Source organism: Bufo bufo, chromosome 10, assembly GCF_905171765.1.
Source record: "Bufo bufo chromosome 10, aBufBuf1.1, whole genome shotgun sequence".
Lineage (NCBI taxonomy): Eukaryota > Metazoa > Chordata > Amphibia > Anura > Bufonidae > Bufo > Bufo bufo.
In genome coordinates, this window is record NC_053398.1 from 22,720,558 (window position 1) to 22,864,736 (window position 144,179).

At 46.9% G+C, this 144,179-nt stretch overlaps 3 protein-coding genes across 7 annotated transcripts in view; all 3 read left to right on the forward strand.

Moving 5' to 3' along the window:
- Positions 1 to 3,309: 3,309 nt before the first annotated feature.
- FAR1 (fatty acyl-CoA reductase 1) lies at positions 3,310 to 67,582 on the forward strand. Of its 5 annotated transcripts, none has more exons than XM_040409252.1 (12): positions 3,310 to 3,413; positions 30,407 to 30,610; positions 38,289 to 38,464; positions 43,030 to 43,209; positions 47,088 to 47,265; positions 48,558 to 48,602; positions 49,948 to 50,066; positions 50,156 to 50,223; positions 55,908 to 56,079; positions 61,890 to 62,019; positions 63,365 to 63,492; positions 65,170 to 67,582. In XM_040409252.1, the coding sequence occupies exons 2-12, from the start codon at positions 30,422 to 30,424 to the stop codon at positions 65,330 to 65,332; spliced, it is 1,548 nt and encodes a 515-aa protein (XP_040265186.1). In that variant the 5' UTR covers positions 3,310 to 3,413; positions 30,407 to 30,421; the 3' UTR covers positions 65,333 to 67,582. The 5 variants fall into 5 exon arrangements, with proteins under 5 accessions (XP_040265186.1, XP_040265182.1, XP_040265183.1 ...); XM_040409248.1 differs by lacking the exon at positions 55,908 to 56,079 and adding an exon at positions 53,936 to 54,107 and having other exon boundaries at positions 49,948 to 50,075; positions 65,170 to 65,332; XM_040409249.1 differs by lacking the exons at positions 3,310 to 3,413; positions 55,908 to 56,079 and adding an exon at positions 53,936 to 54,107 and having other exon boundaries at positions 30,422 to 30,610; positions 49,948 to 50,075.
- A 28,699-nt stretch (positions 67,583 to 96,281) lies between these two features.
- LOC120980257 (ovochymase-2) lies at positions 96,282 to 134,603 on the forward strand. The gene is made up of 24 exons (XM_040409253.1): positions 96,282 to 96,406; positions 97,896 to 98,002; positions 99,520 to 99,611; positions 102,338 to 102,510; positions 104,183 to 104,278; positions 104,847 to 104,998; positions 106,653 to 106,848; positions 108,594 to 108,620; positions 108,705 to 108,795; positions 110,966 to 111,099; positions 113,902 to 114,042; positions 116,037 to 116,167; positions 117,588 to 117,681; positions 118,651 to 118,782; positions 119,206 to 119,271; positions 121,120 to 121,306; positions 121,493 to 121,562; positions 122,691 to 122,880; positions 124,170 to 124,306; positions 125,299 to 125,458; positions 126,515 to 126,601; positions 127,825 to 127,954; positions 131,585 to 131,706; positions 134,290 to 134,603. The coding sequence occupies exons 1-24, from the start codon at positions 96,322 to 96,324 to the stop codon at positions 134,421 to 134,423; spliced, it is 2,934 nt and encodes a 977-aa protein (XP_040265187.1). The 5' UTR covers positions 96,282 to 96,321; the 3' UTR covers positions 134,424 to 134,603.
- Positions 134,604 to 140,348: 5,745 nt separating this feature from the next.
- The window catches only part of LOC120980260 (NADH-cytochrome b5 reductase 2), a 17,328-nt gene continuing 13,497 nt past the window's right edge, over positions 140,349 to 144,179 (forward strand). Inside the window, exon 1 of the mRNA XM_040409262.1 lies at positions 140,349 to 140,419. Within this exon, the coding sequence (XP_040265196.1) occupies positions 140,417 to 140,419 (3 nt within the window). The 5' untranslated portion in view covers positions 140,349 to 140,416. The remainder of the gene's footprint in view (positions 140,420 to 144,179) is intronic.

Genomic DNA, 144,179 nt, shown 5'->3' on the forward strand with positions numbered 1-144,179 from the left:
GTGGTTTATGTGCCAGGGTCTGCGACTCCAAAATCTGGCTTATGCCCATGTCAGGGTCAGTGGTATCGCTGCAACACCAGAACCTGCTCAGTAGTACTGAACCAAACCGAGACCATCATAGAGATCCGACAGAACCGCGGGGGGTCCTGGACTGTAAAAACGGGCGCCCTAAGGCTGGTGCAATGTGTGGAAGCCCCCAGGGAGCTACTACAGGGGTGCCAGCAGCTGCGGGTGTAACTTGCGATTCACCTCTTACAGTGGGCACTTTCATCCTGACTCGTCCAGGCGCAGACGGCGATTACCGATAAACTGCAAGTGCTACCCACGGCGGGTGAGATGCACCTGTAATAGGTTTACTAATCAATTGACCTTCGTGGGTCATACCCAAGAGACCCTTAAAGGGGTTGTCCCTTAATAACAACTTATTACCTTCCCACTAATGGGTGAGGAGTCGGCCTCTGGGAAAACCACTGCACTCAGGAGTCCTGTGTCCCCCATGGGCACCACTGCTCCGAGTACTGCGCCCACCAACCTCCTGCAGTTCTGTACAGAATGGATGGAAGAGCAGGGCAGATGGGGGACACGGGACTAATGCCCCGGAGGACTTCATGGGATAACCTCTCTACGTTCCTGAGCCCCAACGCAAAATCTGTAACAGGCCCCGTCTACCATGTGCCATTTATAACACTGGTGTCTTTTCAGCGGGCAGAGGAGTCATTGTGCCCATCTGCATCCTTTATATCTAAGCCACTGATTGGTAGAGAACCGTGCGGCTGTTATTGTGGGGGCACTGTGGCGGTCATTATAAGGCCTCTTTCACACGGCCGTTTTTTTTTTCCGTTTTGCGGGCCGTTTTTTGCGGTCCGTATACGGAACCATTGATTTCAATGGTTCCGCAAAAAAAACGGAATGTACTCCGTATGCATTCCGTTTCCGTATTTCCGTTCCGTTTTAACATAGAACATGTCCTATATTTGGCCGCAAATCACGTTCCGTGGCTCCATTAAAGTCTATGGGTCCGCAAAAAAACGGAATGCATACGGAAGTGCATCCGTATGTCTTCCGTATCCGTTCCGTTTTTTGCGGATCCATCTATTGAAAATGTTATGCCCAGCCCAATTTTTTCTATGAAATTACTGTATACTGTATTTGCCATACGGAAAAACGGAACGGAAAAACGGAACGGAAACAAAAAACGGAACAACGGATCCGTTTAAAACGGACCGCAAAACACTGAAAAAGACATACTGTCGTGTGAAAGAGGCCTAAGGGTGATGTTCTCTCTGTCATGGGCACGCTGTATATTGTTATGGTGTCAATGTTGCCATCATTACAGGGGCACTGTGGCTGTTTATGGGGTCAGTGCAGTTCATTGTGGGGGTGCCCCTTCTGATGGAGGTGCAGTGACTGTTTATGGGGTCAGTACATTATGGGGGTGCCCCTCTGGTGAAGGTGCAGTGACTGTGTATGAGGTCAGTACATTATGGGGGTGCCCCCTCTGCTATGAGGTGCAGTGACTGTTTATGGGGTCAGTTCATTATGGGGGTGCCCCCTCTGGTATGAGGCACAGTGACTGTGTATGAGGACAGTACATTAGGGGGGTGTCCTCTCTGCTATGAGGTGTAGTGACTGTGTATGGGGTCAGTTCATTATGGGGGTGCCCCCTCTGGTATGAGGCACAGTGACTGTGTATGAGGACAGTACATTAGGGGGGTGTCCTCTCTGCTATGAGGTGCAGTACTGTATGGGGTCAGTACATTATGGGGGTGCCCCCTCTGGTATGAGGCACAGTGACTGTGTATAAGTTCAGTACATTATGGGGGTGCCCCCTCTGGTATGAGGCACAGTGACTGTGTATGAGGTCAGTACATTATGGGGGTGCCCCCTCTGGTATGAGGCACAGTGACTGTGTATAAGTTCAGTACATTATGGGGGTGCCCCCTCTGGTATGAGGCACAGTGACTGTGTATGAGGACAGTACATTAGGGGGGTGTCCTCTCTGCTATGAGGTGCAGTGACTGTGTATGGGGTCAGTTCATTATGGGGGTGCCCCCTCTGGTATGACGCACAGTGACTGTGTATGAGGACAGTACATTAGGGGGGTGCCCCCTCTGCTATGAGGTGCAGTGACTGTTTATGGGGTCAGTTCATTATGGGGGTGCCCCCTCTGGTATGAGGCACAGTGACTGTGTATGAGGTCAGTTCATTATGGGGGTGCCCCCTCTGGTATGAGGCACAGTGACTGTGTATGAGGACAGTACATTAGGGGGGTGTCCTCTCTGCTATGAGGTGCAGTGACTGTGTATGGGGTCAGTACATTATGGGGGTGCCCCCTCTGGTATGAGGCACAGTGACTGTGTATAAGTTCAGTACATTATGGGGGTGCCCCCTCTGGTATGAGGCACAGTGACTGTGTATGAGGTCAGTACATTATGGGGGTGCCCCCTCTGGTATGAGGCACAGTGACTGTGTATAAGTTCAGTACATTATGGGGGTGCCCCCTCTGGTATGAGGCACAGTGACTGTGTATGAGGACAGTACATTAGGGGGGTGTCCTCTCTGCTATGAGGTGCAGTGACTGTGTATGGGGTCAGTTCATTATGGGGGTGCCCCCTCTGGTATGAGGCACAGTGACTGTGTATGAGGACAGTACATTAGGGGGGTGCCCCCTCTGCTATGAGGTGCAGTACTGTATGGGGTCAGTTCATTATGGGGGTGCCCCCTCTGGTATGAGGCGCAGTGACTGTGTATGGGGTCAGTACATTATGGGGGTGCCCCCTCTGGTATGAGGCACAGTGACTGTGTATAAGTTCAGTACATTAGGGGGGTGTCCTCTCTGCTATGAGGCGCAGTGACGGTTTATGGGGTCAGTATGTCACGGGGATGACATATCTGCTTTCTATGCCCACCGGGTACCGCTCATTTCCCAGAATCCTCCGCGCTGCTGAGTGACATCAGCGCCTCCCCGCATCCTCCGGGCCTGACGTCACACTCCGCTGATGATGCCGCACGGATCCCGCTCTTCCCGTTGCTAAGACAACCCTCCCATAATGCTTCAGGCCCTATAGGCTCGCACTTCCTTCGTATTGAGCCCCCCATATCCGTGACGTCCGTCCCCCTCCTCAGCTCATCCTGGCTCTCCATCATCATCACCCACCCTTTACCCAGCATCCTCCGCTGAGCCCCCCCGGCGACGGATGGGTGGGGTCCCCCCTCTTCCATTTACCAGAAAAATCATCCAATCACAGGGCGGGGTCTTCTTGCCTGTTCCATGACGTATGGTGCATTCGTCCAATCAGCGTCGAGCTAGGCGTGTCTGCCGGCTGAGGGAGGGGGCGGGCAGCGCGGCCTGAAAGCTGGTGTGTCAGTTGAGGAAAGGCGAGAAGAGGGAGCGTTGCTGCAGCCGGGCTGAGGTAATTGCGGTTGTCAGGGTGTCGGGCGGGGTGCCCTCGAGTCACCGTGTTCTGTCGTCCCCTCATGTATTGTGTAAATGTCCCCCCATCCCCCGTGTCGTGCCCCCTCTCATCTTGCCATTCGCCTTCACAACCCGCCTCACCTATGTGCCTTTACTCTCTGTTGTCACCCACTTAAAGGGCAGGTCCATTCTCAATGAAATCTGAAAATCTCCATGTAATATCAGCCTCTGACTCGACCCCTGGGAAAGCTGGGTGACCCCTCTTAGGGCTGCTATGACAGACAGTCTATGAATGGTTGGCTCTGAAAAACTTTATTCAGTGCTGTAAATACCCCCCCCCCCCCCCCCCATTATAAATGGGGAGGGGGGGGGGGGGATTTACAGCCGTCATCATTTCCACCCACTGGAGCTGATGGGCTGAATGTCAATGGAGAACAGAGGAGTGTGGCCAGGAGGAGCTAGAGGGGAACGGTGATTTGTACTAGTGCTTATACATCGGCCATTAAACTGCACCAAAACCGCAAAGGACGCCCCCTACGGGCAGGGCTGTGCACACGATGTGGGGCGGTTTCATGTCCAATGTTGCCCGGTACATGTGGTGCCACTTATCTCGGGTGAAACCCAGAATCTGACCAATCCGATTCATGATTACCCTGGATGGAGGGCGGTTGAGTTGTCCCCCGCCTATGGGCTGAATGATGCCCATTGGGGAGGGTAGAGTGTGGCCAAGAGGCGCTACAGAGGAGCGGCGCTTTGTATTAGTGCTTATATATCACCCATAAAACTGCACCAAAACCCTAAAGGGCTCCACCTACGGACAGGACCGCGCTCCCCATGAGGAGCGTTTTCCTGTCAAGTGTTGCTAGGCACATGTGGCGCCGCTTATCCTGAGAGAAACCTGGCATCTGCCCGGTCTGATTACCCGGGATGGAGGGCGATGAAATTGTCCCCCTATGGGCTGAGTGATGTCCATGGAGAACTGCAGAGTGTGGCCAACAGGAGCTACAGAGGAACGATGGCGGCGCTTTGTATCGGTGAATGGCAAAGGGCCCCCATGCGAAGGGTAGGTTCATTTTTTTTATTTTTTCTCTCTTTTTGTAGGAGGTTTTGAGGAAGATTTCAGGATTTTTTGCCAAAGTGGATGCAGCAGGGAAGAAGTATAAATCCCGATTCCTTTCCAAATTCCAATCCATTTCTGGCTTTGACTGAAAAATCTGCCCCTAAACCTCAAAAAAACAGTGAACCTACCCTTATAGGTAATCCAGAAGAGTAGACCCTACGGACAGGACTGTGCCATGGGGTTTAGGTGGCGGCGGCGCCGCTTATCTCGGAACAAGCACAGGATCTAAGTCATCTAGTTCATGAAGTCCCCGGATAGCGGAGGGCGGTTGAGTTGTCCCTGTGCGGCTGGAGTTTTGTAGGTCAGAATAACTTACCTCTTGGTCACTCACGTCTGTCGTCTCCTTGGCCCCTCCTCCTTTCTCCAGATTACTTAGCCCCCCCCCACCAGCTTTTGATATGTTTTGTGCAGTACCTTCGTTGCTTTCGTTAAGGTTCTTGCAATATCTGTGCCTGCGACGACCGCCCAGATATCAGACCATGCTGGGAGTTGTAGTGTCATTGCAGACGCTGGCTTGGGACTCGTGTATCTGCGATCTTGTGTCTATCCTTGGGGCGTGTTTTTATTGGCGTTTACATAGGATTAGGAAGGATTTACATGATTAATGACCTACTTTAGGCTGTGTTAAACCACATTATATGGCCACTGTAAACTCGCTTTTATTGACGCCGGTCTTCACCTGTCGCCTGGACGCGCCTTTCTCCATGCGATCGGGTCGATCATCTACATGGGCTCCTTCTACACCCGCTTCAGATGTTGCTTGTGCTTTGGAGGGGTTTTTCAATATCGGGCCTCATGAACACGACCGTATGTAAAATACGGATACTGGCCGCCTGCCTTCCCCACTTTCCTCTGTTCCTGTTGGGCTTCATGCAGACAACCATATTTTATATCCGTGTCCGATCTGCATTATTTATTTTTTTGCGTATTGCACACATGACTATTCCTTTCTATGGGTCCGCTAAAAAAAAAAAACGGGTTGCGCACCTACCAATGTCCGTTCCTCAAATTGATAGAACACGTGCTATTCTTGGCCGCAAAGGGCGGACCACTGACGCATTTAAAGTCAAAGCGTCTGCAAGGAAAACCATGATGCAAAACGGACGTCACTTGTGTTTTGCGGATGTCTTTTGCAGACTACGGTCAGGTGCATGAGGTCTTCTGGAAGTGGCTGTTCTTGTTTGCGGATGCGGAAAGAACACAGATGACATCCGCGTGCTGTTGTCAATTTTTTTTTGTGGCCCTGTAGAAATGAAGGGGCCCGCGTGCCATCTGCATCTGTGATTTTTGGCTCGGTCCCATTTTGAGTGCACGGGGATTAGCTGCAATACCTGACACTACCTATGGGCAAGAGTGGCGCTGTTTCTGGGAGGAAAAAGCAGCTCAGAATACATACGTCTCTTACCGTTGGCACCTCGCCAATCATAAGAGCGGGGTTCCTCTTTTTCACTGCATGATCGCAGTGAGGAGTCTGAATATTGCGGTGGTTCCATCAGCTCCACGGACTCCTCTATGCAGTAAGGAGAAGCTAGGGAACTCAGGGCCCCTATTCAATTGATGTGGTGGGGCCCCAGCAGTCATGTGGAACAGTATTGAAGGCCTTTTAAAGAGAATTTGTCACCATTACATTAAATAATAGTATTTCGCGTGAAATGACAGTTCTGGAGTGTTTGTTCTTATGACTCTTATATTGTGCCGTTCATCTATTATTCCCACTAGAAGTACGGCTGATTTGGGGTGTGTCCTTGCTTGGTCCAATCAGTGCTGCCAATGTCAGACTGTGCAGAGTCTTCCCCCCCCCCCCCCCCCCCCCCAAACTGGCAGCATAAACTTCTAGTAGGAATAACAGAGAAACAACATAATGTGCTCAGAAGTATAGATGCTCCAGTATTGCTATTACATGGGGAATGCAAGTAGTTACTAAGGCCTATTGCACACTAACGTGTGCGCTCCGTGGCCGTATTGCGCACCGCGTTTGCAGATCTGCAATACACGGGCACCGTTCCGGACTCATTCACTTGAATGGGTCCGCAAATCCGGAGACGCGGAACGGAGGAACTACGGAGTGCTTCCGTGGGGTTTCGTCCCGTACTTCCATTCCGTAAAAAGATAGAACATATCTTTGCGGAACGGCCGGATCGCGGACCCATTAAAGTAAATGGGTCTACGATCCGCTGCAGCTGCCCCACGGTGGGTGTTCGTGCATTGCCGCCCGCAATTTGCACGGCCACCGGGCGTCCGTGTGCAAGAGGCCTTACACAGACATGTCAGGAGAGGCGATAGGGGGACTACTTTAGGGTCCATTCACACGTCCGTAAGTGTTTTGCGGATCCGCAAAACACTGACACCGGCCATGTGCACAGCTCATGGCCGGCACTATAAATAGAAAATGCCTATTCTATAGGACATGTTCTATTTTGTCATACGGACATCTGAATGGAGCCTTACAGTGGAAAATATCCATCGCAGAGTCGTGGAAAAACCTACAGCAAAATCTAAGGGGGAAATCCAAAGGATAAACTGACAGGCTGCCGACCTAGAATCTACACCGCAGTTCAGCTTTTGCGCTGATTTGTGTCCCCCTCCCTGCAATTCTGTCCTTTGTGGATGTACCCTTTAAAGGGATATTCATGGCCAAGATTGCAATACCCATCTTAGCGTTGCGGAGACGGCTGAGTAGTCTGTGCCGCCCTATTTAAGCAACTCTCATAGAAGTGAATAAGCGTCGCATAAACCGCATAACACGGATCGCTCTGCTGCTTCAGTGACCCCGGCCGTCTCCGGCCAGCACATGTCAGGGTTAGGCCTCTTGCACACGAACGTTGTGCATCCGTTCCGTGCATTGGGGGGCCGCAATACGGCCACGGGCAGACAACGTTCGTGTGCAAGAGGCCTTATTCAGGTCCGAGATGGGAGTACCCCTTTAAGGGATCCCAGAAACATCTCCAGTCTAATGCATGGGTTGGATTTGGTATTGCAGTTCACTTTAAAGGGGTTATCCCATGATAAATGAAATCCAAACATCATATAGTACACAACAACCATCCCTGTGCCTCACATGGATCCAGAGATCTCCCCATTCATTGCTCTGCTAGATTTATATCAAGCTAACAGCTCAGGGGGGCGTGTCCTTTCTGCTGGCGCTCAGGGGGGTGTGTCCTTTCTGCTGGAGATCTCTCCCTATCGCAGCTCTGGAGGCAATGGAAGGATGAAACGGCATGTGCGGCGTTCAGTGAGCAGGACAGAGAAATAAGAAAAGAACAAACAGCAGGTGGCGCTATACAGATCATTTTATTGAGTAACTCGCTGGCTGTGCAAAATTTTTTAATTACATTTAATTACAAAAATCTTCAGATCCAGGGGCTGGTTTGAAAACTGTAGAATACTTTTCGTGGGACAACCCCTTTACCTGCAGGCCATGGACAAGAGTGGCGACGTTTCTGCAAATCTGACGTTTTAATCTCCACCAATTTAATCTTGGTCTGTTGCCGGTCAGCCGTTGCGCTCGTGATCACAGGAGGCTGTGCTCCGCCATGGGCTGTAATTTAGTGGATGAAGCAAATCTCTGGTTCTAGAAATGTGATTACACCGCTAGATGCCGCCTGCGGAGCTTTGGCTTGCCATGCTAGCCGTCGCCCAGGTGCATCACGTTAGAAGAGAGAGGGTCAACGCACCATAAGCTTTGGGTGACTTGTAATGCGTTTCGGGTCAGCTGCAAAACGCACTGCACAACATGTCGCTCAGGTGAGTATTTCCTGTAAGATGTGGTTTCTTTACAGAAAAGCCCCCTTTTTTTTTTTTTTTTTTTTTTCTCTATCCGAAGGTTGCGCCCACGCCTCTGATGGCGTCCATGTGAGCATGCATTTGCACATATGATGAGGGCACGTGAGCCTGTGGACTTGGCATCATATGGACTTGACGGCAGTGATGGAATGGAGATGGCCATAGTGTCCTTAGGGCTCTTTCACACTTGCGTTCTTTTCTTCCGGCATAGAGTTCCGTCGTCGGGGCTCTATGCCGGAAGAATCCTGATCAGGATTATCCCCATGCATTCTGAATGGAGTGAAATCCGTTCAGGATGTCTTCAGTTCCGGAACGGAACGTTTTTTGGCCGGAGAAAATACCGCAGCATGCTGCGCTTTTTGCTCCGGCCAAAAATCCGGAACACTTGCCGCAATGCCGGATCCGGAATTAATGCACATTGAAAGGCATTGATCCGGATCCGGCTTAAGGCCTTAAGCTAAAGGTCATTTCGGCGCATTGCCGGACCCGACGTTTAGCTTTTTCTGAATGGTTACCATGGCTGCCGGGACGCTAAAGTCCTGGCAGCCATGGTAAAGTGTAGCGGGGAGCCGCATACTTACCGTCCGTGCGGCTCCCGGGGCGCTCCAGAGTGACGTCAGGGCGCCCCAAGCGCATGGATCACGTCATCCATGTGCATGGGGCGCTCTGACGTCATTCTGGAGCGCCCCGGGAGCCGCACGGACTGTAAGTATACCGCTCCCCGCTCCCACTATGGCAACCAGGACTTTAATAGCGTCCTGGGTGCCATAGTAACACTGAACGCATTTTGAAGACGGCTCCGTCTTCAAATGCTTTCAGTACACTTGCGTTTTTCCGGATCCGGCGTGTAATTCCGGCAAGTGGAGTACATGCCGGATCCGGACAACGCAAGTGTGAAAGAGGCCTTAGAGACTCCCAAAATGTACTTTTTGCTTTTTTTTTTTTTTTTTTTTTACTGTGCTGTTGACCGGTCGTGCAGATTTAGAAATTTGCAGCACATCCATTGTTAGTGCGTATTTGCGTTGCGGAGGGTGAGGTCGGGCGCAGCCGCCTCAATGTCTGCAGGTAACGCACGCGCATTTGGTGCAGAAATGCAGAGAAATCCTCTCATCTGTCAGGAATTTCTGATTTGTAAACCCGTACCTGTGTGCAGGGATCCTTAGGCTACATCTTCATGTAGCAGAAATGCTGCATTTAAAAAAAAAAAAAAAAAATTCCATACAGATTCGTGGGCGGCAAACCGCAGCAATGTTACAGAAGCGGCAAATCCCATCGACACGCTGCCTGGCGCTACCCCTGTAAACGGACCTGCAGTAGGGTTCTGAAATCTGTATCATGATCGTCCTCTGTGGATTTTCGCCTTTTTTGCAGAGCCCAGGGGCGATGCGTGCTACAGATCTGCAACAAAATCCACACGTAAAACGTATTCAATGTGAGAATTGCCGCAAAATCACATGGATCCGTTCAGGGCTCTCACAAGCGGTCCAAAACGGATCAGTTTGATTTCTAATGGAAAAGGATCCGCTCAGTTTGCCTCCGTTCAGTCACCATTCCGCTTTGGAGACGGACACAAACGCTGCCTTGCTTGATGAAACTGAGCCAAACGCATCCGTCCTGACACACAATGTAAGTCAATGTGGACGGATCCGTTTTCTCTGACACAAATAGAAAACGGATACGTCCCCCATTGACTTTCAGTGGTGTTCATGACGGATCCGTCATGGCTATAGAAGACATAATACAACCGGATCCGTTCATGACGGATGCATGCGGTTGTATTATTGTAACGGATCCGTTTTTGCAGATCCATGACGGATCCACCCAAAACGCGAGTGTGAAAGTAGCCTTATGTGTACGGGAAGTCGTGCAGACATGTAATGAAGACTGTGTTTCGCAGGATCAGCCGGGACCAGGTCCTAGATACTTCAGGCCACTACCTGCCCCTTCGTGTTGACCTCTAGTGCACTTGGCAGACATTGGAGCCGTACAGAGACTTGATTTTCTTATTTTCACTAAATTGGGGAAATGGATATCAATTTGCTTATAGAATAAAATGAACTCCAGGTCAGTTTGGGGGGGGGGGGGGGGGGGAGGGGGTTGTGCAGCCATTAAAAGGTAACGGTGCTGCCCCTTTGGCTTTTCGAGTGTGTGAAATATGTATTCCTTAGGCCTCATGCACACGGCCGTTGTTTTGGCGGCTCGGATGCAGACCCATTCACTTCAATGGGGCCGCAAAAGTTGCTCCGTTCCGTGGTCCGCGAAAAAAATATAACATGTCCTATTCTTGTCCGCGCTTTGCAGAAAATAATAGGCAGTTATATTAAAGGCTGTCCGTGCCGTTCCGCAAAATTGCAGAACGCACCCGGACGCCATGCATGTTTTGCGAAACGCACAACGGTCGTGTGCATGAGGCCTTATACTTTCTAGGAATCCCTATTCTCCCTAAGCCGGGCAGAGCTGATGAAAACTAAAGAGCGCTCTGAGCACCTCTTCTGTCCCATTCTAGGTGGTTGTTATTTAAGCAATTCCCTTGCTCCTGTCCCCCCTCTTGGCATGTCTGTTTTATTAAATATCGTACTTGTATTACCCATGAAATGGCAATTCTGGAGCATCTTTTCTTAAACTTTGTGTTTTGTTCCCTTCCTATGTTAATCCTCCTGGAAATTCAAAGGACCCTCTAGTTCAAGGAAAAGAAAAAAATCACATTAACTGGGGAGGAAAAGGACCACCTGCTACTGTCTTACTAATTTTTCCATTGCAGATCCACCAGTTCCCGGGCTCCTCTTCTGCCGTCCAAGATGCCCGCGTGGCCTCTCCGACTACCTGGTGCACACGGTGTATTGGGTAGTCCCCGACACTTCCTACTGCTCTCGGATTGGCCGGCACTGCCCGCGTCAGCGTTTCTGGCCAATCCGAGAGCGGGGTCGGACAAAAAGGTAGTGTCTCAGACTACCAAATGTACAGTCTGAAAAGTGGTGTGAGGGTCTTGGATGTCAGAAGAAGAGTGAAGGGGTCCTGGCATTACCCGGCTGTGCCGAATACAGTGAACTCTGGCAGGCTGTTCCTGGGTTTTGAACACTGATGTGAACCTACCTTTCTCGTGCATGGCATTGGGGGACACAGCACCATGGGTATATGTCCAACTACCACTAGGAGGCACTAGACACAAAAAGTGTTGGCTCCTCCCCGTTGGGCTATACCCTCTCCACAGGCACAAGGCTATTCAGTTTTTGTCTAGTGTCCGTAGGAGGCAGACCTGTCCTGCTTTTTTGCAGGTCCTGCTGTTTATTTTTTATTTTATTTTTTATTCTTTTTTTCTCTCTTCTGCAGGTCTCGGTGATCTCCACCGTTATACCTGCTGCAGGCTGGGGCTCCATCGTGTTCCACTTTAGTTGCCCCCCCTGCGGGCGCGTACTTCTGTACCATCGCCGGTCACCCAGTCCCCACAGACTGCATCCGCAGTGGCTTGCCGGCATTCCCACGGTTCCCGTGTTGAGTCTGCCGAAGGGGTGACCCTGCGGCGCCCGAAGACATCAGATGGTGAGTATAGTGAGTATATTCCTCCTGTCCCTGCCCCAGGGTTAGGTTCCCTCCTGTGGCCAGGGGGGTGGGATCCACCTTAGCTGGGGGTCCTGGGAAGCTTCCATCTTCCTCCACCTTTCTCTTCCCCCTTGGTTGGTTTTTTCTCTCCTCCCTGGCCACACAGTCCAGGCGTCGCTTCTCCTGGGCCTTCCCCGCTACTTTAGTCCCCGGCTTTTGCAGGGACTAGGCCTCATCTTCCATGGCCCGTTCCCGGCTCCCAGGTGCTCTGTTTGCCCTGTTCCGCCCACCCCCAGGCGTCGCTCCCCCCCCCCCCCCCACCCTCCTCACCTAGTTTTGTGGGTCCGGAGGCCCCTCGGTCGGCCGCGATTCGTCCCGCCCCCCTCGCTCCATTCCCGGCCGCCTCATAAATCGAGGCCCCGGCTTTTGGGCCTGCTAGGCCGCGATCTTCCCGGCCCCTCCTCCTTGCTTCCCGGGCTTTTTCTGACCCCGCCCGGCCCTCGGGAGGGGCTATCTCCTCCACCCTTTACTGGTCTATCGTGGGTTATCTATCCAGTGGATAGATCCTCATTTTTAAAAGAACTGCAGACCCCCTTTAGGTCATTGTCCTATGTACTGTGTGAAGGCAGCTAATGCTGTACATAGGGATCACTCAAGTCGTTCCCCCCCACCCCTCCTCAATTGCTTCATTTCTCCTGCAGCCTCTATAGCTGCTGCAGCACCTCTTTGGGGAACATGGCATCCGGGTCCAGATATGACAGCCTCTGCTGGCTGCTCTATGAGGGTCTCCTCTCCCAGCCTCTCCTCGGATCGCCACGTCTTTTCACGTGCGTCCGCTGTCTACGAAGGCTGCCATGCGGTCGGCCTGTCCCTGCTTGTGTGCAGTACCTCTTTCCAGACCCCATTGTGTCCCCTGACCAAATCCTTTTGTGTAGGTCCCTTCTGAATGGTCTCCCTCTTTGTCAAAGTCATGGGAACCTTGTCCGACTCTCCCAATCCCTGGCGGAGTTGCTGGACCGCTACCTATCCAATTGCGGCCACCTATGCCCTCCCAGGGTCCTCCCTGCAGATGAGGCATGCTCAGATACCGGGTCCGGCAAGGGGTAGCTCACAGTACAACCTTGGGTGGTCTCAACAGGATTCCACCCCTCCTCGGCATCCTCGGGTCCTCCCCAGGACAGGCCTGAGGCTGGTGACGAATCCTTTCCCGTCACCCCATCCGTTGCCTCGGGGGACACCTCTGCACCGATTCCCTCGGAACAGAGCATCAGGCGGTCTTCCTCCATACAGAAGCCTCTGTGAGGTCAAGACTAACGTGCACGGAGGAACCTCTCCTACCCAGGGTTGGTATCCCCTCTAGTGGATTTTCGGATGGCGCTCCCCTGACTGCACAGGTATTCAACAGCACAGGTAAGGCAGCCGTCCCCGTATTTAGCATAATGAGTCACCTACTTGGTGTCTCTGGTACGTACGCCTTCTCCTTAACAGGGGGGTACCTGCACCACTGCTATAGGCTGTACCTGACAAGCCTTCCTGGTTCCCCTATACCAGGGGCTATGCTCTACACATTTGAGAGTGTTTCCACCGGGTCCCCATCCTGGTGCTGGTGTTCGCCACTCTACCTCATAACAGGGGGTCCCTGTTCTTGGCAAGCGCCTCCTGTTGGTTGGTAAGGAAAAGCAATTATATATGGCTGTTTCCATCCGCCTTGCTCTTTTTCATAGGTAGAGTACCTACTCCTACTCCAGATGCTGAAGCCATTACTCCTGGCTGGCTCTATGGTGTTCCATGCGGCACTATTTCTCCCTTCCGGGCGAGATACACAGGCCGCCTTCAATTGCCTTGGCAATTGCACCTGTCTGTTCCCAGCCACTTTGCTCCTTTCATAGGTAGAGTACCTACACCATCTCCTGATGCTGAAGCCATTACTCCTGGCTGGCTCTATGGTGTTCCATGCGGCATCATTTTTCCCTTCCGGGCGGGATATACAGGCCGCCTTCAATTGCCGTTGCAATTGCTCCTGTCTGTTCCCAGACTTTTTTGCTCCCTTTCATAGGTAGAGTACCTACACCATCTCCGATGCTGTAGCTAATACCCCTGGCGGGCTCTATTGTGTTCCATGCGGCAACATTTCTCCCTACGGGCGAGATATAGAGGCCACTTTCAATTGCCGTAGAATTGCCTCTGTCTGGTTCTAGTCGGCACCAAGCTGCCACCTTGGTCCCTTCATAGGTAGAGTACCTGCACCATTTCCTGATGGTGTAGCTGTTGCTCCTGTCTGCTTTATGGTGTACCATGTGGCATTTTCTCTCCCTTGCCGGACGAGATATTGAGGCCTCCTCCAATTGCTGTGGTCATTGCACCTACCTCATCATAGTGTGCACCAAACGGCCATCTTACTCCCTTCATAGGTAGAGTTCCTGCACCGTCTCTGATGCTGCAGCCGTTACACCTGTCTGGCTCTATGGTGTACTATGCGGCCCTGTTTCCCTTTTTTTCTGGCGAAATAGAGGGCCTCCTTCAGTTGCCATTTCACCTACCTGATTGTAGTGTGCACCTGTCTTGTTCTTTGTGGTACCGTGCGGCCCTATTTTCCCCTTCCCGGGCGGAATATAGGTACCATTGCTAATGCGGTAGCTGTTGCACCTCTCTGGTTCTAGGGTGCACCATGTGGCCACATTGCTCCGATCTTAAAGGTAGTACCTCTACCATCTCCAGATGCTGTACCCATTACACCTTTCTGGTCGTTTTCTGCACTACGCAGCCATATTTCTACTTTACAGGTTGAGTACCTGTACCCTCCAAATGCAGTAGCATTCCCAGATTCTGTGGCTATGTTTCCACTCTCCTTAGACATGCAGCCACTTTACCTATATTTTAGGCGTGTGGTTGTATTACTCAAGGTGCTGGGCCTTATGGTGCAATCTGTGGCCCATACAGTTTCTGTATTACTGGGTGCTTTCTGCCCCCAGGTTCTAATCTGTGCTGCGGATGTTGGTTTCACCCTTTTGGTTCTTCCATACATCTCCACTCCGTTTCTGTCGTGCTCAATGGTCTCCTTGTACTTCTCAGGGCACTGTCTACAACAGGCCATCCTGGTTCTGCATGTGCATGGTTTCCATATCTGGCAGGGGTGGGCCAGCCCAACCCCCACCTTGTCGGTCTAGTGCTACTTATTGTAGCTCCAGTATATGGCTGATCTGTTCTGATCTGGCGGGTGGTCCACATACAACCATGCTCCCTACACCATGGCCAGGTGGTTGTTGGCCTTTGTGCTAGGGTTGCTCTTGCCATCTCTATAAGGTACTACGGTTTGCTGCGCTTCGCGTTACCCCATGTTATAGAGGAGTACTCGCGTTGTTTCCTATTACAGAATGGCCTATTCCTGGTGGAGTACAGGGATCGCCACTGGATCTTCTACCATTGTTGGGGCACGTAGCTGGTGAGCATCGGCCGCTGCAGCAGTTTTCGGTCATCGCTGGATGTCCTCTGCCACATGGAATCCTTCTGGGGTCATCAGCATTTTTCATCGCTGGACGTCCTCCCTGACGGGTCAGGGACAGGACCACTGAGCGCCACACACCTGCCTGGTAGGTAATTTTTCAGCTGGTTGCTCTGGCATCGGACAGGGTCCCGTAGTTCCTTCTGGGTCCAGGTGTTCTCGGTATTCCCTTATATTCTCTGCTTAGTTGTACTACATGACAGAGGGGCAGTCCCCTTGGACCTTGCCGTCGTTTGCACCTGTCAGGTACTTTCTCCCCCCTGGGAGTTTTCAGTACGCCGGTCGCGGCTGGTTTCTACATTTCTGTGTAGTCTCACCCGGCTTTTTCATGGCGACTTTCTGCATTCCTTATGCATATGGATGTCTGTCAATTTAGTGGTACATCCCGAGCTGCTGTACTTGTCCTCTCTGGGACAATGTATACAGTTTGCTAGTCACTGTTCTTGGAATGGGTAGTTGTCCATGGCCAAGGTCCCTTCCCCTATGGTAGTTTCATCTCTCCTTTCCTGGATATTCTGGCTTGCGTTGTGTTCTGGTGGTTCAGCTCCTGGTTCCTTGTGAGCCCATCCCGGGTACTCCTTCTGGAGTCCCTGGTCCCCGTTTATTTGACCACTCAGGTTCTGCATGGCAATCTTTTTTTTTTTTTTTTTTTGGGGGGATCGGGGCCTGGGTTGATTGTTCCCTTTTTGGGTTCCAATAACCTTGTGGTCTTCTTGGGATTCGTGTCTCTTTTCCCATCCTCCCACGTCAAGTACCTGGTATTGAGTGGCTTAGCACAGCGGTTTGCAATTCCGCCGTATGGTCTCCTTCGGGAGGGACCTCCTCCTGTTGTAGAACCTTTCCTCCTTAGGCGGTTGGAGTACTCTCCTTCTACTTCCATGTCTTTCAGTCCAGTGTGTCCTGCTGAGATTTCCTGGGCCTGTATCTGGTTCCTTTTTTCCCTAATGCTTCACATGCCCAGAGTTTCCTCTGGTCTTACGCTTCACAGTGATATCTTGTTTTCCGAGGCTCGGGCCTCATCTCCTGTTTTTGGGACGCAGGTCTTACTCTTTTTTTCCTGGCTTTTACCTACAACCCCCTCCTTCTCCAAGGGTTGGCGGTTTCCTCTAGCAGCCTTGGGTTTTCGCCTTTTAAATAGGGCGCATAACTTCATCATCTGCCTTGCGGTGAGGGGAGACCTTCTCCCTTCACATGTGAGCCTTGCTACGGCTTCACTCACTCGTTTGGCTTCCAGTAATTCCTTGTTTCCTTTCTCCCCTGGCCTGTCAGGGGTTGGCCACAGGTTTTTTCGCTCTTTGGGTCTGAGACAATTTAGAGCGTTAGGTAGTCCCAACACGCGGTGCTGTCCTAATTTTTTCTCCAGCCCTTGGCTGAGCTCGGTGTTCCCTTTTGCCGCCTTCTTGCATTTGGGATTTTCTTCCAGGCATTTTTCCTGGGGTGCTGACAGTCTTCTCTGATTCTTCCTTGAGGTTTCTTCCTTGTTATGGAACCTCTTGCCCATTCCGTGTTTTCTCCTGTTGGGTCACATGGTTCTCCTGCACCTGTATACCCAACCGGTGGCATGGCTGTTCTTTTCCCACCCTCGGGGACTGCTTTGGGACGTCCCATGGTGCTGTGTCCCCCAATGCCATGCACGAGAAAATTGGATTTTTTGTACTCACCGTAAAATCCTTTTCTCGTAGTAGGCATTGGGGGACACAGATCCCACCCTATGTTTTTACTTCCGATTTTCCGGGCTGGTCTCTTGATCTTTCCCGGTACGGGAGTTGTTGGTTCCTTGCTTTTTTTCTCTCTCCTACTGCTTTTTGTACAAACTGAATAGCCTTGTGCCTGTGGAGAGGGTATAGCCCAACGGGGAGGAGCCAACACTTTTTGTGTCTAGTGCCTCCTAGTGGTAGTTGGACATATACCCATGGTGCTGTGTCCCCCAATGCCTACTACGAGAAAAGGATTTTACGGTGAGTACAAAAAATCCAATTTTTAGTGTTTTGTTTGTTTTTTCCCCAAGTTATTGCAAATAATTTGAATACCTTGACAACTAAGTGTTACCTTTCACCTTGTCAACGAGGTAGGTTCCTACACCGTCTGACCTGTTGGACGTGTGCTCCACCCTTTGATTGTCTTTAGACGTGAAGCCGACGTGTCCCGTCCCCGTCACTCACAAGATGGTGCAGTTCTTTTTTAGTGTAGGAATTGTACACCGAAATACTTGAATTTTTATGAAGGATATTTTTAAGATTTAGGGGACGGTACCTCCATACTATGGCAGGAGAGGTACATCGGGGACACTCTAGCATCTGCTGGTGGTCGGTGCAGCAGCAGGATAGCCACAGCTTGTAGACTACTGCTATAGAATAAGAACAGGTTTTTGCAGTGCCGACCCCCTTGCAAAATGAGGTTGCATCGTGCAAAACAGCTGAAACGCGTGTATCCCGCCCCCCCCCCCCCCCCCCCCCTCTCCACATTTCATACTTTTGAGTCTTGCATCATTTTGTGTAAAGTGTCTTTCTTGCCTCTCACGTCTTTGGTCTGAGACGTCTTCCAAGGAGCTTTTTGAAGAAGTGTTCCACTTTAACCCTTCAGCTCCTGGGTCTCCAGCCGCAGTTCAGCATTTTGCCCTTCGGCAGAGCTGGCCAGAAGCCGAGCGTTCAGGCATTTGTGCTGCCCTGTGACTCTCTCGCGCCCGCTGTAGATGTAACATTAATGTAATTCTTCCTGATTCTTCCATGTTTTTTGTTCCTCGTTCTATCGGCCCCTGAAATTCGCAGCATAATCCTTGGCGCGGCTCTGGTTTACGGGCGATTCATCGCTATACAGGGAATCTCATCCTGAAAGGACATGGCATCCGGCAAGAATATCAAGGCTGTGTACACACCCGCAACCGTTTATCATTTTTATCCATTTATTATTTTTTTTAAAAGTAACTTTCCAAATGGCATTGATTGAAAACATTGTACCGTTTTGTGTGTACAGCTCCTATGCAGACCATTGTGCCGCCCCCCCCCCCCCCCCCCCCCCCGCCCCATGGTTACAGACTGCAAACAGGCCGGATGTAGTCGGATCCTGCAGTCGTGTGTTATTCCTTCCATTGAAAGTAACGTTCAAGAAATAGCCGAGGGATGTAAGGGGGTATGACTGAGGATAGGTCATCGGTTAAAAAAAAATGTTAATCTCCAAAAAAAACCTTGAGCAATGGAAAAAGTTGGTTGCCGACGTGTTCACACCCGTTGGCTGGCTCACGTCCATCAGAGACTTATGGCGTGTCTTGTGGATATGTTGGGGATACCCCTTTATTCCGGTATTATATAATGAGAAGATCACCACTTTGTGTATTGATTTGTAACCATTTTCAAGATCTCTGCTTGCTGCTGAAGAATTTGGACTTTTTTATTTTATTTTTTTTAAATTACAGTTGAGTATTTTTTTTCAATAGTATGCGCTCTAGACAATCCTCGTTGCACTAAATACCATCATTGGCACAAATATCGCCTGCTCTGATTTGCTACAGTGTATCGGTGCAGGATATAATCGCAGTTTTGACGTCCAGGCTTAAGATTGTAAATGCTGGGGAGTGTACCTGGTCGCGTTACGCACCTCCGTGTGAAACTTCTTATGGCGGCTTATGTCTCCCAGGCTCATACAGGATCTGTGGGGGTGGGGGGTAGTGACATGTTCCGTCACACGCCTGCAGAGGTATGTACAGCATACCTGAACATAGCCCTGGTCAGATGCCTTCATGTCGAAAAGCTTGTCCAGGATGTATCTTCCATCTTTAAGAAGCCACTGTATAAACTTCGATGCAGGTTATGATCCCACGGAACATTAAATTCTGGTGAAAAAAGGTCCACAGCGACACCTGTAATATGACTTGCTGGAAAGCATACAGTGGCATGCCGAGGATTTAAAGGGGTTGTCCAGCCATTCACAAGGGATGGCCTATCTTCACCATAGGCCATCCCTATCTGATTGTCAGGGGTCCGATGCTCCGCAGATCATCTACTCGATAGTAAATCGGGTGCTACACCGCTATGTCTTCAGTGCATGCAGCTGGTATGGGAGTTAAAAGAACAGCAGAGTAAGTCTGCATGCTGAGAGTTGTAGTTTCATAGCAGCTAGAGTGCAGAAGGCTGAGATCCCTGTTCTAAAGGATTATTTCCATCTGAAACATATCCTATCCACCGGAAAATGCTATAAATGCCCCATGTCTGAGACACCCGCACCTCAAAATAACCAGGACCCCCATTTGCTAATGCAAACAGCTGAAATGGCTTCAGTGCAGTGGGAGCGGTTTTTCCATACGTCCCACAAACGTCAAGGGAAAGACCTGAGCCATACATTGACAAATGGAGGTGGAGGGGTTATGGGGTCAAGTGTGTCAGAAAGATCCTTTTGGATCTGTCATGAATGTTTTTTACTTTCCTATTAAGGTCTCTTGCACACAAATATTTTGTGCCCGTGGCCATATTGCGGCCTGCATACGGTGGGTCCGCAATACACGGGCACCGGCCCATGTGCACTCCGCATCACGGATGTAGACGCGCATCTTCGTGAATGGAACAGAAGCACTACGGAGTGCTCCTGTGGTTTGTCTGCCCCACCGCACCGCAAAAAAAATAGAACTCGGAAAAATATACTTGCATAACGTACGTTCCAATATTTGACAGCATTTCTGCGCCACGTGGGCCCTTATAGAGCGTACATAGGATGCAGGGTCTCCCCAGCAGTCTATGGGTGTGGGCGTACCGAGTGGAAGAGCCGACAACCAAATAAGCCACATTCTTCTCTTCTGCTTGCGGCTTTGCCGTGAAATAGACAGAACTGCTCATAAAGCATCCCGCGCAAGGAAAAGTAAAGTCTTGCTATTATTATTTTCACTGCTGGTAATGTCCCCGAAGGCCCAAACTGATGATCTCGCGGTCCTGCCAAAATGCAGGATTAAAAGCCTTGCCTATAGCCGACTGACGGAGCTGCACAGGTGCTGCGTGGGGTTATGTGCTTAAACCCCTGCCAAAAATCTGACGTGTGAACATGACCCTAATACTCGGCTTGTGCTGTGTACGCTGAGGGCGGGGTGAGCAGGCCTCTCCTAATGAGACTGGATTACAGGTAACTCCCCTGTTATGAAGCTAGTCATCACTGACGGTAGACGACAGAGCATGCCCACAACACTCAGGCGGTTCTTCCGTGTGGGCGCCTGATGCAACTGTGGTGCCAGAGATTTGCTTTTGCAACAGGTCAGGCAAGATAGCTGCCCCTATAGGTATGTAAAAAAAATGTGGAAATTAAAATAGATTTTAAAAATGGTAATTTTATATTTTTTTGGGGGAAATTTTTAAAGGGGTGTTTTTCCAAGACTTTAATACTGGTGAGCTATCCTCGGGATAGGTCGTGGGGATCGGACCCCCACCGATCGGCTGTTTTAAGAAGGCACTTTCTCCTTCCAAGGTTACAGGTAGCTCGTTACTAGATGCCGTCTTTCCAGAAACTCTTGTCTGTCTGGCATTGTGTGTAACACAATAGTATAATCTGAAGCACCCCGGAGTCATGGGCATGGCTGCCTGTCAGCCGGTTACATTCACTTTCCAGGAATTACAAAATCTCATCCAACCTGTAACTCCAGTCCTTCAATCTGCTTATCGGATTTACTCTTCACCACCTGTAAATGGCCCTCTAGACAAGCGTGGCACGCTCCTGCTCCTTTGCCAGCTTATTAAGCCAGTTCTGTGCCCCTGACAGCAAAGTGGTCTTCTCCCAGTGTAGGTTCATGGTGTACAGTATGTGTGCCTTGTATAATCCGGGGCAACGGGGGCGTTACCGTCACACCTAGAGGCTCTGCTCTCTCTGTAACTGCCGCACCCTCTGCACTTTGACAGGGCCAAGCATGACAACTTTTACACTGCAAGGCCCTGTCAAAGTACAGAGGGTGTGCTAGTTGCAGAGAGAACAGAGCCTCTAGGTGTAACGGTAACGCCCCCGTTGCTCCTAGAGGCTCATTTGCATATATTAAAACATCATTTTTCTCAGCAATGCGGGCACATAGGAACACGGGACCAACACAGATGCCTTCAGCTGCCAAGTGCACATGTAACAGGTCGGCCGGTGTCATAGGTACAAAACTGCTGACAGATGCCCTTTAATATAATTGAAGCTGTCGCTTGGTTCCACACGGCCTGATGAACCATCAAAATATCGATTTGCCAGTAATTTGCAGCCTGGGAAACCACCAATGACTCTGCTGTTGTGCTTGAGTTCTCAGCAGATGATTTTCTTGCTTGGCGTAAACCCTGACAGGACTCGTAGATGAGACGGTGAGGCCAACGCAGCCGAGCGAGTTCTATGCGGCAAACTTGCACACGAACGTATGTGTTTTGCAGTCTGCAAAAAATACGTATGACCCCAATGCATTTCGTATTTTGCGTAACGGAACAGCTGTCCCCTAATATAACAATCCTATCCTTGTCCAAAAAATACGGATGACATCCCTGTGCATTTCGTATTTTGCGTAACGGAACAGCTGCCCCCTAATATAACAATCCTATCCTTGTCCATAATGCAAACAATAATAGGACGTGTTCTATTTTTTTGGCGGAACAGACATGCGGAAACGGAATGCACACTGAGTAACTTCAGTTTTTCTTGCGGACCCATTGAAGTGGTTCCACATGCGGTCTGCAAAAAAAACAGAACGGACACTGAAATAAAATAAGTTTGTGTGCATGAGCCCTAAGGCTGTGTGCCCCTGTATTGAATTACACTGACCTAATGCTATTAGTGTAAGGTCCCCTTCACTCGGCCGTATTTTTGGTCTGCATTCTTGCGGATTGGATGCGGGCCCATTCATTTCAATGGGGCTGCAAAATGCGGACAGCACAGTGTGCTATCCACATCCTTTTGTCCGTTCCGCAGCCCTGCAAAAAAGATAGAACATGTCCTAATTCTTGTTTGATTTGCAGAGAAGAATAGGCATTATTACTAAGGGTCCGTAGACAAAAATTTTTATAAAAAAAATGGATGCAACACTAACGTCGTCCTTATTTTTTGCGTATCCTTGTTGTGCGAAACGCAAAATACATATATTTGTGTGAATGCACCCTAATTCAGTAGATTCCAGGTCTCAAAGTGTTCTTGGTCCCCTGGCCGATCAGCCGTTTGAAGAGGCTGGTGGTCATTGCGGCCCCCTCCTAGTCCAGCCCTGTCACATGGTGTAGGAGCAGCTGAGACCTGCACAACAGCTATACATTGCACGGCGCTGTGAGGAGCAGGTGCCGGGTGTGGGACCCCAATGATCAGATATTGACGACCTATCCTGAGGACAGGCCATCACTATTTAACTCTTGAAAAACCCCTTTAAATCAGCATTTTTTCTATGTATTCCTAAAGTAAAACAATCCAGACCCGACCCGTGCAGTAAACCGATATCTGTGATATTGATCCGACCACGTTGCAAGCCTCCTGTTTGCTTATGTAACAATGGATGTAAACCCTTAAGTGTCGTACATCCAGTGTATGGGAGTGCGGGGCTGTCCCGGGTCACCGCGTCTCTGGAGGGGATCATGTTACGGACGTCTGATGCTCGCGGCCTCGGCACGCAGCAGTTTTAGTGTTTGGATTCGCTATTTGATCGCACGGACAGCGTTTTGGAGTTCTGCCTGAAAACCTGCATCGCGTGCGCCCGGAGCAGAAAGCAAACACGGTCCTCGAGGCGGTGACTTTTGGAGGTTCCTTTTGTAATTGTGTCTAAAGTTGCAGTGAGGAAATCTGTCATCTGTATTAAATACACACTTCTATCTCCATGGACGGCAGCCAGACGCCGGGCCAGGTGTATACCGTCTTACGCCATAATCCAGGTGGATAGAATATCTGCTCCTATTCACAAGGCTGAAGGGAAATTGAAGCATACGACCTTATGTATTTTGCGATTCGAAAACACGTATCCGCAAAAAAAGAAATTAAATCTGTGTTGCATCTGACTGCAGGAATCGGAACTGATCACAAAAAGGGCGGACTTGTGCCCCTGTATCGGCATTCATGCCGCTGCTCCATTCAGTCTCTATGGGACTTCCACAGACCGTGCTCGGCTCCATCCGCCAGTCTGAATGGCAGCATGCGTGCTTGTCCTGCCGCTCCATCCATGTGGTGCACTAGATAGGAGGATTGCTCTTTACCAGCTGTGCATGTAGCCGTAGCTTTTACACGGGCCGATGCACAGCCTTAATGGGCGCCGGTTGACTAGCTAAGGCTACTTTCACACTGGCGTTTTGGCTTTCCGTTTGTGAGATCCGTTCAGGGCGAGGTCCAAAACGGATCAGTTTTGCCCTAATGCATTCTGAATGGAAAAGGATCCGCTCAGAACGCATCAGTTCAGTCTCCATTCCGCTTTGGAGACTGACACCAAAACGCTGCTGTCCGTCTGACGAAACGGATCCGTCCTGGCACACAATGTAAGTCAATGGGGACGGATCCGTTTTCGTTTTCTATAACACAATCTGGCACAATGGAAAACGGATCCGTCCTCCATTGACTTTCAATGGTGTTCAAGACTGATCCGTCTTGAACATGTTAAAGATAATACAAACGGTTCTGAACGGATGCAGACGGTTGTATTATCTGAACGGATCCGTCCACGACGGATCTGCATAAAACGCGAGTGTGAAAGTAGCCTAACGAGTTGTCTGGCGCTGATTTTAAATGGCGATTTACACTCCCCATACAGTTTGCCTATTGTCAGCAGTGATTGGCACTGGTATCATGGAGCCCCCTGCAATGGCTGCCAGTCATGTCCACCCACAGTGAAGACTTTGCTCCGCAGGTTCTGTCCAGTATATACAGTTGTATTTGATGTTGGGTTGAGGCATTGCCCAGAAGAGCAAATAAATATATCCCGATGTGGGGGTTTTCAGCCATTTAAGGACACAGGGCAGAACGGATTCTGTTGGGAAGCTTGAGTCATTTGAGAATAGTTTGCCCTCGGATACAGTCACTTCTATTTTTTTTATTTTTTTCTCATGATCGGTGAAGGTCCCAGCGGTAGGACCCCTACCAATCTGATGGCTATCCCCCATCCTGTGGATAGAGGATAATTTTCTATAACCGGAATACCCCTTTAAGAACTGAAGTGTGACAGGGCAGCCATAGAAATGAATGGGGTCGGAATACGACTCACTAGTGTGCTGCTGCTGCCCCAGAATAGCAAAAATCCAACACTGCTGGATTATTATTATTTTTTGCAATTCTGGGGTTGCAGCAAATGTGAGAGTTGCGCTGTGACCGCATGTCTATGGCTGATCTGTGATACTTGGACACTCGACACGTCTCGAGGGCAAAATCGCAGAGTAGTTGTACCCCAACACTGTCAGACCATCACTGCGGCCAGAGAGGACCCCCCCCCCCTTCCTGTAAGAGCATTACACTAATCCAGCCAGTGGGCATCTTTACATGGCTCTGTCAATAGAATAATAGAGCTGTTATCCCGATTCTACACCTAGTAATTATTACCCTGCCGATAACCTCCTCCCCTCACATCAGCAGTGAGCTGACGCTGGATTACATATCTGTACAGGCGATTAACGTCTCTGTGCTGTCTGCCATGGGAGGACACTAGATTAGATTTATGACAAGGCATCCCTTTAAATGTGCCCTCTCGAGGTTGTCGGAGGACCCCAGGGGAGTGTCTGTGAAGAGCGGAGGTCACCGTCATGGATTTCCTGCCGGGATCATGTAGGCACGGTTGTTGATCTCCGATGTTGTTTGTTTTTGGTTGTCTCGGTGTAATCGACCAATTAGAGCCTCACGTTATAGGCGCCCGGGGAATAAAAGCGCTCATTTATCTGAGGCCGCCCGACGTGCACGTCGCTGTATGATTGTTAAAGGAACAATACTATTTTATATGATTATTTCAGCTGGAAATATTTATTTGTAATATACAAGCCAAACGTGTCTTAAAGGGGACCTGTCACATTAAATATGGCAGCATGTTCTAGAGCCGGAGGAGATGAGCAGATTCAGTACAAGGCCTCATTCACACGTCTGTGTTCCACATACATGTGCCCTACATGTTCCCCTCTGACAGCGCATGTCCCCATTCATTTTAATGTGTGTATTCACACATGTTTTAGCACGGGTGCATGTTCTTTTATGTCCGTGTTCACGGATCTGTCGTGACAATCATAGTCTATGGGTCCGTGTTTCATAGATCATTAGGAAAAGATGCATTGAAAGCTATTCAGCTGCACAGTGAAACACCGATGACGCATGGACCGTAAAAAATGGACACATGGACCACTTGCGGATCATTCACTGGCATCTTCACGGAGGCATCACTGACCACCTTTTCACGGATTTAATGAGGCTTTACTTGTATTTCATTTAAATTCCTGTTTATTTTTGGCTTTGAGGTCCAGGAGGCGGTCCTATCTGTGATTGACAGCTCTGTCACTGATGGCACCGCCTCCTATGAGTGATGAATCTCCCCCATGGGCTTGAGGAGGAGGGGTTACCGTACTTGTGTGCGTGATAAGTGACCATTAACGGTTCTTCATGGCCTCCAAAATGGCTGACTATAGTTGCATTATAATAGAAGGTAAATTTTACAGAAAACTTACCTTCATTTTTGTGCAACCCTGGCGGCGGTGCAGTACGGTTCCCCTGCTGTGGGCTCCTACCTGGGGGTGGCGCAGTTCCCAAGCTACGGGCGCCTACCAGGCGGCGGCACTGCTGTCCTCTGTGGGCGCCTACCTTAGAATAAGACTACTTTTCACACTAGCATGTTGGCTTTCCGTTTGTGAGATCCATCATGGGCGGTCCAAAACGGATACGTTTTGCCCTAATGCGTTCTGAATGGAAAAGCATCCGCTCAGAACCCATCAGTTTGCCTCCGTTCTGACTCAATTCCACTTTGGGGGTCGGACACAAACGCGATGTGTTGCGGAGCAAGACGGATCCGTCCTGGCACACAATGTAAGTCAATTGGGACGAATCCGTTTTCTCCGGCACAGTAGAAAACGAATCCCCCCCCCATGGTGTTTAAGACGGATCCGTCATGGTTATAGAAGACATAATAAAACTGGAACCATTCGTGACGGATGCATGCGGTTGTATTGTAACGGAAGGGTTTTTGCAGATCCATCACGGATCCGCAAAAAAAAACGCTAATGTGAGAGTAGCCTTAGCCTACTGGCATCAAATCGGCTTTTTTTTTTGTTGTATTCACATCCATAAAAGTTCCTGTTCCTCGGCCTCTGTGAAGTGTGATTGTCCTTGGAGACGTCTCGCTGACTTTACTGTCACTTTATGACCATTTCTCACTATATCCTCTCTTTTATTAGTTGGGAAATTGCTGTGTTTTTCCGTTTTCTTTTCCATGAGTGCAGCGAGCGTGCATGTAAAATAAAGTACACAAATGTGGGTCTGACGCGCTGTGTTTCACTCTGTACTCGCTGGGAAGACAAAGCCGCCCTTGTCCGCTGACCCCGGGGACGGCTTGGCCTCTTATGCTGTGAATAGCGGTTCGGACGGCCGTACCAGGGTGTATTGTGCGCCTTTCTCCAATCCCAGCGCACAACAACCTCTCCATGTACAGGTTCCTCCAGTGTTTTATGGAATGTTATCAGTGTTTTATGGATGGGGATAATACTTGTGCTAATCAATAGCGAGTAGTTTACTCTGATAAGGGTTCTGTGCTTATCTCACTTTCACTCTGCAGTAGCCGCTTATCAATCGATTTTTCCCTCTGAGCAATGAGTGTTAAAAGCTTCCCCTGTGGACGGCTATACTATTACAGGCAGCCCCCCCCTGCCTTGTGGGAGGGGCTATACTATTACAGGCACCCCCCCTGCCTTGTGGGAGGGGCTATACTATTACAGGCAGCCCCCCCTGCCTCGTGGGAGGGGCTATACTATTACAGGCAGCCCCCCCTGCCTCGTGGGAGGGGCTATACTATTACAGGCAGCCCCCCCTGCCTCGTGGGAGGGGCTATACTATTACAGGCAGCGCCCCCCCTGCCTCGTGGGAGGGGCTATACTATTACAGGCAGCGCCCCCCTGCCTCGTGGGAGGGGCTATACTATTACAGGCAGCGCCCCCCTGCCTCGTGGGAGGGGCTATACTATTACAGGCAGCGCCCCCCTGCCTCGTGGGAGGGGCTATACTATTACAGGCAGCGCCCCCCTGCCTCGTGGGAGGGGCTATACTATTACAGGCAGAGCCCCCCTGCCTCGTGGGAGGGGCTATACTATTACAGGCAGCGCCCCCCTGCCTCGTGGGAGGGGCTATACTATTACAGGCAGCGCCCCCCTGCCTCGTGGGAGGGGCTATACTATTACAGGCAGCGCCCCCCTGCCTCATGGGAGGGGCTATAGATGTCAGAGAGGGGGCTCTGGTGGACCCATCCATACACAGGCAGCCGGATAGAGAAGCCGATTCTTCTCTTCCCTCCCCCCCCGTCTCCATTCACTTCTGTCGGACTATCGGAGATCGGCACCTCTGTTCTAGTGGATTCTGGGAGTCCCGACAGTCGGCCCCTTGGTGATCAGATACTGATCCTCTGTGCTGTGGATGGGAAACACCCTTAAGATAGAAGGTTGTTGTGTATGGGCCCTGGGCAAGGGGATCATGGAGGAGCAGATGGCACTGGGAGTGGGGGACATGGCATGGAGGGGCTGATCTGATGGCAGTGGGGGACATCACATGGCCTGGGGGAGTGGGGGACATGGCACTGAAGGGGCGGATGGCACTGGTGGGTGGTGGAGCGGGTGCACTTGGGCTGATCGCACAGAGGGGAATGAAGGGTGTTGGGGGTCTGAGTTTTTATAAAGGATAAGTCTATTTTTTAAAAAAATTTTTATTAGAGTACTTGATTAATCATAAAAATAATCGGTAGAATACTCGATTGCTAAAATAATAGTTGCTGCAGCCCTAGTATGGGCGGAGGGCTGGAGAAATGCTTTCCTGTCGTCAGGGATTTCCTGCCATTCCTCCCGCTCTTCCGGTCTCGGACACAAGCACCTGGAGGCAGACGTTGGAGTAATACCCTGCGTGTCATTTGATAAAATGGAAGGTTTCATGTTTGCTTGGTTTTGTAGGAAAATATGTATAGTTCTCCACCTTTTGGTAGGTTACCAAGTGTATTTTGGACGGCTCTACAGCAACCCTTCATGATGCTAGGAGGACCTGATCCAATGCAGGCTTGGGCAGTGTTTGCCTGGTGGTGACTCATGGCACCTATACGCCGGCAAGGCAAACATAAAAAAAAGTTCTGTCCCGTATCGCGGTTCGAACGCTGGCACCGCCTGCTCTGTGGGGAAGACCTGTCACGACCAACCTTTTATATAACACCATTCGTGATGCAGTTTGCGATGGAGAGATGCGCCATAATGAAGAGGTGCCCGCCTGCCATCCGTGCACCACAATCTGAAATCTACGCCTGCTAGGAGCTGGTGTACGTTTCAGGCATTACTTGCGCTAGAAAACTGGCACAAATGACGGTGTATGTCAAGCAAGATTTGAGGAAAATAAATTGGAGGTGGTCAGCCGCTCTGTAGTCGCTTTACCCTCATTTGTCACATTTATTGGGGTCCAGGAAGCTGAGATGAACCGCAGCACAACGCTTCAGTCCGAATAATACAACCGGCTGCATCCGTTTAGAACGGATCTGTTTGTATTTTATCAAAAATGAAAAAAAGAACAGCACTAAAACCGTTGTAAGTCAATGGGAGCTGGACCTGTTTTTTTCGTATCCGGCACCTTTTGACTTGGGGTCATTTCACACTAGCGTTAAAGTTTTCCGGTGTTGAGTTCCGTCACAGGGGCTCAATACCGGAAAAGAACTGATCAGTTTTATCCTAATGCATTCTGAATGGAGAGCAATCTGTTCAGGATGCGTCAGTTCAGTCCCTCTTACGTTTTTTGGCCGGAGAAAATACCGCAGAATCCTGAACACTTGGCGGAATGGTTTACATTGAAGTGTATTGGGGACAGATCCGGCATTAAAATTGCCGCATTGACTGATCCACTCTTCCAGTCCGCACATGCGCAGACCTTTAAATCTGTGAAAAAAATAAGTAATTACCGGATCCGTCTGACAACCGCTTGCGTCCGGATTACCAGATCCGGCAGGCAGTTCCGGTGACGGAACTGCCTGCCGGAATCCTCTGCCGCAAGTGTGAAAATACCTTAAGATGTTTTTCAGGCTTGTTCAATTTCCCGAGCCGGACACAAAAACGTTGCGTGCAACGGTTTTGTGCCCAGCATGGGATCGCAACAAACTGGAACGGAAAGCATTCTGGTGCGCTCCTTTGCAGTTTATTTTTCAGTTTTCTCCCCATAGACCATGAATGGGGACAAAACTGAAGCGGTGTGCTGCGGTTTTGAGACACTGTACCGGATCTCAAAACCGGATAGCGTAACGCCAATGTGAAAGTAGCCTTACCTGCCTTTGACATGGAGGGAACCCTGCAGTTTTTGACAGTCTCCCCTCCCCCAACTCTTATTTATATTATTTGTGTGGTGTAGATATGACATTACCATTAAATGGCGCTTTATTAACCTATTGGATCTGTAAGCCGCCAGCGTGATCGCGCCTGGTCGGGTCTTTGTATAAGGCGTCTTTCACACAAGCAACACAGATTCGGGGTCTGTTCAGGAAATAAACTGATGGTTTTGCACGCAGGTTTAGGGCTCATGCACACAAACTTTTTGTCCGCAGCAATCATTGAAAACCGTTTTTCACGCTGCCCATTAATTTCTATGTGACCAGAGCTGCGGGAAACGATGAACAGTGTAAAACATCCTGGGATGGTCTATGAATATGCACGTACCTATAGAAAGGAATGGGTCAGGATTCAGTCCATTTGCAAAACGGTTAACATCCTGGCTCGTGTGGAATTGGCCTCAGGACACATTCCCACGAACGTGCGACGGCTGTGCCAGTTTTGTGGACCATGAGTCTGTGTCATGCTGGGGTAGATACGGTTTTCTGCATTCTCGGAGCTCACGGGTAGGATGCTCGGATTGTCACCACTAAATATCCTCTCATTCTGTTCTTCCTACAGGACTTGAGGTTCACCATGATATCCATTCCAGACTTCTACAGAGGGAAGAATGTCCTCATCACAGGGGCCACAGGCTTCATGGGGAAGGTCCTGCTGGAGAAGCTGCTGAGGTCTTGCCCGGGCATCAAGGCGGTTTATGTGCTGGTGCGACCCAAAGCTGGCCAGAAGCCTCAGGAACGAGTGGATGAAATGATGAGCTGCAAGGTAAGTCATGGGACGTCGGACATATGTCACCTAGACGTGTTGTCAGAATAACCGTTTTTGCATCTTGTGATCGCGACGTCCAAGGACGAGCTTCTGTCTGATCTCCGCTAGAGACTTGTCAATCACAAGGGGTTTGTGAACGTTTTTGTTGACTTAGGGTGGGACGATATCGAAAAATCCCCACGATAACAACATTAAGAAATGTATCATGATGACGATAGATATATATATATATGTGCGCCCATTTAGAAAAAATAAATAAACTTGGGGCCACAAGGAGCCATTATAATGTATGGGGGCTACAAGGAGACATTATGCTGTATAGGGTGGTCACAAGGAGACATTCTACTGAGGGGGGGCCACAATTGGACGTTATACTGTATGGGGGGGGGGGGGGGGCGCACAAGGAAATGTTATACTGTTTGTGGGGGCCACAAGTCGAGCCCCCATAGCGTATGTCTCCTTGTGGCCCCAATGTCCCAGACTGAGCGGTGCACAGGGATTTCACTTACCAGCGCCGCCGCTCTTAGTCTGAGGTCCCCGTTCCTCTTGTGCAACATGTGTTGCGACACGTACCGACTTGGTTGCGCAGCCTGCTGATGTGTAATGTGCATCGAGGGCCAGGATGTGATGTGTGTTGGCGCACATAACACGTCGGTACGCGCCTATGCAATGCTTATTTTAGAAGCCGTCAGCGTTAAGTGCGACTGCTCCTATGATGTCACTAAAATACTGACGTAATTAAGAAAAAGTGATATAGCCACATCGCTGTTTCTCCTGCAATGTTTGTAGGTCCCGGTTTATCGCCCAACCCAAGGCTGACGACAGGTGATCAGGGGGCAGCGAGGATAAAGACGGCTGGAACAGCAGATTGCATTCAGATGCAGATTAGTGTGGAGTCCCTCGGAGTATTGGGGCTTTGCCAGTTTCCTGCGTTTTGCCCTCTGTTCACCTTCAGATAATTATACCACTGATTCTGACATTTACTCTCCCTGGTTAGGGCCGTGGTGAATCCCATGTGGATTTAAAGTCATACTCCCTTGGTAGAGACGCTTATCTGCCATGGTAACCAGCATCGGGACCTCGAGTCGCATTGTGCGGTGTCGGAATCGTAAAGAATATGTAGAGAAGTTGGCGGCACGTATATAGATACCTATGTATGGGAAGATACCCTGAGATACTGCTCAGGAGGGGGAAGAATAAAATGTTCCCCCTGATGACTTGATTCTTCTCTACGTTGTCTTGAAGGCTGCATTGTCCTTCCTCCAGGGATAGCACTTGTTAACCCTTTCAGGACTAGGGTCTTCAGTTGCTGAAATGTCCACAGCAATATTTTTTACCTTTTTGGGATGAGGGGGCCTCATGCGTACGACTGTCTGGATGAAGTGGGGGCCCACCCTTCTCTCCCCACTCCAGCAACACAGGCCTGAAAAAAACAAACGTTTTTTTGTTATACACTGAACAAAAATATAATCGCAACACTGATTAGACAGCATGAATATTGCACATGTGTGCCTTAGACTGCCCACAATAAAAGGCCACTCTGAAATGTGCACCGTTTTTCCTTACTGGGGGGGTCAGAAAACCAGTCAGTATTTGGTGTGGCCACCATTTGCCACACGCTGTGCAACACATCTCTGTCGCATAGAGTTGATCAGGTTGTTGATTGTGGCCTGTGAAATGTTGGTCCACTCCTCTTCAGTAGCTGTGCGAAGGTGCAGAATATTGGCAGGAACTGGAACGCGCTGTCGTATATGCGGATCCAGAGCATCACAAACATGCTCAATGGGTGACATGTCCGGTGAGTATGCTGGCCATGCAAGAACTGGGATGTTTTCAGCTTCCAGGAATTGTGTACAGATCCTTGCAATATGGGGCCGTGCATTATCATGCTGCAACATGAGGTGATGGTCGTGGATGAACGGCACAACAATGGGCCTCAGGATCTCGTCACGGTATCTCTGTGCATTCAAAATGCACCTGTGTTCGTTGTCCATAACATACGCCTCCCCATACCATAACCCCACCTCCACCATGGACCACTCGATCCACAATGTTGATGTCAGCAAACAGCTCACCCACACGACGCCACACACTGTTTGCCATCTGCCCTGAACAGTGAAAACCAGGACTCATCCGTGAACAGAACGCCTCTCCATTGTGCCAGACACCATCGAATGTGAGCATTTGCCCACTCAAGTCGGTCACGACGACGAACTGCAGTCAGGTCCAGACCCCGATGAGGACGACGAGCATGCAGAGGAGCTTCCTTGGTTTCTGACAGTTTGTGCAGAAATTCTTTGGTTATGCAAACCGATTGTTGCTGCAGCGGTCCGGGTGGCTGGTCTCAGATGATCATGGAGATGAACATGCTGGATGTGGAGGTCCTGGGCTGGTGTGGTTACATGTGGTCTGTGGTTGTGAGGCCAGTTGGATGTACTGCCAAATTCTCTGAAACGCCTTTGAAAAAGGCTTATGGTAGAGAAATGAACATTCATTGCACGGGCAACGGCTCTGGTAGACATTCCTGCAGTCAGCATGCCAACTGAATGCTCCCTCAAACATTGCAACATCTGTGGCATTGTGCTGTGGCATCAAACTGCACATTTCAGAGTGGCCTTTTATTGTGGGCAGTCTAAGGCACACCTGTGCAATATTCATGCTGTCTAATCAGCACCTTGATATGCCACACCTGTGAGGTGGGATGGAGTAGAAGTGCTCACTAACAGATTTAGACAGATTTGTGAACAATATTTGACAGTAATGGGTCTTTTGTGTCTGTAGAAAATGTTTCAGATGCAAAATGGGAGCAAAACCGAAAGTGTTTATACTTTTGTTTAGTGTAAAATTTTATTAAATATAGATGGGGAAATGGGAAAAAAACTTGACCTATTCAAATCAGTTTTTGTTATTTTCTGATGACACATTCTGGTGCCAAAACTAGTACATTTTTCTTAGTCCGTCCCCTTTTTTTTTTTTTTTTTTTTTTTTATGTATTTCTAAGTTTTTGCCAAGTCATAGCAAGATGCATTCCTGTTATTGTCACATGCATGGCGATGTCAGATGTGTGTACTGTGCCCCATATGCATAACTGATTCGAGCTGGAATATGGGATATGTAAATGAGAACAAGTTTGTCTACAAAATCTTGCATTTTTGGATACAAAGAGCAGATGGGGCGAGGACAGAGTCAAAAATAGTGATGGGTAATTACAGTATGTGTGTGAATTTGGGCTAACGCATTTTGCATGAAATGGATGCAATACTACGAGGCTGCAGGATGCCAATCTAATGTGCACCCATACCATGGACAATGCTTCAGATGATGCATAAGGTGGGGGAGCTGGATTTTAGCAGGGCAAGAGGAGGTTAAACAGGTCTGGTAACTGGGATTAGCATAGGCTTTCTTATGTTTGATTGGGAGAGTGCTTGCGGCAACAGAAACCTTCCCACACTGCTCTCTTGGCAATGGTGGCCGGACAGGTTTAAGTGTGTGTTGTCCAGTCTTAAGTCAGGGCCTCTCCTCAGGATAGGATGGGCGTGGGTGCAGGGTGTCTGACTTCTGCCGATCAGCTAGTGATGGCCTCTCCTCAGGCTAGGGTGGGTGCACGGTTTTGCACCTCTGCTGATCAGCTAGTGATGGCCTCTCTGATTTCTAGAGAAAGTGTTTCTTTCAGGATCCTGCAGACTGACGCACAGTGTAGATTTTTATTTTTTTTTAAATAAAATTTTTGTTAGTATATTTGGTAGATTAATATCTGGGTAATTTGGCCTAAGTCTGTTTGCAAATCAGGGCAGGAAACTGGAGTCGCCCTTTTGTATCTTATCTTTGTGTCATTTGACATAGATTGTGCCCTGGGCTCACGTCATGAACGTTTCTTTGGCAGACACTCCTATCTGATACAGAACCATGCCGGAGAAATCGCTACTACACCTCGCCTTTTAGGCACTTTTATAGTGTATAATTTTTATTTTATTTTTTTGTAATGTAAACATTTATAGTTTTAAAGGGGTTGTCTCTCTTTGGCAAATGGTGTTTATCATGTAGAGAAAGTTAATACCAGGCACTTCCTAATGTATTGTGATTTGTCCATATTGCTTCCTTAGCAGGCTGGATTCATTTTTTGCTGACTTTCATATAAAATTTTATATATATATATATATATATATATATATATATATATAAATAAATCCTGCTGAGCGATGGCTACCTGTGAACATACCTGTAATGCCTTGGCCTGCTCCTGAATACATTATAGCACAATGACACCGGCTGCTGTTAGGCCCCTTTCACACGGGTGAGGTGAACGCATTGCACCCGCCCTGAATCCGGACCCATTCATTTCTATGGGGCTGTGCACATGAGCGGTGATTTTCACGCATCACTTGTGCGCTGCGTGAAAATCGCAGCATGCTCCTCTTTGTGCGTTTTTCACGTAACGCAGGCCCCATAGATATGAATGGGGTTGCGTGAAAATCGCAAGCAAGTGGGGACCCAATCATTATTATTTTCCCTTTATAACATGGTTATAAGGGAAAATAATAGCATTCTGAATACAGAATGCTTAGTACAATAGCGCTGGAGGGGTTAAAAAAAATAATAATAATAATTTAACTCCCCTTAATCCACTTGTTCGCGCAGCCGGCATCTCTTCTGTCTTTTGTGAAGAATAGGACCTTTGACGTCACTACGTTCATCACATGGTTCGTCACATGATCCATCACCATAGTGACGGACCATGTGATGAACGTAGTGACGTCATCAAAGGTCCTATTCCTCACAGAACAAGACAGAAGAGATGCTTTCATTTTTTTTTTCAGTGGTTAAAAACCAAACGTCCAGTTAAACAAAATCCTCGTCTACGGAAAAAAGCAAAACTAACACGAAAAGATAATACGTTTTTGTGCATGAGCCCTAATCTGTGTCAGACAGACAGATTCTGCCGATGATTCTCAGGAGGGAGGCGTTCCTTCCCGGCAGTTTCCTGATCACTAGCAGAAGAGACGGCTGCTATTACATTCAGCGATCTCCTCCACGGTATAGGGCGGAGCTATCATTATACCATCGTCGCTCCTCCCCATGCTGTCCAGTTGTTTGCCAGCGGCAGTAATTTTTAAATCTGTCAAAAGATTTGGATTGCCCAATAATTGAGCGTTTGCTTGTTCTGGTAATCGGCGGCAGTATTACACTGCCAGATCGTCGCTAACCAGCGAACACTCGTTAGTGATGATTGGCCCGACAGTCGCCTGGTGTAATACAGGTTTTATAAAAACACAATGCTTTTAGAATAGAGCTCTTTTAACCCCTTCAGGATCGAACATTTCCACCAAGGTTTTTTGAATGTGACATTACAGCATTAACCTTGCCCTAAAAAGGACAGGACCTCCTTATTCTATGTGTCAGTGCGATTATGGCAATACCAAATGTGTATAGTTATTAGTAGGGATGAGCAAACAGACTTTGGATGAAACATCCGAAACAGATTCGCAATAAACTTTGTTTCAATACTATATGGAGCGAGCCTTCCATGCAGCATTAGAATGTATTGGCTCCGATGAGCCGAAGTTATTACTCGCGAGACTTTGCGTAATATCTTCAGAAATTGATTTATACAGTAAAAAAACATTTGCCGAACTCTGGTTCGGTTCCAAGTCAGACAGAGGGAGCCACCCTCCTCCTGTCTAACCAGTCAGATACTGCGTTCGGTATGGACATTGACATCTGAGGGGTTAATTGTCGGTGATCGGCATCATTGCCAATCCCGGTCACTGCCAGCAGATGTCTGCAGTATTATACAGCCAACACCGCCACACGTATGCTCTGCTTGTGAGTTCACTCCATACATCCCCTGCACTCTAATGCCGTACATGCACAGCATTACGTATTAAGGGGGTTAACAGCCGACATAAAAACCTATTGGCAGTTGTTAGGGAGTTAAGATGGTGGCGGTTATAATACCCGCTCCTGCTCTCTCTGCTTCGGCTCATACAGCGAGGGTCCTAACTGAGCCATCCCTTCTCATCTCTGGTGTTCAGAGCTTATGCTAACAGGTTGACCTGATGGGATTTTAATATTGATAGCCTATCCTCAGGTTAGGCCTATAATATCTCATCAGCGGGGGTTCAACACCCCCGCTGATCAGCTGTTCAGCAGTGGCTCTGGAGCCAGACGTGGTCTCCGTCCATTGTGCAGTGTGGGGGTCAGCGACCTCCGGTGCTGCAGCTGTTCTGGAACGACTACTCCCACAATTCTCCTTTTCACTTCCTTGGGAGTAAAAAACAAAACAGATGAGTAAGAATGCATGCTGGGAGTTGTAGTTTTACAGCAGCTGGAGTGCCGAAGCCTGCTGATCCTTGGTCTAGTGGATGGAGCTTGTAACTGCAGAGCTGCTCCCATTCACTACACCTGTCAACTACACAACGGACGCTGTGTAGTCCTGGCTCCTACTGCTGAACGGCTGGATGTTTAAAATCCTGGAAAATCTTTTTAAGGAAGGGTGCAGCCAAATAACAACATATTTAAAAAATTTTTTATTTTTTTTGCTTATTCCACAAAGTTCATGCACTTTTTCACAAGTGTTTGTTTTTTTTTTGTATGGTTTTTATAGCTTTTTTTCACATTTTATCTCCTATTGAGAAGGGAAGGCATCTGCATAAATGGCACATCTAGAAGAGCATGATATATTTCGAAAGAAACTGTACAGAATTATTAAATGAAACCCAAATAAAGAATACCACTATAAAAATTCAAGAAATTAGTGTTAAAACATCACTACAAAACTGTTTATGTAGGGCATTTTCTGATTTCCAGCATATAACATCTGATTGTGGCATTTTTTGGTTCCAAAAAAATGGCAAAAAAAAAAATGTAAAGACATATGATGAAAGTACCCCAAGACCTCTTTGCAGCACGGTTAGCTTAGGTAGGGTACTGGCTCTCCTTAAAAAGGGTTTTCCAAGATTATCATACTGATCACCTATCTGATCGGCGAGGGTCTGACACTCATCGGCTCTGCTCACCAAGCACAGCGCCATCCATCGTATAGTGGCTGTGCTTGGTATCGCAGCTCAGGCACATTCACTTCTATGGGTCTGAGCTGGGCCCAGGTCATGTGCCAGATGAACGTGACGTCACTCGGCGAACACCGCTGCCTTCTCGAACAGGTGATCAGCGGGGGTCCCAGTTGTTGGACCCCGACCGATCAGATACGGATGACCCATTAAGAGGTGTGTGTGTGTGTGTGTGTGTGTGTGTGTGTGTGTGTGTGTGTGTGTGTATATATATAGGTCTCGGGGAAACCCTTTTTTTAAGGAGACTACGGGAAAACCAATATACAAATGTGAATCTCCAAACTTAACAAGCCTATGTTCCCTCAGCATAGTTGGCAAAAAGTGAAGGTTCATGTGGCCGCTTTCTCCTGCAAAGGTCGTCATTATTCCCCTGGGATCTGTACTGGGCCGTGTGGTGATCTAGCACCGTCACACTTGGCGGTTTTCCTCATTGTGCACCCTCTGAAGACTCTTCGTTCTCAGTCTGTACATATATCCATCTTTTCTGCACCATATTTCTTGCAGTTCAAGTGATATTACGGGATGTCCAGATACTGAATATACTCCGTCTCTTCTTGGTATTAATATTGCTGGAAATGTGTCAGTAATGGATTCTCTCTTTCCTTCAGCTGTTTGACAGGTTGAGAGAGGAGCAGCCGCAGTGCGCAGAGAAGCTGATTGCAGTGAGCAGTGAACTGACGCAGCCGGAGCTGGACCTCAGCAAGGAAGACCAGGACACCTTAAAAGACTGCATTGATATAGTGTTCCATTGTGCAGCCACAGTCCGCTTCAATGAATCCCTTCGGTGAGTATATTGCCATTTAGACACTTGACATAAAACCAAATTTTAAAAAACCCATTAACCCTGTGTTTAATGGCCGAAAAACCCATTAACACAGGCGGAGAGCGGGAGCGGCATGGCACAAGGCCAATACAACCGAGTATAAAGTGGTCTGATTAGGATAACCTCTGTCTGACATAATGGAGGTGAACCCCACCCCCACCCCCCTTCCATCTATAAACCAGAATGGTGAGCTGCTCTGGTGGACCTGGACTGTCTTTTTATTACATGGACAACCATACAGGACTGTGATTGGCCCAGAAAACATGGTCTGTGTGTTGGCTGCCTTTGCCGGGCCGACCGCGGCTCCTCTGACCATAACTATCTGATCGCGGGGCTATTGCCGTGTGCTCGCATGATGTCAGTACACTGCAATAAACCTGCGTTTAGGTAGAGACCGACTGTATCATAAATTACTTAAAGGGGTTCTGTAGTTGTTTTTTAAACTGATTATCTATCCTCTGGATAGATCAGCATCTGATCGGCTGTTTGAGCTAAAACAAAGCTAGAACCAGCCCTGTTCCTCACATGGATCCAGAGATCTCCCCATTCATTGCTCCAATTGTTCTGTTACATTACGTGTCTTTTCTTCTGCAGCTCTCTCCCTATCACAGCTCAGGTGGGCGTGTCCTTTCTTCTGCAGCTCTCTCCCTATCACAGCTCAGGGGGGCGTGTCCTTTCTTCTGCAGCTCTCTCCCTATCACAGCTCAGGGGGGCGTGTCCTTTCTTCTGCAGCTCTCTCCCTATCACAGCTCGGGGGGCATGTCCTTTCTTCAGCTCTCTCCCGATCACAGCTCGTGGGGTGGGGGTGCTTTCTTCTGCAGCTCTCCTCCCGTAACTCCCAAAGCTTCTAACAGAAAATACGACTGGTGGCAGTTGAAGATTTAAACTGAGCACGTGTGATTACCTCAGTGAGTTTGACAAGAAATAGGGAAAAGAACAAACAGCAGGTGGCGCTATACAGATAAATTTTATTGAATAACTCAGTGGCTGTACTAAAATTTAATTTTTTATTACATGCAATTACAGAAGTATTCAGTTCCAGCTTGTTTGAAGAATGTAGAATTTCTTTCGTGGCACCACCCCTGGTTGGGAGTTGTACAAGTCAATGGCAAGGCTCAGGCCGTTTATTTTTCTATTGAAGAGAAAATCAATGGGTTGTCCAGAATCAGAGAAAGGAGTCTGCTTTTTATTTTTATTCTTTTTAATAGAAATGACACTACTGTTGTCCATATTTTTAACTGATATTGCTGGCCCGCCCCATTCACTTTATTTGGGATGAGCTGAAATCCCATGTGGACCTAGTAATTCTACATGAATAATTACCGCAGGAATATTACTGGTGCATCTTGCACTTTAAGGCAGCGCAGCAGCAAAAGGAATACTTAGTAAGTTTCATGCTGATTTTGGCAAGTGTCTCTGCATACAGCAAGTTACGTCATGGATATCTGTGTCCATCTGTCAGTCTCTTTGTTGCCTGCCAACTTTCTTATCTCTCTGATGGAAGAAGCCAACTGCATCACAAGCTTCCCTTACTGTCTGCTGTAGCTTCTACTTGTGCTCACAGGCTATCTGTGCAGAGCTGAGATGACAGGCGGCTCATGACTGGTGCCCGGTCAGAAATGTCAGTGATCTTGCAAGCTGAATTTAGACTGAGCTTGCACATATAGCGCTGTTTCTTTCTGACATGTGATTTATACCAATCTTGAACAGACGCCTTCTTCCTGGTGCATTTATTTTTCGGCTCCTGTACAGAAACCCTAATCTAAAATGTTGGAATGTTACATAACCAGAATTTCCCTAAAATATTCAAACAGCAGCAGTGCAAAAAATTTTGCAGAGCTGTGCGGAATGAAACTTTCTTGCCTTTGACCGTGTTTACCCTGAGAATGCAGACTTCCCATAGAAAATATGTAAAAAAAAATAAATAAATAACAAAGTGCTGCGTAAAGCAACCAGATCGGTTAAGATGAAACTGTCCAGACATCACCTGGAGTGGTGCGATCACATTTATCACGAGTTATTATTATTTAGCACATTCCAGTTTGGGAGCCAGATGCAGAAGACCCACAGATTCAGATCTAACGCACAGGAGAGGTGGCAGTCTGTACCCGTGCAGCAGGATGCATGTCACAGGCCGTGTGCAAAGTCCTGCCCTTTACGGGGAGGGAAAAACCTTAGATCTTTAGTTGCTTCAGCAGCATACACAAACAGATTTGCAGGTTGTTACACGGTACATTGTTGGATACTTGCCAAGGAATGTCCCAGGTACATTTTGCCTGATATATTTTATTATTCAGAACCTTATGAGACAGCAGTGATTATGCATGAGAATGAAAGGCTATGGACAGCCTTGCGCTGCATTGTTTATCATTTGTTTACCTGTCTAAATGCAAAATCAATCAACTTGGGCTTCATTAAAAATGTCCTACCACTTTGCTGCTGTACAGTCCGTGCTGCTGCTTTACCTAGCTGGCGCCACTGTTGCTTTTGACAGATTGGACAGCACACTGCTCCTTGCTGCTCTCTACTTTCTCTGCTCTTTCCTTTCAACATTAGTGATGCCAGCAGAGGTAGAGGGAAGGGAATGTACATGTCAGATGAGAGCTTGAAGCGGTAGGAAAGGAAGTCTTCAGGGTGGGAGTAAACCACGTGGGCTGTAATTTTATGACACTGGAGCGAGAGAGAAGAGCACTTGCTCTTAAGGGGTTGTGGAAATGCGCACTCCTCAGCATCCGTTCCTGTCAGCACAAGCGAGCCAAGATCCCTCTGGGCTGTATTAGAATTGGAGGGCAGTCCAGCAATGAAGCTGAGCTGATAGGAGAGCTAGTGAAAGCAGCAGCCTTCTGGATGCACAGGCTTCGCCTCTAGAATGTATTACTCGGAGGGACTCATCCCTGTGATAAGAATGTGGGAGCAGGTTGTAAGGTAAGTATCAGGGGGTCTACAAGTTAGTGAAATGAGGATTAGTTTTACTAGGTCAGTCACATCCATAGATTAGGTTAGGTTTTTTGCCAAAGTTTCCATTCAAGCTCCTCTTACCTGCTTGAATTGGATGAGTGTACGTGTTTAGCAGAAAAGGGAGAGGGGAAAAAAGAGTAAAAATAAATTAAAAAATATTAGGGGAATTGCTATTCATGCTGTTTCCTATATACTTTTGTCGTTTCTTCAAAAGTGAACCTTCACTTGGTTTTGCCTTTGTTTTTTTTTTGTTTTTTTTCTTTGTGATCTTGCGGTTTGTCCTGCATATAAATGAAATCCTGATGAACTAGATTTGCTGCAGGAAACAACGTTTAGATTTTAACTCTGCTTGACAACATTTGACAGATTAGATCAGCGCTTGGCAGCAGGCACTTGGTGAGGTCATGCAGCCCTCGAGATGGCATTGACGCTGCTGCTCTGATCCTCTGCAATGGGTCTAATGCAAAAATATTAATTGTCTGAGCAGCGACAAACACTAGAGGAAATGGTGGGGGTGGGGGGGGGGGGGGGGGGGGAGAGAAGCTGCACGATGGGCGGTCGTCAATGAGGCTGACTTGATGGGTGTTCTGACCGGCTCTGTTGGTTGAGGTCTTTTGGCACCAATTTTGCTTTCCCCCCCCCTCCCCGCTTTAGAGTTGTGAACAGCGTGCTGAATATCAATGAAGGCAAGTTTGGTGCCAAGTCATGTACTACAGTCCAAAAGTAATTTTTTGACCTATGGATCTGATCAGTGGGGGTCCGATACCGAGGACCCCCGCTGATCAGCTTTTTGCGAAGGCACCGGTGCTCACAGTAGCGTCGTGGCCTTCTCTCAGCAAACCAAGCAAAGCACAGCACCGTACATTGAAGTGAATGGTGCTGAGCTGCAATACCACGCACGGCCACTATACAATGGGACCGAGCCGCGCCTGGGCCATGTGATCAATGAACGTGACGTCACATGACCTAGGCAAAGACACTGCTTCAGTTCTTACGGTGGGGCTCTGCTTACTGGGCTGCAGAGGTGATGTCACATCAACTACACATGACCGCTGCATGCATGCAATCGCTGGCCTCTTTGGTACACCGCTGAGGCCAGTGACTTGTCTTCCGTTAACCAGAGCCTGGCAAGGTGGTGCAGTATCCGTCAGGTAAGTAGCGCTCTGTTCTCTTTTGCAGAAGGATCACTTGTTGTATTGTCCTTCTCTCTCCCCCCCTTTTAAAGGGGTTTTCTGGAAGCAGAAGGATGTTTTCAGAATTTGCTGTATAGCAATTGTTAAGTATAATCTATAACCATTGCCACAGTTTGGTAGCTCTCTGAACACGATGCCCCCAGTAATGTTTCCTCCATACAGACCGAGCCATTAGCAATATGCATCCCCACTGGGGTCTGCGGCCTTCCTTTCATGTACTTGGCCACCTGAGGTTAGTGTGGGAGGTTGCTGACAATGTGCTTATGTGTAGATGACTGAATTTAGTGCTGAGACTTGCTGCTTGGAGAGAGGTAGCGAGAGCTGCCCCGAGGCTCTACAGATATATAATATGTTTATATTTTCATTATTTTTCAGTGATGCCATGCAATTAAATGTTATTGCGACACATCAGTTGGTAACTCTAGCCCAGAAGATGAAGAAACTAGAAGTTTTCATACACGTATCCACTGCCTATGCCAACTGCAACAGGAAGCATATTGAAGAAGTTGTATATCCTCCTCCTGTGGATCCGAAGAAGCTCATCGAGTCTTTAGAGTAAGTTCTCGCTCTCATTTAGGAGCGTCTGTGTCGTACCTTGTCCGCCCTGTGCTCATGTCTGTTTCAGTGCTGTGAGATTTACAGAAACCTTTGCCAGGCTAGCTGGAAAAATGTGCCCCCTGATCTCTTGTCAATGTCATGGGTGGCTTTTTATGACCACCTCTGCCTTAGAACAAAAGGTGACTTTTCAAGGTAAATTGCATGCTGTGAATTTCTTGGCTCCTTTTCTCAGTGCCAAAGGGAATTAATACAGAGACTGCTGATGGGCTAGCGGCAGGGCCAGACCTTCTATAATTACTGCTCCGTTCACACTGCCGAGCTGTAGGCAAGTATATAAATAAGTTTCTGAAACTGGGCAGAGCGAATAGTGCAGGAGTTCACATACCACCAGCCATGCTGTCTATTCTGAATGGTTTTAGGATGTGCATCTGAAATCAGTATTTGCATTTATTTTCAATCCTTTGAGGATAAAAACTTGAAGGCCTAACTTTAGGATAGATCATCAGTGCCCACCAGACTGGAGTGCCACAAGCCGTTCTTGTCAGGAACGTCAGCTTGTCCGTACGCACTGAATCTTCTGCAGGGCTCTCTCCTGGTCAGAAGGGGTCCTGGAAGTTGGACCCTCATTGATTTAAATGACCTTGTTTGACCCACAGCGATCTCTCTCGTTTTCCTCTGCATGCATGCATGTGTCGTCAATGGGAGAGGGGAGAAAGCTCTGGCAGCAGCTTATCTCCCTGTGACCAAAGGGATTGGGATGCTGCTGCAGGGAAGCCACCATGCTGAGCAGATGGTCGGCTGATCCTGTGGAAATCCCTGGGTTCGGTCGACATACTTCTGATGTGTTTTGGCAGCTTAAAGGGGTTATCTTCCAATAGCAACGCTATACCTGTCCATGGGTTGTATGTGGTATGGCAGCTTATCTCCATTGAAGCAAAGGAGGTTATGCTGCAGTACCAAACACAACTCGTGGATCAGTGTAGCGCTGTTTTTGGAAGAAAGCCGCCATATCTTTCAACTCCTGGAATACCCCTTGCAGATGCAGCTGTGCCGCTCCCCGCCTGACCTCCCAGCACTGCCGGGGTCACATAGCATCATAAATCAATATAATGCTATTTAACCCTTACAGTTCTGGAATGTATTAGATGACACTGGCATAATGCTGTTAGTGTTATCCAATACATTTCAGATCTGTAAGGCCCCTTTCACACGAGTGAGAACGCATAGCACCAGCACTGAATCCTGACCCATTCATTTCAATGTGTCTGTGTACATGGGGCTTCAGTGCTGGGAGCTGCGCTGCGGACTCGCAGCGTGACAAACGCTCGTCTGCAAGGGGCCTAAGGGTAGTCAGTAGATTTGTCATGGAGTGCCCATATATCCTGTTTTTATTCTTTCTGTCCCATTATTTGTTTTAAAAGGGCTGTCAAAACTGATCCACAGTGGGTCCAATCACTGGGACCCCCGGTAAGTTTTCCAGTGAAAGTTATCTCTTATCCACAGGGGATTTAGCTATATCGGTGGGGGTTCTACCACTGGGACCCCATGATCATGAGAACGGACCTTGTACTTTGTGAAGCCCCCTAGAAAATGGACAGAATGGCTGGTCAGAAATGCCCTCCACTGCTCCAGCCATTTCTTTAGGAGTTCGGCAAATACAGCACTTCCAGATCTCCGGCGCGCTCACAGAAATGAATGGAGCATTGACATGAATTTCCGACCAGCTAACCATCCATTTCATATGGGCTCCATAGGGTACAGGGCTCCGTTCTGGTGATCGGTGGTGATCCAGTGGTAGCTCCTCCACTGATCTAATAGTTATCCCCTATCCTGTGTGTAGAGGATAACTTTCTCTAATCGGAATACACCTTTAATCTTTCCTAGCTCATGGACAGTCCTGTGATCAGTGACGGGTATTTTCCCCAATATTGATGGGTACTGGGTTGTCCAGAGCAAGTTTTTTGAATAGAATGGGCTCCCAAATGGGAAACTTTCCATGTCTTGCGGGTAGGGGTGTGCATAAAAATGGGGGTGTCCCTTTAAACAATGCAACCGTTCAGTAAGACGTCCCTGCCCTTTTATCCTAAATTGTCGTTTGTTGCAGTGAATTCTAAAGGTATGGGAACTTGTAAATCAGCATTTTTTTTGCTTGGAGCACCATAGCTTTCGTTTTCAGCCCAGCCCTTCGCTAACCTTTATTCTGCATCTGGAAGGCAAATATGACATTTGTTAGTGTGGCCTTTAATTTCTTTGGGTGTGTAGGCCCCACGGTGCTTGTTTAGCGAGATCTAAGAGCGTTGATTTGACTTACTGACTTCCTTCCCTGTTGTTATAGACATACACATACAGTCTATTAAAAGGGCCGCTTCTTCACACTTTGACCGTCTGTTAGTTTTTTTACAATCTAATTATCCTAGAAATATTGGCCGTGGGTTTTGCAGAGTTCTCTAGTTATGATTAGTTAAATCTTCTCTCCTCTGGATCCATCCAGTTCCTCAAGGAGACCAAATCCGTGTTTTTTTTTTTTTTTTTTTTTTTTTTTTTTTATAGAGTATCAAGTTCATTTGGAGGTAACTGTGCGTGCACGGGCAATCACTGGGCGCGTCCTAATCATTTATATAGTGCCAAAAAATCCTGCCAAGCTTTACAGTCAGAGGGGCAAGTAAAGACAGACATTAGAGTTAACAAACTAGAGGCCATTCTTTAAGGAAATGGGGGCGACCCAAAAGGTAAAGGCACTGGATTCACCAGCTGGTATCTGCAGTGCATGTGGGGGGTGTAAAAGTTGAAGGGTTCTGTGGAATAATATAGAAGGGGGTAAACTGAGAAGATCCAAGTCTCCCCCATACTCATGCGGTTCTTTGACCGAACCTACCAAATTTGGCACGACTAATGTGTATGATGGGCCTCTCGACTTTCCTCCTACTGACGTTGAAGAATTGGGCAAGTTGAATTTCGACGCCCAGTCCGGGGCAGGAGTTTTTCAGTTTTAAGCTCAACAAAGACTTGTGGTTTTCGGGCATGCTTAAAGGGGTACTCCCACCTGGGACACTGATCGCATATCGCTAGGAAATGCCATCGATATCATAGATGTGGATCCTAAGTCTGCAACCTTCTGCCATCTCCAGAACGGGATCCCCGAAGTGAACACTGAGCAGCTGCGCATGAGCGGCCATCCTCAATTCACTGCAATGGGAGCTCTGAAAATTCAGCTTATTCCGGCATTCCCATATCCGTGAATGGAGAGGTGGCCACGCTTGGTAGTCACTGGTAGTCACTGTGGGACCTCAGAAAATAGCAGAGTGCTATTGTTTCTGGAACTCTCTCATAGCGATGAATGGAGAACACGCCGTCACTTCAGAAGTTGGTTCTGAAGCCTAGTCGGACCTGCACCTATCTGACATTGGTGGCATATCCTTGCAATGTGTCATCAATTTCCCAAATGGGCCTACCCCTCTAAATGCCATGGAGACAGGAATGGGAGGTTTGGGTTGTGGAGGAGGTTAGTCTAGATCAGTGATGCTAAACCTGCAGCCCTCCAGCTGTTGCAAAACTACAACTCCTAACATGCCCTAATAGCGGTAGGATGTCCAGGCATGCTGGGAGTTGTAGTTCTGCAACAGCTGGAGGGCTGCAGGTTTGGTGAGGGTTATCCATCTGCGCTGTATGGGTAACCAGGGCTGTGATTGGCACAGGGTGGAGGCATTGGAGTAGCTGTTGGATAAAAGTGCAGATTCTGGAGATGTTTCTGAGGAACAGGTGACAAGAGTGGGCAAATGATTTTACTATTGGCTGGTTAGCACATAGGCTCCTAGATTCTGAGATATGTCCAACCCCAAATTCCTGATCTGGAGAATGTCTGTGTTCATTTACAGATGGATGGAGGACAGCCTGGTGAACGACATCACCCCAAAACTCATAGGGGACCGGCCGAACACTTACACCTACACAAAAGCCCTGGCGGAATATATAGTCCAGCAAGAAGGAAGTAAACTGAACATCGCCATCGTCAGACCTTCTATTGTCGGGGCCAGTTGGAAAGAACCGTTCCCTGTAAGTGACCCGATCCCGGCATTAACCCCTCACCCAGTAAGGTGCCCGAGTCGTTACTTGTGAATCATTGACTTCACGTCTTCTTCTGAAGTAACTTGACTTGGCCTTGAGCGTAACGTCTTTACTTTTCTAATCTCTCCGCCACATATTTTTTTTTTCTTAAAGGTCAGAAAACATTTCTGAAGCTTTTTAATGAGCGATCATATAGTGACATTCCTGTGAGCGAGCGGGTTAACTGTGAAGCACGAGCTGTATGGGTAGTGTCTGCCTTACAGCTAGGGGTCTGCTGCTGCTTTCAGGATTTTCTTTTGTACTTGTAAGGCCACTTGCGGCAGAGGATTCCGGCAATCCGGACACAAGTTGAATGGATGGACCTAAGCATGTGCTTCCATCTCAGTGAGCAGGACAGAGAAATTAGAAACAGAACAAACAGCAGGTGGCGCTATGCAAATAGATTTAATTGAATAACTCGGTGGCTATACAATATTTTTAATTACATGCAATGACAAAAGTATTCAGACCCAGGAGCTGGTTTGAAAAATGTAGAATGTTATTCAGGGGACAACCCCTTTTAACATACAACTACAAGAACGGTCAGGAAATTTGAGCTGCCATAATGAATCCACTGTCTGGTTCCAATCCATAGTACCTCCCATTAAAGGGACCCTCCATTTTTGGATAACATTTGACATAACAAGGAGAATGTATAGTTAATGTACCTTGTGGGCTCTGCAGATTCCAGGTCGCCTCTGCTTTCACCTAAAAGGTGAAAGGGAACCTGTCACGTTGAACATGGTGTCTGAGCTGCAGGCAGCATGTTCTAGAGCAGGAGGAGCGGAGCAGATTGATGTGTAGTTTTATGGGAAAAGATTCAATAAAACTTTGTATTTCATTCATTTACATTCCTGCTCATTCTGGGCATTGAAGTCCAGGAGGCGGAGGTATCAGTGATTGACAGCTCTCTGTATACAGGGGAGGCTGTCAATCACTGATAGCTCCGCCTCCTGGACCTCAATGCCCAAAATGAGCAGGAATGTAAATGAATGAAATGCAAGTTTTGCTGAATCTTTTCCCTTAAAACTATATATAATCTGCCCTAGAACACGCTGCCTGTAGCTTACATTGCATTTTCATGGTGACCCAATTAACTTGTTCAGCCCCCAGGGCTCGTTTGACTGAATAGCTTCTGTATACGGCTGCGCAGGAGATACTTGCACTGTGTAGATATAAATGAGCTTCTAGGCTGTTACCAGGCAAGAATGCAACTCTTACTCCTTTCTACTTCTCACCAGGGCTGGATCGATAACTTCAATGGTCCCAGTGGTCTCTTCATTGCTGTAAGTGGTTCGTGCAGTCCATAACTTTGCGGATTAAAATCCCAGACAACCCCTTTTAAGACCTAAAGGGGGTTCTCCAGGCATTATGGAAAATACAAGCATTCCTCTGACCTGTTTGAAGAAAGATTGTTTTTTTTTTTTTTTAACCCTTACCCGTCCACCATGCGGTCATCCCTGCTTCACTCACCCACGCTGCAGCTGAACAGGAAAAGAAGTGCGCTCCTCCGGTTGGAGCCTGAGCATAAGCGCTCGCAGCCTGTGTGAGTGCAACAGTGACGGCGACATGGCGGAAAGGTAAGTGTTAACAATAACGAAACAAAAATGTCTCAACAGCCCTCAACAGTTCTGAGGAATGCTTGTATTTCTTATAATGCCCGGAGAACTCCTTTAGGGACTGAACCTTTTTAAAGTTTATAGCAACAAAGAGTATAAAAAAATAAAATAAAAATCTAACCGTTACTCATCTGTTAAATCTGCCTGAACTGTTTGCTTTCAGGGGTGAAAAATGGTCAGTTGTTGTTGGTTACCGATGAGAACACGAGACCGGTTTCCCCCGGTGTTGGTCGAGCCTGCGTGTGCTGCTGCTTCATTCATCTCGGTGGGACTGCCGACGTGAAGCCGAGGGCAGCGCTCAGCAGTCCCATAGTGGTGAAAGGACCAGCAGTGCGCATGCTCCACTGTCACGCCTTTTCATATAGGCAGACGCAGAACCCCTGCTCCTGTGATCGTGGGGGTACCAGCGGTTGGACCCCAACTAATCAGACTCTTGCTTCTATCCTGTGGATAGGGGAACATTTTAAAATGTTGCACAACTCCTTAGCCTTTTAAAGGGGTTCTCCAGGATTTTCCTATTGATGGCTTACCCTCATAATAGGTAATCAATATGAGATTGGCAGCGGACCGACTGCCAGCATCCCTGCCGATCAGCTGTTTGAGGAAGCTGCAGTGCTTACTGGAGCTTCGGTAAGCCCCGCGACTTCCTCACGTCTCCATACATTGTATAGTGGTGGTTCTTGGTATGGCTGCTTAGCTCCAATTACTTGAATGTCACCAAGGAACGAGATGTCACGTGGCCTAGGAAGCACTCCGGAGCCTCTTTATACTGCTGATCGGCAGGGGGGGCCAGGAGTCGGACCCCTGGCATACTGATGGTGATGACTTATTCTGAGGATAGGCAATCGGTAACGAAATCCAGGAGAATTCCTTTCATTTCGACTGTTTATTCCCAAGGGAAGGCTCTGGCTGTAGATTTCCATTTACTAGCTTCTTAACCCTTTATACTGATTAGCAGTCCACGCAGAAGCAGTGTCTCACATTGTCGCCCCCTCGTTTCCATGTTTCACAGGCAGGAAAGGGAATCCTCCGCACAATGAGGGCTTCCAACAACGCCGTGGCCGACCTTATTCCAGTGGATGTAGTGGTGAATACCACGGTGGCAGCCGCCTGGTACTCCGGAGTGAATAGGTACAGCAGGTGACACTGCTTCACTGTCAATAGTCGCTTACAGACCCTCACAAAACCGGTGTCATAACGTCTCCGTTTCTTCATTTCAGGCCAAAAAATATCATCGTGTACAATTGTACGACAGGAGGAACCAATCCATTCCACTGGGGTGAAGTTGGTATGAGACCTCTGTATTTTCTCTCCCTGCTTTATATGGCACAGGCTAGACGTATAGAGCAGCTGGTTCATATATTATTTTTGCAGGGCAGCCGGTTAGTCAAGGAATGCACTGCTTAATGTGCCGACATTTATTTTATTTTATTTATTTTTTCGTTTCTTTTTAAGCTTATTTTAGCTCGGCATGTTTTTTTGTAGGGTTTGCATCATTTGACTATAGCCATCTGCAGGAATGAAGTCTTTTATATATTTTATATATTTTTTTTTTTCTGACAACAGTATAAAAATAGATGTCTTTTGTGCACAGTGAGTCTCCAATCTGGCAACTTTATCAATGGCAATTGTTGATTTGATTGGTGTCATCTAAACTTAACAGGGTTTTCCGGGTTCGCAATATTGATTGTCTGAGTCGGCACCCACCCTGATTAGCTGTGTGAAGGTCCCGCAGCACACGGAAGAACAGTTTTATTTTTATTTTTTTCCCTTTTAATGTGCTGTCTACTTAGTCCAGCTGTGCAGGGTATTTGCAGTATATTGCTAGCACTCGTGTGAATTTGACAGCTGCAATATCGTGCACCCGCCGCCGCTAAGTAGTGGGTTGTTAGAGAGCCGCAACACCTTCAAACAACTCTTCACAGGGGTTCAGGTAGCTGGGTTGCCCACTGACCTAATATTGAAGGTCTAGACCTGTGATGGCTATCCTCCATTACTCCAGCTGTAGTAAAACTGCGACTCCCAATATGTACCCTTGCTCGGCTGTTCTTAGAACTCCATAGAAATGAATAGAGCATGCTGGGAGTCGTAGTTTCACCACAGCTGGAGCGCCGGAGGTTAGCCATCACTGGCCTAGACTAATGATGGGACATCAATTTTATAAACCTGGAAAATTCCCTTAAAAAAAAAAAAGTGGCTCTGTTTTGATGGTACATGGGCTAATAATGCGCTGTAAATGCTGGTGGATTTAAAGGGGTTGTCCATGATGAGAGGAAAAATAGTCTGCATTTTTTGTAAAGGGCTGTGCATGGTATAGCCCTTCCCTATTCAGTCACAGATTCTGTGTAAAAAGCCAACCTTTGTACCCTGCATGTCAAAAAAGTGCCGTAATTATAACCGACCATTATAGGTCGGGGGTATGAGATTAAAGGAGTCCTTACCCTTCAGATGAAAGTTAGCAGGACCTAATGATTTTGATATGTGTTTAAGGTGTCCGATCTATCCCCTGATGGAAAATGCAGGACGGAAAGTAGTGTCAGGCGTGTTGGATTTTCACATGCACAATCCTCTGTAGCCAGAGGAGTCTAGCAGCAGCTTATTCCCCTCTCCCCATTGAAAAATGTCCGTATAGGATCGGGTTGGCTTACTATTGTATGTGCACCTTTAAATGTCCTGAATGGTTGCCAAGTTATACACCATATTCCCTATAGCTTTTTCTTCAGGTTGACTGTGTAGCCAGCTGCTGCCTTCCTGACCACGAGTGATTGCTGGAGCTTTTAGAAGGTGGATGGGTGGCCACCTGCTCATTGCTGGGAAGGCTTTCTTTTAAAAGGAAAAAAAGAAAAAAGCTCCTTCAAAGAGGTCGTCCAGCCCTTTGTACATTTTTTTTATTTTTTTTTAAATGTTCCCTAATTATTTTTTTTTAAATATAAAAATCATACTTGCCTGCTCCCCACCTCTCTATTTTGGCTCACATGCCACTTGACATGGATATGACAGCACTGAGGCCAGTCATTGGCTGCAGAGGTACATGTGACCCTGTTCTTCCAGAAGTTTATTGGACGAGAAATAGAAGAGCACAAGAGAGATGCAGGAAGTAGGTACAAATAGCTGCTAGTGACAGTCAAAAAAGTACAAAAAGATAGACACCCTCTGAGGTATATCACTTGGCTGATCACAAAAAAGGGGATCCTGTCTGCCACCCTCTCATATGAATGGAGCGATGGTCAAGCATGCATGCTGCGGCTTCGTTCATTCCCTTTAGGACTGCTGTAGATGGTCAAGTGCTGTACTTGGCTGTCTCCACAGGTCTCATAGAGATGAATGCACTTTAGACCGGCCTGCACCATATCTGGGGACAGAAATGCCTGTTCATCGAATATGATGGGGTCTAAGCTAGCAGACCAACCCCCTCCCCTTTCCAGTCAGACTCTCATCCCTCATCTAATGGACCCGGGATAACTTTAAAGGGCATCTGTCAGCAGTTTTGTACCTATGACACTGGCTGACCTGTTACATGTGTGCTTGGCAGCTGAAGGTATCTGTTGGTCCCATGTTCATATGTGCCCGCATTGCTGAGAAAAATGAGGTTTTAATATATGCAAATGAGCCTCTAGGAGCAACGGGGGCATTACCATTACACCTAGAGGCTCTGCTCTCTCTGCAACTACTGCACCTTCTCTACTGACAAGACCAGGCGTGATGTTTATACTGCCTGCTCCTGTCAATCACAGTGCAGGGGGCGCGGCAGTTGCAGAGAGCAGAGCCTCTAGGTGTAATGGTAACGCCCCCGTTGCTCCTAGAGGCTCATTTGCATATATTAAAACCTCATTTTTCTCAGCAATGCGGGCACATAGGAACATAGGACCAACACAGATGTCTTCAGCTGCCAAGTGCACATGTAACGGGTCAGTCAGTGTCATAGGTACAAAACTGCTGACAGGCGCCCTTGAAGCATATCCCTGGTTTTAAATCTTAAGACGCTCCTTTTAATGTATGTTTAGCCCATGTACTTTCAAATATGATGTACCCCTAAGTAGAAATAAAAATCTTTTGTAAGGGTTGGTGCACACGACCATATGTAATTTGCGGTCCGCAAACCACATTTTCCCAATAGAACTGCCTATTTATGTCCGAAAAAGCACAAGAATAGGACATGTTCTATAATATGCGAAGTGGACGGCACACAGATGACATCCATGTGGTGTCCTAAGTTTTTGGATGTTGGATGCCTCACCAGTTGTGCCCAGAAACATGTATTTTTAACTATTTACCGTAAATGGGAATAGTTTTGACTTTTTTTTTATTTTTATATATTTTTTTTTTTTTCTCTTCCTTGGAGCGCAGTTTTGTTACAAAAATATAAAAATCTAAATTTATAATTTTTGGAAATCCAAACTAACTTTCTCCAAAAGGTGAAATTTTCAATTGGCTAAATCTGTTAACAATACAAATCGCTCACTAAGGTTATAATTTTTTTAAAATTTTTTTTATTTTTTTTTACAACACATTTTCCCCTAAAAAAAAAAAAATCTCTACTGTATGAAAACCTTTTGTGCTATCCTCTTCAGTCAAGCTGTTCAATTGCGTTGTTTCTTAGTCAATTAGTTATCCTTTGGGAAAGCTCAGTGACTACCAATTCGGCTGTGAATAAATATATATATTTTTTTTTTTAGCGGAAAATGTTCCGGTTACAAGAAAATAGCGGGAAAAAGGTTTAAGAGGAACAGAAAAAAAGTTAGGCGTAAAGACAACCCCCCGATGAAGAGAGGGCCAAGCTGATCTGGTGGGGCCAAGTAGGCACAGTCACGGCAGGAAATGTTGGCCAGTGTAGCCGCTTGTGTCCTCGTAGCCAGCAGACTTGGCATGCTCCCCCCCCCCCCCCCCTGCCCTTGTGATGTTTTTTTTTAATGTTTTTTTTTATTTTATTTTTTACTTTTTACTTTTTTTTTTTGCCATTCATTACATGGTTAAGCTATTGAACAACTTCTCTTTCTTAGAATACCATGTAATTTCCACTTTCAAGAGGAATCCTCTCGAACAGGCCTTCAGACGGCCCAATGTAAATCTAACCTCCAATCACCTATTATATCACTATTGGATTGCTGTAAGCCATAAGGCCCCAGCATTCCTGTATGATATCTACCTCAGGATTACAGGAAGAAGCCCAAGGTAATGGTGGATAGCTCTGTCAATTTTTCTGTTCCTCTTACGTGTCAAGCGCCAGCAACCGACCATGAATTGAGCACTCAGCCATTGGGCCGTCTTCTGTACCCGAAGCATGCGTCTGCCTAACCCAGTACTAACCACTTGGATGGTAGACCTACACCGGGGTGCCTTACGGGCTGAACGACCCTTTTTTCTGGATCAACATAACTCATCGTGCCATACGACTCCAATTTGATGCCCAAATTTAAGAAAAATTTTTCTCTCGTAATCAAATCTGTTATGTGTTGGTGTCTTGATCAGGATTTTGGGAGCAAATGTCTGGCGGCTCACGTACAAATTCGCATCCAGTTCTTTCTCATGTTGATCCACTAAATGGTCTTCCGCCTGTAAGCAGCCTGGACTTTAAATGGGAATGCACGTGCAAGCCTCAGAATGAAAGTCTGATTTAATTCTTCTTCATTTTGCTTTCATGCCAACCTCTTGTTAGAGTTCCTCGTTTCTCCAGTGGGCAGCAGTGCCCAGTCCAAAATTACTGGGATTTAGAGAAATCCCTTATATCCCAGAGGTCCTGGATGCCCTGTACATTGCATAATCTGAGGTGGTTATTGACAATTGTCAAAAAATGTCTTGCTGGTTAAATTCTCTTGTTCCCCCTGCATTCTACTACTAGGGTGGGCTATAGCAACACTCATCCTGAGCCGCCTGATTCATGAGTATAAAAGCAGAGCAGAAATGTGCCGGTTGACTCTTTATTTTCTAGGGAGGGTCCTTGAGAGGAGGTACTCGGGTGCATGTCCGTTGCTTGGTAAGGATAATCGCCATGAGGACAGAAGCGGTATAGTATCCTGAGGCGTGTGACTGCCATACCTGCTTTGCAGACTGCAAACCATGGATCCGCAAAAGACAGGCATCGACCGCGTGTGCCCCACATTGTGGTGCGGACCCTTTGACTTTCAATGAATCTGCAAAATGCAGCCGATGATGGAACATGTACTACCTTTCACGACACGGAGGCATGGACCTGGAAATACACTGACTCCCTTCAGGTGTGCTTCCAGGCTTCCGTGTCGCAAAAGATGGGACATGTCCTATCTTTGGCTGCATCTTACGGACCCATTGAAGTCAGTGCCCGTGTTTGTATGGGAGGCACATATGTAAACTGTTGTAATTCCTGCACCGTCCACCTGATTTGGATGTAAATACCCTCTAAATTAAAGCTGACAGTCTGCAGTTAAAGCACATCTAGTTTGTTTCATTTCAAATCCATTGTGGTGGTGTATAGAGCCAATAATGTTAGAATTGTGTCGTGTCCCAATATTTATGGACCCGAGTTTGGCAGATTTGCTAGCTCTTAAAGCGGTTGTGTTATCTGAGACATTGGCTTATTGCTAGGATATGCCACCAGGGTTTCAGATGAGACCACCCCTTTATGATCCATTGACCTTACGAGTAGTTTAGCATAGGTTGTCGCCCCTTGCTATGAGCGGTACGTAATCTAGCTGACAGCTTGGAGCCAGGCCGGATGATGCTTAGATGCCCCCTGGTTTTCTGCTCTGCTTTTAACCCATGTAGTAGTGACCTATATTTCCAGCACCGTGAAAGAAATTGAAGTCTGCAATTCTATTGCTCGAAATTGAAATTTTCCCATGTGACGGCGAAAGTAAGTGCATTGGAATTGAAGGAGACTTCCATTTTCGGGCCGCTCGTTCCCCCTCATGAAGGTATCCTTGCAATGTTTGACTGCTGTGTTTAGTCCCAGACTGTGTGTGTTCTCACTGCATCTGATCCTTATTTCTCCTACAGAATATTATGTAAATATTTCCTTCAAGATGAATCCTTTAGAACAGGCCCTCAGGCGCCCCAATGTTAACCTTCGAAACAACCCCCTTTTGCATCATTACTGGACGGCTGTCAGTCATATAGTACCTGCAGTGTTGTATGATGCTATGCTCAGGTTGACAGGTCAGAAACCCTGGTAAGGAGGTTGCATTACAAAAGAAATAGCAGGTGCTATTAACCTGGTGAAGGCATGCTGAGAAGACGCAGGCTTAATGGCAAGAATGTGAATTTTTTTTTTTTTGTATCGGGCCAATAATGCTGGCCTCGAAGGGTTTTTATTTTTTTTTTAATTAAAATTACTTTTATGATTTATATACTTCTTTTTTTTTTTTTTTTTTTTTTTTTGTCGTCTTATCAGCTTAAGGCCAGTTTCATTGTCCACCCCTGGTTTAAAGGCTATGGATGCTTTTGGAGCCATTTTTATGTGTTTGTTTTTTTTTGCTATAAGATTTTATTAAAAATGGTGCACCTTTTGATCTGGCAGGAATAGTCTGCAGGAGTTGATCATATCCAGCATTGTTGCCTTTCTCCATTGAAGCGCATTGACTATAATGGGACACGGCGGGGATCCGGCCCATTTCCAGCATTAGGCCTCGTCCACACTTCTGTTTTTCATGGACGCGTGCTATCCCCTTTTTGGTCCACATTTCTGTGATTTTCTGCGGTCCGTAAAAAATCCACGGATGCATGCACTACTTTCATCCGTGCCCCAGACTGCAAACGTCCATTGAAGTCTATGGGTCTGTAAAAAATCGCGGAGCCAACACGGAACAAAATTTACGGATGACGGAGAGTAAAAGCTGACAGGTGGACTAACAGCGGATCCCTCACGGATTATAGAAGGACGTTGTAATTCGCGCATCTCATACCGACCTGGAAGTGTCGATGAGGCCTCAGTGCCGAGGTTTGGCCAGATAATTACCACTGCAAGCAGAGATTTTTGTCTGGTCGAATGCCGGAAACAGACCAGATTCCTGCTGGGTCCCATTATAGTCGATGGGCCCCTGCTGGGAAAGGAACAGCCTGCCAGATCATTTTAGAGTTGGGGGTCCTTGCACACGACCATATGCCCTCTGAGATATACGGTCCATGAACGGGCCATATGTCCTGGAGCGGCATTGATCGGGAGCGCACAGCATCCTAGATTACAACGATGCTCTGCACGTCGGGCCGCCCGCGGTGCTATTGTCCTGCATTCATAAAATCATGAGTGCAGGACAAAAGCGGCCCGATGTACAGAACATCATTGTAATCTATGATGCTGTGCGCATGATCAATGCCGCTCCGGGACATATGGCTCGCTAACGGACCGTATGTCTCGGAGGGCATACGGTCGTGTGAAAGTAGCCTAAATCCATTAGACTGCTCATTTTCCACCTCCCCTCTCTCCTTTTGAGTCCTCTCCTCCTAAGTCCTCATGCACAAGACCGTTCCGTTTTTTTTGCGGTCCGCAAACTGCGGATCCTCAAGAAACGTCAACAGCCCGTGTGCCTTCCACAATTTACGGAACGGGCGCCCCATTGTAGAAATGCCTATTCTTGTCCGCAAAACGGACAAGTATAGGACATGTTTTATTTTGTTTTTTTGCGGGGCAACGGATGCGGACAGCACACTGAGTGCTGTCCGCATCTTTTCTGGCCCCATTGAAGTGAATGGGTCCGCATCCGAGCCGCAAAAACTGCGGCTCAGATGCGGTCCAGAACTACAGTCATGTGCATGAGGCCTAGAGCACACATGCCTATATGGATGCGGTCCATGTGCCGTCCTTTTTTTGTGGATTTACTTCAATGGGTCCTTGGTCCGCATTTTGCGTACATATACTATCTTTTTGCATAACTGACATACGGATCATGTGTATGCTTTCCGCATCCCTATGTCCGTTCTGCAAAAAGATAGATCATGTCAAATACTTCACTGCAAAATCCGGAACCATTGATGTCAAAGGGGCTGCAATGTGCAGACCGCAAAATACGTACAGTTGTGTGCATGAGGCCCAACAGTGTGTTTTGACCACAAAAAGGTCACAATTGATTCTGATATGAATCCGTTTGGATCTTCTTGGCACCTCCTGTCCTGAAGATGGTTCAGGAGAGGAGGTGCTGGAAAATGAGCCATCCAAAGGCCAGTCTGATGGATTTACCAGTGTACTGCGAATGCTGCAAAATTTATAATAAAACCGATTACCAAGAATGTGGTTTCCCTGCAGTCCAAAATGCTAGTAAATCAATTAAAAAGGCTCCAAATGCATCCGTAGCCCTTCTTTTTTTATTTTATTTTTTCTGACTGCCTCTGGTCTTTTCTTGCCTTCTTTCTTGCACTTTGGTTCACCCCTTTCTTTTGCCTTTTCCTTCACCCTTTCCTCGGCCACGTCACAAGTCCCCAACTATCTTTTTAACTTCATTTTACGTTGAACTCGTGGTTTGGAGCAAAAGTATCTGCAATGTGTTAAGGATATGGCAAATGAAGGATATCTTTCATATGGTACAGGCTACAGCCAAGCACCAAACTTATGTGTCGTAGTCCTGCATTGCAGGGCACCAAACCCCCTCTGCTTCCTCTCCTGGTACACACACTTGGTACATTTACTGACTGTTCTTGGAAGAGCAGCTGGAGAAGGGACTGTCTAAGAAAGTCACTTGCTGCGGTGTCTCCTCACCTCTTCAACCAGAAGAGAGCCTTCATTGTGCTGGACAAGCCACCCCTCGTACAAGTCAACCACATGTGGCTCTTGCGTTTCCACTGTATTGGAAACCCCACAGTCGTGAGTTAGAGCCAGACTATCAAGTTTTCGTTTTCTTTAACGTTCCTTAATTTTTTTGCTTGCCGTCCTTTTGTTTTTGTTTTTTATTTATTTTTTCCCTTTTTTTTTTCCATTCGGGGGTGCAGTACATGAACGTTCCCTACCTAACCGGCCAATTTTACTGTCCGTATTTCTGTTGCCATCAAGCCTGTCACAGTTCTCTGCATTACGATATTAAAGTTAGCAGTAAATGCTGCATTTTGTGCAATCTTTTTGAACGCTTTTGTTATGTTTCAGTCATTTCTATGTTTTGGGGGTCACATCTAAAGCGATTTATTTAGCTGAGAACTCATTTATCTGTGTGATCCTGTAAATATATTATGGCTGAAAGTCTCTTCCATTTGTTAGGTGTGGATCACTGCTGCTACTTTTTTTTATTTTTCCGAAGCTGCGATACTGTCATTTTATATGCATTAGTTATCCACACTTGGTAGCTTTTTGCGATGTGCTATCTTCTTGCTGGTGACGAGGGTCTACATCAACTCACAGTGTTGCATCCTAATTACGTCCTCGCGCTCTTGTCCCGGATTCACCCCCCCCCCCCCCCCCCCCCCAGCCCTTCCCTTTTTGCAGCCACACAAGCATAATTAGTTTCCTTCCCTTCATTTTTCTTCTCCTCCTTGCAGAGTAGCATCCTCCTTTATAGGTCTGCTCCTTTAGACTCCTCGAAGAGTGCTTTAAATAGGATCCCTACTAAGACAGCTGAGCTCTCCAGATAGGGGTTGAGTCATTGCCTGGACCTGGCCTCACAAGGCTGACTGAGCTCTTCTTCTTCTTCTTCTTCTTCCATTCTCTCCTCTCTTCATTGCAGTGAGGCTCTTTCAGTATTTGGGTCACCGTGAGGGAATACGACGCCGCAGGTCACCAGCTTAATAAGTACCCTGCTGTTTTTCAAGTTGCAAACTTTCCTAACCTAGCGGCTTTCTAGAGGCAGTTCTAGAAGCTCGAGTAAGGTAGGCTTCCGTAAGTTACTTAAAGCAACCCTCCGATTCAAGAAAGTAAGTTTTCGTTAACATGGTGCCCTCCTTTTAGTTCTAGGGCTCTTCTTTTGCCATCCAAGATGGCCGCGCTGCCTCTCTCCTCTTGCATTTGGTAGTCCAAGACCCTTATCCTGGTGCCTTCAGATTGGCCAGCACCGCTCACATGCGCAGGACTGTACTTGGACTACCAAACGCACGGTATGCATCAGGTAGTCTGAGAAGCGGTGCGGCCTTCTTGGATTGCAGACGAGGAATTGGGGCAGCTGCAGATAAAAGGAGGACACTGTGCAAGCACTTTATTAATTTTTGCTCTTGAACCGGAGGGTCGCTTTAAAGGCTTCTGAATTTTCTTGGATTAAGCTACAGCAGCCTTCAAGTGATGACCCACAACGTTCATGTTGGTTACCTGTATTTTTACTTTCTGATGTACAGCGCTGTGCCTGGTAGGATGTGAGGAGGCTGCATCTGCAGGGGTGCCAGGAGTAGGACCTCCACCAATCAGATATTGCTGACTTATCCTGATGATGGGCCATTAATTTTAAACTCCCGGAAAATCCCTTTTAAGTCTGGGAAATGTATGCATGGTTCTTGGGGAAAAAAAATAAATACCATTCATTTTCCCTCCTGGTTTCAGATGCATCAGCTGCACACTTTACTTTGTAATCTACTCAAACAGAAAAGCATTTTAGGTTAAGTGCTTTATTATCAATAGCCACTTTCCTCTCTGCCTCAGATAATTCCCGCACAGACCATTAAATCTCTGGGCAGCAGCGAGTGTCAAGAGCCTAAAACATTTTGTTTTCTGGGGAATTATCTCTTAATCAGTCTCACACCGACCAGCAAAGGCCACTTTCATGATGGAACTGGACGTAGCCTGGTTAGCTGGATCGTTTACCCATAGTTGGCATTTTGCAGAACCTTGTACATCCGTTTTGTGGGTTCTGATAGGTTCTCCTGACACCTCTGCTACATAAGACACCATTATTGTAAATGCCACTTGATGGGTAGGTGGGCTTTTTGCAGATTTTCCATTTTGTGGGTGCTGGCCTGTCACGGGATACTTTCCTGAGTAGTCGGATGTGCAGTGCTTGCTTCTTCTGGCCCCCAGTCATGGCTTACTCTAAAGGGGAACTCTGTTGGTCACAAGTTGAGAGAACCTCAAATTTTTGAGATGACTGGAGTTACCCAGGATTAGAAAGAAGCCTCTGTGCCCCCCGTATCTGGTCTATTAGCTCACGCACGTTTATGTGAATAGGGATGTGCTGTAATACCAGACACAGCCTTCAGGGGCGCTGTTTTAGGAAGCAGTAGACACTTTTTTTTTTTTTTTTTTTTTTTTCCCCCTCTAATTCTGCATAACCCATTTTACCGTACAATAAAGGTGTTTTCTTTCACCTCACGTGTTACAGCCCCTTCATATGTACCAAGCACTGTACTTTGTCTATCGTCTGTGCTTGGTATCGCGGCTCACTTTCATGGGACTGAGCTGGGCAAAGGTCGTGTGACCGACGGACATGATTGACTTTTGTTGTGAGTGCGGAGCACTGGGTTGATATTTAGGTCCCAAAAAACCCTTGAAGACGAAAGGAGCCCCTACGCAAATCCATCTGATTGTAGCACCCTGGACTTTCCTGGTCTTGTATGCGATGCACCCTCCTCAGTCCAATAGAACTGAATGAAGCGCAGCACATAAATACAGATCTGTAATGGTATTAGAGCCAGCGTCCCGTTGTACAAGCCTTAGTAATCCCGTTATTGCAGAACCACAATTCCCAGAACACACAGCTGCAAAATCCTGCACTAACAGCTGCACCGCATAGTACGCAGCGTCCAAAGCTTAGCTGACCTAATCCTGAGCACTCCGCATTCCCTGTCTGTCTGTCCTACTTTAATTCTCATTATATTTGCACATTGAAACCTTCTAAATAATTTTCCTTTTCACGGAGCAGAATCTCAATGACTTTCTTTACCTGCACGGTTGTGTTTTTCCCTCAATGCTGCTTTTATTACTGTTTCTCTCCCCTCATTTTGTTTAGTTTTATGGGTTGGTCACCATTTTTCAGCCCAGAATATCTTGGGCCTTGGGGCTCCCCCACTAGATTACCCTCACCTGGGATGCAGTAATCATTCTCGCCTCTTTCCTCTTCCCCCACCCTTTTGGTTAAGGATGATGAAGACTATTACTCGTCTACACAAAGCCATGATGTTGCTGGAATATTTCACGAGTAACTCCTGGGTGTGGAGTAATGAAAATACCAACATGCTAATGAACCAGCTCAGTCAGGACGACAAGAAGGTGAGGATCACATCTGTAGGACACTGGCTTCAGATCCGTTATGTAGGTGCTGCCTTATGGGTCCCCCCAGGCTCTCCACTCATTGCTATTCGCAGAAATCCCATAGCGGTATATGGAGAGTGTACAGCGCATGGACGGCTACCTCTCCATTTGCTACTATGGGACTGCTGAAAAAAAAATGGTGGGACCCACACCTGTCTGACATTGAAGGCACGTCCTAGCAATGTACCACCATTGTTGGGAATACCCCTTTAATAAGATGAGCAAAGTGTGGATCAGCTCACCTAGTCCTCCTTAGGGCGCATTCACACAACCGTGTGACTGCTGTGTCCATTCTGCGGACTGCAAAACGTGAGCACCGCCTGTGTGCACTCCGCATCGCGGTTGTAGTTTGCGAAACGGCCACGGCTGTCACACGGTTGTGTGAATAAGCCCTTGGACAGAAAAATTCTCTGTGCACTGACAAACTGGGTGGCCTTCAGGTACAATGTCTGCTGCGAAAGCGGAAAGCATGTAGCACATTGGAAATAAAATCCCAAAATGTAATTTTGGGTTTACAAAAAATGTTTAAAATCCAAGTAAGCGCTGCTTCTCCTCCCTGCTGAGTAGGATGGTGAAGACATCCCATAGACCAGGCATGCTCAACCTGCGGCCATCCAGCTGTTGCAAAACTACAACTCCCATCATTCCCGGACAGCCTACAGCTATCAGCCTACAGAAGGGCATAGTGGGAGTTGTAGTTTTACAACAGCTGGAGGGCCGCAGGTTGAGCATGGCTGCCATAGAATATATTGAGACTGTCTTCACTGGAGCGCTCAGCAGTGAGAAAAAGCACCGCTCCGCTGAGTGTCGGACTGCTCATTATAGAGATCGGCGGCGGGTCTCTGATATGGAACCCCTGCTAAAGCCCACTGCAACATCAAGAATCTCTCTTCCCAACAAGACTGCTTACCCTGCCTGGCGACTGTGTGGGTGAGGATCGTGCGCCTCCCCCTCCACACCTTGAAAGCGGTGTACTGGCAGCCCTCTCAAAGTGACCAATCACAAAGCCCCTTTCTAAAAGAAGCTTTGTTATTGGCTGTTTTAGGCGGCATCGCTGTGCGGTTCATAGTGTGCCCTGCGCGGATGAATCGCAGAAAAAGTCTTATGGTTACGCCTTAGTCTTTTTGCAGGGCACGCACGCCATAGGTTCGCCACCACTGCCCTAGATGTTCACTGGGCATTTCAAATGCTTTTTCCACTGCAATAACTTGTTTTTCAGGCTAGATTTTTTAAGAGTTGGTCTGAGGTGCAGGGTAAGTTCTGTGGCTGGTAGGTGTTCACATTGGCTTGTGTTTGCTTGCAGGTGTTTAACTTTGATGTTCGGCAGCTGCATTGGGCAGAATACATGGAGAACTATTGTATGGGAACTAAAAAGTATGTTCTCAATGAAGAAATGTCCGGCCTCCCTGCGGCCAGGAAGCACTTAAACAAGTAAGTTGTCAGCTACTCGCTTATCGCTTGGTGACTGTGGAGCTTCACAGGTGGGCAACCTTTTTAGGCCATAAAGACATTTTGCAAGATGTCTGATTTAGGATGTTTATAGCTGTGAAGGGCACCTTAAATCTGGCAGTATTGTAGGCCCAAACTGTTACTTGGGGCACCTCTCAGGGGCATCTATAGGGTTTTGGGGGGGGGCCCCATAGTAAAGATTACTATGTTTGCCTCCATCTACTTTCCATAGTCCAAAGATTGGTTCACCGCACCCTTGTTTTTAGGACCTCTTGAGAACAGGAACCCAGGATAAAAAGAGAAAAGGGTCCAGCTCGGTTAAAATGTTGCCTTTATTTTTCAGTGCAGATAAAAGCCAGTTACAGTCCAGTCTACATGTTTCGGATCAGAGACAATAGCGATCCTTCCTTTTAGGAACCGAGGATAGGTTCTCACCACCTATTAATATAAAGCAGGGGTGCTCAACCTGCGGCCCTCCAGCTGTTGCCAAACTGCAACTCCCAGCATGCCTTAATAGCTGTAGGCTATCCAGACATGCTGGGTGTTGTAGTTTGGCAACAGGTTGGGCATTTCAGATATAAGGGATACAGCCACGCGGGGCAGGTCTACTATCTCAAGGGACCCCATAGCTTACCTCTGTGTGTCATATGCTTTTGCAACCTCCTTTCTGAGTCCCCTAGCCGTTCATCAGAGCCATGAGGGGCCTTCATATTAGAGATCCAGTTTCTAAGGGTTTGACTTGCAATGCTTCTATTGTGGCCTATTTTATGGCATCAATGTAGCTAATCCTTTAAAGGTGATAACAACAAATCTTTTTTTTACTAATCTGTTTTTATTTTCTGACTGGATTTTTATTTTTTTATGCCTGACCCTTCTTTATCCCAACATTGCCCAAATTCAGGTCACCCCCGTAAACATTACATGGTTGGCCAGTCTTGCTGAAATCTTCTGGTCTGGCTGACGTGTATGGTCACTTTGAGCGGTTTAAAGGGCATCTGTCAGCAGTTTTGTACCTATGTCACTGGCTGACCTGTTACATGTGCACTCCGCATGTAGAAGGCATCCATGTTGATCCCATGTTCATATGTTCCCGAATTGCTGAGAAAAACGATGATTTAATATATGCAAATGAGCCTCTAGGAGTAATGGGGGCATTGCCCTTACTTTTAGAGGCTCTGCTCTCTCTGCCTGGCCCTGTCAAAGTGCAGCGGTTGCAGAGAGAGCAGAGCCTCTAGGTATAACTGCAATGCCCTGGTTGCTCCTAGAGGCTCATTTGCATATATATGCGCTTTCATTGACAGGGCCGGGCAGTGAGAACCTCCATAATACCTGGCGCAATCAAAATGGAGAGGGTGCAGCAGTTTCAAAGTGGGTATCGTAGTTGCAGAGAGAGCAGAGCCTCTAAGAGTAACGGCAACGCTCCTGTTGCTCATATCATTTGCATATGATAAAACCTAATTTTTCTCAGCAATGCAGGCACGTATGAACATGGGACCAACACAGATTCCTTCAGCTGCCAAGTGCACATGTAACAGGTCAGACAGTGTCGTAGATGCAAAACTGCTGACAGATGCCTTTTTAGTTTGACTACTTTTCCCCTTCAGAATAAGATTTTTCAGTGCATGTCCTTCTTGTTTCTTGAATCTCATTACCTTTCAGGTTAAGAAACATTCGCTATGGATTCAATACCATCCTCGTTGTCCTCATCTGGCGCGTCTTCATCGCAAGGTCACAAATGGCAAGAAACATCTGGTATTTTGTGGTTAGTCTGTGTTTCAAGTTTCTGTCTTACTTCCGAGCATCCAGCACCATGCGATACTGAAGACTCTGGACGCACAGTCGTGTTGGACATCTATGCACACAGCGGCAAACTGCACAGACTCTGTATAACCCGATCAGTGTACTATTCATGTCGTGTACAGCCATCCTAACTCCAGACAACATGATATCATTTTATTATTTTTTTCTTTTCCAAGTGTACCTTAGTAACAAAACTGCACATGTCAGATCAAGCCAGCATTAAGCAGAACGGTTTACCGAAATTTAACTCTAATCCGAATCATTGATTGATCTCCACCTATGCTATCTATACAGAATGCATCCCCATTGTAATGCACAGGTGTGTGCCGTGCCTGGTGTTGAGCATCATGCACTGGACACCGATGGGTGCTATGGTCAAATGTCTGTACTAGGTGGGTCTACAGCCGAGATGTGCAACTATAACTCCCAGCATAGCCCGGCCAGTGTCGAGGACGAGGACTGCTAAGCCCTTTTGACAAGTCTGTTTTAGTGAATACCTCTATACCACACAATACAACCATTTTGGAGCATCTCTTGGAATTCTGCATTGTGCTGCACCTCTGTGATTCTTCCTAGAAATGTCTATATAAATTGATACCTGGACGTTGTCATTTTCCCGCGTCCCTAGGTTGTGCCCTGACACTGTCGGCACTGATTTAACAGTTTCAGAGCGTGTGGCGACGAGCCTTATTGACGAGGGATAGTAACGCCCAGTTGCCAATTTATTCATGTTTCCAGAAGGAATAATAGAGGAATGTTGCAATGCAAAGTTATATTCTAGCTATTTTCCCAGATGTTCTGAAGAATACAAGTATTTAAAGGGGGTTTCCGGGGTTTTCATATTTAATATATTCTCAGGATAGATTTAGATTGGTGAGGGTCTGACTTCCAGCACCCCCTGACGATCCGCTGAGGCACAGCTTGCCAAGCACAGTGCTATACATGGTCTAGTGGTTGTGCTTGGTATTGCAGCCCAGACCCATTCACTTGAAAGGGACCGAGCTACACCTGGGCCAGGAATCAGTAACTTTCAATATGCTAGCTGTTGTGAAACTAGAATACCCAGCATGCACCCTTACTTGGCTGTTCCTACAACTCCCATACAGGTAAAAGGAGGATTCTGGGAGTTGTAGAACAGCTATAGTGCCGGAGGTTCCCGATCCCTGGCCGATGAACGTGATGTCACAGCCTCGGCCCCTTCATACAGCTGATTGGCGGATGATCTCATATTGATGATGTAACCTGAGGGTAGACCATCTATATGACCATCCCAGAAAAACACCTTCAATAAAGCAGACCTGGCAGGAGCACAGTAAGGTGCGGTTTGCCGAGGTAGTTGTAGCCTGCCTGCTTTCAGCGTATACTGGGAGTTGTAGTGTCACAACATCTGGAAAGCCAAAGGTCGGCGACCATTAGTTTACAGGTCGCCCTAAGGCTCGTGTCTGTTACTTGGCTTCCTCTTACATCCTCTATCACTTTTCTACTAATTTTCTATATCCTGTTTTTTTTTTTTTTTAGACTTTTTGCTATTGTAACTATCTATTTTTTTTATTTTTTTTCGCACATTTCCATGTCTTTACCACATCCCCTTTTTCCTTTTTTTCGCACCTGAATTCTTTGCACTGCATCAATTTAACCAAGCAATTAAAACTGTTCTGGATATTTTGTAGTTTTATATGCACAAGGAAATCTATGAATTATGCTGTGTGATCTGTATTTGCTACATAAAGTGTGGTAACCACTGAACACTCACGTCACTGCTTGGTTGGAAGTTTTCTTTTTGTAAGCGCTTGCATCATCACCTCCGCCTCTTATGGGACTGAAATGGTCTTCCCTTCACTTGTGTTTTTGGATAAAGACCAGTTTGACATAATTCTGTCTTCATTGCCATACTTGTCATAGGGCTGCATGGCGTTCCCTCCTCTATTCCCATATTTTCCTGTATGGAGTTTAAAAGGGTTAACCCATAAATCATTTTCATACTAAAAATCTTGAAGTGAATTAGTGTTTCTAGCATATAAATACATATTTCATATGTTTTTATTGCCCTCCATTTTTCCCTCTTGGTGCTTCTGCTGCTGGGGTCAGACTCTCTGGGCTGAATCTGTCTCCTTCCCCCTTCTGGCAGCTGATGATATAACCCTGACTCCCCATGCAGAAGGAGTCTTCTTGGCTATGCTGCCATGTTGCTGCAGGGGCTCTTACTCCCAGCAGTCAGACCCCCAGCGATCTGACAATAATAGCCTATCCTGTGAATAGCTGTTAAAGGGCATCTGTCAGCAGTTTTGTACCTATGACACTGGCTGATGTGCGCTTGGCAGCTGAAGGCATCTGTGTTGGTCCTGTGTTCATATGTGCCCGCATTGCTGAGAAAAATGATAATATATGCAAAAGTCGGGGGTCGTCTTATACGCCGGATATGGCGGGCGCTGCAGTGTGGCGGGACGCCCGAATTATCAACAGAGAGCCCGGCCCATTGCCTTGTATCCCCAGCAGCTGAGAGCTGCGATGTAACCCACGGCATATGCCCCCCCGCGCTGTACCTTGTATACCGCCCCCTGCTCTGTACCTTGTATGCTCCTTGTACTGCCATCCTCCCGGCCGCTCGCATCTCGCTCCTACGCATGTGCGAGATTTCATGCGGCGAGCGTGGATACACGGGATCCTCACGGCCGCTCGCATCTCGCTCCTGCGCATGTGCGAGATCTCCGTGCGGCGTATCTAAGTGCGGCGCAGATGTGCATATGTGAATATGAAGAATAACATAACAAAAACATGTTCAGGGTATAGGTGGCACATGTTTAGGGTCTGTGAGGCAGGGAGGGAGGACAAGGAAGGTGGTGGGATGCAGGGATGGTGGTGATACCATGGGATGGTGGTGGGATGCAGGGATGGTGGTGGTATCTAGGGATGGTGGTGGGATGCAGGGATGGTGGTGGGATTCAGGGATGGCAGTGGTACCCAGGGATGGTGGTGGGATTCAGGGATGGCAGAGGTACCCAGGGATGGTGGTGGGATGCAGTAATGTACTGCTGTGTGTTGAAAAAGGGGTAGTCTTATACGGCGAGTATATCCCAAACTCTATTTTCAGTGTAAATGTTGGGGGTCGTCTTATACGCCCAGTCGTCTTATACGCCGGCATATACGGTATATAAAAAAATTCTCAGCAATGCGGGCACATATGAACATGGGACCAACACAGATGCCTTCAGCTGCCAAGTGCACATTTAACAGGTCAGCCAGTGTCATAGGTACAAAACTGCTGACAGATGCCCTTCAAGTACTGATCATGGGGAACCCCTTCAGTTTTTTTTTTACAATCTATACAGTGATTGGTAATGATGGGACAGCCCCTTTAAACCCACATTATGGATTATTCCATGTTTAAAAATGCTCATAAATATGCAGAAACTGCCACCCAAAGGTTTGTTTTGGCCTAAAGGCGGTGGCATGAAATTAGAAAAACATCCCCCGGAATAGCATCACTCCAGTTCATGAGCATGTACTGGTCTGGTAGTTTAGTCCCACTAAACAAAATGGGACCGAAGTACCACACCCAGCCTATAGATGAGAGCGGTTCTGTTTCTGGAAGAAAGAGGACATCTTTTTCTAATTTGCTACAACTTATATGGAAGGATGAAGTGGAGTGGCTGACTGCCTTCAACACAGCCAATTCTCCCTCCAACCATGGATGCCACTGAAAGTTTCAGGATCTGTTACCATTAAAGAGGTGTTCCTGTCTCCTAAAGTGATGTCCTCAGCCATGACGTCACGATTAGCGGTGCTCTGACTGCTGGCTCCACCATAGCTCTTCAAAAATGAAAGTTTTGCAGTGTGGAATCGGTCTTTTCCTGGACATTGGCGATCATGGCCACAGAATTTGCGACTCTGCTCATTGAAGTGATTGTGGGCAGCTGCAGTGGCCAGGAGTGCAAATGTGCAGGGAAGGCCTATTCATTCTCCAGATCAGTAGTGGGCCCCATGGTCATAAACTGATGGCATATCGCTAGCATATAAGATGGGGATTACTCTTTTAATGACTGTGTGGCACAGGACCAAAGTAGTGCCCTCACAGCTCATATTCTGGTCCCTCTTGGATATGCTTTGCAAGGTAGGTCCATATCCGTATTCATAGCGCCCTGCCATATACCCGGTAATGATAGAAGATGTCTACGGGGACCAACTGGTTGCTTTACTTCAGCCATAAGGTCAGAAGAGGCCAAAAATTTGTATAACCAATTCCATTGTCTTGTTGCCTTCTCAACATTATCACTAGGTGCTTTTTGCTGAACTGAATGTGTACAGTATGTTATTTTGGAGGGGGTCCTCTGGTTCCATGACCAGTTGAGGGTTAACTGCAGAAGTGAGATTGACCTACATTGTTAGAAAATTACGGCATCTGTGGCTGAAAATGTAAGTTTGTCGCTTGTCCAAGATTAGAAAAACAGGGCTGCTTTCTTCCAAAATCCTGTCCACAGGTTGTGTGTGGCATTGCAGCTCATTCCCGTTCACTTAGGCACAACCCAAAAATGGGTTGGAAGAACGCAGCCATGTTTTTAGAATTTTATACAACCCCCCCCCTCCTTAAGGCAGTTGTCCGGTTAGGAAAAATATATCTGCTTATTTTTCCTACTCTCGAAACGGCCCCACTTGTGCCCATAGGCTATGTCTGGTGTTTCAGGTCATCTAAATTCAAGTGAATGGGATTTAGGGTCTTCTGTTACAGAGGGGGACTTATCAGCAGTGAGCCAGACGGTCCTGATACTTGCCTGATCGTCAGACTCATCGGTCATTGTTTCTGCTTACAATCTGCTGCCTAGATCCAATGATTTTTGGTGCCAGAAGGTTTGCTCATTCATTGGGTGATTGCCGTGACATTTAGGGCTCATGCACATGGCTATGTGCAACCTGGGAGACATTGCCTGTGTGTCTGCTACATCTTCCGGACCAGTGGTTACTCACCTGACCCAAACTCGCAGCACTGTAGTGCTTTCTGATGCAGGGAGTTCCTATCTGACGGGGAGTCTGTTTTACTGTACTCACATAATTGTCTGAGTACAGTACAATAGACCTGCATCAGATAGGAACGCACTGCTTCCTAAGGCACTATGATACAGTGAGTTCAGCTCAGATGTGCTGCCTTCAGTCCTGGAGATGCGGCCCCCACACAGGCCGTGTTTCCTGAGGGTCAGTCGTGTACATGAGCCTTTAAACGGGACAATTACAGGAATACAAATGCTGATAATTGACCAAATCGATGATCAGTCTGTATAAAAGGACCTACTGTACTCACATAATGCTGTGAGTACAGTAGAGCGGTGGTTGGATGGGACAGTGACAGCAACACAAGTCGTTATAACACTGTGACTACCAGTCAGAGGAGCAGCGTTCCGTTTCGTGGAGCGGGTTTTCCGGTTTCCTACATTGATGACCTATCCCCAGCAGAGGTCATCAATATCAGATTGGCGGGGGTCTGATTTCCGGCACCAGTGCTGATCAGCTGTTTTGAAGAGAAAGCGGCGCTCACAAGAGCTGATCGTCAGGGGTGCCTGGAGTCAGACCCCTGCCGATCCTGAGGATAGGTCATCAATGTAGGAAACTGGAAAACCCCTTTAAGGCTAATTTTGCTCCAGGAAAACACTCTGCATTTCCCAGACCGAATGCTGCTCCTCTGACGGGAATTCGCAGCATTAGAATGACCTATGATACTGTAATTTCCCACCTGACCACTTGTCTACTGTACTCACAACATTGTGAGAACCATAAGTAGGCCTGTGGTCCGGCATGAACTTGCATACATGAGTTTGGGTTAGAGGAGCAGCGTTCGGTCTAGGAAACACCGCCACGGAGCGTGCTTCCTTGATCGAATACGGTCATGTGAAATTTGCCTTAGCTGCTATAGGGGATGGAGAATGTAGCAGAGCTGTAACGTGTGTGTGAACCCACAGTTTTAATTATCATATGATCATGCCATCCCTGAATAAGAAAGCCACTTACTGTGTGTAACGTGAAGTGCCCCCGGCACGTGGTTTGTCAGTCCAGTCACTTGGTGCAGAACCTTTTACCTTAATTGATGTTCTTACACGACCCACAGAAGGCTGCTGTCGCCAGGAGTCCTCCAGAAGTCATGAACTGTGCTTACATGTTGTGCTATGCTAATCCACGAGGCTCCTTTTCTGTAGGTGTGGGTTTAATTTGGAAAATGTTGTCAAAGCTCAGTGGGTTTCAGTAATCCATGAAATGTCATTGCTCTTCTCCTTTTTTCAGAATTGTATAGCATTTCATCCTTTCTTCTTGAGCTGCCACGGTCCAGGACCACACTCGGGTGTGAGAGACGGTGGACGGCTACTAAAAAAAAAAAAAAAAAAATCAAATAAATAATGACTTTTTGTGACATCTTTGCCTTTTTTTCTTTGCTTCCTGAGTGTTGATTGTAGGGTGCAGTCGGAGTAGTTCTTTATTGCCATTTAGCAAGCCTCCTCTGCCAGCGACATCATTACTCCGAAGATCCTGCCCCACGAGAATGTCCGATAGGAGTAGAGCACATCCTTGGCGCAGAAGCATCACCTCTAGGTATTGATTTGGATAGACTCTGTGCACTTGAAGCTGCTCTAAATATTTTAGGAAAAACAGCAGTTCCCCCTCCTCCCCCAAAAAATAAAACAGCGCCACATCGGTCTGCAGCTTGTGTGTGGTATTACAGCTCAGCAATGTTTTTGTTCATTGCTTGACACTACCTTTGAAAGGCAGTGGTCACCACCATATCAGCCCCAACTCCCACAAGTACCCTATAGTTTTGCTCAAGTCTCCTTTCATGTAAATTGTAAACTTCTCATTACATATTTTTTTTTCCATTTTGTAGAAGAACTTTTATTCCCCCTGTGTGCCGTATGCAAATGTTTCCATTGAAGTCAATGGGGATGCAGCAAGTCAAGCTTTCTGCACCCCCAGACCTTCTCTTCATTGCTGATAGAACGCTGTAATCTAGCAGACGTCAGATGCGATACACCCAGGGTCCAGCGTAAGCATCGTTGGCATCGGAGGCTTACCGCACAGGCACTGCATCTCGACACCTTGTGTGCCCTAGAAGGAGTAGAATTGCTAACAGTGCTTGCGTGGGATCTTGGACGCTTTGCGTCTGACGTCTGCTGGTTTACAGAAATCCAACAATGAAGAGGCAGTCTGGGAACAACGTGGCAGCCTTGACTTGTGTGCGCTTCGACGCCCCCTTGACTCCAAAGGCACAATTTGCATATGGCACGTGGCGTGTATACTGTAAAAAACGTAAAAAAATTTACAATCACCATTAATGGACACTTGAGCAAGAAAACTATAAGATACTTCTGGCCATTGCGGGATGATATAGGGGGTGACAGGTTCCTTTTTAAAGTGCTTGATCTGTTGCGGGTATTGATGGCATATTACTAGTATATGCGATCAATGTCCGCTTCTGGGACCCGCACCTATTTCCAGAACGGGGCCCTTGTAGTACCACCCACCACCATTCACTGCTCTGAAAATAGCTGAGTGCCGTCTTGGTCATTTCTAGCAGTCCTATAGGAATGAATGGAGTAGTGGTTGTGCATGCATGGTGCGCTCTCCACTCACTGCTATGGGACTTCCAAAACAGCTGAATGCCCTCGCTCGGCTATTTAATTTTTTTTTGGGACTCTCATAGAGCTGAATGGAGAGCATGCACGGTGTACTCTCATTTCGGGGCCCCCTGTTCTGGAGATATGTGCGGGTCCCATCTCTGATCGGTCATTGATTGCATATACTAGTGATTAGTGTTGAGCGAACTTGTGTTTTTAAGTTCGAGGTCTAAAGTTCGGGTTCAGGTTATCGAAGTATCCCATTATGGATTCCGCTACCACGGACCATAACGGAATTTAGAATCCATAACGGGGTTCTTCGATAACCTGAACTCGAACTTTAGACGCCAAACTTAAAACACAAGTTCGCTCAACACTACTAGTGATACTCCGTCACTGTCCCAGAGGGGCCAACCCTTTTTAAGATCAGTAATAACCCCTTTGGTGCCTTCAACATTATATAGACCAGGGATGCTTAACTTGCAGCCCTCCAGCTGTTTCAAAACTACAGCTCCCAACATGCCCTGATAGCTGTAGGCTGTCTGGGCATGCTGGAAGTTGTAGTTTTGCAACAGTGAGAGGGCCACAGGTTGGGCTTCCCTGATATAGATAGTTATAAGGAGCATTTCAGTCACATTGAGTTATTCTAGATAGGAGATAACTGATTGAGGTTTGGCCAATGAGACCCTCACTGGTCTTGAGAGCAGAGGTTCCCTATCCCCCCCGATTGAATGCCCATCCGCTCCATTCATCTCTGTGGGACTGCCCCCTATAGCCGGGAGTTGTCCGGTCTCTGGCAGTCCCATAGAGATGAGTGGAGCTGCATCGTGTATATAGGGAACGGCGCACGGTGATGCCATACGAGGACAGTGCCTTCTCAGCAATGTGCCTGTATAATGATGTGGAGCTAGATTATATCACTTGGTAAAGCTCTTGGGCCATATGGTGTAAGTGGTCATGACGGCTAAATCCTCTGCTAATGGATTCTCTTCCTTGCAGATTTGCTGAATGGGTGGAAATTCTCTGTCACATAGCAAATGCGTTACTGAGAAACCAAAGCCATCTCTTACAGCAGGCTCAGCGCTGTCAGACGTGCAGTGCGCTATACAATCTAGACCCCGTGCAACCATGTTGCAGGTTTTAGCTTCTTGCTGTATCGCACCGACCAACTCATTGATTTTGAGAATCGTTGGTCAAATAAGAACAAAATAAATAAATAATAGAATACCTATTCTTGTGCCTCGTTCTTGGGATGTGTCCACACCATGAAATCCATGATTTTGATTTTTGATTTTTTTTATAGGTGCTTTTTTCAGTCCCCCCCCTCTCCAAATAGAGAATTCTATCGAAATACACCACACAAAAGATAAAGGCCAGCAAAGGATCCTAAAATGCCTCTATAAAAAAAATGCGGTTTAGAAGGTTAAGATGTAACATCTGTCCGCTGCATTTTTTTGCTGGAAAATTTTTATATTTTTTTTTAAAGTGTATAACTATCATTAAAGGGAATTTGTGTATAGAGCTGAGGACATGGGTTGCTAGATGGCCGCTAGCTCATCCGCAATACCCAGTCCCCATAGCTCTGTGTGCTTTTATTGTGTAAAAAAACGATTTGATACATATGCAGATTAACCTGAGATGAGTCCTGTCCCTGACTCCTATCATGTACAGGACTCATCTCAGGTTAAATTTATATATGTATCAAATCGTTTTTTTTTACACAAAAGCAACCAGAGCTATGGGGACTGGGTATTGCGGATGTGCTAGCGGCCATCTAGCAACCCATGTCCTCAGCTCTATACCCAAAATCCCGGTGACAGGTTCCCTTTAAACGGCTGTGTCGTAGTCATGTTTAACTATTGGTATTCCAAATTGCATGCCTGTTGACCGACTTGTAAATTGTGTTCAGGAGATAAGGGTGTTGAATCTGATATATGGTTCTTTAAAAAAAAAAAAAAAAAACGCGTCAGCTGCTGGAGCAATGGTGCACTGAATGGCTTGGGCCCGCCCTCTGTGCACTTACCTGCTAATTTGCATAAAGATAAAAAGTACTTTTTCTCCATAATGAAGCAACGGATAGCTAAGTGAAAGCGATCATTACATTCAGCTGAGCTAGCCCTACAAGGCATTGTGCCTGGTTTAATGGTGAATCTCCTGGTGCTGCCATATTCAGTCCTGGGGAAACGCGCTCCATGTGGCAGCATTTTTTTCCGGACTGCACACTGCCCTCTCTGCGACTGAACTCTCTTCATCAAAGTGACTTATGATGATGTGAATTCTCGTCTCACCACGGGTATACTGAACTTAAGTCACTGCCTTTTGTGACTTCCGTTCAGTAGACCTGGGGTGAGACTGGAATTCACAGTATTGTAAATCCTTATGATGCTGTGAGTTCACCTTAGAGGAGGAGTGTTCAGATTGGGAAATACAGCTGCCACACGGAGAATGTTTCGCAGACTGAATAGGCTTGTGTGAAACTGGCCGGCTCCCGGGACCCCCGCCGATCATCTGTATGAAGAGAAAGAAGCGAGTGATGCGTTCTCTTCACGGTTTATCTTCTTGCTGTTGACATTGCAGAGGCGAGCAGTATGATTACAGCTTCTTCCCATTCATGTGAATAGAGCAGAGGATCTGTAATTACACTGCTGCACTGTCGACAGCGAGCATATAAATGGTGAAGAGAACACAGATCGGTGCTGCCAGTCAGACCTCCACCTATCTTATATGCGGAAAGCTCATCGATATCGGAAACCTGACAACCCCTTTCAAGTTGTAATGTGGAGTCCAAAAGGAGATTGCAAAAGAGAAACTGCATGCAAGGATTCCATAACTGTCAAGCTTTCATGTGTGGCTGGAGTTCTCCTTTAAATCGTTGGCGTTAGTATTGATCGAGCACCAAAGTGCTCGTGTGTTCTGGCCGAACACATCGGTATGCTCGTGTGCTCTACCGGGCACAATGGGAGAACCCCAGGCACCCCCTGCTCGGAAGAGAAGAGGGTGTCTGGTTCACACAAAAAAGTAAAAAATTGATGGAAACCCCACCAAAATAGTTTGGAAACAGCCTTGGGAGAATGTCTGCATGTATCTTGGACTCCCATTACCTATGACGTACAATAGACAACCACACAAAGGCTATATGCCAAAAGCTGAGTATGTGCAAGCCAACAATCTATCCATGAGGCAGATACAGTCAGCATACCTTACAATGGCAGCCTTGTGCACTGAGGCATTCCAAACCAGCTCTCATCTGACTAAGAGCCAGTAAGCCTCAAAGTTGCTTCATATCTGTTGGATGGCTTGGGTGGACCTGCGCACCTAGATCAATATCATTAGGGTGACAAAAAGTTAATGCTGGATCCGTCAAAACGTATGCAAACTGATGGCATTTGGCAGGATCCTGATCTGTCTGGCAAATGCATTGAAATGCTGGATCCGTCTCTCCGGTGTCATCCGGAAAAACGGATACGGCATTTTTTTTTTTTTTGCGGTCTGAGCATGCGCAGACTGCAAAAACTGATCCGTTTTGCCGGGACACTCTGGGCTGGATCTGGCATTAATGCATGTCGATGGGAACAAGTGTTCCGGAATTTTGGACGGAGATAAAACCGCAGCATGCTGCAGTATTATCTACATCCTGAAAAGGCAAAAAGACTGAACTAAAGACATCCTGAACGGATTGCTCTCCATTCAGAATGCATTAGGATAAAACTGATCAGTTATTTTCCGGTATTGAGCCCCTAGGACGGAACTCAATGCTGGAAAAGAATAACGCTAGTGTGAAAGTAGCCTAACACAGTGATGATGCCACGTGAGAACTTGAGCTCATTTTTCCTGGCTAAGATTGGATGCGCTCTCACAGCCAGGGAGAAGATAACCACTCCCAGGGAAAATACAAGTCTCTGCCTAGTATAACCGAGTCGCCTCATTATAATATAAGGCGCCAAAATATACGGGCCAACAGCGAATGAATGGGGGGTTCTTCAGAAGAAAAAAAGTGCCATGGCATCAGTGTGGGCCGCCCTATAAGGTCAGATAATAATCAGACTAGAGCTAGCCTGATGAAAGGTCCTCTTTAACTCAAAGAATCAAATGAGTCTACTAAGTACAATCATTTTGATTCTTTTAACTAGTAGACTCATTAGATTCTTAGACTCCGTGTACTGTGTGTGACTCCGTGCTTGCTTCACAGATCTGAATAGTTGCAATCAGGGTGGGCTTGGAGCGGTGGGCTGGCAGAAGCCTGGCTTTCACTCTAGGATCATGTTACACAAGACCTGCTGCTACGTCACACTGAGCTGCTTCAAACGCATCAGCTCCTCAGTCAGATGAACCCACTCCTCCAGTTCAGAGAAAAGAATCGATTCAAAAGAACGATTCGTTCATGAACCGGACAGCTCTAATGTGCCGAGCATAGCGATGCTCGAGCCGAGCAGCAGTTCGGCCTAGCATGCTCGCTCAACACTAGTTGGTGTACTGAGGGTTGAGAGATGCCAGGAAGTAGGCGATGTGTAACCCTTTCCACACTTAGGCCACGTTCAGATGACTATAATGCAGCCACAAAGTTTTGTGCAAGTATGCGACTTCTTGACTCCAGAACACTGACTTGATAAACGTGTCCCTAATAACCGAACTGAAGAGTATTGAGTAAAATGGGCTCCGTGTCTCTCACAGACGTACCTTTAACCTTCTTTAGCCATGTAAATATTTCATTTGGAAAGAGAAACCTATAGCGTTTCACTTTTGACCCTCATTTAACTAAAGAGCATTCCTATGCAATTTTAATGGCAGGGAACAGCACTTAAGCTAAAGCAGTCATAAAATCCAGAGCCGGCAGGGTAGACATTAAAGTGGTGACTGTAAATGTGAAGGTGTTGAATTGCTCAGTCTTTTCTGTTCTCTCTTCTTTCGGGGGAAAAGAAAATAATGGCTCCACCAATATAGATGTAACTGTGTAAGGCCTGTTTCACGCTTGCGTTGTGGCTTTCCGGTTTTGAGATCTGTCAGAGGATCTCAAAACTGGAAATTAACGGATCCGTGCCATTTAATGCATCCGTTTTGGCCCGATCTGGTTGTATTAAATCTAAACTGAACAAACCATTGTAAGTCAATAGGTGCCGGATCTGGGGTGTTTTTTGCTAGCCCAAAAAAATATATGGATCTGGCACCATTGACTTACATTGATTTTCATACCGGATCTGGTTTGTTCCATTTTGCAGACCGGACACAAAATTACACCTTGCGCTGGTTTTGTGCCTGGTCAAAAAATGCAACAAGCATCCTGATCAGTTTTGTCCCCATTGACAATGAATAGGGACAAAATTGATCTGTTTTGGCCCGGTTTTGAGATCCTCTGCCACATCTCAAAACTGGAACGCAAGTGTGAAACAGCCCTAACCTTATAGTGTCAAATCCCTTTAGTCTGGCATCCACTAATACAGATTTTGGCGTCTGCACAGGATGTAGAATCTTACTAAACCAGGACAACAAGGCTTAAAAGGGTTGTCCCAAGATTGAAACTTAATAGATGGTGTCTGATCGGTGGGCCCCTGTGTAGCAGCAAAGGATGCACATATGATATATCTGTAGCATTGTAACCTAAAGGTAGGTACAAATGACATTACGTAAAGATGGATGGCCCAATAAAGTTATGTATGTGGTGACCTGAGGCCATTGTATGTCTAATACATCTCAATGTTTCCTTCCCGTTGATGTGTAGGTGAATAATGTACAGTATATGTGGCGCCAAGGACAAATCACACTCACCGTATACTGTTGTGGTCAAATGTTTTGAGACTGATGCAAATTTTTGTTTTTGCTTGTGATTTTAGATCTGTCAGGTGGTTCTATGGTACAATTATAAGCATTCCATCAAGTTTATGTAAAGATGCAATATTTCCAGTGTTGACCCTTCTTTTTCAAGACTTCTTTAGTTCGACCTGGCCTGCTAGATGACCGTTTCTGGGCCAAAATCCTGACAGCCCATTCCTGCCTAATCAATGCTTGGAGTTTAGCACAATTTCTATGTTTTTGTTTGTTCACTTGCTTGTGGGGGACTGACTAGAAGTCCATGGACCCAAAATTTTTATGTTTTGTTGACCAAACCATTTGCACAAATTGCACCTGGATAGTTGGGAATTGCTCTTGGCTGAGGTTCTCATCCCATTCCTTAAAGGGATTCTGTCATGAGATTTTACCCCTATAACCTAAACATATGCTCATATCCGGAGTAATAATAAGAATCCTATGCTGGCATGATTAAACTTCACTGTGGCTCTATTTGCACAAAAAACAGGTTTTTATAACCTGTCAATCACTCACTTAAGGTGCCCAAGGGGAGGTCTGTTAATACAGGGTGCCCGGCTGCACCCCTCGCCTTCCCTAGCTCAGCGCCGCCACCGCAATCCTACCCGTCCCTCTGCCAGATCCCGCACCTGCACACTAGGCTCCGCCTGATGCGCCGTGGACTCCTGGCAGTGGCTTCGTTAAGTGAAGTGCGCATGCGCCGGCTGTCCTTGATGTTTTTCTTAGAGGGGAGTGGCTTCTTTGCTGCCCCTCTTGACACTACGCTATCCGCCAAAAGCCTTTGCCTGTCGTCCCTGTACATACTCTGTACTGGTGGTGACCCAATCCCGTCATTGAATTCTCATGAGATGGTCTTGGCATTTGATGGACTTTTTTGGGCCCCCTGAAGCCTTCTTCACAGCAACTAAACCTCTCTCCTTGAAGATCTTGATGATCCAATCAGTGGTCGATTTAGGTGCAATCTTTCACGCAGCAGTGTCCTTTCCTGTGAAGCCCTTTTTATGCAAAGCAGTGATGACTGCACGTTTCCTTGGTTAACAGAAGAAGACAACTATTTCAAGCACCCCCCTCCCATCATTTTAAAACAACCAGTCTGCTCTTCCAATTCAATGAGCTCTTACTCCTGAGCTGAGGAGAAGATCACTGACCTGATGTTAGCAGGACAGAAATGGGAGTTTTGGGATTAAATAGATTTTTCCTGGCCAGGAAGGACTGCAAGTAAATGCAATTCATCTGATCATTCGTCATAAAAATAAAGAGTCAATGCAAATTACCATCATTAAACCTGAAGCGGCAAACTTTGTGAAAACCAAAATGTATGTCTGTCTCAAAACTTTTGGCAATGATTGTGCATAGATGAGCGTCCCTATGTGTGGCCACGGATTTCCTGGCAGAAGCATTTTGTGGTTATTGTGACGGCACTCTGAATCTCACAGTAAGAACACTGCCACATGGGGCGAATACCCTGCAGCTGCAGAACGACGTGCAAAAAATCTGCAGCGGGATACAGTAGCAGCATTTTACACGTAACAAAGTCCTGATAAAAATCTGTGGCAAATCTGCCGCGATTCCGCAAGGAAAGAATTGCAGCTGCGAAATTCCAGGAAATGCAGTACATACCCTAGAGTGGGCATGCTCAACCTGCGGCCCCCCAGCTATTGCAAAACTACAACTCCCATCATTCCCTGACAGCCTACAGCTATCATCCTACAGAAGGGAATCGTGGGAGTTGTAGTTTTAGAACAGCTGGAGGGACGCAGGTTGAGCGTGCCTGCCCTAGAGTGGGCAGGTTTGTTGCAGAAAATTCTACGACTGAAAAACGGTTCCATTGCTCTGAAGGCGGCACAAACGGATTTCTGCACGACCCATTCAGACGAATGGCAGCGAGATTGGGATTCGGCCTCAGACAATACATGGGTTAGGTCAGGGATGGGCAAATCCCCAGCTGTTGTAAAACTACAACTCCCAGTATGCCCAGTCTGCCTACAGCAGGGCTTGACGGGATTTGGAGCCGCAGTTTGCCCATCCCAGGGTTAGGCGATAAATATGATCACCGGGACCTCCGCTGATCACTAGAACAGGGGATCGCAGAATCCCCAATGCACATGGATCACAGGCGCATGCGTTAGCACAGCTCCATCCACTTCTATGGGACTGGCTTAAATATCCGAGGGCTGTACGCCTCAGTCCTATAGGCAGTGTATAGAGTATGGGTCATGCATCAGCCCTACTGGCCCATTCACACAGTGAGCAGACCCCAGTGACCCCAGTATTCACCTTGCACACCTGCCAACTGCAGTAATACGCCCCTGCCCTGTTGCAGACCCTTAGGCTTGATTTAGTAGAGTATATTGTACCCGTTATTTCTTTGGCATTGAACTAAGGGCTCATGCAGACAGCTGGGCCCTGGCTGTTTTTTGCACCGCATCACGGATGTGGACCCATTCAGTGGAAGGTGCGGTGAGGAACGGCCGTGTGCATGAGCCCCAAGCATTCGTTTACTCCAGTCGTCAAGCGGCTCGTTCATATACTTCATGAATGATCCCTGAAGAGATTCAGCGATCGAGCTAAATCACCGCCCTCACAATGCACCGAATACAGCAGAGAGCGCCATCAGCACCTCCCTAAATACCGCAGCCCACTCCTTGCCTTCATGCTGCGCACAGGGAAGGACTGTCCTCTGCTCTTTGCGTTCCAGTGAGGCCTCATTCAAAAGCTCATTGTTCCATCTTTTCGCTGACGATATGCAAGTTATTTCCTGGACACACTTCTGAAAGTTCATTATGAATTCTGTAAATGTCGCGGGGTTTGAGGCGCCGATGGCTGAGAAGGTCACGGGAACATCTGCTTACTGAGACTGTCGTCACCTGTCGAGGGCGTTTGGCCGCCCGCTGTACCCATGTAGCAATGCACTCCATGTCCTGTGACAGCCTTATAGCATGCCTTTCCATAGCTAGAAGTCATGAGTTTTCACACCTGTTACAGGGTACGTACACTTTTGCAACAATTTATTTTCATTGGACTAGTGCTTTTAAAAATGGAAAATCAAAGGGGTATTCCCATCATATCGCTAGGATATACACCCATTGTCTGATAGGTGCGGGTCCCACCTACACCCAGAACAGAGCCCTGAAAGAGGTGGAGGGTGCACTGGGCAGCCGCCCTCCATTCATTTCTAAGGGGCCTCCGAAAATAGCTGAATGCTGGCTCAGCTATTTCCATTGGCCCTGTAGAAATAAATGGGAGCGGTGGCCGTGCAAGCTTCTATGGAGAGAGAGCTTGGTGTTGGCTGGACCCGGGGAAACCCAGGGTCCTCCGGCCAACCCTTCCCCGCTCCGTTCTCTATCCCAGCGGTGGGACCCGCACCTATCAGACAATGGGGACATATCCTAGCGATATGCCCCATTGACTCAGATGAGAATACCCCTTTAAGCACCCTTTAAGCTACCGTTTTGTGTATACAGCTCCTATGCATTTCTGGTTATACAACAAAAAGCCCTGTGTAGTATTGCAATTACGTTTTACTCTTTTCTATCTGCCCCCCCCCCCCCCCCCTTCTGTACTGAGTATCCAAAAATCCAACTGATGCTGAATTAAAGGAATTTTTGTGACGCACACACACGTAATCTCATTCGGATGCTGCAACTGTGGACTTGCATTCTCGTCCTCCATCCTCCATCCTCAACCTGTTATAGAGATTCCAAGGATGTGGCTCGGCCTCTGTGGGTCGCGTCTTGTGTGGTTACACAGGGCATAACGCCCATCCCTGCTAAATGGCGCATCATGGGTGACCTGGCGCTGATGGCATAGAACTACTGCAACTATCTAAATTGGAGTAATTTCCCCAGAAAGCGCCTCTCATAGGCTGTGTCTGGTATTACGGCTCAGCCACATCCAAGTAGGAAATAATGGCTGACAAATTTTAGACACGGCGGATGTCTGTAAAAATGCAATATATCTGCGTTTTAAATCAATGTGTTTGTGTGGTGGCTATAAGCCCGGATTTCCCTCAGATATCTGCACAAAATTTTGTGAAACTTCGCAGATGTCCTCAGTGCATAATTTTTCCACAGGACGTGATCTGGAATATTTTCCTAAACTGGACCCATACTGCCATCTAGTGGTGAGAAATTTGCATTTCTTTTGGTCACCAAGAAAATGTGTTTTTAATGGCGTTTCCCCCCCTATAAGGAAGGAGATGTCACAACATCAAAAGCTCTGACATGCTTCATTTTTTTTAAACTCCCTCCCTGGATACATTTTGGGCGTGACCAAACAATTTTTTCCCCCATATTTTTGATTGCCTTCCAAGAGCTATAACTGTTTTTATTTTTCCGCTGATGCAGCCATATGAGGACTAACTTACTGATTGACGTTTCTATGCTATAAATTTTGCGGCGTTCATTTTTCAGCATAATTAACACAATAACTTTACACTCTGGGTCAGTACGATTACAAGAATTCCAAACATAAATTCATTTTATTTTTTAATATTTTTTTGAAGTTTTACTAGTTTTGCACAACAATAAAAACCGTTTAAAAAAAATATATACATCCCAAGAGCCATGACTTTTTAAATTTTTTCTTTCTACAGAGTTCTGCGTGGGCTTGATTTTTGCGAGACAACTTGTAGTTTTCGTTAGTATCCTTTTGGGGGTACATATCACTGATGTCTGTGCGTGGCAGGCAGGGACCTAATGGAGGTCCTAGCCCTGCCTGCAAGGATACACTGCATACACTGCAGGCAGGGCTAGGACCTTCATTGGGTCCCTGCCTGCTAGGATACACTGCAGGCAGGGCTAGGACCTTCATTGGGTCCCTGCCTGCTAGGATACACTGCATACACTGCAGGCAGGGCTAGGACCTTCATTGGGTCCCTGCCTGCTAGGATACACTGCAGGCAGGGCTAGGACCTTCATTGGGTCCCTGCCTGCTAGGATACACTGCATACACTGCAGGCAGGGCTAGGACCTTCATTGGGTCCCTGCCTGCTAGGATACACTGCAGGCAGGGCTAGGACCTTCATTGGGTCCCTGCCTGCTAGGATACACTGCAGGCAGGGCTAGGACCTTCATTGGGTCCCTGCCTGCTAGGATACACTGCAGGCAGGGCTAGGACCTTCATTGGGTCCCTGCCTGCCACGCACAGAGATCAGCACCCCACAATCTCATTCCCATGGGAGACAGAGGGAGTTCGCTTCCTCTGTAATTGCTTAGTTGGTATTGACTGCGTCATCTAATGAGTAAACGCCGATCTCAGCTGTTAGAGCGACAGCCCAGCTCTCATGTGAGAGCTGAGACCCATGCAGCACTTATTCCAGGCCAGCGGTGTAGGAATAAATCCCCTTAATAACTGCTGTAGAAACCCAGATCGGTGTTCCTTAAGGCTCCATTGAGACGTCCGTAACGTGTTTTGCGGATCCGCAAAACACGGACAGCGGCAATGTGCGTTCCGCATTTTGCGACTAGCCTATTTACATACAGTCTCGGTTCAGCTGAGCATGCATGTGTTTTCAGTCTCGGTTCAGCTGAGCATGCATGTGTTTTCAGTCTCGGTTCAGCTGAGCATGCATGTGTTTTCAGTCTCTGTTCAGCTGAGCATGCATGTGTTTTCAGTCTCAGTTAAGCTGAGCATGCATGTGTAGTAAGCAGGTTCCAAATACCTCTGGTGGTGGCAGCTTATGTCCCCTGAGTACAAAAGGATTGGGCGATTAAATTCAAGATGTCCAATCCTTCTATCCCCCAGCATTACCTGTTCGGAGCGAGTTAGAAAGCCTTGCTAAAATCTGCCAATTTGGCTGCTTATTTTTTCCGAATGAACAGCATTTCTCACCTATCGCTGTGACGGGTGATTAAATGTAGGATTACCGGATTTCCCACTCCTCCAACCCCCCCATTGAATGGAGCAGTACTGTGTATATATCTATCTCTTCTATGAGAATTTTTCTTTGTCAGTTCAATAAAAGTGCAGTTCCTAACATGCAAGCTACCGCTTCATTCAAATGGGGGACCCCTGTTCTGGGGGAGCACCAGCGGTCAGACCCCCAGTCATCTTATACCCTAGGGATCGGTGATAAACGCTGTTTGTGGTATAACCTCTGTAAGTTTAACCCCACCCCAGTACCCTTACGAAAGCTAGCTATAGTGTCCCCATAACCAAAAATACTCTGATGGCGTCTTCCATGTTCCTACTCCTGTCTCCTAGAGCTTCAGGCTCAGGGATGATTAGACGAATAGATAAACGCGGTGATAGCAGTGAGTGCAATGAATTATGGAAGTCTGTGTAGTCCTGGAACCCAGGCAGCCAAAGAAATGCCCGATCCCATGAATTGTCCGCCAACCCCTCCACTGGTCACAGGTTATTTTTGGCATAGAGAGAAGATCTGAATAAAGTTAGTGACATGGAAATTATTGGCGGTGCGTTCACACACAGTTCTGCATGGTCGGCTCATTTGCCAGGTTCAGTACCTGATGATATTTTAGGGATGATCAGACAAGTGTATCCATACCTGACATTAAATTAGCTATACAATTATTATGGCTTTTTCCAGTTAAACTATAAACCAACACTGTGAACTCTACCGTATCAGGCTCTGAAAAATTTATTCAATAGAAAGTGTGCAGTGCGTATTAAAAAATGTAACTTAGAGTGGACCCTATTATTGTGTTGGATTTGGCACCCTGAACCGAAGGGCTTTGTTAAAAAGTAGATGTGAATCTGCAGTGTCACTTTAACAGATTTGGCTTTGGGCTACTCCTAAGGGCATTATCGAAATAGCCCCCTGGTCTTCACCCTTTAATCCCTGTACAGGGAACTGGACTTTGCTGCAGGGAAACCGCCAGGGCGCTACCTCTTAGAGTCCTGTCTGTTCAGTAGACTGCTGACCCACGAGGGTCAGGAGACAACAGTGCAAAAAGGGGGATCTGTCAAAACCATAGTCAGTGACAAGCTAAGGTCAGGGGAGGCAGAGTATGTGCAATCCAAAGTCAGTCAGAGGGTGAGGGCAGGCAGCTCAGGGTCAAAATCGAGAATAGGTGGAGGTCAGGTGGCGGAGGGTGAGATCCGAAGACAGGCAGAAGTCGGTAAACGGGAGAGGGAACAAGAGAAATGGATCACCCATGCAGGAAACTAGACTACAAGAATCTGTTGCACATACACCCTCCCAAAGGGGAAGGTGCCTTAAATACACCATGGTGGCCAGCCATGGGCTTGGTAAGATTTATATGTCCACATGCTGGCCCTTTAAAAGCTGGAGAGAGGTAAGAAGCAGGCATCAGTCTGTGGTGGATGAAACGGTGGCACCTGGCGGCTGTACCCACTGGGAACAAGCAGATGGATTCTCCCCTATCCCCCTCCTTCAGTTGTCCAGCAGTTCATGCTCACCAGTTTCTCTCTCCTTCCCAGTGGGTATAGACACCGATGTACCTGCAAGGACGGGGAGATAGTGGCACATAAGGACTGCTGGTGTAACAGGCTTGGTGTTTGTGTGTTTCTCTCTTCAAGTCCATTCCATGACCTTCGGGCCAATTCTGCGCCCCCCCGGTTGGCTAGCAATGCCAATCCTCTGGAGAGGGGAGTCCTGCACAGGTCCCTGCTGCTCTATCGCAGGACCCCCTCCTCTGCCTTTACGGTAATTACAGCCTTGATGAAAACACCATTTTAGCTAACCATCCACATTGTTCTATGTTTTTGGGTAAAGTTTTAGTTTGAAAAAACTGTGTGCCCATGGCTTTCATCCATCTACAAGCATTACTGGGACGTTTACTGTCACAATCGGGGGGGTTTGTAAGGGCAGTTCTAATGCATGAGGCAAGTTTGTCACAGCAACCAATCACAGAATATCCTTAATTTTACCCAAACAGTTTAAGGAATGAAACCTGAGCTCTGATTGGTTTATATGTCAACGAAGACATTCTTATAGACAGTTTCTAGAAATCCCCTTGCGATGCTGAAGGGGTGTCAGTGGGTGCATCGACACCTGCTACACCGGATTATGAGCATGGTGGGCCAAAATATTTGCATTAAAATTATGCTACATGAGTTCACTTGGTTGCCTCTACTCATGTGAGCCCCCCATAATAATAATCTTTATTTACATGGCACCACCATATTCCGCAGCGCTTTACAAATTCAGAGGGTTCATGTACAAAATAAAAAACATCAATGTAACTGGCTAATGTACAACTGAAACACTAGTAGTGAGGGCCCTGCTCACAAGAGCTTACAATCTATGAGGAAATGGGGGGTGACACAAAAGGTAGTTGATTGTGATATGTAGTAGTCAAGCCATTATTGTACTGAAAGCAGTGATGTAGGCCGATCTGCTTTGGGTGTGGGACTGTTAGAGGATCGAGTTCAGGTCTGAGGAGTTTTGGAGGGTGGGGAGGTTACTCGGGGGGGGAACAGTCAGTTTAGGAAGCTTGATAAGCCTGCCTGAAAACATGTGTTTTTAAGGCACGTTTGAAGGTATGGAATTTGGGAGTTGACCTGATATTCCAGGGCAGAGCATTCCAGAGAGTAGGTGCAGCTCGAGAAAAGTCTTGGAAGACGGGAGTGAGAGGTATGAATTATGGAGAATGTTAGGCTAGGGCTACACAGCGAAACTGGTCGTGCGACACGACAGACACCTGGTCGTGCGACACGACAGCGGTGATCCCATAGAAATGAATGGGATTGCCGCGGCAGTCGGAAGAAATCCAGGCGTGTTAGCTTTCTTGCGACTGCCGCAGCGGTGATCCCATTTATTTCTATGGGATCACCGCTGCTCAGCTATCCTAGCCGTGACAAGTGTCGCCGTGTAGCCCTAGCCTTAATCTTAGATCACTATTAGAACAGAGAGCACTAGTAGGGTGGTAGGAGGAGGTGTACGGAGGTGCAGCACTGTGGAGAGCTTAATGGGTGAGAGAGCTTAATGGGTGAGTTTGAACTGTATTCTGTGGTGGATGAGCAACCAGTGAAGTGACTGGCACAGGCTTGTGGCATCAGTATAGCGGCTAGATAGATAGATGAGCCTGGCTGCAGCATTTAGGACGGACTGAAGGGGGGAGGGTTTAGTGAGAGGGAAACCCATTAGTTCTCTAGGAAACGGAGAGGGCTTCCTTTACCTAATTTTCTGCATTTTTGACTAATAAGAATAAGTGCATGTGCAGTCAGATTACTTACATTTACACTGCTGCTTCTTTGCCAGGTCGCCCAGACCTAAGCATGTCAGCATTGTCAGGACTAAGTGGAGTGTAGGATTTATACCAATGGGAAATTGCAGCGGGCATGACAGCTGAGACTTATGTGCACACTCCCTGCCCGCACAACCCTCAAGAGAAGAAATTACAAGGGGGTATTACTTGTCTGAAGATCTCACGCAGTGTGAAGTCACACCCATGTTGTAACCAAGTTACGGTGTATTTATACATAACAGTTTTGTGGCAAGACATAAAACTGGCAAATAAACATTTATGGTTCAAAAACTTTTTTATTAAGGTAGGTACATGTAGCAAACTACATCAATAAGGTGAGAAATGGATTGAGCATCATACATCGGAAATAACATATATTTCAATACTAAGCAAATAAACATTTAATGCACCTTGGCCGGTAAGGTAAAGGAAGTGCTGGCACGTCACTCTTGGTAGACCATCATATAGTTGCCCTAAAACATTAATGTAGTGTCCCACTACGTACAGGTGGGCACTACTAAGGGTCATGTTGCCCCCACCTCCTGTGGGAAATTGCTATTGTGTTTTGTATTGCATTGTAATGCATATTTTCATGTTATTTCCTGTGTACCAGGCCTGCTAGGGGTGTAGTTTCTCCTCCCAAGCTGTAGAGGGAGCTAGGGAACCCCCTAGTATATATAGTTAGGCCCAGACAGGAAAGAGTTAGTTCAGTCCAGTCCAGGAGGCTAAGTAGCTCAGTCTAGCCTGCCTGAGGTTCCTGAGTAAGAAAAGCTCAGAAGTTAGTCCAGGAGAAGAAGTTCCCTCTTGAAGTTATCCTGCAGCTTACCAAGGACAGAGCAGTGCTAATTTTAACCAGCAAAGTAGAAAGCTGAAAGGCAGGTTATTTGCAGCAAGTGGATTTATGCCAGAGGAAGGTTCCCCTCCCAAGGTAAAAGCCAGCTATTAGGCACCCGGGCCTTGGAGAAAGTCAGACAGGATTCTGCAGAAAGTACAGCCTGATCTGTGAGTTTATTCCCTCTGAGTTATCTTGCTAGGATTTTACCTGCCATTTATGTCAAGCCTGCCTGATACCATTACTCTGCATATGGAACTTTATCTGAAGCCTGTAAATAGTTGAACTGTTCAGTAAAAAGGAGTTCTGGTTCACTACAACTTTGTGTACCTCAATTATTCCTACAACAAATCGGTGTGCCACCGTTACCGGCATTGGCGTCACGAACTATAAGGTATCTTGCCACCGGCACCCTAAACTCCCAACACCCAGGGCACCTCACCTACCATCCGGCCTGGTCCCTATATACAGAGAGTGCCCCAGAGGACCCAGGTGCCAGCCTCTCCATCACTGCTGTACGCCTGCCCGGGGTCTTCTACAAATCGTGAGTACCAAGAGCAACCCTCAGTCTGCCTATTAACCCGTGACCTCACATTCGCTCACCCTGCAGGACTGGCGTACTGCATATTTTGGCGTCACGAACAGGATGCGAATATTTCTACGCCATAGTGGAATCTGAACTGTGTGCCATAATTGCCTATTAAGTAATAAATGCCCTATCCGTTTATTTGAAAATTGTTGGGCCCAAGAACTGTGGACAATCGCGGTGTGAAAAACTGTATATTGTGAACTGTTTGCTGCTTTTTGAGCCACCGCTTGCTGTCAGTAAATTGACAGCCTTATGCTGCAAGATGGCCGCCTAAGCTGACTGGATTATCGTTGCGCCATCGTTGTGTCCGTCTGGCGCGAAAAAGAAGAGGAGGTACCGCCCTGCCTGCAAAGAAGATACCGCCTACCTCGGATCTGGAAGCTCCGAGAGGCCTTGCCTATCTTCTGACGCTGCGCGTGGGACCTCCGCACGACGTGATCACGTACCTCGCGAGAATTGGACTGCGCATCACCGGAGTGAGTAAAACTTAGGTATTAACTAGCCCCTTTGTATTCAAGTGCTGGGAAGATTCCGATCCTTGCTGAAAGACTATGGGGAGGTCCCTCGTTAGCAGTAAAGGACTTGATCCGGGGGAAGCACATCCAATTTGTATTTCGGCCTGCTCCGCCGCTCCTTAAAGGGCCATACCCTCTCCGTGGTCACCCTTAGCAACGGCCTGAGATAGCGAAGTCCAGCGTGAGTCTGCCTACAGAACTTGCCTCCATAGACCACGCCATGTCCGCCTCTGAGGAAACGAGGCAGGTGGCCTCAACGAGCCTTCTGTAATTCACGCAGATAAGTACAGGGTGCCCGCCGCTGCGGCAGCATCCAGTCTAATGCCGCTGACCATGCCATATTACTTTGGGGCCCCCTGGTTCCCGCGATACTCCGGGGAAGCCCACAAACTGAAAGACTTTAAAGACCAGATCATGGCCTTATTCCGGCTCTATCCTACCTCCGCTGAGCAACAGATGGAGATCCTCTTAGCGCAGTTAGAAGGGAGGTCATGTCATGGCCCAGCTCCGAAAAAAAATAACATGGGACAGATCTTTGATCGCCTCGGCACCACGTTTGAAGCCAGAACGGTGTCGGAAGTTAAGATGCGATTTTTCAGAAGAAAGCAACAGCCCAGGTGAGTCACTCCGTGATTTTGCTTTGTCCCTGCAAGAGACCTTGAGGGCCGTGGTCCAGGTGGACCCCCAGGAGGCTGAGGACCAGGATCGGACTCTGAGAGTTCGCAGAGCAGTTCATTGCGGGTGTAAACACTGAACACTTAAAGGGCTAGCTGAGGATGCTGTCGGCCCAACACCCCAATTGTGCGTTTTTGGACTTTAAGGAGCTGGCCATCAGTATCCTGGGTCAAAACCCACCCACAGGGCCGGCGGCCTCCCTTGAACCTCAGGCCTGTCAGCCGAAAATTATTATGTGAAACCGTCCGGAGCCAGTCAAGCCACCCAGGCTCCAGTAACAGATGTGGTGGCGGCGTTAATGGAGCAAGTTAACCATCTCACTAAGAACCCGATGGACGACCAAGTTACCGGTCTAAGAATCGCAAACAGCCTGTCTGCACCTATTGTAAAAAATATGGCCATACTGAGACAACGTGTTGGCAGTTAAACTGGCCACCCCCGAGGCCGAGGACCGCCCCTCGGGAGGTAGAACAGTAGGTCCAAAGGATCCAAGTTGGATGCCCAGATACGTGGGATCTCGTCCAAAAATTAACATATGCATTACCGGGATACCTTTTGAAGCCCTGCTGGATACTGGGTCTCAGGTCACCACCATCCAACGACCCACCTTTGACAAATTCTGGGATTCCAGCCTTCTCACCCAGCCACCGGAATCCTGGCTGGATATCATTGCTAGCAACGGCAAGCCGGTGAAAGTCCATGGGTACTGGGAACCTACCCTTCAGGTGGGAGAAGCCACCTTACCACAGCAAGGTGTGATTTTGGTGCAAGTCGGAGATAAAGGGGGACACCCCGTAATCTTAGGGACTAATGTCTTCAAGAATTGTTACTCTGAGGTACTTGAGGCCCTGAACCAATCCATACCCTCAGCTTCACCTGCTTCTAAAAGAGTCATTCAAAAGACTATCAGTGTGCTGTGTGCTCAGCAAAAATTTGCGAATGGAAAAGGAGAAATCTGTACTGCCCAGATCCGGGATAACCGGCCGGTAATCCTGCAACCGAATTCCCAGATCATTTTGTGGTGCCGTGCTGTACTAGGGATACAGGGCCAAGACTATCAAGCCCTGGTGGAGCCTATCCAAATTGAAAATCATCCCTTTGTGCGAGCAGCCAAGAGCCTGGTGACCGTATCTCAAGGTAAAGTGCCTGTCCGTTTGATTAATTTCAGTGATCACCCTGTTGCTCTCTCTAAGCACTGCCCCGTTGCTCAGCTTTTCCAGGTATCCTTCCAGGACGTTATCCGTCTGCCTGCCACGGAGACGTCTCAAACTGCACAGAGCAGCAGCGCCCCTGCCAGTGCCTCTTCAGTATCCTGGTGGGAGGAACTTCATGTGGGGGACGAATCCACCCCGAAGGATCAAATAGAGGGAGTCCTGAATCTGGTAAAGGAGCACCACCAGGCCTTTAGCAAGCACTCCACGGACTATAGAGAGGTCAGTGTAATCAAACACACCATACCTACTGGCTCTCATCCTCCTATCAAGGAGAGATACAGACCCATACCGCCTACTACCTACCGGTCCGTAAAAGAGATGATACAGGAAATGAAGGACTCTAACATAATCCGGGACAGTCACAGTCCCTGGGCTGGCAGCATTAGGTTCTGTGTGGACTATAAAAAAATTAATCAAATCACCCACAAAGACGCTTATCCATTGCCACGCATTGAAGAATCTTTGACTGCCCTGGGATCGTCAGCCTGCTTCTCAACTCTGCACTTAACCAGTGGATATTGGCAGGTGCCTATGGCCCCGGAAGACCGGGAAAAGACCGCTTTCACCACGCCTTTGGGCCTGTTCGAATTTAACTACATGCCTTTCGGACTGTGTAATGCTCCAGGGACGTTCCAGCGGTTGATGGAGCGTTGTTTAGGCCATAAGAACTTTGAGACTGTATTGCTATTGGATGACGTCATTATCTACTCCAAGACATATGAGGATCATTTAAAGCATCTAGCCGAAGTGTTTCAAGTCCTCGCTAAATATGGCCTTAAAATCAAGCCGTCCAAGTGCCATCTGCTGAAACCAGCTGTGAAGTACCTGGGCCATGTTGTTAGTGCAGAAGGAGTCCAGCCTGATCCTGATAAACTTGCTGCTGTCCGCAAGTGGCCTACTCCCACCACCGTGAAAGAGGTGAGAAGTTTCCTCAGTTTTGCAGGGTATTACAGATGCTTCATCCTGCATTTTGCACAGATTGCGGACCCAATCCAGGAACTCCTGAGGGGGCATCCCAAAAAGAGTCCAAAGACTCCTATACCTGTTGAATGGAGTGAGGAACGGGAGATTGCCTTCCAGCTCCTGAAGAAGAAGCTGACCGAACCCCCTGTCCTGGGTTACCCGGATTATCAGAAGCCATTCCACCTCTATACGGATGCCAGTAAAAGAGGCCTGGGAGCCGTGTTGGCTCAGGTGCAAGGCAACAAAGAGAGGGTGATTGCCTACGCCAGTAGATCCCTGAGGGGAGCTGAGAAAAACAATCAGAATTATAGTTCCTTCAAGCTGGAGTTCCTTGCTTTAGTATGGGCTGTGACTGAAAAATTCAAGGACTATCTTGCTGCCACTCCGTTTGTCGCCTTCACAGACAACAATCCCCTGGCGCATCTGAATACAGCCAAGTTAGGGGCTCTGGAGGAAAAAGATGGGCCTTCCGCCTTGCCAACTATGACTTCACATTGAAATACCGGGCAGGTCTCTCAAATGATAATGCTGATGCCCTGTCTCGGCTTCCCACTACAGAAGCACCAGATGAACCAAAAGATGCCTGGGAAGAAGTGGAGATGGCGGCGTTTTACAACAAATTTGCTCAGCAAGATAATGTTCACACTGAAGATCACTCAGCTACATTGTTGATCAGAGTCACTCCCCCCGGGAAACCCCTGTTTAACTGTCTACAAGACCCGGGTACGGACTCATGTCGTTCTTTTGAGCCTCCAGGAACTTATGTTATATTTGCATTTTTTATCATTATGGACTATCCTGGTTATTCTTGATACGCTGTACCAGGTCAACGCCCCCATTCCATGTACCAACTTGTGAAGAGAACGACGCCCCTTTTCACCGCACTTGTCCTTTGCCAGCGGAGCTGCCTGCTAATTTCCTTGCAAATGTAGTGATTGTTGTATATGCCTGCTTTGCATTTTTTGTCTTTCAGGTCACAGTTTCCAGCTGGGCGGGCCCCCTGTGTTGCGCCGAGGACAGGCAACCTCAAAGTAGCGGTGTATGTAGTGTCCCACTACGTAAAGGTGGGCACTACTAAGGGTCATGTTGCCCCCACCTCCTGTGGGAAATTGCTATTGTGTTTTGTATTGCATTGTAATGCATATTTTCATGTTAATTCCTGTGTACCAGGCCTGCTAGGGGTGTAGTTTCTCCTCCCAAGCTGAAGAGGGAGCTAGGGAACCCCCTAGTATTTATAGTTAGGCCCAGACAGGAAAGAGTTAGTTCAGTCCAGGAGGCTAAGTAGCTCAGTCTAGCCTGCCTGAGGTTCCTGAGTAAGAAAAGCTCAGAAGTTAGTCCAGGAGAAGAAGTTCCCTCCTGAAGTTATCCTGCAGCTTACCAAGGACAGAGCAGTGCTAATTTTAACCAGCAAAGTAGAAAGCTGAAAGGCAGAAGGTTATTTGCAGCAAGTGGATTCATGCCAGAGGAAGGTTCCCCTCCCAAGGATAAAGCCAGCTATTAGGCACCCGGGCCTTGGAGAAAGTCAGACAGGATTCTGCAGAAAGTACAGCCTGATCTGTGAGTTTATTCCCTCTGAGTTATCTTGCTAGGATTTTACCTGCCATTTATGTCAAGCCTGCCTGATACCATTACCCTGCATATGGAACTTTATCTGAAGCCTGTAAATAGTTGAACTGTTCAGTAAAAAGGAGTTCTGGTTCACGACAATTTTGTGTACCTCAATTATTCCTACAACAAATCGGTGTGCCACCGTTACCGGCACTGACATCACAAACTATAAGGGATCTTGCCACCGGCACCCTAAACTCCCAACACCCAGGGCACCTCACCTACCATCCGGCCTGGTCCCTATATACAGAGAGTGCCCCAGAGGACCCATGGGCCAGCCTCTCCATCACTGCTGTACGCCTGCCCAGGGTCTTCTACAAATTGTGAGTACCAAGAGCAACCCTCGGTCTGCCTATTAACCCGTGACCTCACATTCGCTCACTCTGCAGGACTGGCGTACTGCATTAAGCATTGTTCATTATGTCAAAACCTACACAGGTGTTTCTACTTACGGCAAGCTGGTTGCTCTGGTCCTTCTATCTTGGTGACTCAGATGTTTAATGACCCTTAAGGGGGCTGGTGCTAGGAAGTGCAGGTTGATGAACAGCTGCTTCAACCCTCTCTAGGCCTTAAGGTAGTCCTCCAATTGACGAGTGTCACACACCTCTACTAGCTAGCTAACTACCACACAGAGCATGGCTGGTTCTCTCTCCAGCTGCAACGTTTCTCAGCTGTCTGCCTACTTGTGACTATGAGGACATCTGAAGGTACAGTACCTCTATTTAAAGGGGTTATCCAACCCCTAATGCCTGGGCCCCTCATATAGGTTATATTTACCCCGCTCCTTGGCACCTGCGTCGCTGCTGATACCCGCCATGGGGACGAGCCTCCCTAGCGTCACCCGCGATGCCTGCCGGATGTTTTTGTCTGCGCGACTGGGAGATGCAGCGGTGGCCGTGTGGGGATTAGAAGCCTCATGGATGCCGGGGATCAAAGTAAGTATAACCTATAAGTGGGGCCCATGCATTATAGAGTTCGGGTAACCCTTTTAACTCTTCACAGGAACGTGCTACAAAGCATAAGAACACCTTAAGCATGACCCCTTAGGTTTCATGCACATGACTGTATCCATATGTTGGTCTACAAACCGCCGATGGGCAAAATTAGGATACCTTCCATGTGCATTTTTAATTTTACTCGCCCCTATCAATAGATTTGGCCATGGAGTTTATATGGTCTCCCCGTGTTTGTGTGGATTTCCACTGGGTACTCCAGTTTCCTCTCCTACTCCAAAGACAAACTGATGGGGAACTTTGATCGTGAGCCCCATTATGGACATCGTGATGCTAATGTCTTTAAAGTGATGCAGTATATAGTAGCGCTATATAAGTGTATAAAATATGGACCAGAATAGGACATGTTCTATAATTTTCGGAATGGTCACACGGATCTGCAAAAAACACAGGTGTGTGCATGGGCCCCATAGAAATCAATAAATCATTTAACTAGCCTCAAAAAATAAGGATAGCACACTGACGAAAAATATAGTCGTGTGCGTGAAGACTTATGCTGACCACTGACTCGCTTGCATTTACCCACTGTGTTGCCATCACATTAGAGTTCAGTATCTCGAGCTGTTCTCATGGTTTTGCATATTGCATGTAGCAGCTGTATAGTTTTAAGGGAAAGATTGTTTAACCTCCTTAAATGGGAGAAGTAACTTTCTTTTACCAAAATCTTGGGACATCCATCACTTGAAAGTGGACAATTAACTTCCACTTAAGAACTGGATCTCTTATCAGTCTGTGCTTTGTTTTCTGCCTTGCTTATCCTCTCGCATTATTATGTGGAATTGTTCTTTGATTTTATTTTCCTTTCCACTTTACGCTTGGACACGTTTCTAAATTACAAGTAATTGATGGGAGAAAGCAAAGTTCTGCCCCCAGCAAAAGACACAATGGTTGGCTACACCCGACATGCAGGATGTGCTAGTGAAAAGTCAATAATCAACCAGGCTGTTGGTTATTCAATGCCAGCTCTCCCACAGTGGACCAGAGCCTTCTATAAAACGTCTGCCAGCCTCTCCCTGGGTATTTCGATGGGACAACATGGCTGAGACATCTATTTTTCCCATTATGATGCTGACAGTGATGACCGGTGTAGGAAGAGGGGTAACTGACAGCCCTGGCAGAGGTCAGTACGACTCCTCATACTATAGATTTATGTGTTCAGTTTCCAGACATGGCTTTTATGATGAGATCTTATGCAGGTTACTAGAAGACCATTGATGTATATCTGTATAGGTAATTCTGGGCTTGGAACATTATTATTATTATTATTATGGTCACCATTTGGTGCCTCTTTTCCCAGAGGACCTAAGGCTAACTACCTTATTAAAATGTTTCTGTTCGTAAATCCCAAAAATGCTGTTTTAGGTAGGTTACTTGCTCTCAGCAAGTATATGGAGACTTATTTTCATGCAATGCTCCATGGGAAAAATATATGTAAATTAGCTCTTGTTCTCCATCTGTAGACCGCTGTTTCGGGCTTCTTGCAACTTGTATGGAGTAGTCCGGAGCGGCGTGTAGTCGGCTGGATGGGATTGTCTTAGATTTAGCTCATTGGCAAATGCTGGTTATCACCAGAACATTGTTCTGTACTGACAAGGGGCAAGAAACCGGATACGGCCGTCTAATGATGGGTTGCTCTTCCTTTTGGATGCGTCTCCAGTTTTGTTGAAACAAACTTATTTTTATTCCATTGCATGAAAATAAGTCTCCATACACTAACCAGGTCTCTTCAGTGAGAACCAGTACACCCCTAAGTCCTCTCATCTAGCTAACCAGTATGCTGATATGTACTGATGAGGGATAAGACCCCCAAGCAGATATCTACAGGTGGCTTGCTCTCCCTTTTGGAGGAGTTTCCAAAAACAGAAGAATTTCTGCTCATGGGAGACGTTGAATTAAATTATAGGTACAAAGCCAACGTTATAACCATAGTGGTTGCGTAGGCTATGGTTGCACCTAGAGCATGAAGTGGTCTAAAAGGTATGCGTGGAGACCAGTATAAAAAGTGACGATGTGATGTGTAATAGCTCAGGGATGCTGTTATTAATTTAGCATTGGTTCCCAGGAACATCAATTTGCTCCTGAACTATATGAAGAAGCCTCATACGCACGTGAAAGCTTGTGGTTTGGAATTATGTAACCATACTCATTCTGTGTGCCAGCGTAAAAGATGTGGCCTTTGTACAACTGGTCTAGGTGAACCACCTCACCCCAGTATCTCAGTCCTTAAGTGATATCTTCTTTAATGCATGTTTTCTTTGATTGCTCATTAGACAGATGGTAATGAAGCCCAATGGAACTGGCTTACAGTTAGGTTTATCAGTGATTTCCCCCTTTTTATTTTTTTATTTTTAGTACTAATGACTGACAATTGGCAATCAGCAAGTCTTTTGTGTCCTACACAACATGCCATGCTTGTTGCAGTCATTGTTCTGTGTGATGTCACTTCCATCTGATATCCACCTGTCTACATATGTCAGTGACCATTGGATCTGTTCACCAGACCTAGTTGTGGTGGTCACAGACAACAACAATGCAGTAATCTGCTATAAGATGTGTCCTGCTGGTGTAGCCTAAATGTACAGCAAATTATATGTGAACTCGTGCCTTAGTTTCTAGGTGTGGAGAACGTCCTGCCGCCAATGCATCTGTCAGCTACGGTCTGCTCTCTCGTATTGTTGGAGGGACATCTGCAGTGAAAGGGGAAAGCCCATGGATGGTAAGTTCCAAGAGTGGTGAGGGTGAGCACTAATGTTGCTGGATGCATGTAATATACACTACTATTTAGGGATATTTGGCTTGTGGGTGAAATTTCAGGATGAACCTATAATGTACTCTAACCTCTACAGGTGAACTTAGTGTGACCCTCTCTAAACCTTTGAATGCAAATGTCCAACTGTTCAGTGTTTCAGTACTTTTTGCACAACTTGCTGTTCTCTAGCAAGGAGCTTAACGGCAAAATTCACAACAGGTGTTTGATCCATGAATCACCCAATAAATTTCCTGGTTCAATTGGTATTTAAACAGTCCTCCTCATCATGCTGTTCACATTTTAACATCATGAGACCAAGACGACACCTAACAATTGATCGACAGTACCTCGCCATTGTGAGGCTTCAAGCAGGATGTTCTCAGAGGGAAGTGGCCACTGAGCTTAGAGTGTCATCAGCAGGTCGCAACAGAGGTAGACTGGAAGACTCACAGAAAGGCGTAGAACTGGACGTCCTTTGGCTACATCCCACACTGATGACCGCTTCATTGTGAACAATGCCCTGTGGAACCGCATGATAAATGCCACACAACTCCAGGCACATTTAAGGGAGGTGAGAGGCACACAAGTTTCAGGTCAGACCATTCAAAACTGTTTACATCAGCGTGGTCTGCGTGCTAGATGACCTGCAAGGGTACCTGACCACATCATCAGGCACAGGCGTCAATGTCTTGCATGGGCCAAGGAGCATCTACGCTAGTGAGCCTCAGTGCTGTTCACTGATGAAAGTCGATACACGCCGAGCAGAAATGATGGCTGCCAGATGGGACTTTGGGGGTGGCAGGTGTGTCTAGTCAATACAGAACTGCCCTACACTTTATGAATGGTACAGTGACAAGCCTATACTACTTGTATAACATCATCATTAATCTAGCCATTATGTCTCTGCATGAACAACACAGGCCTAATTTCATCTTCATGGAGGACAAAGCTCCAGCTCATCCAGGTCACATCATTAGGGAACGGCTGCTGGAGACTGAGGGACCTCACATGGAGTGGTCTGCACTTTCTACAGACCTGAATCCCATTGAAAACCTATGGGATCAGTTGAGTCACCGTGTAGAAGGCTCGTAACTCTGTACCCCAGAACCTCAATGACCTGAGGGCCGCCCTTCAAGAAGAGTGGGGTGCCATGCCTCAGCAGACAAGTCAACTTGTGAACAGCAGGAGACGTTGGTGTCAAGCTGTAATTGATGCTCAAGGCCACATGACAAGTTATTGAGACCCTGACATTTTTGTGGGGGTATACCCAGCACTGGGGTTGGCTTTTGTTTCAATAAATAGTTTGAGATGAGGAAATCCCCATTGCTGCTTCTACTTAAATGTCCGACTTTCATGATATAATATCATTGGAGCCTGAACTTTTTATGTTTTCCATAAATTTCACCCGAAAGCCAAATATCCCTAATATTTTGTGAGTAGTGCATATAAAACTAAGATAAATCTTGTAATATTTTCTTCTTTAGGTGTCGTTAAAAAGAGATGGGAAGCACTTCTGTGGAGGAACCATTATTAGCGATAAATACGTGCTTACCGCGGCGCATTGCGTCTTAGACAAGTAAGAAACCATTTTCCTTATATTGGACCTTAAAGAAGGAGATTTTTCTGCAGAGTTTGGCCTCCTTCAGACAATCATATTGAACACATTTTTAAAGGGGTATTCCCTTCTGGGAAATTGGTGGTATATCATTAGGTTATACCATCAATTTCAGGTGTGGGTTCCACTCATATCTCTAGAACAGGACCCCAGAAGTGAACAGAGAACAGCAGTGAATGCGCGGCTACCCTCTGTTCACCGCTATAAGAGTTCCGAAAATAGCAGAGAGCTGGCTAGGCAGCAGCAGTCCTATAGCAGTGAATGGAGAGGGGGCAGCACATGCGCTGTGTGCTCTCTTCCTTTCGGGGGCCTCTAGGTGCAGGCAATAGTGGATTATAAGAGGGGCGTTTGGGTCAGCAGCACCAGCCCTTACATCTCTGTGGGGCCCAACGCTGTCCCAAATGCACCCAGTGCAAAATAGCGAACCCAGTAAATGGCTGCACGGCCATGCATCTTCTATCCCCGGCTAGTCTATAACCCGCTCAGGCCCGCTCTACACTGCAGTCCCCACATACTGTCTCCTCGCCGGAAGAGGAGGAGGTCAGAGGAGCATCATGGCGAGAAGGAGGAAGGCGCGCCAGCTTTGAGCAGCAGACTACAGATACCATCTGACTCACATCATCTGTACACGGAGAGTGATCACTGTGTTATATGGAGTGTTACATAGGACTGCAGGTGACATCCACTATATTATCTTTACTCAAAGACGCGTATCCAGCGACCGTTCTAAATGTAAGACAGCTTCCGATCTGTCTTACATTTAGACCTTTTTCTACGCCTAAGGCCTCATGCACACGACAGTGCCGTTTTTTGCAGTCTGCAAACCGCAGATCTGCAAAAAACGGAAGGCGCCCGTGTTGCCTTCCGCAATTTGCGGAACGAAACGGGCGCTGGCAATATAAATGCCTATTCTTGTCCGCAAATCGCGGACAAGAATAGGACAGGTTATATTTTTTTAGCGGGGCCGCGGAACGGAGCCACGGATGCGGACAGCACACGGAGTGCTGTCCGCATCTTTTACAACCCCATTGAAATGAATGGGTCTGCATCCGAGCTGCCAAAACGGCGGCTCGGATGTGGACCCAAACAACGGTCGTGTGCATGAGGCCTAAAACAGACATAGAAAATGGTAAATAAGATGGACCTTGGCCCGTCACCTTTCCCGCCCACGCCACGCCCACAGTTTTAGACCTGGCGTGAGAAGATATCGGTTAGGCGTATTTCAAATCAGTAAATGACCCCCTCTGAGTACAAATAATATAGTATATGTCACCTGCAGTCCTATGTAACACCCCACATAACACAGTGATAACTCTCTGGGTATAGATAATGCAGTAGATGGTACCTGCAGTCCTATGTAACACTACAGAACTACAGATAACATATGGCAAAGGGCGGCTTCTCTGAGATTTACATATTTAAGCCCTATCCATAAATATGAGTCCCGGCACCCCGTTGATCAGCCGGAGATCTGGTGAGCGCAGCGGGCTCCCGGCAGCTTTCCAAGCACAGCGCCGTACATTGTATAGTGGCTGTGCTTGGTATTGCAGCTCTGCCCCATTCACTTCAATGAGGCTGAGCTTAAACTAGGCCACGTGACCGATGTACAGTGACATCACATGGCCTAGAAAGAGGCCACAGAGCGCCGGCCTCTTCTAACAGCCGATTTGCTAGTGCTGGACACCCGCCAGTCTGATATTGATGGCCTATCCAGAGGGCGAGACGCAAGCCTCATTCACACGTCAGTGTTCCACGGACTGCACGCGTCCCCATTCATTTGAATGTGTGTATTCAGCCTAAACCTGGCGCACCCAAAGAACACTTGTAATCATAAGAGCAGTGGTCTCTGGACTGATTGATGACAGTGGAGTATCCTGTCTGGCGTCTCAAGACGTTTTTTTAAAGTACCATCTTTCAGAATTACTGCTCTTATAGTACATGGTCGCCTGATTATTCTTACCCCTCACTTGTACCTTATTATTGTACACGACTTTTTTAAAGTACTATTAAAAGTTATGTTTTAACGCTGGTGAGCCCCAAATCTTGAAAGGGATCCGAATAATCGAATTCAATATTCCAACTTTGGTAGATATTGCTTTATTCATTTCTGGCAGAAATCAGAATAAGAAATGTCAGCTCTCAGTAGTGCAGCCTCAGACTTTGGGCCTGTAATTTCAAATGATCGGACTGGTGCACAGAGATTTAGAAACTGTTTTCATACTTTAAATGTCCCCTTAAAGGGAACCTGTCACCAGGGTTTTGTGTCTAGAGCTGAGGACATGGGTTGCTAGATCGCCGCTAGCACATCCGCAATACCCAGTCCCCATAGCTCTGTGTGCTTTTATTGTGTAAAAAAAACGATTTGATACATATGCAAATTAACCTGAGCTGAGTCCTGTAGGTGAGAGGAGTCAGGGACAGGACTCATCTCAGGTTAATTTGCATATGTATCAAATAGTTTTTTTTACACAATAAAAGCACACAGAGCTATGGGGACTGGGTATTGCGGATGTGCTAGCGGCGATCTAGCAACCCATGTCCTCAGCTCTATACACAAAATCCCGGTGACAGGTTCCCTTTAAGGTCCTTTTACCAGATTATTCTGTTGGTTCTCTTCAAAGCTCTTTCAAAAACTGTCAAAACTCAATACTGGAATCTCCGTTACGTTTTTGCTTTGCCCTTCGCAGAAACTTTGAATATCACGTGAGCGTTTCGATTGGAGATCACGATTTCACTGTATATGAAAGGAGTGAACAGCGTTTCGCCATAAAAGCTGTTTTCAAGCACCCCAACTTCAACCCGAGCAGGCCCTTCAACTATGACCTCGCAATACTGGAGCTGGTGGAAAGCATCACATTTGGTAAATAATGACCTTAGGCCTGTGGAGGGACGGTGTAGCTATGGGGGATGCAGAAGTAGCTGACGAGAGGCACAAAGACCGCCCCGGCCACATAAGAAGACCCCAACATAAAAAATGGCAGATGGTAGATGGTAGGCCCGTTACCCCCCCCCCCCAAGAAAGTTAAGAAAACATGCACAAACTTTTTTCAATGTTTTCAATAATATTTATAAATAAAAATAAAACCCCTTAATAAAATAAACCTCTGCACACCCCCTGAACGAAATAAACCCATTAACCCCCCTTAATAAAACCCATTAACCACCCCTTACTAGACCCCTTAACCCTTCCTTAATAAAATAAAAACCTGCACCCCCTTAAAAAAATCACTTTCCATCTGCACCAAAAAGAAAAAAAATCCAAATCCCCATCAATAAAATGAACAAATCCTGCACCCCCCCTTAATTACACCCTCTCTTCTCCCCTTAATTACACCCCCTCCCTCCCCACCTTAATTACACCCCCTCCCTTAATAACACACCCCCTTAATTACACCCCCTCCCTCCCCACCTTAATTACACCCCCCCTTAATTACACCCCCCCCCTTAATTACACCCCCTCTCTTCTCCCCTTAATTACACCTCCTCCCTTAATTACACCCCCCCTTAATTACACCCCCTCCCTCCCCACCTTAATTACACCCCTTCCCTTAATTACACCCCCCCCCTTAATTACACCCCCTCTCTTCTCCCCTTAATTACACCCCCTCCCTTAATTACACGTCACCTCCTCCCTTAATTACACCCCCTCCCTCCCCACCTTAATTACACCCCCTCCCTTAATTACACCCCCCTTAATTACACCCCCTCCCTCCCCACCTTAATTACACCCCCTCCCTTAATTACACCCCCCTTAATTACACACTCCCCCCCTTAATTTCACCCCCTCCCTCCCCACCTTAATTACAAACCCCTCCCTTAATTACACCCCCCCCCTTAATTACAAACCCCCACTTAATTACACACACACCCCTTAATTACACAATTATTTACTCACATTTTGATGATGCCTATTGCCTCAGGCTCCGTCCGACCGCTGGTACCATTAGGTGACACTAGCATGTCACATCCCTTTAATTAGCTTCTCAGGCTGCTGTAGGTCAACCTGCAACATGATCCCAGATGCAGTAAGAGGCAGAGACTGAGAACAAAGCAGGGTGGTCTGATGGCAGATCCTGGGCTCGAGGTGACTGTGGTGGGGGGTGGGCTTCCTATGAGGAGGAGCGCTGAATGCAGTGCCAGGCGCCGGGTAGCACTATGCGGCTCTGACACTGGGCAGTATGGGCAGGAGGCGGCAGGTGGCGAGAGCCCGGGTGAAGGCTCCTGCAGTGCCCCTGCCATGGATGAGGCTGTATTTCTATGGCATGCACGGCCTGACGCTGGACGTGCTCAGCGTCGTGACGTCATGTTGCGTGCCGCTGCCGCCGCAATAATCCTGATTCCTTCCAAGCCGGCTCCAAGCCGGCGCCTGGCGGAGTCGCGTCGCGGTGCAGCAGTGGATGGAGGGGTGACTCCGTCATGGGCCTGGCACCCCCCTTGTGAGTGGCACCCGGGGCGGGCCGCCCCACCCCCGCCCCCCCCTTGGTACACCACTGCATTACACTGAGTGTATCTTTTGTATTTTTACTTTTAAGATAAAGATATCCAACCGGCATGCCTACCGAGCCCCGATGATGTATTTCCAACAGGAACTCTGTGTATCGCACTTGGTTGGGGACGTCTAAAGGAAAGTAAGAGACCTCAGCCCTACTATGCAGGAATAACTTAAAGGGCATCTGTCAGCAGTTTTGTACCTATGACACCGGCTGACCTCTTACATGAGCACTTGGCAGCTGAAGGCATCTGTGTTGGTCCCATGTTCATACAGTATGTGCCCGCATTGATGAGAAAAATGCTCTAGAATTGCTCTAGTAGCAATGGCATTGCCGTTACAACTAGAGGCTCTGCTCTCTCTGCAACTGCTGCGCCCTCTCCACTTTGACAGGACCAGGCATTATCACAATTTCACTGCCTGGTCCTGTCAATTCAAGTGTAGCTGGCGGAGCAGTTGCAGAGAGAGCAGAGCCTCTAGGTGTAATGGCAACGCCCCCGTTGCTCCTAGAGGCTCATTTGCATATATTAAAACATCATTTTTCTCAGCAATGCGGGCACATAGGAACATGGGACCAACACAGATGTCTTCAGCTGCCAAGCGCACATGTAACAGGTCAGACTGCGTCATAGGTACAAAACTGCTGACAGATGCCTTTTAAGATCTCCGTACTGTAACCGGTCTTTACCCTAAATTTGGTATTTCAGATGGAAGGTTACCTAGCAGCCTGCAAAAAGTTGTTTTACCTCTCATTGAGTACAGAAGGTGCTTGAGCATCATGGATACTGTGGATCGGCGTTTGGCATTTGAGACGGTGGTTTGTGCAGGATTTCCAGAAGGGGGAAAAGACGCGTGTCAGGTGCATGATTCTTCATCATAACGTATGGGTTAGTGGTTCTGGTTAGTGAAGGTCAATGACGTGCCAAGAAGAAAGGAGGACCCATTGCAGAGATCATGTTGGGCCCCATTGTGGTGTGATTTTTTACCACTAAGGACAAAAGGGCTTTTCATTTGTCGTCGTCGTCCCCCCATGCCCTTTCCATGATTCTTGGGATGATTTCTGACCCCATCGTTTTGTTAATAGTGTGGTTTTTTGGAAAGGATGTCCTGTCTTGCTTCTCACCACCTAATCGCAATAGGTGATATGACCAACCAGGACCAGGTGCCTTCACTTGAAGGGCCCCATAGCACCTGCATGGTCTGCCTCGATATAATACACCCTTTCTCAGAAGGCAACTTTTATAACTAATGGAGGCATTCTTTGCAATATACCGTTTGAAAGAGTTCCTGAGTTAGGCTAGGGCTACTCAGCGACACTGGTCAAGAGATCCAACTCCTGGATTTTTTGCGACTCGCATTGTGATCCCATTCATTTTTATGGGATCACCACCACTCTGTGATCCTGGCTGCAACCAGTGTCGCCCTAGTCTTATTCAAGGCAATGATAGATGCATCCACTACATGATAGATGCATCCATCCTGAGCACTATTTATTTTTGCCTTATGGATTTATAGTTGGGTCAGAAATGTTTTTGGGCTAGGGCTAAACCAGGGACCAGAGTCTAAGAGAAAGTGTTCTTCACCCTTAACCTCAGCCAGGGGTAATGACTTTCCAACAGACAATACCAAGGTTGCTACTCCTAGAGTAGTTTGTTTTAGCAGTAATTGGAGGATAGATAAAGAGTAGACACCAGGACATGGTGACAAGGTGGCAACCAGGAATCATAATGAAGGAGTAGACGGGTCGAGGCAGGCAAGTGCCAATGTAATCAGTAGTCAGGCATAGGTCAGAGCAGAGTTTGACAAGGTCAAATATATGATATGAGCTGGATTGGATATGGAAACAGCAGAAACCAAGTGGACCTTATTACTCAGGCAAGCAGAGGGTGGGGAAGGGTTCTTTAAAAAGCCTTAGATAATGGCCAAGGTCAGAAGCAAATTGAGAGTACTGGCTGGGAGAGTAGAGGTTGGGAGCCAGATCTTGTGCACCAGCACAGACGAGCCAGCAAAACACTACAACAGTACTTGGAAAGAAGAGAGTTAAAGGAGTTGCACCAGATTAGAAACACATAACTACTTACTTCCAAAAACAGCGGCAAAATTCTCTGTGGGTTGTGTATGGTATTGCAACTCTTCCCCGTTCACTTCAGTGGACCCAAACTGCAATACTGGGAGCATCCCAGGCACCGTTTCTGGAAGAAATCAATCCTGTACAGCCTTTTTCATTTTGACTAGGCCACCGAAAAAGTTTTATTTTGTAAATTACTGATGTAGAATAGCCTGTAACATTAGGTTCCTCAGAGAGTCAATAAATACTAGAATTTGGCCCAATTGGTTCATGAACCGTTTCCATAGTAAATCTAAGAGTGGAACATTTGTATACTTGCTCACTCATTTAGAACCGGTATGATAAAATCGGCTGTCGGATTGGGCATGTGTCTACATAAAAATTTGTAATGATGTCCATACCTGTGTCCCCCGGGTATTTTTTTTTTTTTTTTGTTTTGTTTTAGGGTGACTCTGGAGGTCCTTTCCTTTGCCAGAGGAGCCAAGGAAGGTGGGTTTTGGTTGGTGTAACCTCCTGGGGATTAGGATGTGCACGGAAATGGGCAGACAATATTCTGGACCCTCCGGAAAGGAGAGGTTCGCCAGGTGTTTTCACGGATATTCAGAGGCTTCTCAACTGGCTCAGTGAAAACCTCAATCAAGGTCAGTTTTCTCATATTATCATAAGCTTTCACTTTACTTTTCATGAGGTTACAAAAAAAAAAAAGTATCTCTATAGTATCTAGGGCTGTGATGGCTAACCTCCGGCACTCCATCTGTGGTAAAACTATGACTCCCAAGATGTACACTTGCTTGGCTGTTCTCAGAACTCCATAGAAATGAATGGAGCATGCTGGGAGTAGTAGTTTCACCACAGCTGGAGTGCCGGAGGTTAGCCATCACTGATCTAGGGTATTGTTGGCCCTTGTACCCCAGTCCTCCATGTACTCTATTTCTATACAACATTTTGATTACGCAAGTTTTTTTTTTCCATCAGCTACATAAGTAGATTTAAGCTTTCTGATTTATGGATTAATACGAGATCTTAAATGTTTGTGTTTATGCAATGAATGAAGATGATACCTCAAATGTCTGTTTTCATGTGCCGTCTGAAGAAGATACTTCAGATGTTTGTGATCGTACACTGGCTGAAGAAACGACCTCAGATGTTTGTGATCACACATTGACTAAAGAAGAGACCTTAGATCTTTGTGTTAATGCAATCGCTGTAGAAAACACCTCAGATGTTTCTGTTCATACACTCAATGAAGAAACGATACCAGATGTTTGTGTTCATGCATAGAATGAAGAAGATACTTCAGATGTTTGTGATCATACGTTGACTGAAGAAATGACCTCATATTTTTGTGGTTATGTATTGACTGAAGAAGAGACCTTAGATGTTTGTGTCAATGCAATGGCTGTAGAACACCTCTATGATGTTTGTGTTCCTGAAATGACTGAACAAGAGACCTTAGATGTGTTCATGCAACAACTGAAGAAGAGATTGCAGATGTTTGTGTTCATGCATTGACTAAAGAGGACCCCTCAGATGTTTGTGGTCATACACTGACTGAAGAAACAATACCAGATGTTTGTGTTCATGCGAAGAATGAAGAAGATACTTCAGATGTTTGTGATCATACGTTGACTGAAGAAATGACCTCAGATTTTATGTATTGACTGAAGAAGAGACCTTAGATGTTTGTGTTAAAGCAATGGCTGTAGAACACCTCTATGATGTTTGTGTTCCTGAAATGATTGAACAAGAGACATTCGATTTTGTTTTTTGGCCATGCGGTAAAAGACCTCAGGGGTCCTAAAGAACATGTGTGCACCTTTAACTTCCATCAGAAAGGAGTATTTTTAAAGGCAATATTCATAGAATTTTTTTAAAGAATTTCTGGTTATTTCTTTTAATGTCGGCACTGGACCTAAATAAGAAGATGATTGTGTTGATTGGTATAATTTGAGAAGCCCTGGCCAACCACGCCACTGGAAATCTACTGCTCTAATTCGAGTTGCCGCCCCTCACTCCTCCCTGGTCTTACTGCTGGTCTGAAAGATGGTCCTAAGTGAGACTCTCCGCCATGCTAAAAGTCCAGACAGAGGAGATGTACAGAAAGTAGAATACATGGAGAGGCTTTAAAATATTATACCCAGAAAACCATGTACCTATTTTTTTCTTACAAATAAAACTTTTAAAATGCTATGCTCTAACACCAGTCCAATGGGTAGGTGATAAGTGCTTTAGACTGGAATGTCCCTTTAACTGTACACTGTGTATTATTTCCACTGATGGCTAAAAGGGTACAACCCTCTACTGATATATATTCAACGTGAAGACTGACGAACCCTACATTTTTCCTTCGACTCATGTATCTTCTTTATCCCTTTGTTTTCACTAGACAAACCTGATTTTCCAACGTATCAAGGTAAATCCTATCTGCTTGCCCTCCTCACTGAATAACATGAACCGCACATGATTACAAGAGATTTCTGTCGTATCATACGTACAGTGCAGTGCAGTGCCAATGATGGGATTGAGAAGGGAACCACGGGGGAAATACTACTTCCGACAAGCTACAGGAAATATTACTCCAATAATGAGTGAGTATGTTTAGGCACAATTTAACACTTGGGGATACAAGTGTGATTGTCAAAACTTTTGTAGAGTACAGGACAGATTTTCTAATGCTATAAATAAAGGGGTTCTACAGTTTTTTTAAACTGATGATCTATCCTCTGGATAGATCATCAGCATCTGATCGGCGGGGATCGGACACCCGGGACCCCCGCCGATCAGCTGTTTGAGAAGGTAGCGGCGCTCCAGCAGCGCCGCAGCCTTCTCACTGTTTACCACAGGTCCAGTGACGTCACGACCAGTATCAACTGTCCTGGGCGGGGCTAAGCTCTGCTCACTTGAATGGAGCTTAGGCCATTGATACTAGTCGAGACGTCACTGGGCCTGCGGTAAACAGTGAGAAGGCTGTGGCGCTGCTGGAGCGCCGCTGCCTTCTCAAACAGCTGATCGGCGGGGGTCCCGGGGATAAATCATCAGTTTAAAAAAACTGCAGAACCCCTTTAAGCTTGGACAGGCTGTCTAGACCTGCATCTAATGGAGGGGCTGGAGAATAAATTTGGTGCAGAGCAGTATTGGACTGGGGTGCCTAGGGCCCACCAGTAAAATTCGTTCTGGGGACCCAATGTACAGCTACATGCATATATTACCTGCAACAGTAAGATGCTGCAAGATGACTATTAACGGGGGTCCCTGCAGGGACTTCAGTGGGGCAGGTCTCTGGGAAAAGAGAATACTGTCTGGCATGGAAGTCATCTCGGCCAACTGAGGCTTCTATAATAATACACCGAGTAGTCTGTTAACCTACCCAATTTTTTATGTGGACATAGGCTGGTTGAGGTGTTGTGTGCTGCCTATATGTAGTTCAGTCAGCCTACTGTGTCATGTGCTACTTGTGCAGAGGCTGTGGACTAGGGGCCCACCATGCTCAGGGGCGCAGCGGTGGATTCACCTGCTCCCCTCTAGGCCGGTCCAAGCCTAGTGCAGAGATAGACAATTTTGTCTAACTTTTTCCAACTATTGGGCGGCTTAGATCGTGAAAGGATTTTTTGCCAGAATTGTGGTACAAGTTTTGGTGGAAAATGTTGCATCGGTGGTCGTGCCCTTTGCTAAGTGACGCCCCTTTGCGCTAAGCCACACTGCCACACTCCTTGCCGATCTAGGTACAGAGGATTTCTCTTAAGGGCATCTGTCAGCAGTTTTGTCCCTATGACACTGGCTGACCTGTTACATGTGCACTTGGCAGCTGAAGGCATCTGTGTTGTTCTCATGTTCATATGTGTCCGCATTGCAATATCAATACCTGGCACTGCAAGGCATGTTAACTACATGTCATATTGCTATTTTTTTTTTACTGATGCGCTGCTCCGTTGCTGCGCTATGCCCCCCGTTGTGTTTTACTGCCCTGTATGCTGACCACACCACAGCCAGGGAGAAGGAGGCGCCCCCTGAGAAACACGGCCGTCTCCTCCTCCCTGTGCCAATGCTATTAATTAGCATACAGGGCGGCAAAACATGGCAGGGGGTGGAGCAACGGATCTGAAAACATTTAGCGATGCCCTACAGTGCCAGGTATTGATACTGTAATGTCAAAACAGGTAAAAGGTCTTCTTTAATATATGCAAATTAGCTACTAGGAGCAACGGGGGCGTTGCCGTTACACCTAGAGGCTCTGCTGTCTCTGCAACTGCCGCACCCTCTGCACTTGACAGGGCCAAGCATGACAACTTTTACACTGCAAGGCCCTGTCAAAGTGCAGAGGGTGCGGCAGTTGCAGAGAGAGCAGAGCCTCTAGGTGTAATGGTAACGCCCCCGTTGCTCCTAGAGGCTCATTTGCATATATTAAAACATAATTTTTCACAGCAATGCAGGCACATATGAACATGGGACCAACACAGATGCCTTCAGCTGCCGAGCGCACATGTAACAGGTCAGCCAGTGTCATAATATCATCTTTGAGGTTACTCGATTCAGGACTGCTACAACTAGTGCCCAAGGCAAACATGGCGCCTGGCAAAATGCATCCCCTTTCCACAGTGCCCCCATAATGTAATATGGGATGCCTTGTGATGTGCCTGCCACTTCCTCCTCCACAGGACATACCAGAATTTGGTGTGACTGGTGTCACCTCCAGCGGTCCTGCGATTGGGTCTTGATGGGACATTTTTAGTTGTAGTCTAAAATTTTTCTTTTCCTTAGAAAGTGCATATGGACAATTATCGTCCCTAGAGGAAAGCACATTCTTCTGACCTTCAAAAGCTTCAACGTTGAGTGGGATTATTCTTGTGACCTAGATTATCTGGTGATCTATTCCTCATTAGGACGTCTCATTGGTGAGTCTAATACTGTGCTTATCCAGATGGAGAGCTAATGTCTGGTGCCGACAACTGGTGATGTATTGCATTCATAGATTGCTATACAGGTTGCCTTCAAAATGGCTCATAGGTCATAGAGACCAAAGAGAACAAGTCAAGTCATAGCAAAAGTAAAAATATTGCCCCATCCAGGCATTGGTTCATACCGCCACAGCCCATCTCTGAGCCACAGTGGTGAACCCTACCTCACCCCAGGTCCATTTCCAGGTCCCCTGTTTGCTAACACTATAGGTGTCATGTATGTTCTCACCACCTATGTGAGAATGGGGCATATGCTGCTTCTCCAGGACATGCGCCTTATGTCGGTAAAACATATTAGTTCTTGAATTATTTTCCACTTTTCTCACAGAAGTTCTTATTGTACCCAGTCTTAGGGCTCATGCACACGACTGTATCCCTTAAAGGGGTATTCCCATCTTAGACAATTGGGGCATATCGCTAGGATATACCCCCATTGTCTGATAGGTGCGGGTCCCACCGCTGGGACCTGCACCTATATCGAGAACGGAGCGGGGAGAGCTGTGGCTGGAGGACCCCAGGTTTCCTGGGGTCCGTCCACCACCAAGCGCTATTCCCTGCCTCTCCCATAGTAGTGAATGGGAGCATGCAGCGCATGCGCGGCCCATGCTCCCATTAATTTCTATGGGGCAGACAGAAATAGCCGAGCCAGCGCTAGGCTATTTTCGGCGGCCCTATAGAAATGAATGGAGGGCGGCTGCGCATGCAACGGGGCTCTGTTCTCGATATAGGTGCGGGTCCCAGCGGTATCCTAGCGATATGCCCTCATTGTCTGAGATGAGAAAACCCCTTTAAGGTGGATTTACATGAGCCGACTAAGCGGCCGATTGTCTAGAAGGAAGCGTTCCTTCCCGACAGTCGGCTGCTCGTTCAGTGAAGGAGACACATTTACATACTGCGATCTCCTCCACAGTATGAGGACGGGGAATAGCTATTACGGTCTCTCGTCCTCATACAGAATCATGGTTTCCAAGCAGCAGATTGCTATTTAGACCACACAATCTGCTGCCCAGAAGCCATGATGGGTGGTGCCTGCATGAACGACAGGATCACCCGATCGGGTGAACGGTGGCACATTTAGATGGCCAGATGATCGGGAAGGTCTTTCCTGATGACCTGGACGATTATTGGTGCGTCTAATTCCATCTTTAGACTGGACCACCTTGAGCCTACAAGAGCAAATGAAACTCACCTTGAACCTGTACAAAACAGGTCCATGTCCTATTTAATTGCATCAGAAATTCTACTGGACCTAGGGGGCCCTTTTGTGACTGTGATCCATCATTATGTCGGGGCCTAGCCACCCCGGAGGGCGATAATGGGTAGATTTCTCGTTGGTTTGATTGTGTGGGCACAAAAATCATCATTGGACGTCAATGATTTCATACGTGTAAACGGGAATCGTTCACTGCACGCACGATTACAGACGATTACACCGTGAGAGTGTTTAAAGGGGTTCTGCACTTTCATTTAACTGATGATCTATCCTCTGGATAGATGAAAGTGCAGAACCCCTTTAAGCACGCCACTCAAATTTTGCTTTGAGTAAATGCAATAGTCTACTTTATAAACGATGGCATATGCGATCGAAATTACGATTTTGTGAACGTTTTAAAGGGTCATTTTGAAACGACTCAATCATCGCCTCGTGTGAAGGTACCTTAAGTCTGTGCTGTGGTTGGTGGCATTAAGCGGACTCCTTGATCTTGTACTCTTATCAATCCAAATAAATTTACTTGCCAGATATACAATTATTTTCTGTAAGGTCCGGCAAATCTTTTGGTTTTCTTGTATTCATACAAGACTTCTACTACGCAGTGACCCCCTGAGGAGCCTGTGCATAGGAGTGGTAGTAGCCCTGATGAGGTGTGTCACGGCGTACTCCCTCAGGCCATTGCCCCCTGGGGATCTGTGCAGCGGAAGTATAATACTGAAGAAGGAGGCCAGAATTAAACGTATCAAAGTCTTTTTTACTAAGTGCGACATAGAACTTCAATAACAGCAATTTCCAAGTGCAATTCTCTCTGGCAACAGCAAGGCAGGTTGGATGGCTGAGCTTGTACTTGCCTAGTAATGTTCTGGGTGATGGGTGTCTTAGCCGTAGTCCCTCACCGTACTGCAGTGTCTGTAGATGCTGGTTAGAGCAGTTCACTTTACTGTTGAGCTTCACTTGAGACGTCACTTGAGGCAGGAGAATACTTAATCACTATTGAAAATCGGTTACAAGAGCAGGAGCCCTGGCTGGTGCTTCCTCTCCTCCTGCTGCAGGAGCCCCGGGAAGCAGCTTGTAAAGCACCCCGGCTCCAGGAAGTTCATAGACTGAGTATTATGAGGGGGTCAATGGCCACAGGCAGCCAATTCAACGGTACCAGAACTGCTAGAAAGTTCAGTAACCAGACTGAAGCCAAAGATCAGCACAGAAGCAGAGAGATAAAGCAAAGTAAAAAATGTTTATAAAGTTTACCTATTAGTTTACCCTTCGCCTGCCGGAGCCAAGAGAAAGATCAAGTATTGTTTGGATGACACAAGTTTATTCAAGTAAACACAGTTGAACTTTACCAGTACCGACACTATCGGCCCGATCGGCCCTGGGAGAAGGAGGGGGGGGGGGGGGGGTTCGCATATGAAATACAATATAACAATGCACTAATTATAGTACCCCCAGGACATGAAAATGCAGCACGCCAACCAGCTCTATAGCAAAGGGAATGTGGAGCGACTGACATTTCATCTTGATTGCAGGGAAATTCTGCGGCGATGTCAGGCCTCGGCCATTACTGATCGCTGATGCAAGCATCACTCTGAAGTTCATCTCTGACTTTCAGGAATACAAGACTGGATTCTCACTCTTTTATCAGGCAGTAGAACCGAACACATATCCAGGTGATGCTGTAGCCGTTGTAAACCTTTTCTAGACAAATTGTAATGACATGGTGAAAGTACAACATGGAATAAACTATTTACCTATGAAGCCACCAAAAAATCTAAAATGGAAGGGTAAAGCGCAATAGCATCTCTCCCAGGGTATGTAAAATATTCAGTAAGTCAGGACAGACCAAGTCACCTGGTGTGTGGAAGATGTCCTATGCCACAGGACACCTGCCACAACCCTTAGTGCCACCATCACGTGGAATTAACAGCCATAAGACTCCAGACCCACACCTCTCTGACATTGGTAGCATATCCCAGTGATATACCACCAATGTCTAAGATGAAACAGCCCCTTTAAGGGGGTACACATCTGCGGCAAAAGTTCCAGCAGGAGCCTCTGTTGCAGAATCCGCCAAAAATATACAAAAAAAAGAAGCCGCATGTAGCAGTATTTTGCCCAAAAGAATAGAAACCTGCCAGATCCCATTATGATGAATGGGATCCAGTAGGAGCCATTGGTGTTTGGCATATGCCAGAACCAGGGCTGCAGTTTTTCTGAACCTACCCTTTGTGTCCCCTTCACAGTAGTTATGTCCTCCTTGTGGCCCCTTCACAGTAATTATGCCCACCTTTGTGTCCCCTTCACAGTAGTTATGTCCTCCTTGTGTCCCCTTCACAGTAGGTATGTCCTCCTTGTGGCCCCTTCACAGTAGTTATACCTACCTTTGTGCCCCCTTACAGTAGTTATGCCAACCTTCGTGCCCCTTTCACAGTAGTTATGTCCTTCTTGTGGCCCCTTCACAGTAATTATGCCCACCTTTGTGTTCCCCTCACAGTAGTTGTGTCCACCTTTTGGCCCCTTCACAGTAGTTATGTCCACCTTTTGGCCCTTTCACAGTAGTTATGCCCACCTTTGTGCCCCCTTCACAGTAGTTATGTCCTCCTTGTGTCCCCTTCACAGTAGTTATGTCCTTCTTGTGTCCCCTTCACAGTAGTTATGTCCTCCTTGTGTCCCCTTCACAGTAGTTATGTCCTCCTTGTGGCCCCTTCACAGTAGTTATACCTACCTTTGTGCCCCCTTACAGTAGTTATGTCAACCTTCGTGCCCCCTTCACAGTAGTTATGTCCTTTTTGTGGCCCCTTCACAGTAATTATGCCCACCTTTGTGTTCCCCTCACAGTAGTTAAGTCCACCTTTTGGCCCTTTCACAGTAGTTATGTCCACCTTTTGGCCCCTTCACAGTAGTTATGTCCACCTTTGTGTCCCCTTCACAGTAGTTATGTCCACCTTTGTGTCCCCTTCACAGTAGTTATGCCCACCTTCGTGCCCCCTTCACAGTAGTTATGTCCTTCTTGTGGCCCCTTCACAGTAATTATGCCCACCTTTGTGTTCCCCTCACAGTAGTTATGTCCTCCTTGTGGCCCTTTCACAGTAGTTATGTCCTCTTTGTGGCCCCTTCACATTAGTAATGCCCACCTTTGTGCCCCCTCTCTGTAGTTATGTCCACCTTGTGCCCCCCTTTGGCCCCTAGTGCCTTCTCCAGCTCACCTGTTTCCCGGATGATTGTCACCTCCCAGGTTCCCAGCAGTAGTACGACGTGCTCACACACATTGCGCTGCAGGAGACTGATTCCCGGGTGTTCACCGCTCCTCCCAAACAGCCATCAGCGCAATGTGCGGCCTGCTGGGGAGCGCGGGAGCTCAGCGGAACAGTGAACCGGGGAGTGGACGGCTCCCTTCTTCACTATGTAAACAAACTGCCCGGTGGGTGCGTCCCCGCAGCCTCTGTGCCCGGGGCATGTGCCCCAGCTGCCCTCACTACGCCCCTGATCTGTAGTGCGCTAAAGCTACAGACACAAAATGTTGATCTTAGTACATCCTTGAGCGCAGGTTTATCCTGTATACACCTCTATACAGTTCCAAAGACTTTGCTTTGCTGTTTGTATAGTGATGGACAGTTCCGTGTGTTGCCACATTTCCGTGTCTATATTTTTAACATCCTTTTAGATTCTGACTGTGGATCGGTTGCTGTTATCTTTGAGGAAGGAGAAATCCAAACTATGAATCATCCCCTTTTGTACAGCAGCCATGCCAATTGTCAGTGGGTTGTGCACAGTCCGGCGAATCACATCATTAAGGTAATCGACGCAATTAAAGGGATATTACCAGTCCTCATAATAATGATCATATCTATATTATTACAAGGTATAAAAGCAGCGAAGAACATCTGAATCGTTAGAAGAATGTTTAAGACATTTTAATTTTCTCATTGATTTGTGATTGCAAATTGTAGGTCAGATCCATTCATTTAAATGGAGCTGAACTTGTAATACTTGAGATAAGCCATTGACCAGGGTGGCGCTGGTCCAAGAAAGAAAGCAGTCTAATGTCTATATACCCCAGTAGGACATATGGATGTCAAAAGGGGCGAGAGTGGGTCTCTTGCTTGGGACACCCTCTGTGAACCAGAATGGACAACCACAGAGTATTAGTGGCTTCCAGTCTGGTGGATCTGGCTCGTCCATGTATCATGTGGACAGCCATGCATTTGCAGGAGAATCGTATGGGCCCCAGGAATTACAGTTGATGGCCAGGCCAGTTGCATTTGCAGAAGGGTTTTCATTTATTACGAAAATGCAAGGGTTAAATGGGTTTTCATGGAGTAGAATATTGGTGACCGATCCTCAGGATAGGTCATTAATATCTCGTCATTGGGGGTCTGACTCCCAGCACCTCTGCTCATCAGCTGATTGACGAGGTTGCGGTGCTCCTCACAGCGCAACATAGTGGCTGTGCTTGGTACTGCAGCCCATTGTGCTTTCTCTTGAATCGGACTGAGCCAGGTCATGTGACGGGTGAACGTAACGTCCCTGACCTAGGAAGAGGCCGCAGTGCCAACCAGAGTGCCATGGCCTCTTCAAACAGCTGATCGACCATGGTGCTGGGAGTGGGACCCTCACCAATCAGATACTGATCACCTATCCTGAGGATAGGCCATCAATATTTTACTTTGGCAAACTTTAAAGGGGTTCTGCACTTTGTTTAAACTGATGATCTATCCTCTGGATAGATCATCAGCATCTGATCGGCGGGGGACTGACACCCGGGACCCCCACCGATCTGCTGTGCCGCGGCCTCCTCACTGTTTACCGCCGGCCCAGTGACATCACGACTAGTATCAACTGGCCTGGGCGGGGCTAAGCTCCATTCAAGTGAACAGAGCTTAGCCCCGCCCAGGCCATCGATACTAGTCGTGATGTCACTGGGCCGGCGGTAAACAGTGAGAAGGCCGTGGCGCTCCTGGAGCGTCGCTGCCTTCTCAAACAGCTGATCGGCGGGGGTCCCGGGTATCAGACCCCACCAATCAGATGCTGATGATCTATCCAGAGGATAGATCATCAGTTTAAACAAAGTGCAGAACCCCTTTAATTCAATCCAATGAATTTACTCAGCTTCCTGTGTTGAGTCAAGTAAAATTGGCCACAATCACACGATCCGTCTCATCTTCATCACTTGAACCATTACTCATATTGTCATTTTTTTGTGCATTTTTTCCAGATAACCTTTCTAGTATTTGAGGTTGAACCCAGTGAAGGGTGCATTTTTGATCGCCTCGTTGTCTATCATGACTTGCAAGGAACCATGGTTGCAGGTCAGCACTTGTGGTGGCTGCACATATTTCAGCCTATTGCTTTAAAGGGGTTATCCCACAAATGTACAACTTTTTATTTATTTTTAACTCCCTTATCTGAAGGACTTTCTTCCTTTTCTGTGGGCGTGCAGTAGCAAGCATCTGCATTGCATTTCTTCTTAACCCCTTCCCTTCTTGCATGAAAAATAGTCCCTCACACTTAGCCCCGGAGATACATATGGTAGGTAGTGCCCCCACAATTCCCTTCTCCCCTCTCTCTATAGATATATATTTCTATGTTTTTAGAAGTATGGATGAATGAATGGCTGCTTCGCTAGGAGATTGCTATGCTTGAAATGATGGGAGGGAGCAGGTGGACCAGAATGATAAACAGCAGGGGGCGCTACCAGAGAGGAAAACGTAATTATATATATATATATATATATATATATATTTTTTATTATTTTTTTTTTTAAAGTGTTCTTATTGCTATGCCCTATTAATTGCGTAGGAATACTTTTCATGGGAAAAAAACTTTCAAATTACATTTGAAAAGTCTTATTTTAGTGCCTCCATTATTTCTTTTTAAAGATGAAACTTCATGGCTTTCTGGCATTTATACTGATGGACTATCCTTTGGTTGGCCCAATCCTAGGCTCCCCACTGGTCAGCAATTGGCTGCGTCTCCCATCGCGGCTGCCTCTGGGCTGCACCCTGGAGTGATGTGGGTGCCCCGGGAATAACCCCTTTAATTAATGCTGACAAGATCAGATCATTATGTACCTGACTGGCGACCATGTAGAGGACTTAAGCGACCAAAGCGTGAAATTTCCCTGTAGGTTCTATGGCCAGTCCGCCCCTGGGTGGCACCTCCACCAATCACACACGTCGATGGCCATCAATTTAAAATTTGCATTGCTAGGATTGTTAGACCTCGATAGCTCGATCACAGAGACAGGTTGTAACATTCTTCTTTTTTTTTTTTTTCAGGATTCTTCTGTGGATTTGCACTTCCCGACCCGGTTCTAAGTGTCTCTAACGTCATGCAGATTACATTTACCTCTGATTATAGCGCCAATTACTTGGGGTTCCAAGCAGTCATTTCATTTGTGCTTCCATCTAGTAAGCATCCAATTTTTTTTCTGCACTTAAAAATATTCCCATTTTATGTACATGCATAGGACGGAACGGGTTTCCCCAAATTGCGTCCAACATTAGTAGTCAATAGATTTAATAATAATCATATACAGCGCAAAAATATTCCGCAGCGCTTTACAATCAGAGGGTTCGTGTACAAACAAAATCATGCACTACACAGCAACAAACAAATCGACAATTAAAAGAGGAGAAAGGAGGGCTCTGCTCGCAAGAGCTTACAATCTGAGTAATAGTACCAAAAAATTTTGCAAAAAATGTACATTTTTGCAAGATATTCTATATATGAAGGGAGTGGTCCCATAGGCAGTAATTGGCTTCCTTGATCACTATGAATATTGTTAATTTAGACAATAATGTAATTATCTATGATCTGTTCCCATATTCCAGGTCCTGTTATGTCTGAGAAAGGAAACAATCAGCCACGAAAAAATCAAGATGCAATGCAACACTTTGGTAAGTAATTTTCTATACTCCCAGTATCGCACGTGGATCCAAATTCGCCTATATTGGCCCAGATTTGCTAATGGTCCTTCGTCTAAAATCTGTCTAAAAATGTGTTGCAAATCGGAGTAAGGCCCCTTGCAGACGAGCGTGTCCGGATGCGTCCCGGGTGCATTGAGGCAAACCCGCGCGAGTAGGAACGCAATTGCAGTCAGTTTTGACTGTGATTGCGTTCCGTTGTTGAGTTTTTATCGCGCGGGTGCAATGTGTTTTGCACGCGCGTGATAAAAAAACTGAATGTGCTACCCAGACCCGAACTTCTTCACAGAAGTTCAGGTTTGGGTTCAAGGTTGTGTAGATTGTATTATTTTCCCTTATAACATGGTTATAAGGGAAAATAATAGCATTCTGAATACAGAATGCATAGTACAATAGAGCTGGAGGGGTTAAAAAAATAATAAAATTTTTTTAACTCACCTTAATCCACTTGTTCGCGCAGCCGGCATCTCTTCTGTCTTCTGTTAGCAATAGGACCTTTGATGACGTCACTGCGCTCATCACATGGTCCATCACATAAACCATAACCAATGTTGGCACACTAGGGTTTCTACACTTTTTTTTCCGACTTGCTTAAAAGGGGCATGACATATTGGAAAGGGCAAGACGCGTGGCCTAAGATTCTGCCTTTTTGCACTAGAATTTTGTCACAATTTCTCGATAGTTAGCATAAAGCTAGACTGAACTGTCTATCCCTGCACCACATCTATCATCCAGCCTGATAAATCTGGTGCCAGTCTAGACACCCTGTTTTAGTTTATGCCATTTGTAAGATTAGTAAATCTGGGGCAGTGTCTTTCACAATGGAGGCATAGTCCTGGAAACAATGTGGCCTATTGGGACAGAATTTTTCCCTGGAATTACTAAAGCTGCAGAGCATGAGGAGTCAAAGAGCACATCTAAAAACTGCTATATACCCTAACAGTGATATATTGATAATATCCATTACGGTGTAAGACACACAAAAGAAGCGCTATCACCAGTCCGAACCTTCGGGGTCGACTGTGTTTTGAATCTTCAGAACAAGGTTGCCTTATCAATGATATATCATCAGTATCTGGCAATGTGGGAACACTGAATCCAAACAAGCCGATATCCCAAGAACAGTTGGGATTTTTTACATAGAACCCCCAGTGTAGAGGCTGATCTGTTATCTGCTGGTTCCCATAACAATATAGGAAGGTAAGAAAATGAGCTCGTAACAATGTCTGCCTCTAATGCTACCAGATGTAAAGTAGAATATCAATGTGTGGCCTTGAGACATGACTTGGATAAAAATTAAGCCAGCATCTCATCTGCAGACAGCTGTTTCTGGGGGATTGCCCCCCTCATCAGTGCGGAGCAGAGAGTACCAGAATTCCAGCATTGCCTGAACTATACGATTCTGCGTGCCATTTAAGGCGCTCTCCATAAGGAGAAATTGTATTCCCTAAATCCTGATGTAGGCCTCTCAACCAGTGCTCTGCACTGATGAGGAGCAATCACCCTGAAACAGCTCTCTGCAGATGAGATGCTGACTTAACTATTATCCAAGTCATGTCTCAAGGCCTCTTACAAGGTTGAACATTGACTTATAGGATAGCCACCTTACATCTGGTGGCATCGGAGGCAGAGCTTGCTAAGAGCTCATTTGAATACCTTCTTCTAGCCTATAAGACGCCATTTAGGGTGCTCTCCATAAGAAGATATTGTATTCCCCGAATCATCTTGTCATTCAAAGGAAGGGAAACTTCTTGATCGATGGTCATGTTCCATGTACTTTATGTATCTATATCACTTACAATGTCTACCATTTTATCTTAGATGAGGGTTGTGGAGTCTCCCCATTGCCACCCAGGTTCATCTATCATAACTTAATTAAAGCAGAAGAAGCAATGCCTAACTCATGGCCCTGGCATGTCAGCATCAATTTTGGTAATAAGCATGTGTGTAATGGAGCAATTCTTTCTAAGACCTTTGTCGTTACATCTGCCAACTGTGTTGCAGACAGGTGGGTGGTCACGTGCTAGGGTGAAGCTCGAAACGTTGGTTAATGTATTTATGCTTGTATAGTTTACAATATCTTGTTGACAGTGAATACCTTCTTCTTGACCCGTGTGGTGTTGGTGAATTGAATTTTGGAATGATTTAATTATTCTTACCATTGCTGATCGGTTACCCTTAAATCTTGTTTTAGGGAGGAGTTCCCCAGTGTAGGGCTGATTGTCGCAGGACTGCATGATCTGGAGTCATCGATAAATGCTCAGGTTTGAATACTTACGTTTTTTTGCTTTCTTGTAAGCAATGAGAATCGTCATATTTGGTACAGTTATTGGCCCACGGAGTCCAATCTACGTTACCACAGACCCTTTATTCTAATGAGAGGATGAATACCGGTAAATTTCCGTATCCACCTAAGGGCACGGTACTAGGGTGGACGATGCACAGACTATTTGACCATTTGGATGTGGAATATTGTCTACAAAAATGGTGGCAAAATTAATGTTCTTACTACGGTATAAAAATGTCTTCTCTTTACAAGACAGATCCTGCATGACACTGAGGTCAAGGTATATAGTCCAAGGGTTTGGTACTACTGGAGGTCTGGTTTAGAGAACCCATTTTCGAATGCCATATTATGGATTTAAAGGGGTTATCCCATGAGTAAAGTAACAAAAAAAATGAAAATCAGACACCATATAGTACACGGCAGGACCAGCCCTGGACCTCACATGGATCCAGAGATCTCCTCATTCATTGCTCCAATTGTTCTGCTAGAATTATTTCAAGCTGTCAGCTCAAGGGGCATCTCAGAGGGCATGTCCTTTCTGCTCCAGCTGGTGCCAGCTAAAGGATGGAACTGAGCATATGCTTCCATCTCAGTGAGGTGGACAAAGAATTTAGAAAGATGGCAAACAGCAGGTGGCGCTATACAGATATATTTAGGTGAATAGCTACTGTAAGTGACTATACAATTTTTTTTTAAATTACATGCAAATACAAAAGTATAATGCAGATCCAGGTGCTGGTTTGAAAATGTAGAATATCTTTCTTGGGACAACCCCTTTAATAGAGGGGGGGGGGGGGGGGCTGGGGCCCTTTGGGACCATCATCTGTTACCATAGAGGAGAGAAGCTATAAACAGCATCTTTCTCTCTGGGGAGCTAGGCAAATCCATGTATCACAAGAACAGCCCATACATTTCATCAGGCAGTGTGTGCCAAATGGGCTTCACTTCCCCTAGGTGGCAGAATAATTGCAACTGATGACTGAGGGCACCCTGTGATCAGCTTATGGCCAGAGAAGGACTGTACAAAGCAGTAAGGTTGGTCCTCAGCAGGTCTTGAGTAACTTCCAGCTTTGACTTAAATTTTGTGTTTGTTATTACCCTTCAGAAGCGGCCAGTGGAGTTTGTCATTGTGCATCCTGATTATAACCGGTTTTCAAAGGACTATGACGTGGCCCTGATCCACGTACAAAAGCCATTCCAGTACAACTCCTATGTACAGCCTATATGTCTCCCAGATGGACATAGCAAGCTGGAACCATCCAAACTATGTGTGGTGTCTGGATGGGATCTTAATGGTGAGCAATCATTATTTTCCATATGTATGAAATATATTGGGTTTACTTTTCTGTTCACTGCCAGTGGGAACACTTAAAGAATACAGGGTCAGCAGATTTGTACCTATGACACCGGCTGACCTCTTACATGTGCCCTTGGCAGCTGAAGACATCTGTGTTGGCCCCATGTTCCTATGTGCCCGCATTGCTGAGAAAAATGATGTTTTAATATATGCAAATGAGTCTCAAGGTGCAATGGGGGCGTTACCGTTACACCTAGAGGCTCTGCTCTCTCTCTGCAACCGCCGGCCGCCCCCTCTGCACTTTGATTGACAGGACCAGGCATCGTAAATGTGACCACTTCTGGCCCTGACTTCTCCTAAAGTCTCGTGCTGCGCCATGCACTTCAGTATCCAGCGCAGGCGCAAGGCAGGAAAGAGGCTCACTGGCAGTTCTCTTCTGTACTGCAGGCCTCTCTACTGTACTGCGCCTGTGATAGATACTGAAGTGCACGGCGCAGTGTGAGACTTTAGGAGAAGTCTTTATGGATTCTAAAGATGGACAATGCAAAAATAGAACAACAAACAGATATATGGATGCACTTGAACTTCGCGGTGAAGACTTTTGAAGATAATGAAGTCAACAAGGACAAACGCATGAATCCTTCACAAAACAAATGTCTTAAACCTACTTGGAGCACAAATAATCAGATTGAAGCTTTCAGAAGACCCAACTGTTGGGTAAAGACAAGTATGCTTTGTACAGTCGAAGGAAAAAAGGGAAGAGGATGAGACCAGATACAATCACAAAAACCATGGGCACACCATGTAGAAGACAAGACAAGGGTCGCCGAGAGTCAATCTTGACTTCATCGTGTTTCTGTTATTTACAGGGTTTGAAGTCACCTAAAGACCATCTGATTTCTGGGGTTCTCCGAAGGTCTAGTTAGTATTTCTAGTTCTTGTACTAAAGCTTTGTTAACACTTCATTTTCATCAGGTTTCCACCAACAGGATCCATCACATCATATCCATCATGGAAGGAAGCCATGATGACAATGTAAATGAAGCCTATACATCAGAGATGGCCAACCTGCGGCTCGCCAGCTGTTGCAAAACTACAACTCCCAGCATGCTCGGACTGCCTACAGCTATCAGCCTACAGCAGGGCATGGTGGGAATTGTAGTTTTACAACTGCTATATATGAACATCCATTGACTGAATGTAATGTTATGGATCCAAACTCAAATGCTTTACTTCGAAATGTGTGTTTTCCCATTGATCACATATATTACAATATTTCATTTCTAGTGGAATTATCTACAAAACTTCAGCAGCTGGAAGTTCCGGTGCTCATGGATGATGTATGTAAGAAATACTATGATGGCATTACGGATAGGATGTTTTGTGCTGGAGTCATAGCAGAAGAAGACAATGCTTCTTGCTTGGTAAGTTCCATTTTGAGGACTCGACACCTGAAAGGAGCCGCCAATAGCAAAAATGGGTTGTATTCTTTAGAACAGATTAACTGGGCATTACCCTTTGCACACCTAGGCTGCTCACTTTTATAGGAGCTGGTAATGGACATGGTACAAAAAAAGGTAAATCCATTAAAGAAATTGGACGTTGACTGAATTATTGGGTCAGGGCGTGAGGTCTACTGATATTGTGATTTTGCTTGAGATCCCTTTTTCTTTCAAAAAGTCATCTCTCCTTCTGCGCTCCCTTGTCTTACGTGACAGGTGAACCTTTTCAGTACCCGTGCCAAGCTCTTCTGTTCTTAGCGAGGGCAGTCGCTGTGTCATGGTGGACTCCATCTCCGAGGCACAATGACCTGGCTCCAGTCCCTGTACTTCATGGCTCCTTTGTGCTGCTTATTCCCATGTGAATGAATCTTCGGTTACACATTATAACTTCTCTTTGGAAGTTCATAAAAATTCCTCCGGCACTGGATAATCCACAAATTCTGATAATCCAGCACTTGTTTCCAACGCACAACTACAAAATAAGTCCACAGGGTCCATGCAATGCACCATATTCCTTCCTGGGTTTCCCTTCTCCTGGGGAAGAGGTATAGTTTTTATGACCAGGGTATATAGGTACCGGCCATGAGCAGCAGAGTGGCTTGTTGGCATCCTCACTAGAACCCAGCATCAACCACTACTACAGTCATGGTGGAAACTGCGCTTCCCATGCAGCTCTAAAAAAATTTTTTGCAAAATTTAGAAAAAGACATGAATTGCACATCCACATGCCATGCGCTGAACTTTAATGAACATGTACACAAGGCGCATTTTATGAGGCGCTCTCACCACGTCAAGGTGACCTCTTTCGAGTGGGTCCATACAATGAATTAGTGCAGGAACTCTGCTCCAAGTGAATAATTTATCAGATCAGAAGAACGGTTTTCATAAGAATAACATAAGTCCATGTATTGTAGGCACAGTCTGGAGCACCTCTAGTCTGTCAGTCTGCTCCGGGGATCTACGTTATCTTTGGTATTGTGAGCCGGGGCGTCGGATGCAATGAAACCCCCAAAGCTGGAGTGTACAGCAGCGTTTTCTTATTTATTCCATGGATAATGGAAACTATTCTCTCAGGTGAGCGCACCATTGGTTTACAGTAGGTACCTGGTCATTGCCTTCTTGAGGAGTCTTAAAGGGGTATTCCAGCATTATACCCTTTTTTTTAATTTTATTTGGCCAATATTGCCCCATATCTAACAAAAAAAATGCACTTGCCTGCCCCCACCGCCGTGAGCTGAGGGCTCGAGCTGTGCTCCTTCTGGTCCCGTCTGTCAACTTCTGGATGGGGTCACATGCACTGATGTGGTTAATCACTGGCCTCAGCAGTAACGTGTCCCCAGGTGGCATGTCACTGCTGGATCAGGTGCCACATTGGGGACAGGTCACCCCATTGATTGGCCACAGTGGCACACATGAGTTCATCCAGAAGTTTAGACAAGAATAGGCATTTTTACTGTGGGGCCCAAGATTTTTGGGGGATGCACATGGACCTCATCTGAAAAACGGATATGGTGGTGTGAATGTAGCCTCAGATGTATGTCACCTGAACCTGCCAATTTCACCAGGATTGGCCCATCTGGTGTAGAGTGGCCTTTCAGCTCTTCCCTGCAGATAAGAATTGGTAGTTTGATATCAACCTGCCCAATATTTTATAAGCTGCTGCCACAGGTTGCCGCTGCCAACTTTCTCCCTTGTTCCCGTTCAGGACACATGCATGCCTCAGACCAACCGCGCTTACATGTGCATGGAGGGGTCTGAACCGTGTCGGACTGGGGTGCCTAGGGCCCACCAGTCAAATTCATTTTGGGGGCCCACTATAAAGCTACATGCGAATACTAACCACCCAGCAGCAGCAAGATAATAATTATAATTTGATTATTGTTGCAGGTTTGTCCATATCCTATAGCATTATTTCCTATTCTTATCCTATATGACATCGGCAATATGTTCTGAGGTGGGAGTGTAGCCGTTATGATACTTGTAGTTCACTACGTCGTCAGTTTTCTGACTGATTAACATATTACCACTTTCTCAATACTGATCTGTTGGTTCTTTGGTTATTCAGCTTTTTATATCAGTATAACATTCCTATAATACTAAAAAGACTAACGACTAAACCTTTATCTGCAGTTGCTGGCATCATAGACACCGATTCGGAGCCCCATCATCCACTTTTTCCTCCGAATAAACTTTCCCAACAGAAGGCCCTGCTGCCAGGTTATTCATTTCTTCTATATCATTACACGTGTGTATATGGTGGATATAGCAGAGATAGCTCTTGGGTACCTTAAAGGGGGCTTATTGTCATGTTTCCTATGGGAGTTGCTTTCTTGTATGGAGGCTACGGAGTATAGGACGTTCTGTAGCTTTGTAAGGGTCTGTTGCTAAAATACTTTAATGTTGTCCAGGATTAGAAATCTTCCAGAAACAGCTCCACACATGTCCTTGGGTTGTGTCTGGTATTACAGCGTGGCCTCCTTACACTATACCAAGCACAGCGCTGTCCATTGTATAGTGGTTGTGCTTGGTATTGCAGCTCAATTCCCTTGAATTGAATGCCACTGAGCTACACACAGTCCATGTGCTTAGGCCTCATGCACGCGGCCGTTCCGTGCATTGGGGACCGCAATTGCAATCCCCAATGCACGGGCAACATCCGTGCAGCGGGCCGGACCCATTCAACTTGAATGGGTCCGTGGTATGTCCGCACTGCAAAAAAATATGGCATGTCATATTTTTTTGCGGTGCGGAACCACGGAAAGAAACACCACGGAAGCACTCCGTAGTGCATCCAGTGTTCCGTTCCGTGACTCCGTTCCGCATCTCCGGAATTACGGACCCATTCAAGTGAATGGGTCCGCATCCGTGATGTGGGGTGCACACGGCCGGTGGCCGTGGATTGCCAACCTGCCGTTTGCGGGCTGCAATACGGTCACGGCCGCCCAACGGCCGTGTGCATGAGGCCTAATGAGCATGACAGGCCAAGGGTGAGGCTGCAATGCTCATCCAAGTGCCGCGGCCCTTTCTAATTGGAAGGGTGCCCGGAGACAGACCCCAAATGATCAAAATTTAAATTACGGAAAGCACCCTTATGAAAATTCTAATTTCAGCTCTGCAATTAAAGGGGTTCTCCAGGATTTAACAATTGATCAATATCCGATCTGCAGCTCCGCCGATCAGCTATTCGGGATCAGATCCAATGCCAAAACTACGTATCTCCATCCATTTCTGTAGTGGACGTTGCTGATTACTGCAATGCTGCCCCCACTGAAGTGAATGCGAGCAGCCCTATAGTACGCAGCTCCATCCACTACAATCAATGAAGCCTTGTATTCGGGCGCTGTGGATCCTAGGAATAGGTCATCAATTATTACATCTGAAGAACCCTTTCCAATGACGAGATGAGAGCTGCCTTTATTCATGCCTGTCTCTTATTACAGACAGTCCTCCATCCAATGACTCCAGCTTCTCACAGGACATCTACGTGACTTGTAAAGATGTCATGTCCCTGCAATCTCCGGGGGAAATTAAATTGGTAGCCAGCGGTCAGGACGGTCCTGAAGGTGGCAGGTAAACCTCTAAAAATCAAAGATAAATCCTAGGGATCAGCAACCTTCGGCACTTCAACTGATGTGAAACTACTACTCCCAGCATGCACTCTTATTAGGCTCTTCTTGTAAGTCCCATGAAAGGGAAAGGAGGATTCTGGGAGTTGTAGTTTCAGAACAGCTGGAGTGTCGGAGGTTGCTGATCCCTGGACTAGACTTTCACACGTTGCAGAGATTTTTGCCACTGAAAATCAGTTCCATTCATCTGTGTAGGGGTTCATTTGGCGGCAAGAACATGGATTCCTGCAAGCCGCATTAAAGGGAACCTGTCACCAAAAAATAGCCTATTAAGCTGTTCAGAGTACCTTTATAGTGCTACATAGTTGTGTCCTATAGCACTTTTTCGTCCTTTTCCTGCATTTATCGTCACTGAGAAATCGATGTTTTAATCAGCCGCTGCCCCGTGTTTCAAGTCAGGCTTGAAGTCAAGGGGGCAAAGGCCTAGGCCTCTCCAATCCTGCTTTTCCGGCCTCTCGCCGCCTTGATTGACACGCCGCATCTCAGTGCCGGGACCGCGCTCTCAACCCGCATGAGCAGTAAAGGGTGATGGCTTCAGTCTCACTACTGCGCATGCGCCCGCCAGCCTTACATACTCGCGCTCTGTATGCGCAGAAAGAGAAGATGCCGGGCGCGAGTATGTAAGGCTGGCGGGCGCATGCGCAGTAGTGAGACTGAAGCCGGCACCCTTTACTGCGCATGCGGGTTGAGAGCGCGGTCCCGGCACTGAGATGCGGCGTGTCAATCAAGGCGGCGAGAGGCCGGAAAAGCAGGATTGGAGACGCCTAGGCCGCTGCCCCCTTGACTTCAAGCCTGACTTGAAACACGGGGCAGCGGCTGATTAAAACATCGATTTCTCAGTGACGATAAATGCAGGAAAAGGACGAAAAAGTGCCATAGGACACAACTATGTAGCACTATAAGGTACTCTGAACAGCTTAATAGGCTATTTTTTGGTGACAGGTTCCCTTTAAGGTAAATGGATCAGATTTTCAGTCGCAGACATTTTTGCAACAAAATCTACGACGTGTGAAGGTATCGAAAAGTTGTACCAATATTATTCATGGGACAACCCCTTTAAGCCATGCCCGGGCAGTGTTTTTTTTTTTTTTTCCTTCTAAAATTAGATGCGTCAAATTGTACTAGATTTTGGTGAATGGCAAGGTCTAGGAAACAAACCGTATATATATCAGCACTAGTGTTGAGCGAACTTGTGTTCGGCGTCTAAAGTTCGGGTTCGGATAATCGAAGAATCGCGTTATGGATTCCGCTACCATGGACCATAACGGAATTTAGAATCCATAACGCGATTCTTCGATAACCCGAACCCGAACTTTAGACGCCGAACTTAAAAGAACAAGTTCGCTCAACACCAATCAGCGCCCTGCTCCGTGTGCACAGACACATGCAAACACTGGAAACGTGGATTACTCTGAACTGAATTACTGCTGCACTTACTATACATGAATATCTGAAGCTCTTTATTCAAATTGCGGATCTGAAAAACACGGATACCGGGCCATGTGCGTTCTGCAATTTGCGGACCACACATGGTCTGCACTATGATAGAAATGACTATTCTTGTCCGCGATTGCGGACAAGAATAGGACATGCTCTATCTTTCTTGCGGGGCCGTGGAAACTGAACTACGGATGGCGGACAGCACACGGTGTGCTGTCTGCATCTTTGGCGGACCCATCGAAATGAATGGGTCGGCACCCGTTCCGTAACATCAGTCACACTAGAGGGCAGCGAACATTACATGAAGTGAGGTGGCAGATTACATGTATAGCATGTCCTATCTCTCAGGGAAAGAGAACCAACTCAGTAGCGCCACTTTTTGGAATGGCCTCCCTATGAGTAAAAGTCCAACTTTTTAACAAGCCTTGGGACCTGACAAGGGTCAGATATCCATCCGCAAGCAGCTTGATAAGAAAATCAGACTTTCATTCATGGGGGGCCACATCCCAAAGTTGGGGCTCGCGAGATGGTTCTCTTTTTCTGGGAGATACCCCTGTACAATGATTTTCCTATGGAGCATTGCCTACAAGTCTCCATCTGCAGCAGGTATCTTTAAGGAGAGCCAGTACCCTGCCCAAGCTGGCAACCGTGTGTCCCGAAACTTAGGGAAGATCAGGGGTACTGTTACTTCAGGGTGACTTCACATGTACTGGTAGTGTCTTGCATGCATGTAAATTGTGCTCTTTGGATCGCATGGTTTTTAAAGGTCATGCATGTGTTTTCATGTTGTTGAGGGCTCATCTCTGGAGGTCACCAGGAGATTCACTGATAAACCGGGCACAGTGCCTTGTAGGGCTAGCTCCGCTGAATGCAATGATACCTTTCACTTAGGCCTCATGCAACCGGCCGTTCCGTGCATTGGGAACCGCAATTTGAGGTGCCCAATTCACGGGCAACATCCGTGTGGCTGCCGCAGACTGATCCAGATTCCAGGCCCATTCAACTTGAATGGGTCAGTGATCTGTCCGCACCGCAAAAAAATACAACACTGACAGAAAACCACGGAAGCACTACGAAGTGCCTCCATTCCGCACCGCACCTTCCGGATTGCAGACCCACGTATATTGCGGAACCTGCTGTTTGCGGGCCGGAATACGGGCACGGACGAGTAACGGCCGTGTTCATGAGGCCTAAAGGCGCCTTTACACTCCGCGGATTTTGTTGCAGAATTTTCTGCTACTGAAAATCAGTTCCAAATGAATGGAACAGATTTTCAGTCACGCAAAATTCTGCGACAAAATCCGCAGCGTATTGAAGGCGCCTTTAACGATCTGTTGCTTTATTCTGGAGAAAAAGTCATTTTAATCCATATGCAGATGACCACTTCCAGGACCTGCTTCTATCTCCAGAACAGGACCCCCCGAAGTGAAGGGGAGAGCAGCTGCGCATGCGTGGCCACCCTCCGTTTACTGCTATGGCAGTTCTGGAAGTAACCAAGTGTTGCCACAGCTATTTCCGGCAGTCCAATAGTGGCGAGCGGAGAGGTGGCCACGCATGCGCAGTGCACTCTCCATTCACCGCTATGGGACTTCTGAAAATGCCCAAGCATGCTCAGTCAGCTATTTTTCGGAAGTCCCATAGCTGTGAATAGAGAGCGCACTGTGCATTTGTGTTCTGCCCTGGTTCACTTGGGCGGAGGGCCCATTCTGCAAATAGGAGCGGGTACCAGAGGGGGGGGATCTGCACATATTTGACATTGATGGCGTATTCTAGTCATCAATGTCTGAGGGATGGCCCGAGACACTCTGCGCACTCGTGCGCCTTCTGCTTCCTCTGCCAGACCCTTCCTCCCCTTCTCGACTGGCAGGATTCTGCCAGGGAGGGACAGACTGGCAGAGGAAGGAGAAAGTGTGCACAGAGTGCCTTGGGCCCGCCCTCAGTGCACTTAACTCTTCATTTACTTATGGATTAAAAGTACTTTTTCTGCAGAATGCTAAGTGAAAGGTATGATTATATTCAGCGGAGCGAGTCCTACAAGACATGTGCCTGGTTTATCAGGTGACAGACTCCCTACAATAGTCCCTGTACAGGACTGGATGCTATAAAGTCTTTTACCACGGTTGTGTTATTTCAGGTGCCAGCTGATATTCCAGGCCCCAGAAGGTCACTTTATTTTGCTCACTTTTAAACAGTTGTCACACGAGCACTACTCCCTCATCATCTACGAAGGGGCGTCCAGCAATAAAACCTTTAAAGGTAGGAGTCATTGACAGATCTTTAGCAGCGCTCACATGCGGCTGTAGTAGAAGCGAGTTTGTCATTTGGCACAATGCGTTCAGATCTCGTTGTGTATCATCTGTATTTGTTCTTAACACGGAGCATTACCCAAGGTGAATGAACAAGTACGTGATTATGTCGGGTCCTAGATCGAGTCCATGATTTTATTTGGTGAAGCACATAGGGGCACATTTATTAAGACCGGCGCCTGAAATACGCCTAATTTAGGTGTATTTCATCATAGTAAATGACCCCCATAGTATATACATCCCTACCCTGGACAGGGTTTTTATCAAACACTCCCATGCCTCGTGCACACAGTGGTCCACAAACCCTGGATCCCGGCCGTGTGCATCCCGCACTTTGTAAAAATCCCTATTGTTGTCCTCAAAACGTTAAAGGATGGACATACAGTCGCACGGATGCGGACAGCAGACTGATGACATCCGTGTGCTCTCCGCATTTTGTGTGGCCCCCATAGAAATTAATGGGTCCGCAAAAAATATGGATTGGATGCGGACTGAAGATATGGTCATGTGCATGAAGCCTTATGTTGAGGATCGGATGACCATACATACCCCAATACACCTAAGGCTCTGTTCACAAAATGCTTGGGCCCTGCGGGTGCTGGGTAATGCTTTGGCATATATGCCAAACATTCATTGGGCTCCATTCACCCTTTTGGGCTGGCCATAGACCCCACAGGGAAATTTCCTGATTGGTCAATGCCCAGGGGGCTGCCAGAGCCCTCCTCATGGCCGCAGACCAGGTACATAACAATCTGATGCACATGGCCAGTAGTGTATACATCAGGAAATCCTCCCAACAGAAGGCTGACATGTCATGTGAACAGAGCCCAATATAAGTTCTATTTCTACTTTTGCTTTTCTGCCTGCAGCTTGGGGAGACCCGTCCTGCAGGGAGACAATGAGGGGTTAAAATCTGCCGCTAAAGACTTTGCTCTACACGTTATCTGCTTGACCTCGGAGCTTTGGAGGCCAAAGGGAGAGTCCTGCTGAAGATCCCGTGTGGAGCGAGTCATGGAGTCATGGATAGATCCGCAGCCCATTTTCATTAGCTGTACCCCTTTCCGCAGAACTCTCCATCACTGGGATAAAAGCATCATCCAGGTTGCTTAGGGGGCCGCATTATCCGTCCGCATTCGCGGATCAGATGCGGACCCGTTCATTTCAATGGGGCCCCAAAAAAAATGCGAAACGCACACGGCCAGTATCTGAGTTTTCCGGACTGCAAAACGGATACGGTCGTATGAGTGCCCCCTTACTGATAGCAGTGATCGAGTGGGTGCAATTGCCCCGCCCCCCCCCAATGCAAAAGTCAGTGATCCTCCACGTTGAGCAGCGAGCACCATCAAGACGGATCGTATGACGCCACCTGCGATTCCTTCTAAATGGTGGAGCCAGAAACACTACTAGTATTTGGCGATCTTTGAAGGCTCCTCGTTTGGCTGCGGTACAATGCGCTGTGTAAACCGGGATGTGCTGCCGACAAACAGAGAATGAATGGGAACGAATGATCGTAGTAACGATCATTCCTTGGTGTAATTGCAGCAGGTAATGTTCCTTCCTACGAACGTTCGTACCCGATCAGTTACTACCGCATAGGCAGCAATGACCTTATAGTATTCTTGATGTAGAAGAAGACATGTCTCCATGCGCTGATATCCTGGTGAGAGTATGGTGGGCTTGTGCTTAGACACAGTAGCCTACCCAAACATACAGAGCTGTCCACGCGCTGCCCCTGCTCCTATTCATTTCTAGCACTGGCTCGGCTATTTTCGGCGGTCCCATTGAAATGAATGGAGGGCGGCTGCGCATGCGCAGTGCGCCCTCCATTCATTTCCCCGCTCCATTCTTGTTGTAGGTGTGGGTCCCAGAGGTCCTATCAGACAATTGTATGTGACGGTAAAACCCCTTTAAGTCCTGGAAAATCCCTTTTAAATGGGTCACTACTTCATAGATGATGCCCTCCTGCTATGTTCAGTGGTTGCTGCTTTTTTTTCCAGTTCTGCTCCATTCGGTCTTATCATAATCTGAGATGCAAAGGATGTTGGGAGTAGTCTGAAACTCACCCCCTTAGGCTGCTGTTCTATCCCTCCTCCATGCTTTATACTGCAGCTTTCTGTGTCCAGGCTGGCTTATTGTCTAAAAGCACATCCCAACATAGGCTCACCAGGAACTCGTTGGATGGAGAGGGTTGTCCTTAGAAGCGCTGGGGGTCCACTGCCCACGATTCTGGGATTGAGCTTGTCCTGGAGATATGGAGACCTGGACAATGACCATCCTAAATGGTGAATTTTTGGAATAACCGCCTTTATGGCGGTATGTTAAGCTGCATGCTTACGGTAATGTAATAGGGAGCTCCTGTCTATAACATGTACAGCGTTCAGTTCAAGGTTGCATCAGACACAGCACATGTAGCACCCGGTGTAGACGCATTGTGTGTGTGTAGAGTTGCCCCTGGACTATGCCCTGCAGATAGACATTAGGTTCACCTTTGTCCTGCTCGTCGCTGTTCACATTTCATAATGTTTCTTTACAGCCCAACTGATGGAGGAGAAGATCCCCACCATCATGAAGTCCGCAGGCCCGGTCATCACCTTAGAAGCCAGCAGCACGGCCCAGGATTCTGCGCTTCACCTGTGGTTATCTTACTCCTTCCACAACCAGAATTAATCATCTGCACCCAAATCCAAAAATATACCATTATATGTTAAGATTACAGTGAAATTCCTCTAATCCGGCATCCAATTATCCAGAAAGTATGACAATCTGGTACCAGTTTCCTGCATTTAAAGATATTCTCTGAGACCAGGGACCCATGGCCTGGGGGCCAAAGTTTAAAAAGAACAAAAATATATCTATATAAGTGCTCCGAGCCCTGCTAACCCTTTAAAAGGGGGGAAATGTCACTGGAAAATTCCCTAATAAACCAGGCACACTGCCTTGTAGGGCTAGCTCAGCTGAATGTAATGATACCTTTCACTTAGCGATCGTTTGCTTTATTCTGCTCTTAATCCATATGCAAATGAGCACTAAAGTGCACTGAGGGCGGGACCAAGCCACACTGTGCACTCTTGCTCCTCCTGCTTCCTCTGCCAGCTCTTCCATCTCCTTGATTGACAGTATAGTCATCTCACCTGGCCCTGCCAATCAAGGAGATGGAGGGGCTGGCAGAGGAAGCAGCAGGAGCAACGGTGCACGGAGTGGCTTGGGCCCGCCCTCTGTGCACTTAACTGCTTATTTGCATATGGATTAAAAGCAAAAGATCGCTAAGTGAAAGTAATCAGTACACGAGCCGGGCTAGCCCTACAAGCCATTGTGCCTGGGTTTTTATATTTTCCTATAAATATCTGATAATCCAGAATATTAGGACCTACAAGGTCCCACTATTGCTGTATTAGAGGAATTTTTTTCTCATTTTACATGGTCTTAGAAGACAATTTTTCATTTTTCGGGCCAGAATGAGTGCTGGATTCTCATAAATGTTGTACTATAAGATGCCGGACTAAAGGAATTTTACTGAATGGGCCTTATATTGCTGACTCTAGCTCTGGGAGGTGGTGGCCATAGTCACTGGTATAATCCTGGGTGATGCCATGTAAGTGGCGGGTCACCTGTACTCACCACCAGTGGGTAAACCGGCTGCACCAATGTCTTACTGGTTAAAGGAGCCTAATGTATTTGTTTTTTTCCCCCCCAGAAGTTTAAGTGGGCACCAGCACCCTGGAAAAAGTCTAAGGCCCCTTTCACACGGGCGAGTTTTCCGCGCGGGTGCAATGCATGAGTTGAACGCATTGCACCCGGACTGAATCCGGACCCATTCATTTCTATGGGGCCGTGCACATGAGCGGTGATTTTCACGCATCACTTGTGCGTTGCGTGAAAATCGCAGCATGCTCTATTTTGTGCGTTTTTCACGCAACGCAGGCCCCATAGAAGTGAATGGGGCTGCATGAAAATCGCAAGCAAGTGTGGTTGCGGTGCGATTTTCACACACGGTTGCTAGGTGACTATCGGGATGGAGACCCGATCATTATTATTTTCCCTTATAACATGGTTATAAGGGAAAATAATAGCATTCTGAATACAGAATGCATAGTAAAATAGCGCTGGAGGGGTTAATTTTTTTTTTTTTTTAAATTGAACTCACCTTAATCCACTTGATCGCGCAGCCGGGCATCTCTTCTGTCTTCTTCTTTGCTGTGTACAGGAAAAGGACCTGTGGTAACGTCACTCCGGTCATCACATGGTCCATCACATGATCCATCACCATGGTAAAAGATCATGTGATGGACCATGTGATGACCGGAGTGACGTCACCACAGGTCCTTTTCCTGTACACAGCAAAGAAGAAGAAGAGATGCCGGCTCCGTGATCAAGTGGATTAAGGTGAGTTAAAAAAATTTTTTTTAACCCCTTCAGCACTATTGTACTATGCATTCTGTATTCAGAATGCTATTATTTTCCCTTATAACCATGTTATAAGGGAAAATAATACAATCTACACAACCCCGATCCCAAGCCCGAACTTCTGTGAAGAAGCTCGGGTCTGGGTACCAAACATGCCAATTTTTCTCACGCGCGTGCAAAACGCATTACAATGTTTTGCACTCGCGCGGAAAAATCGTGCATTTTCCTGCAACGCACCCGTATCTTATCCGGGCAAAAAACATGACGCCCGTGTGAAAGAGACCTAAGGGTACTTTCACACTAGCGTTATTCTTTTAAGGCACTGAGTTCCGTCACAGGGGCTCAATACCGGAAAAGAACTGATCAGTTTTATCCTAATGCATTATGAATGGAGAGCAATCCGATCAGGATGCATCAGGATGTCTTCAGTTCAGTCTTTTTTACTTTTCAGGACAGAGAAAATTCCGGAACACATTTTTTTCCCATTAACATGCATTAATGCCGAGTGTTCCGGCAAAACGGATCCGGCATTGCGGTCAGACCGCAAAAAATGTGAAAAAAATAAATGCCGGATCCGTTTTTCCGGATGACACCGGAGAGACGGATCCGGCATTTCAATGCATTTGTCATACGGATCAGGATCAGGATCCTAATCCGTATGACAAATGCCATCAGTTTGCATGCGTTTTGACGAATCTGGCAGGCAGTTCCGGCGACAGAATCCTCTGCCGCAAGTGTGGAAGTAGCCTAAGACGTACCAATATGCCTTAGACTTCTCCTGCCATTCATCAGTGCAGGGCGCACTATGAACGGCACAGGCGGCGCACTGAGTGTAGGCAGGATATTATAGCTAAATGATAAAGTACATGGCAAATACACTATATTGGACTGTAGTATTCAGGTTACATTGCCATTTTGGCACTTTCTGATAAATAAGTGGGTTTTGGATTGCAGTTTCGGCGCTCGGTCTGTAAAAGGTTTGCCATCACTGGCCTATCATCAATATCAGGTCGGTGGGGGTCCGACCACCAGCACCCCCTGCCGATCAGCTGTTTGCAGAGGCCGCGGCGCTACAGCGTCCTCACAGCTCACCAAGCACAGCGCCGTACATTGTGCAGTGGCTGTGTTTGGTATTGCAGCCCATTCATTTGGATAGAAGGGAGCTGCACATGTGACTGGTGAGCAGCTGATTAGGGGGCGTGTCAGGATGGGGTGAGCAGCTGATTAGGGGGCGTGTCAGGATGGGGTGAGCAGCTGATTAGGGGGCGTGTCAGGATGGGGTGAGCAGCTGATGGGGCATCAATATATAAATCCCAGGAAAAGCCATTTAAATAAAATCTCCTCTCTGTAAAACATTATGTGGAACCATTTTTTTTTATCCATTGTGCAATGAATAGAAACCATAAGAGGAAGGGTTTGCATTCCAAGCGGTCTGTCATGTATGTGTTTATTTTGTGCATTTTACTTGTTGTGTTTCAGTCTCTCTTTACACCTCTTTGCCACTTTTTTGTCGCTGGAAGAGCAGCTCTGGAGCACAAACTGCTGATCTGACGTGTGAAGTTCTGTGTATGAGCACATGTACTGTATAGAGCACTGTCATATTTTATTATGTTTTTCTTCGTATGGGTTTATGATTCCAAGCTCTTTGTGTATATAATCAACTAGACCACCTTTGTATAGGAAAACCCAGAATTTTCGAGAGAATTGTTTATTTTTTTGTGGGGTTCTATGGACCAATTGTAATTAGATTGGATACAATTATTTGGGGAGTTTATTACATAATTAAATATAATGAGCACATTCTATTATAGGATTTGGATGACTGATTTTTTTCTTTCGTTGCAGGGGGATATGCTCTCCCTTGTTTTTCACTAAGGGGTCATTTATTTATATATTTTTTAAAAAGCCAGTACACCCCTGACAGCTTAGCTGCACTCCTATAAAGCCCCTTTCAGACGAGCGAGTGTCACGCTCCAGACTCGCAGCGCCCGTCCTGACCTCCCAGCACTGCTGGGGTCACGTATCATTATATCGATTTATGATGCTATGTAACCCTTAGAGGTCTGGAATGTATTGTAGAGCAGTGACATAATGTTGTCAGTGTTATCCAATACATTCCAGACCTCTAAGGGTCACATAGCATCATAAATCGATATAATGCTATGCGACCCCGGCGGTGCTGGGAGGTCAGGACGGGAGCTGCTCTGCCAGTCCGGAGTGTGACACTCGCTCGTCTGAAACCAGCCTAAAGGAGGGGGACAATTTTTAGTACATCAGGGTACTACTGTACAGTGCGCGCCTCGTCATAAATTTGGCTAATCCTCTGCAGCCGTGCGGCTGGCAGAAAAACTAATCCATCCCCAGGTTGACGTCGTTTTTAGCCAGCATGTGCACCTGGTGTACATGTTAGTAAATTTGCCGGGGCCAGGACTCCAGCCCCGACACACCGCTGCCCAACTGTCGGAAACGTTTCGTCGCCGGCTGTGCGACATAATATTGTCGCATCTCCGGTCAAAAAAGGGACTTGCAACTATTTTTTTATTTCTAACTTTCAGCTCTGAAGTCTCCAGAATTTTGAATGCAGCTCTGGGCTATGCTACAGGCTCAGTAACAGATAATTCATGTATCTGCGAAAGGACTCAACTTTTTATGTGGGTAAGGCCTCATGCACACGACCGTTGTTGTGTTCCGTTACGCAAAATGGGGTTCCATTGTTCCGTGATCCGTTTCCGTGTGTTTTCCTTTATTTTTGGAGGATCACCAGACATGAAGGAAAGCAAAAAAAAAAGTCTAAGTCAAGTTTGCCATGCAAATGATAGGAAAAAATCGGACGCGGACGACAATCTTGTGTGCCTCCGTGTTTTTTCACTGACCCATTGACTTGAACGGGGTGCGCAAACCGTTGTCCGTGAAAAAAAAAAGATATAGCATATTTTTTTGACGGACTGGAAACACTGATCATGGACGAGGATGACAAACGGTGCATTAGCCGAGTTTTCCATGGACCCATTGAAAGTCAATGGGTCCGCAGAAAATCACGGAAAATGGAACAACTGACACGGAACACAACAACGGTCGTGTGCATGAGGCCTAAAAACAATGGACGTGCAGCGAAGGAGGGAAATTGGATATCACTTTGCCAAACCACTACAGATACAATGAAAGTGAAGGTTCTAACACCAGTCGCCTTCCTGTTATTGTGCCACTCGGGCATGACCACGGCAGAGGAGTCGACTTGTGGCGCCAGCTGCTGGAAAACCACAAACTTTCTGTTGCTTTTATGTTTTTGTTGTAAGCTGAAAGGATAGAAGCTGTGGGCCTCGACAGAAATAGAATCCATCCGGAGCAAACGATCAGTCGCGCACTCTCATGTTTGTCAGGGTTCAAGATCCTGCTTGCTGTCAATGAATGGAAATATTCTTGTTTATCATTTACAAACCCCTACAGGTGTAGGCTCCGTTCACACTTCTGTTGGTCCTTTTCCATTCCATGGAGCAGGGGGCCTGTAGAAAGAGCCAACCGTGCTGACAATGTGACTAGAGCTTCAGTCCCGGCAGGCGTTTCTGGGGAATAGATCACATGACTCCTCTGTGTACATATGAATATGTCAAAAATGCTTGTGACGCCAAGATCTTGTGCTGATAAGATGTAATATTTCACCGTAGTATTTTGCCCAAGGGCTTCCAATGAAAACCCAGCTTAGAAGATGATGTGGAACTACAAGTCACAGGATACACTGGCAAAATGTTGCCGCAGCTTGGCGCTAACACAGTATGTGTAGAACTACAAGTCACAGGATACACTGGCAAAAAGTCACCCATGTAGCCCTAGCCTGGATCTAGAACAGTGTGTAGAACTACAAGCCTCAGCATTTGCAGGTGACAGGTTGACCACGTGGGTTTGTCAGACTGATAGAATGAGAACAGCTAGAACTGCAACCCTTACCCCCAGCATGCTAAAACCTAAACACACAGGTAGACGCCATGGAACTACAAGTCCCAACATACCCAGGTGCCAGCTAGCCCTGCCTTAATATCGGTGGAACTACAAGCCTCAGCATGCAATGCAAGAGCTTGTAGTGAACCTGAGAGACCTGCAGCCTCCGCTCCCCCCTCCCTCACCCTGCATTGTAGTGCTGGGCCCCATGCCCCAGTGCAGAGGGTGGTGCCAGCCTGTAGGGGAGGAGGCGTCTGATACCAGGAGTCTCCTGCAGGACCCGTCTGCCGGCTGCTACAGCAAGGAGCAGAGCTCTGATCATGGTAAGTGCTTGGACTGCTCCTCCAGTGTACGGCTTTGCAGAAATCTTTGCTTCACCATTGTCTTGATGTGCAGGATAGCTATGCTTCTGTTAACCCTGTGGTGATTGCGCAGCAGCAAGGCGGCTTAGTGCATGAATGATCCATGCAGGGACAGGTGATTGTAGGTTGGATTCATTTATATAGCACCAACATAGTCTGTAGTGCAGTAGAGGGATAATGTACTCACAATGGTCCATCTATCTATCTAGCTGTCTGTCTATCTCTAATGTATTAACCTACAAAAAGGCAGCTCTGTCAACTTAGACAGCTATAATTACCACTTGTACCACATCCAGAGTAGACTAAAAACCAAACAAGTGGAATAATGTATCAAAAAATGTCATTTATTATAAAATATAAAAGATATGGAGAACAACAGGATGGTATACAGTACACGGAGAAGCACAGGGCCAGTCACACCAAAAACACCACCAATGAAACTGCGCAATGTAAGGCACAGATAGGTACGACCAAAAGGGTAAAGCATAAGGCTCCAGGGTAACCAGAATGATGTAGCATATAATGGTCGCCCCAATTAGGGTGTTGTACGCACGGTACCACAGACCAGATATGGTAAACCAAGAGCCGTAGCTTACATACACGGAAATAGATAGGCACCACAACCGGCCAATGATAATGACACAAATAATATGGATCACTGGCTGGAATCAAAAATGCTGACGTGCGCCTAAATACAGAGGACCCAATGTGGATACATGCGAGGGTGCCCCGTACATAGTGTGGAACCGTGCTAATGACAGGACGTACCTGAAGACATGGTGGTGGGATGGATGTCAGGCCCTGAGCGCGAGACCTCGACGCCGGTTTCACCTCAACTGACGAAGCCGTTGTCCACATTGGGTCCTCTGTATTTAGGCGCACGTCAGCATTTTTGATTCCAGCCAGTGATCCATATTATTTGTGTCATTATCATTGGCCGGTTGTGGTGCCTATCTATTTCCGTGTATGTAAGCTACGGCTCTTGGTTTACCATATCTGGTCTGTGGTACCGTGCGTACAACACCCTAATTGGGGCGACCATTATATGCTACATCATTCTGGTTACCCTGGAGCCTTATGCTTTACCCTTTTGGTCATAGTGTTGAGCGAACCTCTGTTTTAAGTTCTATCTATCTATCTATCTATCTATCTATCTATCTATCTATCTATCTATCTATCTATCTATCTATCTATCTGTATTCTTATCTATCTATCTATCTCTTCTATCTGTCTGTCTATCTATCTATCTATCTATCTATCTATCTATCTATCTATCTCCTATCTATCTATCTATCTATCTATCTATCTATCTATCTATCTATCTACATCTATCTATCTATCTCCTATCTATCTATCTATCTATCTATCTATCTACATCTATCTATCTATCTCCTATCTATCTATCTATCTATCTATCTATCTATCTATCTATCTATCTATCTATCTATCTATCTCATTGTTAAGGGTAGTCCAGAGGAGTTTGACATTTGTTACATATTACATTTGCTATGGTTACATTGTAGCACTGTAATTCTCCTCTCTGTGCAATGTGTCTGTTCTACTGTAAATCTCATGACAACCTCAGCTCTGCTACATCGGTGTATATGCCATTGTGTAGCATTCCCATTCATTGCTGACTGGCAACCCTTCCAGCTCCAGGGGGCGTGCTCTGGTCTGATGTATGGAAAGGGATGGATAATGTTCCATTGGCTCCGTCAGGGTTATGAGGTGGTTGTCAGACCATGGGAGGGACGTGCCTAGAGGAAGGCTGCAGAGGATTCTGGGAGGTCCTATCCTGGAGCCTCGCACAATACCTTGGTGTCTGATTGCAATGTTTGCACATTAAAGAATTATAAGCCGGGGTGTAGCTAAATGCTCATGGGCCCTGGTGCAAGAGCTCAGCTTGGGCCCCCGTTCCTCAGTGCTTGTTGGCAAGCGGCAGGGGAGCACATATCCTTCCTGCTGCCTGAGGCAAACATTGAAAGGGCACTCCCGAGCCAAATTCTTAACCTAACCCCTTCCCTCCAGCCAGAGGTGTAAATTGACCAGCATGCACTTTCTATAATGCCAGATTCTTCTGTGGCACAAGGGTCTTTGGGCCCCTCAGGCTCCTGGGCCCGGTAGCGACTGCTACCTCTGTACCCCCTATAGCTACGCCCCTGGTTATAAGGGAGATTAAAGCTATAGTTTTGAGGATCATGATTGCACGGATGCATGGAATGTAAAATGTGGTCACCCCTGGGTATGACAGGGTTAATCCCGCAGGGAGAAGACAGTAACTGGTCCCATGAAGCGAATCCACTACAATAAAGACTGTTGGTGCGTTATTCCGTGCAGGCGTCTGCCTGAGCGCGCGAATGCCGTTTAAAACACTTGCAGCTGAGTCCTGGCAGAATCCTCGGCCATAAAAACTGCATTTATTAAAATGTGTCAGATTCCAGTAATAGAAATCTCTGAGCCGTGCCAAAGGGGTTTTATTTCTATACGGAGCCCTTTAGTTTTGGAAATCAGTGGTGGTCGAAGTTCACCGACTTTACCAGGACGATCTTGGCGCGTGTACAGTGTCTGCCACATATCCAGAGACCGTTTTCCCTTCTAGGTGCCAACATTCCAGTTGGTTCCCAACACCATTTCTGACTATGGCTACTTTCACACTTGCGGCAGAGGATCTCAATACCGGAATTAAACGGATGCGTTTTGATTTTGCACATAAGGATGCATCTGTTCCATTAGGAAAAAAAAAAAAACGGATCCGGCACAAATTACATTGAAAGTCAATGGGTGATGGATCCGGATTTTTAGGCTCCTAAAAAAACTGATCAGTCACCATTGACTTCAGTGCCGGATCCGTTTTTATTTTCCATTTTTATGACCGGACACAAAACAGCACTTTGCAGCGATTTAGTGTCTGGTCACAAATCGGAATGCTGCCTGAACGGGAGGCATCCTGATTCATCCTGAACGGATCTCTTTCCATTCAAAATGCATGAGGACTAAACGGAAAAGTTATTTTCCCGTATTGAGATCCTCTGCCGGATCTCAATACCGGAAAACAACAACGCAATTGTGACGGTAGCCTATGTTCTCTTGGGCAATTCCCTAGCACTATGGTGCTCCCATGTATCTTCTGTGCTAGGAACTGGACACGGCTACATTCATGGGGCTTAAAGGGGTGTTCCCATCTGGACATTATCACACATCCACAGGATATGCAATAAATGTTCTAAGGTCCTAGCTCTGGAAAATGCACCTCCCTCTCTAGAACAGGGCTCCATCATGAGGCATCAAGTGTGGAGAGTTGCCGGCGCATGCGCAGCCATCTTCATTTACTTCTGTGGGAGTTTTGAAAATTGCACGCTCGCCTATTTTTGAATCTGTCACCTTTATGACATGTCCTGTAGAGGTGCCTTAAATGGCTAGATAGGAATGCCCCTTTAAAGGGCCTCTGCCAGCCTTTATTAAACCTGATGAGAGTTGATTCTGCTGATTAAAATGATACCAGTCTTGTGAAAATCGGTTGTGGCGTTCTGGAGAAAAAAAAAAGATTTCTATTCTTTATGCAAGTAAGGGCTTCAGGGCATTGAGGGGTGTGGCTAGAACTGGAAGGCTGAGTCAGGCCCCGCCCCCTCATGCTCTGAATCCCTCACTTGTTTAAATAATAAAGATCTTAATGTTCAGGAACGCTGCAACCGATTTTCACAAGACAGGTATCATTTTAATC

Excerpts from the sequence above, each read along its gene's own strand:
- FAR1 (XM_040409248.1), top strand. The coding sequence starts at position 30,422 with ATGATATCCATTCCAGACTTCTACAGAGGGAAGAATGTCCTCATCACA. Across the intron at positions 38,465-43,029 it reads CGCTTCAATGAATCCCTTCG|TGATGCCATGCAATTAAATG; the intron begins GTGAGTATATTG and ends ATTATTTTTCAG. Across the intron at positions 63,493-65,169 it reads GCCAGGAAGCACTTAAACAA|GTTAAGAAACATTCGCTATG; the intron begins GTAAGTTGTCAG and ends ATTACCTTTCAG.
- LOC120980257 (XM_040409253.1), top strand. The coding sequence starts at position 96,322 with ATGGCTGAGACATCTATTTTTCCCATTATGATGCTGACAGTGATGACC. Across the intron at positions 102,511-104,182 it reads GGTGGAAAGCATCACATTTG|ATAAAGATATCCAACCGGCA; the intron begins GTAAATAATGAC and ends TTTACTTTTAAG. Across the intron at positions 106,849-108,593 it reads CAGTGAAAACCTCAATCAAG|ACAAACCTGATTTTCCAACG; the intron begins GTCAGTTTTCTC and ends TGTTTTCACTAG.